The 144,179-nt window shown below is 44.6% G+C and overlaps 1 long non-coding RNA gene across 1 annotated transcript; it reads left to right on the top strand.

The window, feature by feature from the left end:
• The first annotated feature begins 14,626 nt into the window (after positions 1-14,626).
• On the top strand, positions 14,627-69,817 carry LOC146811931 (uncharacterized). The gene is made up of 3 exons (XR_014965847.1): positions 14,627-14,711; positions 48,902-48,952; positions 69,529-69,817. It is a non-coding gene; the product is annotated as an uncharacterized LOC146811931 (long non-coding RNA).
• Positions 69,818-144,179: the final 74,362 nt, after the last annotated feature.

Raw genomic sequence — 144,179 nt, forward strand, 5'->3', positions numbered from 1 at the left:
GTCCAAAAATTGGATTAATCACTGTAGCTGGTGAGCCTTGCAGGTGACAGGATAAGTTTGTAGTGGAACCATCGCAGGCTTCGTGTAAATTAATACTCTGACAAAGGAGAGAACCGCTTAGTGCGTTTTCACAGTTTGTACCGCTAAGAAACACTTCACGCCCCCAACTCCAACATCTATGTGTGTAAGGTAAATCCCAAGATGTCTTGATGTATTCTTTACCCAACCTTTCATATTTGCCTGCTGGAGTAATTTTACCATGTATGATCCACTCAGTAGCTGTTTTTTCTGCCACCGTGAATGGTCATTTCTCCAGTTTTTCAATGCTCAGCACCATATAGTCTGCTCCCCTTTGTGCCAGTTTGATCTGTTTATCAGTGAGATTGAATTCTGAAAACAGTGACGTAGTGTTGATTAAACGCCAAGGCACATAGACTGGATGCTCCAAATTTGCGTTCAGGCTAATAGCATTATAGAACGTAATTGAGACTGACCATGTTGCAGCCTGACCAAGTCTTGTTCCATGATGTCTACGGCAGAAGACACAATGCTGTCCAATGAATATATCCTGGACGACAGAGTCGTTAACCCATTGTCTACTACAGAGAGAGATTTCTCTAAATTAATATGATCAATTTCTCGTATTCGTTCTGCAGTCTCTGCTTGGGTAATCTTCCATATTTCATGATAAAGAGCGTAGCTACCGGCATATATGAAACATTTTTGATGCGGTTTTCTTGGTCGTAACAAGAATTCCCTAAGGTCTGCGCCTTTAAGTAAAGATAAGTGTTGTTTTACATCCTGTAGTGTAGATTTCTGTAGCCAATCAAGGCAGAGTTTCCCTACACTGTATGTTGTTACAACCCCTTGATGCTGTCTTTGAAGATAGCGTGGGTCTGTCCTATTGATAGTGAAACCCTGTGTTTTGTTCAGGAATCGATCTTGACAGATGTTTGTGTCTGAGGGCCAGAGCAACAATTTTTTCCATTATGGATCTGATCTGTTGTGATGCAAAATATTATGTACGTTGACCTCCCCCTGTGTAGTGCTATTACTTGCAGGTATAGGTAAGGTTGGTGTGTTCATGTCTTTGATCTTAGCTAACCCAAGGCAAGACGTTTGTTGGGCAGTGTCATTCAAAAACATAATTTGCTCAGGGATGATACAGGCTCTAAACAAAGCTTCTACCCCCTGCATTAGCCAATCTTTTGTACCTGTAAGGATCTTACCGGAAAACAATTCTGCAGGAGCGCCAAGGGTTCACGGAAGTTGTTGGCAGGTCCCAATCTTCCACCACCACCTAATGCCTCTATCAAACCCTAGAGGACACAGGTAATAGGGGAAAGAAGGGAAACAAAACTAGGAAGGAGGGGTAAAAATCCCTGGAGCTGCAGTCTTCGCTTCTTCTGTATATCAGGGGGACTGTGGACAGTGTATCTGAAAGAGTACAAAGACAGAGTAAGTATCCAAAGGAAAGGGGAGACTAAGCGTTAATCAACCTAATAGGAATGGTTTCTAATAGTGGATACCTAGCTCCCAAAAGAATGATGACTGCTGAAGGAGGTTCCGTACAATAGACAGGATAGGCACAGAGATAGTAGAGTTGGGGAAAGCGCAAACTTTGAGGAGTCCCTTCTCGTCTTACTAGAGTATGTCCTAAAACACAGAAAAGTAGATAGTGCTGAGATTCTATCACTTATTACCCCCAAAGCCCCAATACCCCGTTACCGGCTTCTCATACAGGAAGAGTCCGTCGCCTGTCGTTGAATTAGGGTCCAAGCAGGTCTGTAAGGAGAGTACTTCACATCAGCCCGTAGTATACAGGGAATGGTGATGAAGCGAGTTCCAGAGTATTTGTGAGAAGAGTTGATGCGCCCGGCCGGCCCACGGGAATGATCCGGTAAGGCGGGCGGATCGCTCTTTGACCAGCAGTATGTGCTCCTGGGAAATTGGAGGCGGGAGTGGAAGCGCCCGGCCGGCCCACGGGAAGATATCCGGTAAGGCGGGCGGAGCACTCCACAACCCGCATAAGCCTCAAAAAAAAAGGGGGTCAGAGGTATGTTCACAATACCTTGCGTGTAGCAAACTACACGACAGAAAAAACAGGGAAGATTCCCGAAAAAACAGCTCTGAAATAATATAGCTGTGAGGATGGAAGACCGCTATGTAACAATTCGTCCGAAGAACTGAGGTCCGAGGTACAGAACGCCAGAAGGCGTAAGAGATTCGAAGTCCGAAACGGAAACAGGAAGTTGCAAGACACGCCTGCGGGGCAACACTAGAACGTGAAGCCTCGAGACCATCGGACGTCAGGCTTTTCTACTGGCCTGACGCTGTCGCGCATGCGCGATAGCTAGTCGCCATGTTGGATCCGATCTCGGCGTCTTGTTTTCGGCAGCAGTCATGACAGTACACTCCCCCCAGAACACCCCCCACAGGTTTGGGCTTATGAGGGTATCTACTGTGAAACAGACGCACCAATCGAGGGGAATGTACTTGACTGGCAGGTTCCCAGGTGCGTTCTTTCACCCCGTAACCTTTCCAATGTATTAAATACTGCAAACGGCGTCTACTCCTTCTGGAGTCAAAAATGGCTTCCACTTTGTATTCTTCATCTCCGTTCACTAACACTGGAGCCCGAGTCGCAGGAAGACGAGTGCCAGGTTCCACAGGTTTTAACAGGGATACGTGAAATACTGGGTGCACTTTTACAGTCACCTGAAGCTTCAGTTCCATAGCTACAGGGTTTATTACTCTTGTGATTTCGTATGGTCCAAGGAACTTTGGCTTGAATTTACAAGGACCCCGTAGTGGTATGTATTTGGAGGATAACCATACCTCTTCTCCTGGTTTATACAATGGCTCTGACTGCCGATGTAGATCAGCCCCTCTGTTGTAGCTGGCCTTAGCTTGGTTTAAATTGGTCTGTGTGAGTTGGTGTATATTTTGAATGTCCTGAATGAACTCACTAACTGCCGGGGCAGTGCAATCTGATGTAGTGGTAAAGAGAAAGGCTTTAGGATGGAAACCATATGAACAGAAGAAAGGAGTGTACTTGGTGGATGTGTGTTCACTGTTATTGTACGCGAATTCTGCTACCCACACCATCTTATCCCAGTCTGTACGTGAGTGTAATGATTGATTTCGTATATACTGTTCAAAACATTGGTTTACCCTCTCAGTCTGACCATCAGTCTGCGGGTGGTGACTAGATGACAGTCTCACGTCAATTTGCAGAAGGGAGCATAGTTTCCTCCAGAACCGGGAAACAAACTGGGTACCCCTGTCCGAAATCACCACAGAGGGAAAACCGTGTAATTTGACCACATGCTGTAGGAAAACAGTGGCGAGATCTGCAGCAGTAGGGAGACCCTTTAGAGGGATGAAATGCGCTGTTTTTGTAAACAAGTCCACTACCACCAACAGAGTGTTATTTCCTTTGGAAGTGGGTGGTAATTCTACAATAAAATCAAGAGACACAGTGTGCCATGGGAGAGGAGGTGTGGGCAATGGTTGAAGCAACCCTGTGGGATTCTGATGGGATACCTTACTTTGAGCGCACACATGGTAAGTTTTTACATAGTGCTCAGCATCCTTTCCTAAAGTAGGCCACCAAAACCACCTCTTTAACATTTCAATGGTCTTCTTAATCCCAGGATGTCCGGCCAAGGGATGTGCATGACACTATTCCAACGCTTGTTTTTGCAATTCTGAGGTTGTCAGAACCATTCCCCCTTGGACGTAAGCAATTCCTGCTTTCAGAATGTGTTCCACAGACTCTATCAGTTCTTGTCCCCTCACAGTCTGTTGCTCTGTCTTTACCTTCGTGAGGAACTCTTCTTCAAAAGTTCCTCCCACGATCTTGTTCTGAGGGATAATAAGGGGTGGTTCTACCCGTTCTTCTGGAAGGTCAAACCCTAGTCTAGACAATGCGTCTGCCTTGCCATTCTTTCTTCCTGCACGGTATGGAATCGTGAAATCGTACTCACTAAAGAATTGAGCCCAACGTAACTGTCTCATGGACAAGGCCTTGGCAGATTTTAAGAACTGCAAATTACGGTGGTCCGTAAAACACGGTCACTACGTGTCTAGCGCCCAACAAATACTGCCTCCACTCCTCAAAAGCCTTTTTAATTGCCAATAGTTCCTTATCCCCCACAGCGTAATTCAATTCAGCTGGTGTTAATTTGTGGGAAAAAAAGGCCACCGGGTGCAATTCCCCTGTGGTTTTGTCTGCCTGAGATAGCACACCTTCTACCGCTGCTTGTGAAGCGTCCGCTTCTAACACAAACGGGTAACCAGGATCCGGGTGTTGCAGTACCGGAGCTTGGGTGAAAGCCTTCTTCAAAGCGTTGAATGCCTTGTCAGCTTCGTTTGTCCACACAAAGGGAGTCCCCTTCTTTAACAGTCTTGTAATAGGCGCCACCAACCCTGAAAAGCCTTTAATGAACCGCCTATAAAAGTTGGCGAAGCCAATGAAACTTTGTATTTCTTTTACCTTCTGGAGAGCCGGCCATCGATGAATGGCATCTACTTTATGTGGATCCATGCTTAACCCCTGAGGCGAGATGATAAATCCCAAGAAGGGGACCGTTTGCACATGAAATGTACATTTCTCCAGTTTACAATACAAATGATTGTCCTGCAGTCGTTCCAATACCTGTCTTACGTGGGGTATGTGTTCCTGTAGGGACAAGGAGTAGATCAACAAATCATCGATATATGCAATAACAAATTTGTGTAGCATCTCCTTCAGTACTTCATTGATGAAAAATTGAAAAGCTGAGGGGGCATTGCAAAGCCCAAAGGGCATTACAAGATATTCAAAAAGCCCGTAATTAGTACAAAAAGCAGTCTTCCACTCATCTCCCTCTACAACCTGCACCAAATGGTACGCCCCACGCAAGTCCAATTTCGTAAAAACTTGGGCGTCTCTTACTCTATCAAGGAGAGAGGAGATGAGTGGGAGAGGGTACCTGTTCTTGATTGTGATGTTGTTTAAGGCTCTATAGTCTATGCAACAGCGTAGACCACCCTCACGTTTGGGTATAAAAAACAGAGAAGAGGAAGCAGGAGATTTGGAAGGACGAATAAAACTCAGAGCTAACATAGTGTCCAAATATTCCCGTAGGTAGAGATTTTCCTTCTCAGTCAGGGAGTAAACCCTACTGAAAGGTAATTTGGCTCCTGCCTGTAGATCTATTCTACAATCATACGGTCTGTGAGGGGGTAAAGTAGTGGCCTCTTTTGGGTCAAAGATGGATCTTAGGTCTTGATAAACCTCAGGCAGCACTTCTTTTTCCTCAGTGTCCTTCTCATTAGTAGTCTCACTGGAAGCTAGGATATGTGCTTTACAGCACTCTGGTCTAAACTGTAATGTTGCCTTATGCCAGTCAATGAGGGGATTATGGAACCTCAACCAAGGTAGACCCAATAAAATCGGAAACTGAGGAGACTGAATCAGATCGAATTCTATGTGCTCTACGTGATCTGGTTCGAGGAGAACTGTAATGGATTCTGTCTTGTGCGTGATGGGCCCTGATTTTAATACACTCCCATCAATGGTAGTTATGGTCTCTCCGTAACCTTTCTCTTGGGTTTGAATGTGTCGTTCCTGAGCCAACGCCCGATCCATAAAATTCCCAGAAGCTCCTGAATCAATCATGATTTGAATCTTGGCCTTTCCCCGCTCCCAGAACAGTTCGGCTGGAGCAAAGAAATGACTAGAAGAAGTCGTACCCTGGTCGGAAGAAGAGACACTCAAACCAGAATAACCCGGAGTCCTCGTCTCACAGGGCTCCGGGCTTCCTAGTTTTCTGACCTCTTTGTCTGCATGGGCTTGATAGGACAAGTCTTCAGAAAATGTCCCGCTTTACCGCAATACAGACATAACCGATTTTCACGCCGTCGACGTCTTTCATCTGGTGTTAACGGTCCTCTCAAGGTACCTATCTGCATGGGTTCCCCTTCATCTACGCCAGGGGTGGGGTCAGGTCTCTTTTCTCTTACGGTGACTACCTGAACATCTGTCTTTCTTCTTTCCCTCTTACGTTCTTGTATGCGATGATCTATCTTGAGCACTAAATCAATTAGTACTTTACAAGAGCTGGGAGGATCCACGATTTGGGATAAGGCATCTTTAATCTCGTCTCTAAGTCCTCTATAGAACAGAGTGCTGCGTTTCTCTTCCGGCCAACCTGCCTCAACCACCAACCGTTGGAAGGAAGTGATGTAGGAAGCAAGATCAGTAGCCCCTTGCTTTAGGGAGAGTAATTCCGTATCCGCAGACATATGGGTATGTTTGTCAAATAATTTTTTTAATTCCTCTTTGAAAGCCCCATAATCTTGTAATAAAGGGTATATAAACATATAGGTATGTTTGTCAAATAATTTTTTTAATTCCTCTTTGAAAGCCCCATAATCTTGTAATAAAGGGTCGTCTCTTTCAATTAATGGAATTGCCCAATTGGCTGCAGATCCCCCTAAATAAGAAATTACAAAAGCCACCTTCGCTTGGTCAGTGGGAAAACAATGAGCCTTACATGTGAAATGCAGCTGACACTGACTGATGAACGCCGCAAACTTGGATGAATCACCAGAAAACCTTTCGGGTGGAGCAAGAGGGATAGATGGAGGTGTGGTAACATGTATTACCTGCGTGGGGTCCCTAGAACTGCCTTCCCCCATGTCTCTCCCTCTGTATGGCGTTAACCCGAGTAGCCAATGCCTGAGTTTCTACCTGTAGATTCCCAATCATGTTAGCTAGATCTGCTAATGTCACCTGTTGAATGTCCATGGCGCTCAGGCAGAATATACCACTTGGGCTTCGCGTTCTGTAAGGATCTTACCGGAAAACAATTCTGCAGGAGCGCCACAGAGTTCACGGAAGTTGTTGCCAGGTCCTAATCTTCCACCACCACCTAATGCCTCTATCAAACCCTAGAGGACACAGGTAATAGGGGAAAGAAGGGAAACAAAACAAGGAAGGAGGGGTAAAAATCCCTGGAGCTGCAGTCTTCGCTTCTTCTGTATATCAGGGGGACTGTGGACAGTGTATCTGAAAGAGTACAAAGACAGAGTAAGTATCCAAAGGAAAGGGGAGACTAAGCCTTAATCAACCTAATAGGAATGGTTTCTAATAGTGGATACCTAGCTCCCAAAAGAATAATGACTGCTGAAGGAGGTTCCGTACAATAGACAGGATAGCCACAGAGATAGTAGAGTTGTGGAAAGCGCAAGCTTTGAGGAGTCCCTTCTCGTCTTACTAGAGTATGTCCTAAAACACAGAAAAGTAGATAGTGCTGAGATTCTATCACTTATTACCCCCAAAGCCCCAATACCCCGTTACCGGCTTCTCATACAGGAAGAGTCCGTCGCCTGTCGTTTAATTAGGGTCCAAGCAGGTCTGTAAGGAGAGTACTTCACATCAGCCCGTAGTATACAGGGAATGGTGATGAAGCGAGTTCCAGAGTATTTGTGAGAAGAGTTGATGCGCCCGGCCGGCCCACGGGAATGATCCGGTAAGGCGGGCGGATCGCTCTTTGACCAGCAGTATGTGCTCCTGGGAAATTGGAGGCGGGAAGATATCCGGTAAGGCGGGCGGAGCACTCCACAACCCGCATAAGCCTCAAACAAAAAACGGGGTCAGAGGTATGTTCACGATACCTTGCGTGTAGAAAACTACACGACAGAAAAAACAGGGAGGATTCCCGAAAAAACAGGGCTCTGAAATAATATAGCTGTGAAGATGGAAGACAGCTATGTAACAATTCGTCCGAAGAACTGAGGTCCGAGGTACAGAACACCAGAAGGCGTAAGAGATTCGAAGTCCGAAACAGAAACAGGAAACAGGAAGTTGCAAGACACGCCTGCGGGGCAACACTAGAACGCGAAGCCTCGAGACCATCAGACGTCAGGCTTTTCTACTGGCCTGACGCTGTCGCGCATGCGCGATAGCTAGTCGCCATGTTGGATCCGATCTCGGCGTCTTGTTTTCGGCAGCAGTCATGACAGTACCCCAGACAGATTTTGTCTCAATGTTGTATTTCCAAAACTCGAAACCCTGTCTAGACAATTGGGCAATAAAGGCTGCAGAATACATCTGTTTTGTATTGGTTAACATATGTTTTATTCCTGTCTTGTTCATATTCTTAAAATAAAATGGTTCTGGATTTGATAAGTTGAACCCTGAAAAATATGGAAATTTCATTGCAAAAGTTTTGGAGCTACCCTTTGGAGGTGTAGGACAATGTTCTCATTGGTTATACCTAAATACATTTCTAGGCGATGCAGTTTTATGCAAGAAATTATGACCATAGTGGTTATAACAATACATTTGTTCATAGTCTGATGAACCCTCTAAATATTTATGATTTGTGAATACTGCAGACATTTCTAGATCAGACATCATGTTATTAACAGTCTCGAAGTCCCAATCATCAGAAAAGGTACTAGAGGCAATAAAGTCACTTAATGAAATTTTAAATAAGTGTGGAATCTTCAAATGTTCTGACGGGCCAAAAATGTCATATTCAGTTCTGTCCCAAACTATACCATCTGGTATAGGAACGGCTGTGATGTTCACTGCTGACAAGTCTCTTGCTTTACGATGGGATGATTTGTGTGGCTGGAGAAGTAAGTTCACTCTTTTACTTGCTGTGTCCATTTGAATATATCTTCCATTTATCAGCATACCCAGAGTTATTACTGGAGCTGACCAAAGTAAAAAGAAGAATATTCCCAAAACAATCCATAGTTCAATCCATGGTGAAACCAGATAAGTCTTTTTCAAAAGATGAAAAAAGTCTGTTGCTTGTTCTTTGAAAGTTCTTTGTGCTGGCGTCGTTTCAGGTTTGCTGGGATCTACAGAAAACATATCAAAATTAATGAAATAGCCAGCGGCAGTTCTGTCAATGGTTTGAATTGCATCAGGATTTGTTGAAATCACTGGAACCCATTGATCACTTGTTACTTCGTTGTAGACAGGTGTATCAGAACAAACTGTTATTTGGGTCTCAAGAGGGACGAGTTCCATAGCTTTGTTGCTTAGTCCTTCATTTCTCACTGTAGAATCTTCAAAGGTGATGAGTCCCTCAATTTGAACCTCTTGGATTGTAGCTAGCGGAGTGTGTCTGCTACATTGTCGGAGTCCACTTGGCCTACTGTTTAGTATCAGCCACATAGTGTGGTTTGATCAGGTCGATGGACACAAATCTTTTCTCCTTTATACCAACAAGGGGCGGCAGTAGTACTGTTCTCGATCCGTGGATTGCTAGGACAGGTACTGGTTGTCTGTAAGAAGGCCCAAATTCCTTCTTGTCCGCGATCTTTTCTCTGACTAGATCACCAAGCTTTGGGATCCAGACAGGCTTCGCTGGGACGGTTGGTTTTTCCCCAGTGGTGGTTGGCTTCAGGAACACATTGCTTTGTTTCGATCTTAGTTTATTTAAGTCCTCGGTCTTAGTTCATTTAAGTCCTTTAAAACAGCCAAACGATCTTTGGTATCAAGCTTTTTATTTTTCACCACTGTGCCTTTCATGTCAAGGTCCGGCATCAACATTCAAGTTCCAAATAGTACTTCATATGGAGTGACACCCCCTAGAGAACTTCTTGGCAAATTGTTTAATGAGCGTTGGACCCCATAAAGATGTTTGACCCACCCATCACCCGAACCTAATACCCTAGCTGTTATAGACTGCTTTATGTCCCGGTTTTTTCTTTCCACAACAGAATTTCCCTCAGGATGGAATGGAGAAGAATACCGCAATGTTATGGCCAAACTGGCCATGGCTTCTTTGTAAGCTCAAGAGCTAAACGCAGGACCCTGGTCAGAATGTAGTGTGCCAATTGCATATGTGCAGATAAAGACTCGCAAATCTTTTATAACAGTTCGAGCATCAGCCGAGCACTGAGGCCACATCCAAAGGAACCTTGAACACGAATCCACTGCGACCATGATATATTTATAGTTACCATCCCTTTGTAAGGGACCGCAGTGGTCCAGGTAAACACATGCTAATAGTTTATCTGAGATTAACAGGGGCGTCTGCTTTGGGATGTTTCACAGTAGAGACTTTCATCTTCTGGCATATTTCACAGTCCAAAACATAATTTCTGGTCTGTTTCCTAATTCCTGGCCACCAGGATCTCTGTTTTAATAACAATACTGTGGTGGAAACACCTTCATGGGCAGAGGCGATCCCTTCATGTGCTGCTAGGATTAGTCCTAATCTATGTTCCATGTTTGGTATTACCCTATCCCCCACTCCAGGGATTCGAGCAAACGGAACATTGTTCGCATCAATTATATATGAGTATTTGAGTGGAAACCTTTTAGGTAACGCTGCACCGCTGTCTTTGCTTGAAGCATTGACAGCCAGTATTATTTCACTGTCTATTTTTGTTTTTGAACAAGTGATTGCAGCTACGGAAGCCGTTTGCACAGCCCCTTTCGTGGATTTATCAGCCAATGAATTCCCTTCAACGTGAACGCCATCACGTTAATGACTCAGCGTGTGTATCACATGAGTGTTTTGTAGTCCGTTTCGCAACTGAACTACTTGTTCCCAAAGCGTTTTATGCTTGATTGTGCCACCTTTTGCATCTTTGAAACCATTTTGAATGAAACCAATTCTATAAATATTAATTGTATGATTGAACACAATAAAATGAATCGCACACTCTGAGTGTGGGGCATTCGCGATCCGTATTTTCAAGTGGCATTTTAAATGCTTGTAGTTCAGCTCGCTGAGCTGTACAATCTCCTAGAGAATGCGTTTTTTTGGGACCATTTGTCTAAATTTGCCATCGAGCATACGATCTTTAACGATTGCGCATGCTGCACTATAAGCTTGCTTACCCCCCGTAAGCGGGTTGTGCAGATCCGTCAGTATAAATTATAAATTCATACTGGTCAAGAGGGAGAATTTCAGTAGGCAGAGGAAATTCGTGTTCGTAATGCAGGAATGCTTGTGTTTTTAAATGAGGATCAAAAACATATTCAACATCAGTTGCAGCAAGAGAGTTATACCATTGTATCCATCTTGGATGTAAAACATTTGCATTCAGAATACTCACTTTTGTAACAACCTCTAAGGCTGGTACAGGGGTTACGACCATAATGCGTTTCCCCTGTGCCAGGGCTCTTTCTTTTGCTACAGCAGTTTGAACTGCTGTCAGAATTTTTTCTGTTGATGTAAATTTAATTTCTGCTTGCGTATACAAATGTGATTTGTATGCAATTGGTACTTTTTCACCTTCGTTAAAAGTTAAGTAGGTGAATCCACATTTACCCGGAATGATTCAGATCACTAAGTTGCGTACGTTTACGCGTGTTTGTAAGTGTTTTGTTGCTAACATGTCAGCTTGAAGTGAACGCAGGATATCTGTGTGTTCCTGTGTCCAATGTGTGATTTTAAAATCAGGTTTTATTAATTCGTAGAGAGGTTTAACCCTTTCTGCGTAGTTTAGAATGTATGTTCTTCCCAAATTTAGGAAACCTAGAATCAACTAAGTTTTTCATTGTTTTTGGATTTTGAAACAGCACACACTTTTCTAAAAAGTTGGCTGCCAGGCGTTTGCCTTCACTTGGAAAAGGATGTTGAGATGGGCAATTCTTGATTTTATTTAATTGAATTTATAACCTTCATAGGTGAAGCCCAGTATAATGGTATTCACCCTGTTCAAGTACCTGTTCAGGTCATAGTCTGTCAGATAGATAACATCGACATATGACAATGCCTCGTCATCATAAATTTGTAGTAACTCTGTTACCCTTGCTGAGAATAACCCTGGACTATCTTCGAATCCCTGAGGGGGACAACAGAATTGACGATGGATCCCCATTATTGAGAAAGCTGTCAAATACCTACTTTCAGGTGCTATGTTTTGACAAAAGAAACCATTAGAAATATCTAATGTGGTTTTATATTTTTTACGCACAATGTTATTCATTAATGCTGTACTATGTGCATTTTGCACTGCAAATGTTTTACAACGAGTTTTAGTGTCTGTAATCCAAAACTAAACGATATGTATTGTCTGGTTTGTAAACAGGAAACAAAGGATTGTTCATTGATGAGGTGCATGTTTCAATCACCCCTTGGTATTCAAGTTGATCTAAGATCTCCCTGACCTGTTTTTTAGCTTCTTGCTTAATTGGATACTGCCTTTGTGCAGTTGGTTGATTTTTTAACTGGATTTTATGGTGAGGTGAGTCCTCATCTTATCCTATATGATTTTTGTATAATGCTGGGGCTTGGACCACTGCCCATTTCCTGGCATAAGTATATTTTAAATGTACTGGAACATGGCTAGAGAAGGGTGGCATAATGATGTCTTCGCCATGTGGGCACTCTGACAAATTCTGGTGGGCAGTCCCGTTCTGCTAAAAGTATATCATAACCCCTTTAAAGATGCTCCCAAGAGAGTGCTTTCACTTTTCTTGGTATGTCTCCCTCCATCCGGAGTGTTATTTCATATAACCTATGCGGAGAGATAACCCTGGTGTCTACAGTCTCAACTTGAATGTCCTCATTCAAGATGACAGCGTCTGGTCAGTGCGTCAGGCGGGGACTTGACTTCCTTCCGAACTTGCCGAGGCGAGCCGCGTCGTGCAAGTAGGCAGCCGAACCGTGGTTTGCCATGGTAAGTGAAGGTATATTTATACCTTGAAGGTGTTTAGGAATGCCAGTATTGACGTAAAAGTCGGGCAGAAGAAATACATGAATGAACCCCTAAGGAATAAATGTTAATGCATAATAAATGAGTTCTTGGAGAAATCAATATCCCAGCAAGGGGAAGTCCTAAAGGCTTAAGAGTCTGGTTTACCAAGAACTCGTTGTGACGTAGATGAACGGATGTAGGTGGCCATGCCTGTATTTGGTTAGCATGGATAATGCCTAAAAAAGGGTAGGATTTCTATGCCTAAATATGGGCAATGCGAATTGTGCAGTATCTAAATCGACACACAACAGCACAAGGCGCACAAACTTGGAGGGGCCCTTGGGTTCAGGGGTGCCTGCTTAGCAAAAAGGGCTCCTGAAAGAGGATTCATTTTGAGGCACAACACCCCCAGGTTTAATAGTTGACTCGAGATCTAGGGGTGGCAGCACACACCCCACCCACGGCGGCCTTGAAGGAGTCACCTGGCAAGAGTCTATCCGTGGGTCGAGGTGGGGTGTTGCTGTAGAAGGGACCCTGGGGAGTGGGGCTCCACACAGGGATCCGCGGCCTAGATCTTTAGGGCCCTGGCGGTACTGGATAGAACAGGACTGACTAGTCGAGGTAGCAGGAGTGGGGGCAGTGGGGGGGTCAGGAAGGTGGTTGGAGGGAGAACGAATAGGGCCGGTGGGGCATAGGTCGCATGAGGGTCTCAGCAGTTTTATGGAAATATGAACCCTGTAGTAAAATGATGCGGCTCGGGGAGTCTACGTCTGACATCTCCAGGCTGAAAATAAGATTTGCCTAAAAGAGGCAGCAGATGGTTTGTGCAAGTACACATGGAGTCTGTCCCTCCCCCAGTGGAGGGCTGGGGCATCTAAGCATGGTGGAGGGGGGGGGCGACAGTCGGGAAGGAGAAAAACAAGGAGCAGCAAAGTATAGCCCTGAAACGTTACTCCTGTATGGGAATAAACGCACCTGATCTACGAAAGATTTTCCCAAAGTTTGGACAACGTTTAGAAATCAAAGTTGCGCTTCTTCTATTCTTGATGACAGAACGGAACGTTGCCCGGGCCCCAGATGGACGAGGCTGTGCCTCACGGAGTACAGCTAAAGACCGAATGCCTCTCTGCGCACCACAGAACACACGACGAACACAAGCATTTGCATTGCAATAGGACTCGCATTTACGGAAGACCTATTGCATTGGAAACGGGAATGCGGGTGGGCAGAAGCCATGAACGGGAGTGCGGGGGGGCCGAGAAGGCATGGACTGCAGGAGGGGGGGGAGGCACGGGATAAAAATAGTGCCAGTAACCATGAAAGGATATACATGACGACATGGCAGTTATAAGGAGGGACTATCAAGCCTAAGACCAATCGGAAGGCAGCATTTACGAACTAAGCCAATGAAAAAGATGGGCGGAGAGTGGGCGGAGCTTCCATGTCATACTGAATACAGCATGCCTCGCAAAGCGAGAAGCGCATGCGCGCTGCCGCTATAGGCTCGACATAAAAAGAAATGGAGCCATGACGCGGCTATGCCTGACTCCCCTCTTGATTTTAAATGAAGGAGGGCCATAACGAAGGTTTGCAGATAAATTATCATACAACCGGGACAGGAAATAAACCATGTTCTCGGGGGCCCAAAAGAACGAAATATGTGCCACATAATTAAGAGGTCCGTCAGGTCAAAGGCACTGCTAAGGTCCGCTAAAACATGGATGAAGGAAACCAGACTTACCCTTTGTATATTTACCAATTAGCAGATCCAAATTCACACATTGCTTGTCACAACCCCCTTTCATTAAGTAATGAACATTGCCATGCTAAGTAGGAGGCGGGCAGTAATTCATCCCTGTATCAATCTTCGAGGGTAATGGAACCCTTGGGACTACAAATCCCATGAACTGACGATGAGGAAAATGAGGAGATGCGTACTCACGCAAGCACGAAACCAACCTGACTACAAAGGCATGTCGGCCGCGGCGGACGCAGCCGCTAATTAATGATTTCCCTCTGATGCGGAGCGAGGACAATGCTCCAAGCTGGTAAGGGTGCGTTGTGCACCGCTTCCATTTATTTTGTTGGACTTTGTCAGTTACGCTTCTGACACCGCCGTTGAAATTCTCGGCTTGTGTCAGAAGCTACGCAGCTTCTTTGTGAGACTCCTCCGTTGGCGAGGCCCGAGTCCTGGTGCCTCTTGCGTAAGGAATCTTTCCCTCATTTAAGGACATGGCGGGTGTGTTCGGGCCCGTGGTAAAGGCTGCAGGAAGAGCGGTGCTTTTGCACTCCCTCTCTTGGGTGCTCCTATGGTGGTTTGGTTGGAGTCTGGGGGCCTGTAGCGCCAGGAAATATTTGAGGGCTCATTCCTCCAACAATTTCCTCTCCGTTGGCCTGACCCCGGGTGTGTCTCATGCGGGGAGGGAGATAAATGAACCTTGACATTTGGCATTGAGTTCTGGAAAGAGAGCCAGAAATATCTGCCTGTAAATATACATGTATAGTGAAATAGCATACTTTGAACAATGTGAGCTATTTAAACATTCCTCAACCTTTTAGAAAAAAAAGAAATTGATTTTTAAAGGTCATAATGGACATCACTGCCTCGCAGGACAGAACATTCAAAAAAACAAAAATAACAATATTAAACAGGTGATTGGCTGATCTTGTTGTAAAGTTGAACATGTACATTTTGTATTATACATTGCTCTATGCAGACTTCTACTCACCTATTACCAAAGAGAAAGAAAAAAGAAAAAGCATGTCAGCATTACTCTTCGTCAGATATCGACTGCGCCTGTGCCTGTGCACAGAGGTGTTGTCGCAGAGGTTCCCAAATGTCCTTGGGCTTTGAGATAGATGGAAGTTCTGCATAGATTTGAAGGTTTTCTTTGCAATATACTAGATCTTTAATCCCGTGGTCTGCCCGGGGGGCTAACACACTTTCCCATGTCAGCGCCACACGTCGCTTAGCCATAAGCAGAGCGATTCGAACAAACCTGCCGATGATACCCTTTAGGTGAGGCACATAACACAATAAGCAAATATGCTGTGTACATTGCAGAAGTACCCCGGCCATAGCCTGTATGCGCTGTACTACAGCCTCTCAATAAGTGTATACCAGACTGCAATCCCACGCTAAATGTAGGAAATCTGCCTCCAACTGACCACAGCGCTTGCAGGCACTGCAGTCTAGAAGACCCAATTTATGCAATTTATAAGGGGTATGGTAAACTTGATGAATATATTTGAAGTGTATAATTCTGAAACTGCCATTTGATGTGAGAGAACCAGTAAGTTTACAGACCTGAACCCAATCAGAGGGGGACAGCGGAGGAGTAATCTCCTCGTTCCATCGCTTAAGACTTTTGTCTGGGGTTGCAATTTTCTCTTCCCGCGCTGCCCTGTACAACTTAGTTACTAGCTTATGCTTTTTGGGAATAACCAATAACAGCTTTAAGGATTTCAGCGAGGGTGGCTCTGTAGGGAACGTTATATAGTGTCCTTTGATGGCTATTTTCAATCTGTGCATAGTGAACTGAAATAGCATTGTTGGATTGGTAATGTAGCTAAGCTCTTCTGATGTGATAAAAGTTCCTTCAGGGTAAAGATCACGCATGTGGTCTGTGCCAGCTTCCCTCAGAGAGCATAGTGGGCCTTCCTCTTGAGCCACCAACAGTGGAGCATGATGCAACAGTGGTAATGCTGGAGCATCTAGAGGTAATTTGTTGGCTAGCTTACCAATGGCATGCCAGGCAGCTATAGTGGTATCCAGTGTGTTAATTTCCTATTTGGGAGTATTCCTCTGCAAGTGCGTGATAATGCCTGCGAGTGGAATGGGATTTGCGCCACCATCCTCCACCGCAACATGAGTGCAGGCATGAGGGTTAAACCAATAATACGTATATTGCGATTGCGCACACAGGTAATAAATATAAAAGTCCGGTGCACAGAAACCACCCCTGTCATAATCCAGCTTCAGTGTGTCCCAACTCACCCTAGCTTGCTTATTTCCCCATATGAGTCACAGCAGTGATGAACGAAGCGTCATGAAAAAACGTTTGGTGAGTACAATTGTAATGTTACAGAAAATAAATAAAAAATGCGCAGTGGCGTAACGAAACTTGAGGGGGCCCCCCTGCAGTACATGGAGGGGGCCTCCCATTCTCCTTGCCAGTCAAAAGCTCTCAGGCCAGCGACCCGCCATACTGCCGGGGCTCATCCCAGCCATAAAAAAAGGATTCTGGTTCCTCTATTGGTCACATCCGCCCTCTCATCGGGCTATTTACATACATCAGTAAATACTGCTGCTGCGCCCTCCAGCAAAGTTACGTAACACTGTCTCCAGCCAGCCCACCAAACACATCCTCCTACTTGATGACCCACCTTCAAGCGAAGCCCGCTCAGTTAACCACCTCCAAACGCAGATCACTTCCGTCGTGCCTGCTACTAACGCATCCATTACACTCTACCCTCACCCCTATGAAACCCGCAATTATGCTTTTTTGCTGCCCGCCTTTAAAACCACCCCTCGGATGTCACTGCAAACCTGTGACCGCCGCCTACTGCTCCCCTGTCCATCAGCCACAGAAAGACTGATGACCGGTCACCATCTAACCACTGCCTACCAGTAAAGACAGAGCCTTTCAGCTGCTGGCCTCCCCAATGCCACTATGGAAGTTTAAAAAATGTTAAACAATCTCTTCAACTGACCACCTCAACACACTTCTTCCTGCTAGCCTATACGGCATCAAAGCCGTTCCTGCTACTTCTCATCCTCCGCATGATGCACACAATAATATTAAATGTACAAAGGGTCCAATTTTTGTTTCCTCACGCCAACATTAATTTACACTATGTACCCCACTAAACCATACCTGCTGTCAAAGGCAAACCAGATCCCATATGTAGCACCAGTCAACAAGTACCCCAAGGACAAACACCAGAGAGAATATGCGTTTCATGAATTACACCTACAATGACAACGTAGCATTTCCCCACCCACTGTCAGCCCAGCAAAGTCTGCAACCTCACAGTAACCATCAAAACCAGCAACGTCTAAAGCGCATTTCCACTTCCTTTCATTGGCAGCTCCTGATACATATACCTATGCCTTCTGGGCGGCATCTACCACAGACCACAGCATTCTTTGTCTCCCTAAGACTAACCGAATGCTGTCGGTGAACGCTCCTCTTCCCCCTTCCTTACTAATAACTAATGGAGGATAACGAAAAAAATATATAGTATTTTCTTATGCAAATAGCGTATCAAGCACTTGCTGCCCGCAGTCCTCACCAGATACACACAAATCAATATTCTGCTATTGCACCATCCTGTCACCCCTATTATTATCTGGAGGTATTTTTTATCCCTTCCTTGAACTGGGAAAAGCAATACTTTGCACAAAAACAAGTCCCTTTAAAACCTTTGCAACTTACACAGGCTCGCAAAGCACTTATTTGTTTTACTAACTGTTGTTGTAAAGCAAACGGGTAACTCATTCTAGGATTGGGATTACTGCTTAGAGGTGTGGAAGTTAATACTGAGTCATAGGATGATTTTTTGGATACACTCGTTCTTCCCTGCATGCGCACACAAAGCAACATTACAATTTAGCTTAACAAATTGTTCAGAAATGTACCGGAAGGTAAAGAAACAGCCCAAATTATTTTTACAAAGAAAAATAGACAATCGTCAACTTTATACCCCATGACATAAAAGCCTTAGTGTGCACAGCTTACTCAAATCCACGCTACCTAATTCTACCACACACAGCACATTTGAACATCGCATAATTCCATGCCACACAATTAAACTATAAATAATTTAACCCTACATTCCATACCACATAATTACAATCCTAAAAATGAAAAAACACATATTTCTACTTCACTCCATACCACATAATTCCACATCACATAATAACATTCCACACAACTTAATAGCACTCCAAACCACATAATTACACTCCACATAACACAATTCAACTACACATAATTCCACTTCAACCTATATAATTATACGTCACACAACATATTTACACTCAACTCCAAAACACAGAATTACCGTTCACAAAATACAACTCAGCAACATGCTGCATAATTCCACTCTGCACAATTATACACCACACCATGCCACATAATTCCACACGTCACACAATTCCACAATTCATCCCCACACAATTCATCACACATAATTACTCCACATAATACCACTCAGGACCACATAATTAACCTCCACATAATTATGCTCTCATCCATATTGCATAAATACACTCCACATAAATCCAGTCTATGCCACGTAGCAACATTCCACATACACTTGTTCTTTCCTGCATGCGCAAACAAAGCAACATTACAATTTAGCTTAACAAATTGTTCAGAAATGTACCGGAAGGTAAAGAAACAGCCCAAATTATTTTTACAAAGAAAAATAGACAATCGTCAACTTTATATCCCATGACATAAAAGCCTTAGCGTGCACAGCTTGCTCAAATCCACGCTACCTAATTCTACCAAACTCAGCACATTTGAACATCTCATAATTCCATGTCACACTACTCAACTATAAATAATTTAACCCTACATTCCATACCACATAATTACAATCCTAAACATGAAAAACATATATTTCTACTTCACTCCATACCACATAATTCCACTTCACATAACATTCCACACAACTTAATAGCACTCCAAACCACATAATTACACTCCACACAATTCAAGTACACATAATTCCACTTCAACCTATATAATTAAACATCACACAACATATTTACACTCAACCCCAAAACACAGAATTACCCTCCACAAAATACAACTCTGCAACATGTTACATAATTCCACTCCGCACAATTATACACCACAGCATGCCACACAATTCCACATGTCACACAATTCCACAATTCATCCCCACACAATTCATCACACATAATTACTCCATATAATCCCACTCAGCACCACATAATTAACCTCCACATAATTATGCTCTCATTCATATTGCATAAATACACTCCATATAAATCCAGTCTATGCCACGTAGCAACATTCCACATAACTACACTTCACACCATGACTCATAATACCACTCAACATAATTTTCACACAGCAGCGCACACTTCCACGTCACACATTTCAACGCTACACATTTCCATTCCACACCACATAATTCAACAACAAACTACATAATTCAAACCAACAACAGAATTACATAACACACCACATACATCCAATCTACATCACAAAATTCCACATCATGCTATAATATTTAACAGCACATCACATAAGTAAACTCCACTACATACCACTCCACAACGCAAAATACCATTCCAGATAATCTCACTCCAAGACACACAATCCCACTCCATGACACACAATCCCACTCCATGACACACAATCCCACTCCACATAATTCCAGTACACTCAATACCACATAATTACTATCCACATAATTACATTATTTCGCTACACAGATCCAATCCACTCAACACAATTCCAATCCAAACCACATATGTCCACTTGACACCACACACATTCATTCCACTCCAAGCAGAAAACACATAGGTAAAATACACTGTCCTTTACAATGTCAATAGCTCTAACAAATGCGAGATCAATTGCATTGCAAATGCTTGTTTACCTTCCAATGCGACCGAGCAGATCCTGTTCATTTTTAATTTTTTTATTTATTTTATAGAGTTTTATATAGTGCAAACTTGACCCGTATCGGGTATCATAGCGCTTTACATGAGCACCAGTTGCGTTACATGAGGACACAGTCATATTTGTTAGGCACGGGGAGATTAAGTGATTTGCCCAGAATCACAGGATTTTCAGCGTCATTGCTGAGACTCGAACCCAGTTCCCCAGATTCGAGGTCGACCGCCCTAGCCGTTAGGCCAACTCCTCTCCCAAGTATGAGTAAGAATAGGTATACGAAGGGCTAAGCAGAAGAGCTGAAGTATGTAGATGTAAAAGTAGTGGAAGGTAGGTTCAAGTAGGAGTATGCAGGAGTAAGAGTGCAAGTAGGAGTAGGTAGGACTAAGTTAATGGTAATAAGGGCATTGGCAAATACGGTAGCAAAAGTAAGAATAGCAGTTAGAAGACGTAATAGGAGTAAGAGGAGAAATGAGTAAGAGCAGGAGGAAATAGGCATAATAAGTTGTAAGTGGAAGCAAGAATATGTTGGAATAATAAAACGTAAGAATGGAAACAAATATGAGGTGTAAGAGAAAGGTAAAATTAAGAGGTTACGTAGCACAGTAAGAGGAAGTATGAAACCTATGAGTAGAAACAAAAATCAGCAGTAGGCATAAGTAGGAAAAGTTGATGCTAGTAAATTAAGTGCAAGATTAATGAAAGTAAGATTGAAAGAGACCAAGATGAGAAAAGAAAGACGAAGACAGCAAATCCTTCCATATTCTCCTAGGACTCCAGTGCTAACAAAGCGTGACATGCTTTTCATTTTATGCACACATCAGATGAAGAGCGAGGACCTTCCATTAAGCACTATTGTAACACGCTTCAGTTGGTAACTTGTGTGCAGCTGAAATAGGTACAATTTATGTGTTTTATAGCGCTCACGAACAGCATAAGCGTGTTTCTTGGCACTATTTAAACAAAAGTTATCGCTATGCCACTGGCAGAGGTACAATTTGTTTTATTAATGGGTTGCACACAGACCGGTCTCTGTAACGTGCTGTTCGACGAAAAAGTGCAAAAAATGACTTCTTAATACCACGTGAGCAGCACTTCAGAATAGTTTGGATAAAGCTTAGCCGATTCCCGGGAGCCGAATAGTGATTTTTGTGTGTCTCTGGCGCCCAGTAGCAGTGCGTTTAGCCCGAGGGCCACATTTGGCATGTTCTGACTTGAACTCACCATTATAGAGAGAATGTAATACTAGGTCATTTATTGTCACATGCAACAAGGGTTGTCAATCCCTGCCCCCTTTCTCTGTAGTCACCGGCACCTCTTTAGAGGTGGACAGGAAGGAGCCCTCTCTCCTTCCAGCACAGCAAGCAATACCACAAACGGCTCCCGGTAGCTCAGCTCATGTGCCCCGGTAGATGTGAGGCTGTGAGCTGATGAGTTAGAGGTTTAGGGGCAGAGTGAGGAGCTGGCAGCCTATACCAGTGTGGAGCAACAGCACTGAGGCGTCTACAGCAACAGGGGACGGGTCTCCTTAGCTCCGAAGTGTGAGGCCGGCACGTGGGAGCCATGCAGCGGCAGCCAATGCTTGTGAAGCAAGTAACCAAGCATTGGCAAAGGTAAAATAAAACCAAGCTAGTGCCAACTAACACGAAGGGTGGGACGGGGAATGGTAAAATTGGGGGCAGGAGGTAACATATCTTGCACTTGTTAGTGTTGTAAGACAGAGAAAAGGGTCAGCGACAGGAGGATATTTACAGCTGGGACTAATTAAAGTCCCAGATAACCTAACTATCTGTAGAAATGTAAATGCTGCATTTTAAAACATATTAGGCTTTTGTTATCAACCCACAACATAGCATGTTTTTTGAAGGAGCACACAATTAAAACTCACAATTAAAACTGCTAGACTTACCGACAAAGCTGCAGAATGTTATTTGTCCTGCTCTTTACATGTCTAACCTCTCTCCCTGAAAGCATGTTTCTGAAGAGTACAGGGCCCCCATCCTTTTTCCGTCCGGGCTCTGACTGAAGAGAAACAATGTAACTTGTTACTTTGTTTCTCTTCAGTTCAGTCCTGCCCTGGGTCAGCGCGAGGAGCTCAGAGCAGGCTGCAGACTGCACCTGCTTTCTAGAGCAAGCCTTTTACTCACAGCTCTTTACTGAAGAGCTGAGGGGGCCCCCTTCACCTACTGAGGACTGGGGGCCCCCCCGCACCGCGGGGGCTGCGGGGGTGTTTGTTACGCCCCTGAAAATGCGGCAGAATTATCATTTTTATTACCGCTATGTGGTCCACCAAGGACAGCGGTAAATTCTTCTACCTTTCCACTTGATGTTCCAAGGCCACACATGCTTTTCTGTAATTTTCGAGAATCACGACCTCAGGATCGTGGTGTACCCAAATACCTAAATATTTAACGGGGTCCGGAGACCATAGTAGTGGGTATTCAATATCTGGTGAAGTTGTTCTCTCAGTCAGTGGTATCATGACTGATTTATTCCAGTTGATAGTTAGGCCCGAGAATACACCAAATCGTATGTATTCACGCAATACAGGAGCGAGATACAGCTGGGGCCTTTTGATGAACAACACCATGCCATCGTCATACATGGATATACCCACCGGGCGATGCATAAAGTTCAGAGCTGTCTCCCTGTGACGCTGACGAACAATGCATGCCAGTGGCTCCAGCATGAGCGAGAAAAGCAGCGGGGACAAAGGGCAACCCAGACATGTACCTCTCTATACGCAGGGGCTCCGAGGTCAACCCTCCCATCCGTACTCGTGCCAAGGGATCAGAATACAAAAGCCTTACCCAGCCTAGAAAAATCTCAAGGAATCCCATATGTCGCAGTATGTGAAACATGTAGCCCCATTCGATAGAATCGAAGGCCTTCGCCGCGTCTAGTAGTACATCAATCGCTGGAAGGGTGGGATCAAGTACATGCAACATAGCAAAGATGGTGCGGAGGTTAAGTGATGTGGATCGCTCCGGTATAAACCCGGAATGGTCCAGTAAGACAAGACGGCATCAGGGGTTGTAACCGGTCAGCAAGAATCTTGGCCAGTATTTTAGCATCCAAATTAATTCAGGATAGAGGCTGGTAGGACTCCCACGCCAAGGGCGGCTTGTCTTTCTTTAGTAGTGTAATGATCAAGGCTTATCTAAGCGAGGGAGGGAGACGGGCAGTTTCATGTGCCTCGGCGTAAACTTCAAGCTAATGAGGGGCCATGAGGTCAGTATATGCCTTATAGAACTCTGCCGTTAGGCCATCCAGTCCTGGAGCTTTTTTATTTGCCAGCGACCGTATTGCCACTTTGATATCAGATTCGGTTGACTCAAGCATTCACGGTGACCATCTGACAACCATGCACATGCGACATCCAATAAATACTCAGCGAGATCATGGGAATCCCCGCAACCCCTGGATGTATACATTGTGGCATAATAATCGCGAAAATGCTCAACTATAGCTTGCGGCGTGAAGTGTTCCCTGTCTTGATCATCGACAATTTTAGTGATGTGATGATGATCAGCTCTAAATTTAAGATTAGTCGCCAAGTTACAACTAGGCCGACCCCCCTACCCCAAAGGCCCGGGCAACATGTCTTTTAGAAATGTACCGGGTTTCCGTCTTCGCCATCTTATCGTATTCTCAAATCGATTCGTGGATAAGCAATAGTGTAGTAATACAAGGGTCAGCCGTATAGTCTTTTTCTAGTTGTGTCAGAGTCTTCTCTATTTTTGCTAGCTGCCTCCTAATGTCTTTAAGAATGCCCACTGTTGTACTAATGCATGTGCCTCAGATAGTAACCTTAAAGGCTTCCCACAAGATGGAGGCACTGTCTACCGTGCCCATATTTTGCTAAAAATAAAATGTACAATCCCGTCCCTAATGGTGTCAGCATAGACAGGGTCCAATAGTGCCTCTGATCGGAACCTCCAGGTAAATGGACGATGCGTGTTGGTGGGTATAGTGATATTAAGTTTGACTGGATTATGATCAGATAATGTGCGGGGGAGAGATGCTTTTGCCGTAACCCAATCATTTGCCCCCTCACTTAGTAACCAATAGTCCAATCGGGGACCAACTGCTATGTGTCGGTGTGGCATGTGTACCCTCTCTAGTGTCACAATTTCTAATAATAATAATAATAACAATAATCTATAAGAATAAGAATAATCATAATAATAATAATCTAGTAAACCCAGCTCAGACATAGCATCTCTTATGCATTTAGCTGCTTTAGGGGTGTGGCTACCCTGATGGCTAGATTTGTCTCGCTGTGGATCCAAATGTGTGTTAAAATCTCCCCCCAATAATACCACAGCAGCAGGCCAATCCCGCAGTACATTAATGATGCGCATAAACACCTCCGGTTCATCTGGGATCGGGCCGTATACATTAACAATCGTTAGTTATGTGGTCCCTATTTGACCATGTACAAGAGTGTACCGCCCCTCCATATCCGTGTATAGGTGTAAAGGACAGATCACGCTTTAACAGGATAAGGACACCTCGAGCATCAGAGGAATAAGACGAGGCAAGTTTATATCCAGCCCATTTAACAGCAATCTTAGCCTTGGTTTATTTGGTTAGATGCGTCTCCTGAAGGAGAGCGATCTGGATCCCATGTCTGTCTAAATAGGCAAAAACTTGCTGAATTTTCTTGGGGGAATTGAGCCCTCGGACATTCCATGTTAAACAAGTCGTCATTGATAGAAAGTTGAAAATTAAAGATGTGCTGTAACTGAAGGATCTAGAATTCAGGAATATACAAAGGACAGTAGGCTACAGAGTCAAAGAGATGGGAATCCATTTCTTTGGAATGTAATGCCCTCACACACCCAGTTGGGTGTCGTGCTTCATCATCGGGCTGCTCCATGTCTGGCCGGCGCTGCAATGCCTGAACGGCTCCCGATGAGGGGCACTTTGGCGGAGATCTTTTTCCACATAGTCGTTTGGTGCCGTGGGGGTGAGAGATTTAGTGAGTGTAGATGAATAAGTGGTGTGTGATGTTTATGTGAGTTAAAACAGGGTTGGGAGCACCAGCAACTTAGCATTGCACCTTTCCTCTTTATTTTAATCAGGGTAGGAGACCCCACAATTAGTTATTTTTGCTGGTACTCTCAACCCTGTTTTAACTCACATAAACATCACACACCACTTCTTCATCTACACTCACTAAATCTCTCACCCCCACGGCACCAAACGACTATTTGGAAAAAGATCTCCAAAGTGCCCCTCATCGGGAGCCCAACAGGCATTGCAGCACCGGCCAGATGAGGAGCAGCCCGATGATGAAGCATGACACCCAACTGGGTGTGTGAGGGCATTACATTCCAAAGAAATGGATTCCCATCTCTTTGACTCTGTAGCCTACTGTCCTTTGTATATTGCTGAATTCTAGATCATTCAGGTACAACACAACTTTAATTTTCATTTTGCATTTGGGCAACTGTGCTGGACCTCATGTATAAAAGCCCTTTGTCCCTCTATTTGTGAATATTGATGAGCACGGGCCTTCCGTGGGACTCAATTAGGTGTTTTGGTGGGTAAATACTATCTTTTTTTCCCCTACACTTTCTGTTGGCAAAACAAGTCTAGTTGGATGTTTGCCACTCTCATTATCTTTTGCACCTCTTGAAGCACACCTATATCCTCAGCATCATGGAGGAACAAGGACTTAGCTTCGGAGATGATCAAGCTGCAGAAATTGTACGAGCCCCCTCTATTTTAGGAACAAAGAGTAGAACTGCCACAGGGAGCCAGTCTGAGGACTGGCAATCCCTGTCCTCTTTGAAACGCGAATAGGTAAAGATAACCTTACATGGCGCATTAATGACGGAATATCTGAGGGCCAATATAGCACCTAATGGCCTGATTGTACGTAATTTTCCCCGTCTATTCCTGGAAGATGGGACATTCAAGAAAGAATGGTCCCTGGTATCGTGGAAGTGTATTAGGGAACTTTTGATCTTGATAATCAACACAGCAAAAAGAATAGCAGATGCGCTATTGGCGAGAATTCAGGCAGCAGAAGCGGCCATTAAGAGCAGCATGTCTACTACCGCTGCCGTCAAGCTCAAACTAACTGAGCTAAACAATGAAATAGCAGAACACAAAGAATACCTAATGAAGCAGAAAGTAACTATGCTACAAAAAGATATTCGTAAGTTCGATAAGGAGAAGGTTTATCCTTATCTAAAAACCGATTATGTCCCCCCCAACACCTCTGATGCAAGCTCCAGCTCGACTAGAAGAGGATCATGTACTAACAGCGACTCAAGTACAGAAGAGTGGGGCTTTAACCAGTGTAGAAGGGGAGGCTTACAAGGCTTTGCAGGATTCCAAGTACCCCATTATCAGAGCCCTGGATTCTGGCCATACCCCATATACCCTCAAGGACCCCCACAGTTTTACCCTACTGTCAACAACCAGCCTTTTCTAGAAAGAGGTTGGGGCAGAGGGCACGGAAGAAGAAGAGGGAATCAGCAACAACAACAGAAGAGTCCAATGGCAGGAATCCAACCAGAATGTGGTGGAAACCCAGAGCCACACCAAAAGGAGACCCCCTGATTGTCAATCTCTCCCAAAGGACTCTGACAGATATAGAGACAAGAGTCCTAGAAAGGGGGACTTGGGTATGTTCCAACTCCCAGGACAGACAGGTTTCAGGAACAGTGTGAATTACAAAAATGCTTTTGGAAGGTACGCCTTAAAGCCTTCTTTAATGAGACTCCGACACTACAACAGACTGATTCGGGCTTACATAATGCCTCGAGATTCACGCCCAACAATGGGATGGTACCCAACAAAGTCTTAACCTTCTAACAGGCCGTGCTTAAAGAGCATGGAAGCGGGGTAACCAAGAAACACTTCAAAAACATCTCTAATGACGAGTTGACGTCTGTTAACTCTCTGGCCAATGACACCTCCATAACCATCAAAAAGGCAGATAAAGGGGGAGCCACTGTGATAATGGCTACCAGTGACTATGACATTGAATGCCAATGGCAATTAGAGAATCAACAGTACTACACACCTATCGCTAGTAGTCCCGAGACACAATTACACCAAACCATAACATCAATGGTCTTCTCGGCAGAAAGCCAAGGGTGGCTAAGCAAAAAGGAGGCTGAATTTTTGGTTAAAAAGGATCCTAAAACTCCATATTTCTATACACTGCCAAAAATCCATAAGGGCGTTCAAACCGTCCCGGGTCGTCCCATAGTATCCGGGATAGACTCGATATTTGAACCCCTGTCCAAGTTTGCGATCACTTCTTACAGCCATTGGTAAAACAGACACCCACATATCTACAGGACACCGCAGACGTGCTACGTCTACTAGCAAATTTTCCCAACGCCAGTAACATCAGTCTATTGGTTACCCTAGATGTAGAAGCCCTCTACACTCCCATCCCACAGAGAGCCACTCTAGGTGCGATTGAGGAAGCCCTCGCCAAAACTGCCTGGGACTCATCCACACCCAGCAGTTTTGTTTTGGAACTAGCAACACTGGTTCTGACCGAAAATGTATTTGAATTCAAAGGTCAATTATACCATCAGACCCACGGAACTTCCATGGGAAGCACCATGGCCCCTAGTGGAGCTTGTTTGTACATGGCCTCTTTTGAAGGGGAATTCATTTTAAACGACTCCAACCCATACCATGAAAATCTATGCCTCTGGAAGAGGTTTATAGAAGATATAATCATCTTCTAGCAAGGCAATGTGGATACATGTAACGATTTCTGCATGTGGATTAATACTTTGAATCCATACCTAAAATTCACAAGCTCCATTTCAGTCAACCAAATTCCGTTCCTTGATCTCTTGATAAGGCTAGATAATGGTACCTTGAACACAACAATATATAGGAAGCCAACAGATCGCAACAGCTTTCTACTGTTCAGTAGTTGCCGTCCACGTGCCTTTAAAGAGAATCTCCCTGTGGGACCGTTTCTGAGACTCCACAGAAATTGTAGCCAACTGGAGGACTATAAAACAAAAGCAGAAACATTGGCAAAAAGTCTTGCGCAACGTGAATATCCCGCACGCAGTATTGCCCTTTCAAAAAAACGCGCAAGAAACAACAACAGGGAGGCTCTATTAGAACCTAGATAAAAAGCAGAAACCGAGATGTTGACATGTGTAACAACATATACCCCAGCCTCCAATAGGATAAAATATGTAATCAGGAAACATTGGGGCATTTTAAATACTGGGAGCATGACCCTTGCACAACCACGCTTTGCCTTCAAACGATCAAAGAATCTGAAAGACATACTGATCCATACCAGGCCTCAGACACGAATGGTTAACACACAAAGACTGTTGTGGGACCTTCCGCCAGTTCAGGGTCACTATACGGGCAGCACCTGTTCAGTCTGCGCCCTCATAACTGTGACTAAAAATATAATCTTCAATGCAACGTTCACATGGGAATTGCGTAAACACATGAATTATAATACGACAAATTGCATTTATAGGATTACGTGTCCCTGCAATCTCAGATACATAGGGATGACTACACGTTCGGTCAAAGTGAGAATCACGGAACATCGCAGTAATTTCCAGTGTCATAAAGTGGATACCAAAATGTGCACACACTTATCCAACACCCAACATTCACCAGACTCTTTTCGTTGGGTAATTCTTGTAACATTCACTGAAATCAGCAAAGAAGCTTTGTTTTACAAAGAACAAAGATGGGTGCATCGTCTGTCTTCTAACAGACAAGGACTGAATGAGGACATTTCTTGGAGCGCTTTTCGCACTTAAAAAACTACCTTGGAATAGCATCTTGTCACTGCATCACTGTCACCTATTGCCCTTCATTAGACCCAGTACACTAAGATACACAATTATGTAATATGACATATTGAGGATACTTTGCAGGAGAGGATAATGAAGCCTTATTGTGACCTTTACTCCACTCCAAAATGGCCCCCAAGCTTTCCAAAGATTACAAAACGGCCCCCAACGTCCTTTTCTTTTCATTACCATGAACGGAGGATGCGCCAATCTCATGATGGTTGCCAACCAAGATTACCCTTCTAAACTCGACACATAACCTATTAGGTTACTCTCCTATCTACATTTCACACAGTGCGGGGCAGAACAATATATATCTTTAGTAGCTTCACGTCCGCTCACCATGTATATACTTTTTATTTAAAATAAGGCAGAAGCCCGGGCGGTTGAGTGCTTTATTAATTCCACAACCTCCAAACCCTTTACCTTGTCGGGGTTGTTTCCATAGCCTTCAGATGTAGAAACTGACTAGCTGCTCAAGTTAGGGCACCCACTTCAAGATGGTGCCCGCAGTAGAGAGAACAGCACAATGGTTGTCCTCACTCACACGAGCGGTCCAGCTGGTAGCAATCGGAAGTTAACAAGGAGGAGCAGCAGGTATTTAAACAGGACTTTTTCACTACACCATACCTCCCGGTTCCGGCAACAGTGGGCAGGTTCTTGGACACATTGCGTACTAATCAAACGTGAGTACTATGTTAACCTTTATGGTCAGTTGATGTTCCGCATTCCCAACCCGTTAATGGGTTTCCCAGCCAGTTTAAAACATTCAATTAGGTAGATGCACTTTCCCTACCTCCCCCTGCCTTTTTTGTTCCTTTTTTGTTTCTTCTTTTGTTTCTTTAGCCCAACTTCAGTAACAAATATGAAGCCTGCAAAATTGCAACTTGGGGATTACCCATTGGGGGGACGCTGTGACGCTTAAGCTCCATAGGTGCGAAGGGAGGTGGCGACCACCATTTTATGTGCTCCCTCAATCCACCAGCAGTAAACAGCTACAATAGTCTAGAGTGTACTCATGTTAATACAAAGGAACATCAGAAGCATTGAAAAACTGCAGAACAACCTAACAAACATGGTGCCAATATGGGCCGTCTACATCTGTCACATATATCTTGGCAATCAGTGTACTAAATTACAATATCAATCATCAGATCAGAATACAAAGAGATAGCTATTCACCACCTTCACATTTTAACCATCTTCATCTGAGTCGGCAGGTGTAGTCTTTTTCTGGCGGCTAAGAGCTTTTGCAAAGTCCAATGCCTGCTTCGGATTTGTGAAAATTCTTGCTTTGTCATCTGTGCCAATGCGCAGCCGCGCTGGGTACAGCTTGGCATAGGGAACATGTTCAGCAATTAGAATCTTTTACCGCCTGGTATTCTTTCCTGGCCGCCTGGACGGTGGCTGTAAAGTCCGGATAGAATAACAATGTATTTTCCTCATATTTAACCGTGCCTTTTTGACAAGTCACATGCAGAACTGTGTCCCGATAATTAAGCAATATGGGTTCGCCAGTGTCTTAAGCTGGTTATTAAAATTATTGATACTAAGAACCAAGATATACAACTGATCAGACTGGCAACAGATAAATCAGGCATACTGGACATTTACAATGTTTATGTCCGGAGTAACAAGGGGAGAAGGTCTGATATCTTAGGTGCTTTAAGCAGTTTAATAAATACTATCTCTCCAAACAACAATATCATTATTGCGGGTGACCTTAATAGAACATTCGAACCCCTATTGAATAACGATTACTTATTTGACGATGAAGAGGATCGGCAATGGGGTGTTCCTAAATTAGAGCTTCCACCAGTTCTGCGATGGACGGTAGATATTATAGCCCTAAACACTTTATGCTATGAAAAGGGCCTTAGAGCTCTAAATGGCAGGACTATTGGCGACAGAAATGGGTCAAGCACATTTGACAATGGCCGGTATAACTCTAGAATTGACTGTGATCTGTAGTCTAAAACTATGGCCTTTGATCTGTGATATGGAGGTTGTGAAGAGGATAGAGAGTGATCACAATCCTTTGTGTGCTACTCACAAATGGTGGCTTTATACCACTTCATCGTCTTGCCTCTCTGTGACTGCTCCCCCCCCGGTCGTCCCCACAAATGACATGCGGAGATTAAGGTGGGAAAAGGTAGCTATTAACCACCAGGCCGTTGCCGAGATTAATTCTCGGGTGGACACTGCAATATCGGATATGAAACTCCTTAATTCACTTGGGACTGGCTTAGGTGAGGTTGAAGGTTTACACAATTCTCTCTTCTGTAAAATTAAGGAGTATTTCTTCAAACCTGTAAAAAATAAAGATAATAGAGTTCCTAAGCCAGCCAATTGGTATAACGAACAATGCAGAAAATCACGATTAACCCTGGGCAAAGCTATCAAGGGGGGGCAATCTATTCTAATTCAAGCCGCTAGAAAGAATTATAAAATAAGTATATCTAAGGCTAAAAAAGATTGGGATGAACATCACTGGTCTGAGCTAAAGGCAGCCAGTGACAGTAGGGACTCCCGGTTATTTTGGCATATTGTTAGATGGGGTAAAACGGGTCCTCCAGGGTCCCCAAATAACAATGTGCCTGAAGAGGAATGGATAAAAAATTTTAAAAATCAGTTTGCCGCCCCAAACAATAATAATGATAGCACGGCTCAGGAGCTTAGGTTAGACCTTCCCAAAGTGAACCTCTTCGACATAGCTGAAATCATGTCGGCCCTGAACACGGTTGCCCGCGGCCGTGCGCCTGGTCTCGACGGTGTCCCAGCAGATTTATTTGTAAATGATAAGGACCGTTGGTGCCAGTATATTTTTCTCCTCATTAACGCTATTGCCTTGGGTGCTACGGTCCCAAAATCCTGGCAGGGTGCAGTCATTATTCCTATTTTCAAGAAAGGCGATCGATCCCTGCCAGGCAACTATAGGCCAATAAGCCTTATTGATACCATCCAGAAGGTCGTGGGACGTGTGATCGTCAATAGGCTCCTGGAATGGGCGGATGAGACCAATGCTCTCTCACCATTCCAGGCTGGCTTCCGACGGTCCACAAGTACGGCGGACCAGGCATTCCGCTTTACCCTAATACAATGGAAGACGGTGACGCTGGGCAAGGGCAGCTTGTATGCTGCCTTTGTCGACCTACGGGACGCTTTCGACCTCGTTCCCCGTTCCAAGCTCTGGATGGTTCTAAACAAGCAGGGGCTTCCTAGCGATTTACTGTCTTTGATTATGAGATTGCATGAATCTAACTATGCCAGAATCCAGTGGGGAGGACTCGGTTCGGTAACCACGGACTTTCCTGTTGAAAGGGGAGTGGGGCAGGGATGCTCGATGGCTCCTGTTCTTTTCACCCTATATATTAATGATGTTGTAGCCCGCATGACCTCTGCTCACGTGGACGCTCCTTTTTTAGCTGGGATTAAAATTCCTATTTTAATGTTTGCTGATGACACTCTCATCCTATCTAAAACTCCGAGTGGACTACAGCGTGCCTTATCTATCTTTGACCAATTCTGTAGGGAGTATGGATTAGAAATTAACACTGCCAAAACAAAGTTAATGATATTTAATCCTCACTGTAGCTTTAAATCAAAAATTATTTTGAACGATCGCCCGCTAGAAGTAGTGAACACCTTTACGTACTTGGGCATGCATATCTCCAGTGCGCAAAATTGGCGGCATCACACTGATATAGCTACACTAAGGCATAGGCAATTGGCAGGTGCTATTTCCTCAGAGCATAGAAAATCATTGACCAAACCTATAAAACCGGTTTTACAGGTGTACGAAGCTAAAGCGATAGGCTCCGCTTATATGGTGCTGAGCTCTGGGGCTTTGAGAAGGTTGCTGCTCTCCAAATCTCAGAAAATAAATTTTTAAGGGCAATAACAGGCCTACCTAAAAGCACCCCATTGCTGCCTCTTAAATATGACTTGGGCAGAAAAGCAATCTCAGACTTGGTACAACTGCGCCCTATTTTGTATTGGCGCAGGATATGGACAACTCCTGCCCTTTCTCACTATGTAGATGGTTTTTTAGATATTATAAGGTCAGATGTTTTCCATAAAATAGAATGGTTAAAGGCACTTAGGACATCTTTGTGTAAACTTGGTTTGCGCACACTTTGGGATGACCCGGCGGGAGCCAGCTTTCCATCTAAAAGCACCTTAAAGAACATATATTGGGAGTCGGCTGCTAAACGGAACTGGAGCAGCTTGTGTGCTGGTTCCATGACTGCAGACTTTATGGAGGTTAAGATGTATCCTTGTCTGGAACCATATTGGGATATCATAACAAGGCCCCTGGAAAGAAAGCTCCTTTTCCAACTGAGAGTAGGCGCTCTTCCCCTCAAATCTTTGACATCTAAGTGGGCAGGGGGTTCGTGTGATGGATGTCCTGTTTGTGGTGCAGACAAGGAGACTATTGGACACTTTTTATTTGTCTGCAAGTCTTACGTGGCCCCAAGGCGTTACTGGTTGTCCCCGATGTGTAAAAATCTAGGAACAACTAGTGGCACAGTGGCCCTGCGTATAATACGTACTAATACTTTGCCATGGATCACAGTAGCCACTGCAAAATATCTAGGCTGGGCGTGGACCAATCAGACGGAGATTGCTAGTCACTTGACTACTCTAATGATTTAGGAGAGACTGCTAGTCCTTTGATTATTCTCTCATGTTTTATGTTTAAAAAAAAAAAAAAATACTATCTTTTAACTCTTCACTGCCTAAGAAAAACATGTTATATGGTCATGTATAAGATGTGTATGCTTTGTATATATTGATCTCAATTTAATTCTTTTTTAACCATGTATGAATTTCTTATTGTAAAATGTTTTTTGCTTTTATGAATAATATTCGAATGAAGCATACCTTGACTTGACTTGACTTGAATTAAGCAGCTGCGCAATTATTGGCCTGGGCGGGGCCCCTGGGGGGGGGCGAACAGTCAAAGACCAATGCGCTCGCTCCACGATGAGAAGTTGGGACAGCTGTTCAGCCCCACAGATGTTACAAAGCATGTTTTCGATGTATGTCTCCAGCCTGCCTACATTGGTTGACTCTGGCAGGCCTGTGATGCGCAGGTTATTGCGACGTGACCCCACTTCAAGGTCTTCTTTCTTCACCTGGATGACAGCCAGAATCTTTTCCATTTCCTGTGTTTTGGACATAACCTGTTGGATGCCATCCTCCGGATTCGAGATGCGTTGTTCGGCCTCTCCTATGCACGCAGCCTGCTTGTCCAACTTAGCAGATATGTGGTCCATGCAACCGTTCAGGGCCGCAATCTTACCGTCTATGGATTGAAAACTGGCCTGGATCGCCGCTAATTTTTTTCCATCACAGTTGATGATTCAGCTGTAGCGTCCAGCTCCAAATCTGATGTTGCACCGAGCGGCCGTCTGCCAGGCTTCCGCTGTTCAAAAGTAAGATGCAGCTGTTTTTTTTTCAGGTTTCCCCATTGCTGAAGGCAACCCGACCCAGCAGCAGATAAAGTCAATGTTCGCCTTGCCCACCGCAGTTAGCCTTTATCAGAGATTGTACCACACACCCAGGTCGATACTCTATGGGTCTGCGTCCAGGTAAGTAGACAAATTGCACCAATTCCGTCAAGTCCACCTACCCAGCCAAGGGCCCCAGGCCTCAGTCCGTGAAACAAGGTACAAGTTTCACAATCAGCAGCAGTTCAAAATATTAGTCGGGGGTCGTCCCATTCAAAGTGACAGGTAAAATGCTGAAAATGGCCCTATTATCATTGCCGCAACAGAGCTCAACCAGTATGAAGCAGTGCCTAGCTCAAGTGCATCTCAGAGGGCATCATGGCACCCTCCGGCAGAAGACGACGAAGAGGGATAGGGGAGGAGGCCCAATTTCAGATAAAAGAGCAGTCGCACACCAGCCCAGCAGTTCGTGTGTACAGATTTGCACACACACTATGCTCACCCTCCAGAGGCCTAACAGGCAGCAACTGGCTCCAGAACTGCAGCGTTATGCACCCTCATGAACACCGTCCCAAGAGGTTCTGAATCAGCAATGCAGTGCTTGTCTCATCCCTAGCGGGAAACTTGGTTAATCAGGGGAGGGGAAGGAGAGGTCTATATGCAGATAGTGCCAAAGACCCAGTTAATAAATGTCGCATTCACGCGTCCAGGCCTCACATGTCTCCTAGGCGCCAGCCCCTCCTCACTCCTCCGTCATCTATCATGCACCTCTACGGTGCGCGCTGAGATGGTGGAGAGGCCGGAGTGAAGGGCGCACAAGTATCAGCCAGCAGCCGGATTAAACATGTGCTGTTCGCCCGTGGATCCCCTCAGCCAGGTGCCACGCCACTATGTACACCACAGGTCTCGCGCAGGAAGGAGGGGGGGCACGAAGATCTCACAAGCAGCCCCTTATCCCTATCCGCCAACTCCCGCAGGCGATGTATGTGGGCACCACAGCCTCGAAGTGTCCTAGGCCGTGGTCCCGGGTGCCGATTTTCCGTCCCGCTGCCTTCTCAGCAGAACCCCGATCACCTGTTGTGGGCCACAGTGCAGGGCAGCATTCCTGGCGGATTCTGTGGACACCAGCAGCTGTACGCCTCCTCGGAAAGACTCTCCCGCTGCGCGGCCCTGAAGTCCGCGACGGCGGGGCCCTGTCATGGCCGCCGCACTCATCCGGTCCGCTGCTTTCACAGCAACATGAAAGGTGACCCAGAAGGCCGAACACTCATAGCCGCCGCCGCCGCCGAGTGCTCCACAGCAAGAGCCCGCAGTACCACTCAAGGTAGGTTGTGGATGGCGGTGTAGAGACAGGATGTAGGATTATTACAGGCCGGCGGAGCTGCACTACAGCGCAGCCATTTCACTGCGCGCCAAGACACGCCCCCAAAACATTCCTCAACCTTATCCTCCAAACTCTGGGTACAGGATTTTGGAGTTACAGTAGTGATTACAAACTTGTCACTGTGGATCTGCATTCGATTGTGCTATGAAGTATAATATGCACTGAAATTGAATATACTTGTTTTGCTGCTCTGTTTTGTTTTGCCTTTCTAACAGGGGGTGGAAGTAGTTTCTGCATTCTTGGGTTATTCTCCCCTGTGAGTCGCGGCAGCATGACATAGAGGGTAGGTGGAATGTTACGCTTGTTATAGTGGATGTATAGTCAAAGGAGAGAATGGTTTTCGATCAATGCTGGTTTTGTTTTTTTCTGTTACCGCATCAAAGTTTCAGACCTAGATAGTTAGAGGGTAGGTGGAATGTTACGCTTGTTATAGTGGATGTATAGTCAAGGGAGAGAATGGTTTTCGATCAATGCTGGTTTTGTTTTTTTCTGTTACCGCATCAAAGTTTCAGACCTAGATAGTTATAGCTTTATCAAGGATTCTGAAGGTGTCTGGTTAAAGCCCCTCTTATTATTATTTACAGGTATATATATAGATTCAAAAGAAATACTCTAAGCAGGTATTTTTACACTTCAGATAGTAATTACAGTTTTTTTGCAATCTCCAGGTCTCCCTCCCTGCTGTTCCTTTCCTTTCCTTCCCTTGCCTGATACCTTCAACAGTCTGTCCTATTATAGTAGTCAGACTTTGGAGTTGTCCGGAGGTGGACCATTCAGAGCATCGAAACGATCACGAGGATAATCTATCGTGACACTGCTCCATTTTCCCCAGCCCCCTTCTGAAACCTTACTGGTCCTCAGAAAGAATAGAATTGTCGGAGGCCCACTGCTCCAGTCTCCGTGCAAGTATCTTGCCCAGCAACTTTGTGGAGGTGTCCAGGAGGAGATGGCGCTGTAGCACCTGGGAATGGATCGGTCCCCCTTTTCAAAGATGGGCACTATTATGGAGGTTCGCACCTGCTCATATTAAAGGCCATACTGTTGATTAGGTTTGGATGGCTTGAACTCGTTGGACTGGGCGTTTTCCCTTGCTTCTGGTCTGCATGTAATTTAGTTGAATCTACCCTATTCGAAGCAGCAAATTACTAGACCTGCATTTTATAAATATTCTCATAATTGGCAGTTTGTTGATCATGAACTTTTTCGGAAAACCTGATCTTATTCCATACCACCTATTAGTAAGGATATCTATTTAGCAGAAAAGGATTTGAAACGTTGGCTGCTCTCAGCCCCTGTGACTGGATCTAAGATGGCCAGCTGTCTTGATTCTACTCAATGATTCACTGGTAAACTTAAAGCAGCTAATTTAGATCTTCGCCAACTTGAATGGAAATGGCATAGAGATTACTCCACAGAAAATAGGGATCTTTTAAAAAATGAAATGAAAGAATATAAAGGTTTAATACTTCACAATAAGGCCATGTTATTTACTAATAAAATACTGCTGTCCTCTAATAAACAAAAAGGCACCTTTAAAATAGTCACAGAACTTTCTAATCCAGATAGGCTGTCTCTTCTGAACACCCTAACACAAGAATTCTGTCATCTTTTGAATACTTATTTAATTGGTAAGATACAAGCAATTAGAGACAGCGTCCCATTTAGAGACAAGGAGTTACCAGTCGTCTCTTCGGATAGGAGTTCATTTACTTTCTTTATCTTTCTAATGCTTAACGAAGGAACGTCTTCTCTCTTTGACGTCTAAGGTGAAATCAGGTTCAGCGAAGGATCCGTACCCTTCTAACTTCCTAAAACACTTCTTTCCTGAAATTTTGGAACTTATTGAATGATTGCTGAAAACTTCTCTGACGCAAGGCACGCTTCTGAGATCCTTTAAGGAAGCTGTGGAAATCCTGATTCAGAAAAAACAAGGAGGAGATTCTTCGCTCTTGAAAGAATTATCATCCCATCTCTTGTAGGCCTTTCCTGCTAAACGTCTGGAAGCCCATGTGGCCCAGATTTTGGGCTCACATTTGAAAACATCTCATATTTTAATCCCACTCTAGGCTGGCTTTTACCTTCTCACTTCAAGTAGTCTGCCATTGTGTCTGTTTTTGATACCCTGCCAACTTAGGGCGAACAAAGCAAACACAAGGAGATGATGGACAGAGTGCTGAACACAATTGTGTTTGGTTTGTTTGCCCTTATTTGGCAGGGTATGCCCAGACGTGGGCCCCTTGCTCACTTTGCTACTGGTTTCAAGCTAGCGTGGCTGATGAGGAGTGTTACCCTGAAACCGGTCCTAGGATGCTTTTTTCCAGTCCGGGAAAAGACTGGCTTGGCAGTTCGGGCTGGACTATTCCCATGAGGAATAGAGTCAAGACTGATTTCCATATGGCTGGATCTGAACTGGGGTGGCGAAGTGAGCTAAAGAACGATGATGGATTCAACCCAGATCTTTGACAGGGGTGAGTGTCTGAAAAGTTTAAGCTCTCTGTCCACCATTTCCTTGTGTTTGCTTTGTTTGCCCTAAGTTGGCAAGGTATGCCCAGATGTAGGTCCCTTGGTCATTTTGCCACTGGATTCAAGCTAGCCTGGTTGATGAGTGGCCTTACCCCGAAACCAGTCCCATGATGCTTGTTTTCGGTCTGGGGAAGACCTGGCTTGGAAGTTCAGGCTGGGCTATTCCCATGAGACACAGGGTCAAGACTGATTGGCATATGGCTAGGTATGAACTGGGGTGGCGAACTGAGCTAAAGAACAATGATGGATTTAACCCAAATCTGTGACTGGGGGTGAGTGTCTGAAAAGTTTCAGAGATCTGTCCATCTCTCCTTGTGCTTGCTTTGTTCGCCCTAAGTTGGCATGGTATGCCCAGATATGGGTCCCTTGCTCACTTTGTCACTGGATTAAAACTAGCCTGGCTGATGAGGGGTGTTACCCCGAAACCAGTCCCAGGATGCTTGATTCCCATCCAGGGAAGACCTGGCTTGGCAGTTCGGGCTGGACTATTCCCATGAGGAATAGAGTCAAGACTGATTTGCATATGGCTGGCTCTGAACTGGGGTGGTGAAGTGAGCTAAAGAACGATGAGGGATTCAACCCAGATCTGTGACTGGGGGTGAGTGTCTGAAAAGTTTCAGTGCTCCGTCCACCCTCTCCTTGTTTGCTTTGTTCGCCCTAAGTTGGCAGGGTATGCCCAGACGAGGGTCCCTTCCTCACTTTGCCACTGGATTCAAGCTAGACTGGTCGATGAGGGGTGTTACCCCGAAACTGGCCCCAGGGTACTTGTTTCCGGTCCAGGGAAGATCTGGCTTGGCAGTTCGGGCTGGACTATTCCCATGAGAAATAGAGTCAAGACTGATTTGCATATAGCTGGGTCTGAACTGGGGTAGTGAAGTGAGCTATAGAACGATGATGGATTCAACCCAGATCTGTGACTGGGGCTGAGTTTATAAAAAGTTTCAGCTCTCCATCCACCATCTCCTTGTGTTTGCTTTGTATATATTCTCAAGCCAATTGTAAAGGGTAGAGGCCTTACCAATACACTGGGGAAAAGTGATGTCAGATTCCTTGGGAGTAATCTGTTTTTAATGAGAAGTCATGACAAAGCAAGTAGGCCTAACTTACTTTGTATGAAAAGTATGCCTTAATGGCACACAGATTCTTAGGGTGAATTGTTATTACACTGTATGAAAGCATATATATTTTTTTTAAACACACTATTTATTTTCTTGTTTTCACAAGTCATACATTATGTTAGGTACTTTGGTAGGCACAAAAGCAGTATTTTATCATGCATAACGTCCGGTGTAAGCCGCAGTATTGCAGTGTTTACAAGTATTTTGTACCATTTCTTACAATATACTTTACAGAAACCTTATTTAGATGATACCAAGGTAGTAGCAGGATACTCTCACAAGTGCATTTAGAATAACTTCAACAATTGCAAACCCCCCCCCCCGCCCCTTCTCTGGCTCCGCTTTGCTTAGTGCCTATGGTGTCAAGTTCCATTCTGGTTAATACTTCCATTTATGTTGGCATATTTAATATGTTTGTTTGCATATGGCAGCGAAACGCATGTAGCATTTTTGGGTCGAAGTCGTGCCATCGGGGGACTGTTTGCAATTGTACCTCTATATGTAATTTACCACTGGGACAGGCACAGTCTCTAGTGCTTTAAATGCCTCCAGCATCAAGTCCCAGTCCATTAAAATCAAGGTTTTGCACCTAATAGCAGCACTCTCTGCACTGCCCCATCGTACCACCTCCCCGTGCCACAGATACATTGACGAACCCCTTGCCAATTTCCACCTCATGGTTCTTGCACGCTTTGCAAGTAGACGTGCTAGGTCAGCGAATCGCGAGTGTTGCTTCTGCGATTTTGATCGCCAATGCATCCCAAGTATGAAGTTTCCAGCTGTCCCCTCTGTTGGAATGCCTGTTACCGTTCTGGCGCTCTGGATGACACCCGCCCAAAACTCCGCTAGCACAGGGCAGGACCACAACATGTGTAGAATGTCAGCATCCTCCATCTTGGGCAATATTGTTGTGTGTGCGGGAACATACGCTGCAAGCGGTGTGGAATGAGATAAGCTCTATAGGGGATCATATGCTGGATACATTTAAATTTGGCATTACGTGATACCTTTTTAGGGTACTCTAGCAGGGCGGTCCATTTCCTATCTGTTAGATCACTTTCCAGGTCCACGGACCATCTGTTACTTAAATCAGTGAGTGAAATTCCAGCTTGTCCCCTCAGGGAGTTTGCCTTTGGTGCGCCCCATTCCATAGTAGTGTACAATATGCCGTTAACATACAGTTGGGCGTTCTAACTGGGCAAGTGTCACGCCCCAGACCCAACGCAGTTATTGTCGCAAGGCAGGATCTTCTACATGGTCCAGGATGATCAGTATATGGGCTCATATATTTGCCTGCTGCCAGCTCAGTTCAGAGCAGCAGAACTGTACCGCCTCTAGTTCATAGCTGCGAGCCCCCAGGGCAGCACAGGGATAGTGTTCCTGGTGTTTGCCCCACAGTGCGGCGACAGGGATGGAAGACAGCCAGGCAGAGGCAGGCGGTGATTAGAAGCATAGAATCTTCCCTGCGTACGTTTGGTCCGCCTCAGTCTCCCCAGACCCCTCCACACACCTCAGCAGTGAGCTTTGCCATGCCAGCAATATATATCCCCACTACGCCAGCACCTCTTTGAGAGCTATTCCTGACAGACGTGAACAATGAGTGGCAAAGCGCTGTCAAAGGGGTCAGGGATGACCTCACAGTCCCGGCCGGCAATTTAGGGGTCAGCCTGTAAGTTCTCTGGTGTCAGATTTTTAGTGGCCTTACCGGCGGGTGTTCTCCTTAACTGCCAGTGTGTTAGAGAGCTTGAGATGCTCCTCAGACCCTATACACCGCTGTCCGGCTTCCAGCATGCACCAAGGAGGGGAGAAAGGTCCATGCCTGGGTCCCTAGGCCTGTATCCCAAGGGATCACTCTTTGCGCAGCCCCCTCGCCGCAATCAGGGAGCTCTCATCGATTCCCCTGAGCCCTCCAGTATTTTAATCACCTCTGCAGCACTGGCTTCTTCAAAGTAGGAAGGAGGGGGGAAAGGGGGAGCACCAGGCCATTGGCACAGCAGTCTGATATTCGTAGGCCATGGCCCCCCACCGCTCACCTCATTTCCTGGTGTGTCTCATAGGGCCTGGAACTCTCCAGCTGCTTTGTACGTCACCACAGGGCCGGTCCGGCCCTGGCCACCGCTTCTCACTCAGGCCGGGTCACTCACAATCGCACAGTTTCTTAGCACAAGGTGAAGGGTGGGCTCCGGCTCCTCACCAGCACAGGCCCCGAGGAAGGCAGCAGGCCAGACCGGTCATTTGTTGTTCGGGCTGCTGCCCTTGGCAGCATCCTCCGGCAGCCCCTCCGCACCCATGGAGTAAGAGATCCCAGGGCCTCCACCGCCGCGATCACAGGAGGCGGAGAGATCCTCTCCCCCCAGCTTCCCGTTGCAGCACCTCACCCGCAAAGGAGCCTGTTACCTTGACAAGTGTATTGTGTACATATTTGGAAATGTTAATATGCTATAACTGATGGTGAACTTGTATAAAGGCTTCTAAGCCAACACAGCATGTCTGAGTTGCTTATGGTAAGCCAATGATAATTGTTCTAGGATTGATTGTTTATAATGAAAAGTTACAATAAAATTAGTAGCCCTGATATTTTGATTTTGAAAAGCATATGTTACAGTGAATACATATTTAAGTTAGATTATTATTACTCATTATTAAAGCTTAAAGATAGGTATTTTGTTACTTGGTATCTCAGCGATTCCCATAGTAGGCAAGCATTTTCGTGCTGGTTACCCCCTCTGACAAACTGTGGGTATAGAAGATTTATACTGTCAGAATCCTTGTAAGGCTTCTTAAGAGTGATAGGATTTTGCCAATTTTGTATACTATGTAATTTGATGACTGTATGCTTGATGGTTGCTTTGTGGGAAAGCTTATATAGGACATCTCTGTTGGTTATGAAGACAAGCCAAGTGATCTAGTTGAGCTCACAACATGAGGGGTGCAATTGAGGGCTGTTAGTTGTTTGAGCCAGTCTTGAATGGGTGCATTGTGATTGTGGGGGGGGGGGGGAAATCAGGAGGAATTCTGTTTTGAGTGTATTTAACATAAGGTGGTTGTGAGATAACCACTGTCGAATTTTCAAAACAACATGGTTGAGAGTAGCTATGTTATTCGGTGAGGAGATTTTCATATACAGCTGAGTATCATCCGCGTACATGTGATATTGAATGTGAGATCATTTCAGACTCTCGCTGAGAGGTTCCAAGTAGAGGCTGAAGAGAGTGGGTGAGAGTGCGGATCCTTGTATAACTCCAATAGAGACCGGCTTACTGTTGAAAGTTATGATGAACATATTAGGCTTCACATATTGATTGTGAAAAGCATATTTTGAAATCAACAGGCATTTAAGGGTAGATTGAAATTGGTCAGTATTGAAGCCTACAGATAGGCATTTTGTTATACGTAATGTCAGATTTCATTTGTAGGGAATAATTATGGTGTTGGTTACTGCCCCTGACAAACCCTAGGGGATGAATATCTACACTGTAATAATTCTATAATCATTTCTTAGATGTCTGCCACGAGCTTGTAAAAAAATAATAAAAAATACATCCATCCATATGTGTGTGTATATCTATAGTTATATCTAGATGTCTGCCACGAGCTTGTAAAAAAATAATAAAAAATACATCCATCCATATGTGTGTGTATATCTATAGTTATATCTATATATCTCTATATAAAGGGGAGATATCTTTATATACCAACAAATCCCCTCCGTACAGAGATAGCCAGGACACTCCGGGACACCTTATTAATTTATTAAATTTGATCCCACGTCACCAACACGTTTCGGCTTCCGCCTTTCTCACAGTGACCCTGTGAGAAAGGCCAAAGCTGAACCGTGTGATGAGTGTCCTGGCTATCTTTGTACGGAGGGGATTTGCCCTGCCAGCAGTGCATTTGTGAGGAGGGCAGTCATTAACCTACGTGGATGTTTTGGTCTGGCTTGATAGTGCGCTCATAAGCCAGACCTAGTGACATTGCTAGTGCTTGTTATTTTTATATTTTTAAAAGTACACTAGCACTCTCCTTACAGTGCTAACGGGTTGCTCGCTGCACATCTCATCTGCAGTCAGGCACATTCCACGTGGCCACTTTCTATAAAACAGGACATCATTATGGAATGCTGTTGTCCATAGTGTGTCCTTGTTTTACTTTTCCAAGATGGCCAACATGTTGGTTCTAAATGTGGCACCATGCTTGTACTTTAAAACTTTAAGTGAAATACTACTGATCCTCACCTAATTAGTTTTGTTATTTCAAACATGTGCCCACTGTGTTTATAAGGCAGCATGTTTTCATTTTCTACTTGTATTCTTTTAACTTATATCTTGCAAATGTTGAGTTTGTATGTGTTTAATTGCTGTTGTGAATGGAAGGATGAGTCAGTGGATTGATGAATGGATGCATGAGTACAAAGATGGATGACAGTGTGTGATTATGATGCAGCGTGGAATTTCAAATCCTCCCTTAGTCACAGACCAAATATCACACTAACGCATTCACTCAATACATTAATTGGTGGGGCCCATAACACCAACACTCACACTTCATTGGTCTGCTCTTACGGGAGAGATAAGTGTTCCAAACGCTGACGTGAAAAGAATACCTTATAACCTAAAGGGAATTTATTTACATAAACATACAATAAATATCCTTAATCCAGCACATCTTAATCCTGAACCTCGAGATATTCCTTCAATTTAGCCAATGGATCAAATTAGCTGAGTTGGAAAAGTGATTTTAATCCTCTTTCATTTATATTCAAATCTTAATCTATTCCTTCTCAATAAATAACCCAACACATTTGCTTGTTAATCAATAATATTGTTTATCTAATTAATGCAAGTTTTAATAAAACGTTAATCAAATCACAGAACACCATATTTACCTAATCTGGCTATTAGTCGTCCTCTAAGACAATCAAGTCGTCGTGCAGCACGGTGCAGTCCCAAAATTGGGTCTGGACCATAAGCGTGTACGCATCAATCAATGCCCATCAGTTTGAGAGTCCTCAGTTCGTCAGGAAAATGGGCAGCAATTTACTCTGTCAAAGATTCAGGGAAACAGCTGTCCTGCAGTGTCACCGTCCTCTCCGTCAGCATAACGTCAGGAAAAAGGAAAAGGTTCACGCAACTCACTATTCTACCATCTTTTATAATGAAAGTAATGACAAAATGTAACGAAAGTCAGTTTTGGGCCCTTCTGATTGGTTGGTTAAGATCATCCGTTTCGGTCTCTCAAAGTCTATGATGTCACTCCGTCAGACATGATCCATCCGGTTGTCAAAAGTTGTCCATTGTTAAAGCTCTTGGCAAAAGTCCAGTCCTGACCTTGTTTGGGTACAGGCTGTGTAGGTCATTTTGAGGCCACTTGTTCAGAAGCCTGGAACATGCACACTTTGTCTGAAACCTCGTGGAATGGTAGTTGTCTCGTCGTGTATGTTGGTCGGCCATTTTGTCATAGGACCAATCAGTCAACTTAAGTGAAACAAACACAAAAAGTAATTAAAACATGGAAATAACGAATAAAATGTTTAACCCTCACTAATTCCCCTATGTGTGTGTAATTATCTAGCATAATGGCGACATTTAAAGCGTTTATATTCACCCAATGATGTCATCTGGTGCAACTTACAATTACGTCACAAAAGCAACATATATCATGCAATAGTCTATTTTTCTAGTATTAGTATGCGTTCGTATATTAGTTTACAAGTTATTTTAGCCATGCAAAATGCAACTCCCACGTGTAATTCATACATTAGTAAGGTTGGTTAGGTACCACTCAAAACACATTAATATTATTACAATTAATAGATCATTCTAATTAGTATGAACAGGCAGAAATGGGGGGTATACAAAATGTTGTACTACCCGCTCCATCAATCCCCCCTTTGGTGCTCTTTCCTGTGCTCTCCAGGGCGTAACTCTCCTGCAAGCTGCTTCCTTCATCGCCCTCCCTCCCGCCACCGAAGTAACCCATCTCACGGCCGTCGAGTGGAGGGAGCGGGAGACTACACCTCTCAGCCTGCTCAGCACCGCTGTTCCCGCGCCCGGAGGCGCCATAAATTACTGATAGGCTCGGTGGAGCAGGCGCTGCTCTTTCCTGTGCTCTCCAGGGCATATATCTCCTGCAAGCTGCTGCCTTCATCGCCCTCCCTCCCGCCGCCGAAGTAACCCATCTCACGGCCGCCGAGTGGAGGGAGCGGAAGACTACACCTCCCAGCCTGCTCAGCACCTACGGCCAATCTTGTGTAAAATATAGTATTGAGATTCATAACTATGCACAGTCTTGTTTGTTGATGGCCTTTGTGTAGTGATTTATTTATTGAGTATCACTGTTTCATATTGCATGTTGTTGAGTGAGGATGCATGAGTAGTATGATTGTTGTTTTCATGGGTGAGTGTACTATTGAATATAGTGGTGTCTAATTACACAAATGTTTATATTGTTGAGGTAATTGTATTTATGTTTTTGTAATGAATATGTATTGTCAATTGAAAATGCTTTCAAATGTAAACTGAAAATATTTACAGGATTAAATCCAACGGAACAATTGGTTGTTAGTGTCACTGTTTCACTCAGTTCACTATTCAAAGTTTAGGTAATTTACATGCAGCACTGGCTTTTGCTTTTGTTTTTTCATTTCTATATAAATTACTGATAGGCTCGGTGGAGCAGGCGCTGCTCTTTCCTGTGCTCTCCAGGGTTTAACTCTCCTGCAAGCTGCTGCCTTCATCGCCCTCCCTCCCGCCGCCGAAGTAACCCATCTCACGGCCGCCGAGTGGAGGGAGCGGGAGACTACACCTCCCAGCCTGCTCAGCACCGCTGTTCCCGCACCCGGAGGCGCCATAAATTACCGATAGGATCCGCGGCGCGGGATCGCGCGCGGGTTGCGCCGGGTTAAGCCCGGGCAAAGGGCGGGCCGTCTGTGGCCGGAGGAGGTTGGGTCGGGCCACCCCCATTCGCCCCTATCAATATTGACTGCGTACACGGCCCTTGTCCCGAGGAGTTCACAACTGTAATCAGAAGTACTTTAACCATTTTTTACAGAGGCTATCATTGACATTTTGTTTTTAGTTCCGTGTGTGCAACATTGTTCTTGATTTGACACTTCCCTGTATTCACTCTACCCCTTTTATTAGTATCTTTTGCGATGGGCAAGAGAAAATTACCCGATGCCAATGGGGGGACTACATCTTGTGGCATCTTGTGGCGGTGGGGTAGCCAAAAGGAAGAAGGCAAGGAGGACCTTAAAAAAATCGTCATCTGTCACCACATTGGATCGCATAGATACATTGGTTAATGACTGCGAACTTATCCTAGAAAACGCTCCTCCCCACTTACCTGTAAGCAAAACGCCCACCATCACAACCCATGTTGACACTATTTCAATCCCGCAAATGTTTCGCAAAGTCCCCCCCCATCAACCAGTTGCTGAGATCGAGGACTGCCCGAGTGTTACGAGTAACCCACCAGCAATTTTGGACGCTCCAGCTTTTACCCCTTTTGTTGCGAATCCTGTCCCCCTTGACCCCATCGTCATTGTTTGTAACAACCGCTATGCGGCATTGGCTGATAACCCTGATATGCTTGCACCAACTAATTTACCTATACGCCCAGAAAAACAAAATAGGGCCTCGAAGGCTAAAGAAAGGGAAATCCGAGAGAAACACGATGAGGGGGTAACTGGTGTGGGGCAAATTGTCGACAACATTGATTCACTAAAGCAAGAAATTACTGAGTTGAGGAAAGTAGTTATGGAGCTGATGTCTATCGTCAAACAAAAACATTCTTCTTCTCTGAATACTCGTATTGATAATTTCCTTCCCCATTCAACATCTAAGCCGATCCAAATAACTCACTCAAGCCTTGAAAACAACACAACCTCTCCTGCTGCCATACCTTCTTGCGGCAGGAATGACTCTAATCTATCATCCAGAGTTAGGGCCACTCCTGGCAATCTTCCAATGAAGCCTCGAGTGGCTCCCACTTCTTATAACAATTCCAGGCTGACTATTCCATCTCACAGAGCCTCTGTTTCCCCCTTAACTCAATTGCAGCATAAAACGCAAACTTCACAAGCTAATGGTAACCCCACGGTCTTCATGGTTCGTGTCCCTAAGGCAAATGGGCGCGAGGATGAGGAATCACTAAAAAATTCGCCATATTAGGGGATCGGCTGATAACAACACAGATTCCATTGAGCTCACCTTGGCTAGTTACCCAGTGGCAGAGGGACTTTTAGCACTTGAATTTAGATCATCCCCCCCAGATTCATCCTCTATACATTTCAGGCGTTTCCCCTTTACTTTTCCAGAAACAACCAGGATAAGGGGTGAGATACTAGATCTAACGAAAGTTGATAAATCCACCCTTGACAACATTGACTGACTAACCTTTGTCATCAACCGATCAAAAAAAACATTTTCTTTGGCCAGCGGCCCTTCTAGTGCTACTGCGGAATTGGCACATTGCCCTTTCGTTGACATTGTCCCCCCCAATCACGGTGATTTAGAGTTTGAACCCTCCCCTCTTGACTCGCCCACTTTATTGCTCCATCCACCAAATACCAAATTTAAAATAATTTCATGGAATATTGCTGGCCTCAGAGATAAACTCTATCTTTCAGATTGGAACCAATATATCGACCTCCACGATATATGCATTTTCCAAGAGACCTGGAGCTTGGTTCCATTGCATAAATCCGGCTACACTTGTTTCTGTGCCCCAGCTACATCTACCGGGCGAGGGCGACCCTCAGGAGGACTTATAATATGGGTGAGTATTGCACTCACTTGCAGGGCTTCTCAGTTTTCTATTATATCTGTCAAGGCCGGTGCTCTTCTGAATCGCTCGGGAGCAGAATGTCGCTGTTCCCAATGCCCCTTCCCAGCTTTCTGGACCACACGCCTTTAGATACGAGTTGGCCCAAGAAACCTAAGGGGGGGAAAGGGGATGGGACAGAGAAGAGACAGTCACTACGTCTTTTTCTTTCTTGAGTGTTGTCGCTCTCTCTTTCTTCCTTGCGGTGACAGTAGTGTGTATACTGTAAAAGAAGTAATCACATTAGTAAGTACCCTATTCTTACACTCTACTCTATCTATGCTCTGAGTGATCTTTCCTCTCTAATACCCACCCTGTCTTTAGTGACCAATGCTCCTCTTCTGTTGTGGGGGGTGGTGTTGTCTTGGTGTGAAGTTACTGTAATGACAAAAGTCCTTTCTTTTAGAGTTGTCTTACTCTCTCTACTTATCTCATTGTTCCTTATTTCTTTTCCCTCCTATAGGTTCTCTTACCCAAGATACCACTGAAGGTGCCTCAACTGGATTCTGGATTGGTGAGTACTTCTTCTTAGACTTCCTGAGTAACTGCTATTATAGTTTTCCTTTCCTTTTGTGTCTGCTTAGTCGTTACTCTGTACTTCCGTAATTCTTCCTAAATAGGAGATTCTGTGGTGTACCTCTAACTAGCTACACTCAGGTATGCTCTCCTCACAAGGACTTGGTTCTGTGTACTGTCCTGTTTTGACACTCTACTCTGAGGCAAGCTGTCTGTGCAATTTGTGAACTATCCACTGTGATACTGTAAGCCGGGCTCACTTCTCTGACAGAAACAAACTGGAATTTCTCCTGTGACGCTATAAATAGTTATTATCGCTGAACATTCTCCTCATGAAATATCGCTCTTGCTGTTTGAATCGTTGTTCAGGGCAACAATACGTAACAAAGGGGAAAGGAGGAGAGCTTGCGTTTGCTTTTCCTTCTCTCGCAAGTTTTTGAGAAATAACTCTTCAAAAACTATTCCGCGCAGAGCAACTGAACAGTCTTACTGAATTTTCAGGAACCTGGAACTCGACTTTTCTACAATTTGACGAATATCTCTCCTCACAAGCGCGCGGCACACAACAGGTGACTTTCTTTCCTCATAACTCCGGTGAAGTGCGCCTCTCCACCGGGCTGACACCTGGATCCTACTGATTACTATGGAACGCTAGAGCGCTAACCTGCTGCTCAAGCGTTCCAACTGCAGCGGCCATCTTAGATTCTGGTCTTACTTTATTTCGCTTAAGGTTCGCTGTCGAGTATGGTCTGCTGGTCCTGACAATATCACCTGATGTGATTCATTTATCCTTGAGAGGGACGAAAGGTGGCCACGTTATTGAGCTCTTTAATGTTTATATCCGAGGTACCCATGGCGGCCGTACATCGCCGATTATTACAATTTTGGGAGACGCTCTTTCCTCCTGCCCACCTGATTCTCTCATGTTGGTAGCAGGCGACTTGAATTGCACTTATGAACCTCTGGCCGCTGAAGATTTATTAGAGATAGAGGCTGAGGATGCACAGTGGGGCATACCATCCCTATCAATACCCCCAATCAAGAAGTGGATTCAAGTGGCAATCCAACTGAATGCATTAACCTTGGAACATGGCCTGAGAGCCGCCAATGGCCGATTGCCATCTGACACCCAAGCCGCTACTACCTTCAATAGAGTGTCCAGCCCTTCTCGAATTGATTACATCTTGATTGACCGTAGATTATGGCCAAACGCAGTGGATTTGGTCATAACCCCTACCGTTGATAGTGATCACAACCCCCTGTGCCTGACCATAAAGAGCCCTTGGTGTCATGACCCACTAAGTTCTGGCACAGGACCTATCATGTCCACTGAGGAAGTCATTCCATCAAACTCCAAGAGACACCTCAAATGGTCTAAAATCTCCTCTGACGACCAGAAACTTTTGACCATCAAGGAGATTTTATTAAACAAAACCATGGAACTCCAGGGAGTAAGCGACGATATAGATGGGTATCTTAGGGCAGGGACCATGTACAAAGACACAGTTGAGATGATCGGGTCACTTTTTTTGGCACCTACTTCTTTTAGAAATTCCACCAAGCATAAAATCCCAGACTCTTGGTATAATACCGAGTGCAGGCAAAAAAAGACCAATTTAATACTTGCCGTTAAAAATCGTGATTGTTACCAAGTACAAACTGCCAGGAAATACAGAATGGCAGTTTTGGGAGCCAAGCAAGCTTGGGAGGAATCCCGCTGGTTGGCTCTCAAGGCTGCGAGCCTGGCCAAAGATGGAAACGCCTTTTGTAACCTCTGCAGACACTCAAGAGGTTGTGACCCCGATGTAATCCCAAACCATATCACGAGTCAGGAGTGGTTTGATCACTTCTCGAACCCTTATTCTCGGGAGGATACCCAGAGCCCTTTGATCGCTGAATTTACTCCAATGACACCCCCTATCGCCGAGGGATATGAGCCTTTCACAGAGGCGGATGTTGAGATTGCCTTCAATAAAATAGTCCCAGCAAAGGCTCCTGGACCCGATGGTCTCCCCGGCGACTTGTATAGATCGGACCCCAAACTCTGGGCAAAGTATTTTGCTTTTTTTCTTAATGCTCTCCTTAAGGGGTCGCCAGTCCCAGAATCCTGGAAAGGAGCCGAGGTGATCCCAATATTCAAAAAGGGTTCCAGGGAGGACCCTGCCAACTACCGACCTATCAGCCTCATTGACGCTGACCAGAAGGTTGCTGGCAGGGTCCTGCTGGAAAGAATCCTGCTATGGGCCAATGAGAATAATATCCTCTCCCACTATTAAGCGGGATTCAGACCAAACATAAGTACAATCAACCAGGTCTTCAGACTCCTCCTGCTATATTGGAAGGTCGTTCTGATTGGTAGGGGCAGTCTCCATTTGGCATTTATAGACCTGAAGACCGCCTTTGATCTAGTCCCTCGAGATCGCTTATGGCAGGTCTTGAGGGATCTGGGTCTGCCCTCCCCTGTTCTCGACCTTTTGGTCCGACTACACAAAGGCAATTACGCCCAGGTGAGGAGGGGGACCCAGACCCAGAAGACTGCTAAGATCCCTGTAAATAGGGGAGTCCGACAGGTCTGCGTACTGGCCCCCACCCTCTTTTCTCTGTTCGTAAACGGGGTGGTGAAATTCCTACAAGACATCCCCGCTGACGCTCCGGCATTGGCTGGTGACCAAGTCCCCACACTATTATTCGCTGATGATACCTTGCTAATTTCTAAAACCCCGGTAGGGCTGCAAAAGTTCCTGGACAGATTTCACTAGTTCTGTATTCAGAGAGGCTTGAGTATTAATACCCTAAAAACCAAGCTTCTCTCATTCAATCTAAGAAAACCATCTAAAGCCACCCTCAAACTTGATGGTGCACCCCTGGAGTTTGTCAAAATATTCGACTACCTTGGTATAAGAATCTCCGATAGTTTGAGCTGGAGACCCCATATTGACAAAATGCTGCTAAATCATAAACGGGTAGCGGGATCAATTAGCAAAGAACACCGTATGTCCCATAGTAGACCAATCGCTCCCGCGTTGGTGATTTACCAGGCTAAAGCTGTAGGCTCTGCACTGTACGGCGCCGAACTTTGGGGCTTTGACAATCTTGAGGACATCTCCAGGTCTGAAAACAAATTTATGAGAGAGCTGGTCTCACTCCCAAGGGGAACCCCACTCAAGCCTCTCTTAAGAGACTTGGGCAGACGTACGATAAAAGACATGGCAAGATTACGCCCCCTGCTCTTTTGGGCTCGACTATGGCGTACCCCAGAACTAGCGAAATACACTGAGGGCCTAAGAGAAATAATAAACTTCCCGGGGTCCCATAAAATTCCCTGGCTACGTTGCATTAAGAAGTCCTTCCTGTCGCTAGGCCTTAGAGAAGTCTGGGAGCATGGTGCACCCCTGAGTAAGGCAGTCCTGAAGAAAGCTTATTGGTCATGGATAGACACCCAGGAATCTAGTAGCCTCCACCTAGGCAGTCTGACTAAAGCTTTCTATACACATAAACAGGCAGTCAGCTTTGAGCCGTATTTAGATTTTGTACAGAACCCCAGAGACAGATAACTGTACATCCAATTTAGACTAGACACACTGCCAACCCGTGACCATATGAGCAAATGGAAGCCACCCTATCAAACCCCGCCCACCTGCCCGAGTTGTGGAGGGTTGGTGGAAAATACGGCGCACATCATGTTCGAATGCCCAGCTTACAAAAAACCAAGAAGTCGATGGTGGGTCCTGTATGTCGATTGCTGGGCACGCCAAACTATCGGGTTGCATTGAGAATATTACGCTCTGATACCAGTCTAGTGCTAGTCTGTGGTGTGGCAAAATTTTTCCGGTGGGCTTGGATCATTAGGGCTAAATGTTTACACTCACAACAATGAATTCTTTTTTAACATGTTTTTAATGCACTGATATTTTAGCGAAATTGTTTTCTAATTATGAAATGTAAGACTTTCTACTTTAAAATGATGTATCTTAACTTGATTTTTAATGCATATTCCGCAAATTGTTATATCTCGCACCCTGGCATCATGAAGTGCTGTCCCTCTTTTTAATGTATTGCACCTCATATGTTTGCACATTAATGCTTTTATGATATACATTTTATCGAAATAAAGCTTTTTGAACTGAAATTATATCACCACACCATCAAAATTTTGTATTTCTTTTATGGAGTTTCAAATTGATTTCTTATTTTTATTCATAATTCAGTTTGCCCTGTCTCTTCTCTTTCTGCTGACTTATAAATACTCTCCTTAACTTCCTCTAATTCTTTTTCTTCAAATTCTCTCTCTTGTTTCTTACCTTTTCTCCTTAAATTTTCTCTTTTTCTCTTTTTCTGACTTTTATTCCCTTTACGACAGATACACCCTAATCTTATTATTAATACTATGAAAACCACACAGGTTAATGGAAATAAGATTTTACCTAAAAAAGTACTACCTAAGTTTACTAAGAAATCTTTAATAGCTAATATTTTCTTTCCAATCTTTTCCCAAACACCTTCAACCTCCAGTGGTGCAATTTCGTTATGCAGTTGAGTTATATTTTTAATACAAATTTTCAAATCTTTACTTTAGTCTGGAATGTAAGTACAACAATGTTGAACCTTCAGCATTCCACAGACTCCACCCTCCTTTGCCAATAATATATCAAGGGCAAGTCGATTTTGCATTACCATGGCACGCATGTTGACAAGCGATCCACTACTGTTGAAAGTCTTCTAATTTTGGTTGCATTCAGAGATATTCCTACTGCTGGTATCAATGCTCCAAAGATGTCACCCGCAATTTCTGACCAATATTCTCTCTTACTACGTGCAAAATAAGTACCTAAACTATGTACACCATCTTCTCCTCTATCCATATGAAACATCTTCGGGAAAACCAGGCCTACATAACATGTGCCATACCAATGGTCTGGCAAACGATAATATGCCTTGTTCCCGCAAATGAAATATAATCCAGGAAAAACGGGATCTTTTCCACCTTTAAATCCCCATCCACCCATGATTCGGTATGTATCATGGCACTCACTATTACCTACAAAAAATTATCATATGCAGTCTGATTCCTTCTAATACACAATTTCCCTTTCTGAGGCCAATCTAAAGCCATAGTTGGACTATCTTCACCTTTCAAGTGTTTTTCCATTTCTACATCCCACACTGTCTTCTCCACTTTTCCTTCAGATGCTTTTCTTTGCATTTTCAGTCTCCTTTCTTCAACCATATCTAAAAATGTCTTTTCCTCTTTCTTTAAACTGCAAGTCAAATTGTTTTTAATGATATATTCTAATGTTAGTTCTTTAGTCTCTAAGAAAAATTCACCTAATACCTTTGCAGGTTTTACCTTGTTTAGCTTGTTAATTGATGGTACTTGTGAAAATATATTATCTACATTTGAAAAACAATACTCTAATTTCTCTGTTTGGTCAAATAAACTAGCTATTATACTGCATGTTATTCCATAAGTTACTAGAAGGTGGTGGTAAGTCACCCCCTCGGATACAGGGGCAGGGAACTGCATACAAACATAGCAGTCCTTTACGTCCATTGTCTTTACATATTCATACAATAATTTCGAAAACACATTTTTAGAAAAATCGGTTATAGGCCTGTCTTTGTGTAAATAGTTTTTATCTATTCTAGTCGGAACTACCTTTTGAATCTTTTCTATATTAGTTTTGTTTTCACTATATCCTTCTATTGTATCTATAGTAACCTTAAATGAGATCAAGAGAGCAAGTATGCTCCACAGAAGGATTAGTAATCCTGTACAACAACAACACATTTTACACCATCTTTGCAAAAATATACATCTACCTTTTCTACTATCTGTGCTTGACATTTTTGTTAAAATGGACAGTGTCTTTTGACTTAGCCTCTTCTACTTCACAACTAGTTTGTTTAACCCAAGGCTCTAAGCACCTACTTGGTTCTACCAGTTTTTGTCTTTTTCCGTATTTTGTTATCTTTCCATTAGCAGCTTTCTGGTCTCATTCAGTTTGGCATCTCATCATCGTTCGCCTTTCCCTCGTGATCTGAATACAGAATGTCCTGAACATCCGCTTCTTCTCCAATTTCGGACAAGATAACTCTCAGGATTTCCGATTCTTCGTCTTCCTCAACCACTTCTGGCGCAATCACCTCTGAATTTCCTTGGCTATCCGCCTCTTCTTTCACTTCAGGCAGGGCCACATACGTCCATTCTGGTGACTTATACTTCTGGTTGGGTTTTCTTCTTCTTTTGCTTTCTTTGATTACAATGGTTTCCTCGTCTTTTATTTTCTCCTGACTTGTCACTTCATTCACCTGTTCAGCCCTTGGTGAATTTACTCGTGTCAGTTGATATCTTAGTCTTTTTATTTTATTTGGCCGAATGTCGTCTTTTGCAGCTCTTTTCAATTTTCTTCCTTTATCATTCTTTTCAGTTCTCCAAGCTCTCTTTCTTAGAACTCGACCTTCATCTTCGCTTTCCTCTGACTCTGTTTCAACTTGCTTTTTACTCTCAACAGCTTCTTTTTCAACCACTTCTTTTGTTTTTCCTACTTCGGTCCCTCCTCGTATCTCCGGCACGCAATCTTCCTGCTGTCTTCTTATCCCTACTCCTGACTGAATGTTGGAGTTCCCTACACCTCCTCGGGGTTCTTCCGCAGTAAACTTTCCCTCTCTCTCTGTATCTAGCACCTGTCCATCTAAATGTGTTATTTCAGGTGGAATCTCTCTCAATCTTTCATCTGGAACGTCTCTTTCAGTAATTTCTTTTATTGTTTCTTCAATGTCTTTTTCTTTTTCTTGTCTTTTCTTAGAACATTGAGTTCCTTGTTCAGTCTCTGAGTCTGAGTTGGTATCAGAAATCTGTAACCTTCTTCTCAAGGAAATACTTCTGGGGACAAATGTTAGACTTGGTTCTGATTCCCCCCTTTCAGGGTTTTCTTTTGTTTTTGGCTCTCCATCATCTGATTCAGTACTGGATTCTGATTCTTCAAAATACTCATTTTTTGTGCTATCCACTGGATTTGGAATTCTCAATGTATGACTTGCATGAATCCAGTTTTTCAGTCCAGCACACTTCACAGCTGTTGTTGTGGTCAAGATGAATTGTCGTGGTTTTCCCCACCTTGGAACCAAACAGTTTCTACTTCTGTGTACTTTTATTCTCACCCAGTCTCCTGGGCTCAGATCGTGGGCTTGCTTCTTTTCAAGGGTGGGGGCATCTGCTCCAACCTGATGAAACACAGAATAAACTGCGTCAGCCAGGCTTTTACAGTAATCCAACACCATGTCATCAGTTATAGGCAACAGCTTGTTGACTGGTATGAACACATGCTGCATCGCTCTACCCATGATGATTTCATGGGGGCTCAATCCTGTGGTTTTATCTGGACTTGATCTAATAGTCATGAGTACCAGAGGCAAGACATCAGGCCATTTCATACCAGTTGCTAAACACATTTTCCCTATTCTGTTTTTGATAGTACCATTCATCTGTTCCACCACACCAGAAGCCTCTGGGTGATAGGCACAATGTAGTTTTTGCTGTACATTCAATGCTTCACAAATCAATTTTCTGATCTCATTATGGAAATGTCCTCCTCGGTCTGATTCAATTGTTACTGGGAATCCAAATCTAGGGATACATTCCCTCAAAAGTAATTTTGCCACTGTCATTCCATCATTTCTTCTTGTTGGGAATGCTTCTACCCATCTAGAAAACAGACAGACCATAACTAAAACATACCTCAACCTGTTACAGGGAGGCATCTCAATGAAATCCACTTGCATTCTGGTAAAAGGCCCACCTTCTCGACCTATTGTTCTTAGGCTCACTACTGTGTTTCTTCCAGGATTGTATTGCTGACATATTAGGCATCTCTGACAAAGACTTTCTGCTACAGGTCTGAATTTTGTATTATACCAGGTCTGCTTAAATGACCTGATCATAGCATCTCTCCCTATGTGTCCCTGACCATGATACATCCGTGCCATGGCAGACATCATGATATCAGGCATAACTGGTCTTCCATCCCGATAGACCCACACATGATCCTTCTCTCTTGGTGCACTTCCTGCTTTTACCCACTGCTTCATTTCCTCATCTCCTGCTTCTTCCTGTAATGGTCTCACTTCTTCCCAGGTACTCACAATGTTAGTAAACTTCAAAGAACAAGAAATCGCCTCTTTCTCCTTGGCCCTGTTAATGGAATTCTGATTACGTGCACAGTATTGTGCTATGTCATTGGCATATTTATTGCCAGAGGCGATGTAATCACCACTTTGACTGTGGGCAGCACACTTTACAACAGCCAATTGCCTAGGCAGCTGTATCGCCTCAAGCAATTTTCCAACCACTTCAGCATTCTTAATGGGAGTTCCACTTGATGTCAAAACCCTCTCTGCAGCCATATTTGACCGAAGTCATGTACGACTCCGAAGCCGTACTGGCTGTCAGTTATCACAGTCACTCTCACACTTTTCCCAATCTTGCATGCTCTAGTCAAAGCAACAAGTTCAGCTACTTGGGCTGATTTTACTCCTTTCAAGTAGGACGCTTCCATTACTGCTGCAACTGTGCATACCGCATATGCTGCACTCAACACTCCATCATCTGTTCTCAAACAAGACCCATCCACAAACATGACGAAATCACTTTCTGATAAAGGTTCATCTTTTATGTCAGGCCGTGGTTTTGTACAGAAATCTAGTACGTCCAGACAGTCATGATCTGCTTCATCTGTGACTTCTACATACTCAGCATCAGGCAACCATGTTTAAGGATTCACATTCAAGCATCTCACAAGACTTACGTTCGTTGCACCTAATATGACTTTCTCATACTTAGTCAGCCGACTATGTGTCATATACTGAGTGCGACTCCTTGTCAAAAGGATTGCCACATCATGAGGTACAAACACTTTCACAGGATATCCCATTACAATTCCTTCACTCTGTTCCAAACTTCGGCAGGTAGCAGCCACTGCTTTCAAACACCCGGGTAGGGCTACTGCATCCAGCATTGATGAGAAATATGCAAATGGTCTCCTCAGTTTTCCATGCTTCTGTATTAGAACAGAGAGTGCACATCCATTCTTCTCACTGCAGTACAATTCTTTCTCATAATCAAGCATACCTAATGCAAGTGCTTCACAAAACCCATCTCTCAATCGTTTAAAAGCTACCAATTCTTCTTTGTTCAAATCAATGGGATCTCTCACATCACTTCTTGTCAATCGTACCAAAGGTTTTGCAATCAACGAAAAATTGCTGATCCATTGATGACAGTATCCAACTATTCCAAGAAACATTCTCACCTCTCTTTGGGTCATGGGGGCTCTCATTCCTTTTATGATCCTGATTCTGTCTACTGTTATCTTTCTCAGTCCTTTTTCGATGTTGTTGCCTAAATATTGTACTTCTTTCTTGCAAAATTGTAATATTGATGGTGACACTTTAAGTCCTCCATCTGCCAGATGATTCAGCAATGCTATTGTGTCTATCTCACAAGCTTCACAGGTTTTCGACGCCACAAGAAGGTCGTCGATATATTGAACTAACACTGAATTTTCAGGCATTTCTAGACTTTCCAGAGACTTCTTCAATAGCTGATTAAATATTGAGGGGCTTTCTGTATACCCCTGTGGAATTCGGCATCAAGCCAAAATACGCTCGCCGAAACGAAACGCAAACATTTGTTGGCTGTCATTGTGCAATGGGATGGAAAAGAAAGCATGGCATAAATCAATCACAGTATACCATTCTGCAACATGGGGAATCTGATACAAAATCACAGATGGATTTGGTACAATAGGACAGCAAGACACAACAATTTTGTTTATTTTTCTCAGATCTTGTACTATCCTGAACTTCCCATAGGGGTTTTTAAAGTCCCATAATTGGTGATTTACATGGACTACTCATTATTTCTCTCAGAATGCCTTGTTTTATCATTTTTTCAATCACAGGAGTAACTCCTTCAATTATTTCAGGTGTCAATTTATATTGAGGGACATTTGGACAGCTTACTCCTTCTTTCACTGTTATTTTTACGAGATCTACATTTCTCATTAATTCCACATCTTCTCCTGTGAAATCCCAAACTTCTGCTTTTACAGACTGTTTCAATTATTTAGGTAATTCATCAGGGTTAAATACAACATAGGTTTCAGTGACCTCATTTTCCCTATTTGCCATTGTCATTTTATACAACACATCTTCATCCGGGGTCTCAAAGGCTATCCCATCAGGGGTACAGAATATAGTGCAATTCATCTTACACAACAAATCCCTACCTAATAAATTCACAGGACTGGTATCGCACACAACAAAGCGGTGCATTTCGGAAAATTTCCCTATGCTAACTTTCACTGGCTCTGTAAGATAAGTTTTAATCTGTCTGTTGGATACACCAACTACTTGGATCGTTTCATCCGAGAGAGGAAGGTTCTTAACATCAGCTGACCTGACAGTTGATCGAGTAGCACCAGTATCAACTAGGAAAGTAATACTTTTATTATTTATCTTCCCATCTACAAATGGGCCTGTCTGGTCTACTTCTAGAGTTGCGCCAAGAAGGCACTCTTCTTCCTCCCTTCGGCACCGTCAATGGCCCTCTTCTGAATCACTCTCATCTCGTTGTAGCCAATACTGCGAAACAGTGCTAGTGCGCGGCAGCTTATTTACCTGTTCTTCATTGTAGAATCCTGTTTTGTTACTATATTTCTGGGAGTTTTTGCTCTGTGGAAAAGGCGGTTTTGGCACCTGATTCTGTTGGGTTACAACCTGCTGCTGTCGCTGCGGTTGACCCCTCACCTCATTCTGCACCTGTGGATTCAATGATGTATTTTCATTGTTAGTACAAGGGGGAAATTTAGACTCAGATTTTCAGTGCCCTATTCTACCGCAATTATGACATGGGAATTTCTTTTTAGCTTCTTCTATATTAAAATTTCCCTTACCTTTCCCAGGAATGAACTTTTGTCTCGGGCCTGTATTATTCACTTGTTCCGCTAATTGAGCTTCCTGTCTCTGTGCTACCTTTACTTGTGCCCACATAGCCTTTTCTTTTAATTTTTGCTGTTTTGCTTCAATCTCATCACTGAAATATTTTGCATGCCTCAATACTTCGTCTATTTTCTTATTTTGCCAGTCAACAGTATGTTTTATCATTTCACTAATCTCTGGACGTAGACCATATACAAATCTGTATATAAAATGACTTAAATCCTTTTCACTCAAATTTTCATCACCACTAAACTGTTTGAAGGCCAAAATCAGCCTTTTTGTAATATGCATGTACTGACTCTGTGCTTTCCTGATGTGTTCTGTCAATTTTCACCCAATCTGTCTCTCTGTCTCTTTAGGAGGTACTTTGTTTTTCAGAAAGGCAATAACCTGTTCATATTTCTTCATTACCTCTGGGTCTGGGGCTCCCGTCTTTGGATCCCTAGGGTACTCTTGCGTAGGCCAATTTGTCATTAATTTGCACTCTGTCCATAAATCTGCTGGTACTATTATGTCAAATAGACTATTCAGATCCATCCATAGTACTTTGGACACCTTTACAAATATGTCTACTTGCCTATACCACTCGACAGGCTTTTCGTGTAGTCGAGGGAAATCATTTGTAAAAGACAAAATATTCTGTCTTGTCCATGGAACATGTACATATCCTCCTCCTGGAATTTCTCTCATGGGGCATTCTGTTACTACCCTTTCTTTTTCTCTTACAGGGAATGCTGCAAACGTTTTATCTGGGGCATCATCTCGTTTTCGGTACCACCTGCTTCTCCATTTATCCACATCTCCCCATTTTCTCAGCAAGATAATTATTTCCTTAATCTGACACATCCGTCCTGTGGTGTTCAAATTTTCAATATCTTTTTCAGTGAAATCTATTCGATATGGTTTTTGTAAGGCCTTTACCTTTTCAAGATCTATACCCATTTCATTTCCTACTTCTTCTAGTCTTTCGTGCAGATTTTTCGCTCTCCATGTTACACTTTTGCATAAAAATAGTAATTCCTCATCTTGATAAGTTTTTAATTTCTCTGTGGGGATAGTTCCTACTATTAACTCTTCCAGTACCATTCGTAGTTTGGCCACATCTATTGATTGGGATTCTTTGTCTTTTCTCTGCATGCTTCTTAACCATTCAGTTATTTCTTCCGTAGATGAACCTACTGGTTTTTCTACATTACCTCGTTCTGAATCCTTTTGCGTTTCTAATATTGATTCCACTGTCATTGCATGTCTTTCCGCTAAATTTTGGCCTATAAAAGGGTTACTCGAAACATTTGGTTCGATCATACTCATTGTCTTTCTCCATGGATTTTCATTCTGGCTCTGCTTTGGCTTCTCAGCCTGTTTATTGTTATTATAAGGAACTGTCAAACAATGTTCGCTATCTTTCTGTTTATCAAAAATAGGCATCACAGGGCCTATCGTCACTGGAACAGTCACAGCTTCTAGATTTTTAGTCCATTCTCGCATCTTTTCAGTTAATTCTAAAGTTGTTTTTGCTAATTCTGCCAAATTTTCACCAGTTACCCTACCCTCTGATTTTCTCTCTACCTCTCTATTGGAATTACTTTTCTCTAAATCTTGGGACACTGGTTCTGACTTAATAATTCGTAAAGTTTCTCTCATTGGGGCACTTGGTGTTAACATTTCTGATTCCGGTTGATACGGAGGTGGATTTTTATAAAACATGTCATCAAGAACATCATCCTCCGACTCATTCACTCCATACCCTCTTGATTCAACATTGTGTTTTTTCTGTGCATTTTCTACCTCCAATTTCTTCAGCAGTTCTTACGGGAAACAGACCTTCAGTCATACTCGCATTCCGCCACCTTCTCATTCTCTCATCATGAGTGTCATGCCCATATCTACCAAACATATACTTATATCTTCCGCCACACCTCTGTCTCTCTCTGTCATGCATTTCATCTTCCCATTCGGTCAATGCTTCAAACTGTGTCGGTCTTGGTTCTAAATTCATCATCTTTTCTCTCAAATTTCTCAAAACTGCTAAATTAAATGAACCATGCTCTGGAAATGCCAAGACTCCGTCATCTCTAGTGTATTTTACCCAATTGTCTAACCAAATACAAGTATGATATCCGTATTTCGCAACCATAAAGGATGCAGGGGTTTTCGGTGGAGGAAGTAATTGTCCTTCCCTAGTCACAATCGGTTTGTCCTTTTTGAACCACTTCTTAATTTTCCCAAACCAAGACTTTTTCTCCTTTTCTGGTGGATCGTAATACATCTTTTCTGTCTTCCGTGTATCGCTAGTCTCTCCTTACAACTGTACTATTGTTCTTGACCAATCGTAGGGCGACTCACACTTACGCACCAATCCGGAGCGTCTACGTCACCTTTGCAATTCTCCACTCCTAGCGCGGCGTATACTAACGCACCAATCAGGAGTGTCTACGTTTCTAACTAACTGGCCAATCCCAGCGCGGTCTTTCTGACGTCAGCAGCCGCTGCCGCAGCTCCTGCTCCTGTTGACCCCTCCTTTACAAAATTCTCTCGGTAAGCTTTTTGCGTTTTTCGAATCTACAAATCTGTTAGTAACAACATGAAAACACCACCATTGTCCGCTTCGCTAACCAAAGAATAGCAATAGACCTTTCTCACGAGAATTCCGTCTTTCCTGAGAGCAGCGCTTACCTCTGCCCTACTACGGAATCGTTACTTCCGTTGATAAAGTAGCACATCCCTCTACCTTACCCTTCTAACAAGCATCAGCTAGCATTTCTCCAGGATTAAGACACCTTGTTGGAGACCCAATGCTCCTGAGATATAAAACCAGAGTTTCACAATTAACCAGAATGCTATCTTATTCACGCACTTTCACACGGAAAAATGTAGTACATTCACAATGAATTCTGTCTTTCCCGAGAGCAGCGAACAGTCTGCCCTACTACAGAATTATGACATTCGTTAACAAAGTAGCACTTCCCTCTACTTTGTCCTTCTAACAAGCTTAGAAAATACCTGCTACCTTTCCAGTGATAAGCGTTATCAGAGTACCTTCTGGTCTCCTGGTACCTAAGACCAAAATTTCACAGGTAACCTTCGCTATCATGCACACCTCCCTCATACAGAAAATGTCTCTAATGGCAACACACGACGATGCTACCGAATCAAACCCAGACAATTCGTCGTGCAACTTCAATCGTTACACGTTTCCCCTGTGTACCTACAGGGCAACAACAATTCCGTCTTTCCCGAGAGCAGCGCTTACCTCTGCCCTACTACGGAACTGTTACAAACTTCCGACTTCCTACATCCCAGAAGCCGTGCAGACAACATAAAACTTGACACGACTCAATATAGAGTGTTAATACATAAACCAATACCAATCAATAATCAATATCAATAAGCAAATGTACAAGCAATAATCACCAAACCAAAACAGTAAAAACCATCATCTTGCTACCAGAAAAACTGATGCAGCGTGGAATTTCAAATCCTCCCTTCGTCACAGACCAAATATCACACTAATGCATTCACTCAATACATTCATTGGTGGGGCCCATAACACCAACACTCACACTTCATTGGTCTGCTCTTACTGGAGAGATAAGTGTTCCAAACGCTGACGTGAAAAGAATACCTTATAACCTAAAGGGAATTTATTTACATAAACATACACTAAATATCCTTAATCCAGCACATCTTAATCCTGAACCTCAAGATATTCCTTCCACTTAGCCGATGGATCAAATTAGTTGAGTTGGAAAAGTGATTTTAATCCTCTTTAATTTATATTCAAATCTTAATCTATTCCTTCTCATTAAATAACCCAACACATTTGCTTGTTAATCAATAATATTGTTTTTTAATGCAAGTTTAATAAAATTTTAATCAAATCACATAACACCATATTTACCTAATCTGGCTATTAGTCGTCCTCTAAGTCAATCAAGTCGTCATGCAGCGCGCTACAGTCCCAAAATTGGGTCTGGACCATAAGTGTGTACGCATCAATCAATGCCCATCAGTTTGAGAGTCCTCAGTTCATCAGGAAAATGGCCAGCAATTTAGTCTGTCAAAGATTCAGGGAAACAGCTGTCCTGCAGTGTCACCGTCCTCTCCGTCAGCATAATGTCAGGAAAAAGGAAAAGGTTCACGCAACTCACTATTCTACCATCTTTTATAATGAAAGTAATGAGAAAATGTAACGAATGTCAGTTTTGGGCCCATCTGATTGGTTGGTTAAGATCATCCGTTTCGGTCTCTCAAAGTCTATGATGTCACTCCGTCAGACATGATCAATCCGGTTGTCAAAAGTTGTCCATTGTTAAAGCTCTTGGCAAAAGTCCAGTCGTGACCTTGCTTGGGTACAGGCTGTGTAGGTCATCTTGAGGCCACTTGTTCAGAAGCCTGGAACATGCGCACTTGGTCTGAAACCTCGTGGAATGGTAGCTGTCTCGTCGTGTACGTTGGTCGGCCATTTTGTCATAGGCCCAATCAGTCAACTTAAGTGAAACAAACACAAAAAGTAATTAAAACATGGAAATAACTAATAGAAAGTTTAACCCTCACTAATTTCCCTGTGTGTGTGTAATTATCTAGCATAATGGCAACATTTAAAACGTTTATATTCACCCAATGATGTCATCTGGTGCAACTTACAATTACGTCACAAAAGCAACATATATCATGCAATATTCTATTTTTCTAGTATTAGTATACGTTCGTATATTAGTTTACAAATTATTTTAGCCATGCAAAATGCAAATCCCACGTGTAATTCCTACATTAGTAAGGTTGGTTAGGTACCACTCAAAACACATTAGTATTATTACAATTAATAGATTATTCTAATTAGTATGAACATGCAGAAATGGGGGGGTATACAAAATGTTGTACTACCCGCTCCATCACTGTCTACACCCATCAGTACCATAAACGGCACCTTCATTTAGAGGCCAGACCTATCGGCATTACTAATGCTTGTATTGTAAAGTATCCTTTTACCTCTGACTCAGGTAAGGATCAACAAGCACGGAGTGAGATGTCCTCAATGACCCCCAAGCCAGCGTGAGAGAAAGAGCAGACAGTGACGTTGGGTTAGTACTTGTTCCTTGGCAAGAAGGGCACCCAAACTCTGAAGTGATGTATTCAGTGAGTATGCATGTGCAAGCTGTGTGTCACACTCGTGCCACCATTTCTAATTTATTCAGTAGCATAAAAGGAGTTTGATTAGGCTTCCTCACCTTTTCCTTGCCAATAGGTCAAAGACGGTACAGCAAGTATTTTAGAAAGATCATGTCAGGCTCCCATAGCACTGCACTAATGCCTGCATCAAAAGGGTCACTCTATAAAAATGCAAAAATTAAATGTCAAGGTTTTGTTCATTCTGTTCGAAATTGCTATATACAATCACAATTCCACATGGAGATTTAAAAACATATTTTTAACCAAGCACTCATTATGTTTAAAAAAGATAAGTCGGTGGAGGTTTTAGAGGTATTTCTTTTTTTTTTGGGGGGGGGGGCACAAACTAGGCCACACATATAACTGGTGGTATCACCTACCTACACAGGGGAATAGTAAAACAGGTATGTGTGTGTGTGTGTGTGTGTGTGTACACAAAGATTAAATCGGACTGTATGTATATATCTAAAATTATGTGTATACATGTATTCACAGATATATGCATGTGTATAGCTACACATAGACTTTGTGTAGATATATAAAAATATCTATTCAAAGTCAGATTTAAACATTATACATTTTATGCAAACTTGTAGGCTCATGAATTGCCGCAAACACTAGTTTGCATTAAAAGATGTTTGGCAAATAAAGGTGTGCGGCAGGTGCAGTGTCTGTCTTATACCCGTTACTCAGCCAGTATGAGTGTGCTGTGTGGAATGTTGATGCATGGTGATGCATTGGAATGCTGGGTGCCTGTGAGTGTCATCTAGAGTATGGGCTGAGCAGCAGGGAGGCTGCTCATGGTGGGGCTTATCATTGAAGCACACTATTGGAACTTATTACTTACCTGCAACAAAGGAAAATACACCACGGCTTTCAAACTTCGTTAATTACAAAATGTAGGCGGTGATTTAACAAAAGAAGCCAGGTATGGAAGGATCCTACAGAAAAAACTGCTGGAGGAAGAATCTTAAAGGAATCTCAAGGAAACTAAAAGTACAGAGAGAAACAGAAAGTCCTGCAGCCCTGTAGCCCCACCAGTGTCTTCTACATCGGACGGCCTAGCAAGGACGTGCTGAATTTGTGCACGTGATTATCTATGTGACTGGAGTTAACTCGCTGTGCAGGGAGCATTACCTGTCAGAGTTTAAGTGAAGTGAAAGAAACTGGTAAAGTTGGATTTAAGGAATTTGGTTCTGTTGTCATAGAAATATATGTTCCCAGCAAACTATGTTTAATCTGTTTACAGAACCATCAAGTGAAAAAACGTCACTGTTAGGAGTATATTTTTGCGTGTCCGGCAGTGAAACTTTGGTGAACTGTAGCTGTGACGCGGCATGTGTCTTGGATTTAAATGTAAGCATGAGCCCCTAATTATTTTATTTAAAACACTACCTTGCCCTGAATGTGCACGCGTCCCCTCACTGTTCTCTTGGAGTTGAGCGGTGGAGCTGCGGGACGACATGCGCTGTCTCTCCGATGTGGTCCAGGCCCATGGACTGCTCATGGACGTTTGATGCATGCATGCATGCACTCATGCGCATAGAGCTACTCGGCACGGATCATCTTTACGTGCCACCATCTTTGTTTTCTTCAGTGTTTCCTTTCTTTGCCTTTCACCGATGTTTTACTATGCCACCAAAACGAGGCGGTAGCTGGTCAAGGTTTTTTTCTACTGTGCTTTCTGGCAATGACACTTTATGGCGGACGCCCAAAGCAGACTTCTAGCTAGGGTGAGCATGCGTCCTTGATTTCCCAGGACGGTCCCAGTTTTTCGCTAGTCTTCCCGGCAGATTTCAGGAAATATAGCTCATGTCCCGGTTTTTAGAGAGGGTTGACTGAAAACAGCGGGAAGTTCTTTCTTATGTTTTACAAAGCAGGGATAGTTAGCAGTTGTTTCAAGAAAGCAATTTAATTAACAGGCAAGCTACTGGGTTTAAAAATTGCATTTTATTTATGTTCTTACTGCCTGTTCTGTAGTTCTCTGCTGAAGATCGCTGTCATTTCCTGAGCTCGCTTGAAGTAAAATTGTAGTCTTTCTTCTATTTTTGTGAAATTTCCCGGTTTTTTACTTTAAAATTCTGGTCACCATACTTGTAGCACGCACTGTCTGTCTGCCCGCCCAATCAAACTCCATTCTCATCACTGTGATCGGTGAGGCTATTGGTGGACGTGGATGTGATTCCTTCCTGCCACTGAGACAGTGAAGAGTGAATATATAATGGAAGCTAGAGGGAAATAGGCCCACAGGGCAGGTGTCAGTTAGCGCAACTCTTGTGCTTTTGTTGGAAGTGCTACTTAGAAGAACTATAATAAGGGTAGGGAAAGAAACATTCTGTAGCTCAGCCCCAAACCTGTGTTTCGAGGAGGCAGAAACATGCCATGGTCTGCGGACTCTGAGAACATACCGGATCTTGGTTGAAGGCATTAAATATATGTATTATCTCGACAATGGGGTTATGTCTATGCTTATGTTATTTGTGCTTGCTGTCGAGGCTGATCAGTTTTATGTTAATAGCAACGCAGTACGAATATGGAAGTGTTTTGCTTATACTGTTTGGTTTTAAGGTATGAGATGCCCAGCGGTCTTGGGGCATGGACATGCACCCGATTTTGTGCAGTAGTTGGGTTGTTTATTTTTGGTTTGGTTTTTCCCCTGAAGGATTATGTAAGGATTGAAGGATGCTGTTGGGAGCAAGTTACCCATTGCTACACTAGTTCTTTGTTTGAGTGTAGACTTTTAAGGGATAATTCACCAATAGTTTCCCATAAAAGTGATGACTTTATTTGGGGGATGACTGTTGGGGAATTAGCCACCCATAGTTTTCCATATAGTGGATGTATTTTTTATTGAAGGATGACTGCAAGGAGTTAAGTCACTTATTTATTTTTGCTTCAGATGTTATGTTGGTGGGATGACAGTGAGTGAGTAGGTCACCCATTTCTTGCTGTTTTGTGGGATGGGTGTGAGTATGTCACCCATTTCTTGAATGTCACCAGTTGCTTCGGTGGTAGGGCTGGATGTGTAGGTGTAAGTCACCTATTGCTTGTCGTACACGTGATGTTTCATGAGTGGGATGACTGTGAAAGCGTAAGTCGCTCATTGTTTGGTGTGGGATGACTGTGTGAGGGTAAGTCATCCATTTTTTGCCTTACACATGAGATTTTGTAGTGGGAGGAATGTGTTGGTGTAAGTCACCCGGGGTTTTATTTATGTGTGTTAGAATTATTTGGTGGCTGATTGAGTTTGGTGCTGCTTTGAGGGTGTGTGAGCTCATGCTTATGTTATGCTCTGTGTTGTTGTCTGCCATGCCACTTTTGTGTTGGTTTCCCCTGTGTGGTGTTTTTCATGCTAGACTGGCCAGATGGTGTGTTTTTGGTGTGTAGGGTTCGGTATGAGATGTGGGGCATGGTAGACTGCGAGGATTTCTTCTTATGCTTGGAAAAGGGGGAGATGTGGGTTATATCTTATATGTAGTCATGACAACATCTAATATGTTTTCCATGCATGTCTTCTTGTTTCTTTGAGATTGCGATATGTCCTTCTGTTAACATTATAGTCGCTCTTTTATTTATTACTTTTACATGCATGGTCTCTTATGTATATGCGATATCTTACACCTAATTTGTTTTCATGTATGTTTCTTTGCTCTCTTTATGCAATTGTGAGATGTTCATCTGGTAGTAGCAATGTTGCTCTTGTGTTCTGTAAAAAGGGGAGATGTCATACCTGCTGCTCAGCCAGTATGAGTGTGCTGTGTGGAATGTTGGAATTTAATGCGTTATTGCTCCATCACTTATACTTTACATTGTATTATATTAGCATTCATGTAGCTACTTTGTATTAATAACTTTTGCATACATGGGTAATCAATCCCTGCAAATATTGTGTGAATTAAGGTTAGCATATGTGCCGCCATTTTCTACCCATGCAGCCACCATTTTGCTCTATGATTGAAACTAAGCTTCTGTTTCATGTTGCTTGCCTCAGCAGAAAACTGCTGGGATGCATTTGCATCTCCAAGGGCAGGCCTCATTGAAGCATGAAAGGTTTTTCATTAGTGCATACCTTTCCCATGAGGTGGAGGCCTGCTCCCACTGGCCCAGCTGCAGGCACAGACAGAATGACCTTGTCACAGAGATAGTGTGTGCCCGGTCTCAGACTCTCAGCTCATCTTTGTGTGCCCCCTTTGTTTCTAGCTCCTTTCTGTGGAAAGTTACTGGGTGGGTGTGTCTTGTGCCCATTCTGAAATGTATACTTGGTACCCTTATGCTTGTGGAAGCCAGTCCCCTCGACAGTCATCTCTGGGTGCTGACCAGATTGGGCTCCACTGCAGTGTAATTTACTAATAAATGATTGTTTGTATTATCTGCTGTCTGACCGACTCTTCACTTATTTGAAAGGCTAAGAGGTGGTCGGAAGTGACCTGGGTGGCCCTAATCGAGTTACTTACCTTCAGTTGGTGGCCGAACAGGGAGCCCTCCATCGGGGGCCAATCCTCACCTGTAATCGGGCGTAAGGAGGTGGACCAGGATACCCTGCACGCTAGAGCTTTGCACTCGCAGCTGCCTGCCTGTCAGATCAGGTGGCTCCTCGTCTAGTGGTCACCCGGGCTCTGGTCCTGAGAAGGCGGAACCCTTGGATTTGACTGTTTGGTCCGAAGAGTCAGCAGTGGAGAATACCTTTACTTGACCTGTGAGCACAGGTGAGTTTGTTTTGTCTTGTGATAAATATGGCACAATTTTGTGTTCTAGTTTGTTCGAACTTGGTGGGTCTATGGACCCTTGAGGTACAGAGTGTTTGCAAACGCACAGCCAGGCCACTTGGTAATTTGGTCTACTCTTGAAAAGGCCTGGGGCGACAGCCTATCCTCTTGTCCTGGTACAGTCTCAGGACTATCTTGTCTTTGTGCAGTCTGAGAACTGCCTTGTCTTGGTGCAGTCTGTGGACTGACTCGTGGTTTCCTTTGCTTGACACTGTCTGAGGATCGTCTTTGGAACAAGTGCTTGAATGTGTTTTGTGACTATGGTGCACCATCAGTTTGTTTTTGGTACAGTCTGAGGACTGTCTTTAAAAAAAAAAAGAAAGCACTTGCAATTGCTTTGCCAGGCAAAATAATGGATTTGGCTCCTTTTTAAAAGTGCCTGGAATGAGTTTCTTGTTGTCAATGTTGTTCTGGAGATGCATGATTGGAAGACGATCAGCGGGCGCAAATAATAGTAATAATATATATGTTTGTTCTTTGCATAGGAAGAATGGTTTGAGAAAGGGCGAAGGAATGCGTAATGGGGGGAGAATGTGAAATAAGATAGTTAAAGAGAAAAGCAGGGGTGCGCTGATGGCACCCAGACCTTACAATTTGCTTTGCGCATTGCAAAAGGCCAAACGCAGTTTTGAGCTACAGACATGAAGTTGCATTTGAAAAGCGACATGGAAGAAAAAAAAATTAATAAATGAGCCCTGCTCAGATGCTGATGTTTTTTTAGTCTGATGGGAAGTGTAAGGAATGCTCAAGTAATTAATTCATGATCGATTTGAATGTGTTGAATTTAGATTTGACCTTGTTATAGAATGTGCATTTCATTTGAAAAATGTGTTGTGAACTTTCAAGGTAGTGTATATTTGTGCTGAACAGACACACATTTTAAAAAGTGCAGTAGGAGAGATGAAATACAGGCTGGAAGGGATGCCGTTTGGCCTTGAGATAAGAATGGAATTTCTCTTGCCGAAGGATGCAGGCAGTAATACACAGCCTCATCTGCAGAAGGAAAAGGAGGGGCTGGTTTGAGCTGTTTTCACTGGGACACGCAGCGCAGCAGACAGAGAAGTGAGAAACGAAGGAAATGAGTTTGAAAGGTAGACGGATTAAAAAATATATATATAAGATGGTACAAGGGGAGTTTGCTCAGAAACGTTGTTTGCAGGGAATGAAAGTGAGTTACAATGTGTTGTTTCACAAGCAGAAATAAAAGGTGCTCAGGAGTTTTCAAGCTCAGATGCTCCCTCGAAATATGAAGAGTGCTAAAATTAATTTGAATAAGTTGTCCAGGGCAAATGTGAATTCTTTTCAGAAAGAAAATAAGAACACATTTCACCAGGTGCTGTATTTGAAGATGAGTTTTTTGGCTCTGACATTTCTGGCATTACCAAGTCCATTGTGGCAAAGGTGGAAGAGGCAGATTTCCCCACTTAGGAAAGAAAATCAAAGTTGTGGGAGATTTAAAAGAGAAAATACAAAGTCAGTTTTAGAGAGGGTTGATTGCTTTTACCATTCAACTGTTATTGCTATTTCTGCTGTTTCTGCTCCTGCTATGTTGCTTAGGCTGCGTTGGCTATGGCACATCTTACTCTTTCTTTGTCTCTGCCACCTGTGGACATTATCTTGTTAGGCAGCATTGTCATGTATTTGGGTACGGTAAGTTAAAGGCTTGTCGCCAGGGGAAGAGGTGAGAGTGAAGGTGTGTCTAGATTCTGGTAGACCAGATTTGTGTCTTGATTAGGGAATTTGATTGTTTGTTTACAGATTTGTTTTTTCCGTGTTTTTGCAATAGCAATTTGGTTGTAGAAATTTGGAAGTATTTGGTCTACATTGCCTCTCTCTGTTACGTATTTATCATGACAGTGTTATGAGTGTTTTGGTGGGTGTTTTCAGACGCATTAGTTGTAGCACATGTTTTGCGTTCTCTTGCTCTGATTATTGGTCCTTTTTACAGTGAATTTTCCATTTGAGTTCATGTCTAGTTGTGGTGAGCATGTGATGGGTTTCGAATCCTACTATTACTGCTCTCAGGCAAGTGAATGTCTGATGATGGGCCTTAATGTAAGTAGTAAATAGTGCCCCCCCCCCCCCTTTTGAGGATGTGCCATCCACTTTGTGGATAACAGGTGATGTAGAGCTGGGATTCTTACATATTTCACGAGCCTTGTTGTATATGATACAGGATTTGGTTGAGAAAGGTGTTGGTGAAGAGACGACTGGTAAATAGTAATAGTCTCATTCAAGAAAAAAAGGGGGGTAGGTATTTGCTCATAGTTTCAGACACATAGCAAAGTTGTAGGGACAGTGCAGTTAAATAGCGTGCGACCTGGCAACCTTGGCGTGGTTTTCCTTGACTTTTTGCCTCTACCTCCTATGTTTTTTATGCTGGGCTGGATTTCGTTTTTGCTGGCTTAGATGCTTTTGGCACTTTGACACTGCTGATCAGTGTCAAAGTGCAAGTGCTCTCTGTGTAAATTGATATTGTACTTGGTTCGCCAAGATTGGCATATTTGTTTTACCAGTAGATCCCTAGTGAAGTGCACTGACTGTGCCAGGGCTGGTATATAAATTGCTACTAGTAGGCTTGCAGCACTGATTGTGCCACCCACATGAGTAGCCCAGAAGAAATGCCTCAGGCCTGCCACCATAGTGCATGTGTGCAGTTTGTACATGGGACACCCCTATGGGAGGCCCAGGGTACACTCCAGGGCAGGGTGCAGACTATTTGAAAAATGGGATGTGCGGAGGTTTGTGTGGCGTGTCCTGGTGGTGAAATGCTGCCATTTTCCTTTTTCACTATTGAACGGCTGTCCTGCCGATAGGACAGAATGGGGAATTTTTGTAACATTTTACGAGTATATCTTTCATAGGGATAAGATAGAAAATAGGAATATGGTACCCTTGAACTCAGAATCTGATTACACATCTTTTAGTAAGTATGGTTTTTAAAGTCTGCGTTTGAAAATAGCACTTTTAGAAAGTGGCTGTTTTCTTGTTCAACATTTCTGTGTGCCTCTGTCTGATTTTGTATTGATTGTTTGGTTTCAGTGTGACAGAGACCGAGGATATGCATTTGGTGTGGTGTCCTTCTGTGGTGTTGTCATTGTGTTATTGTGAGTGTTGATGTAAATACTTTGCACATTGCCTTTGGGATAAGACTGTCTGCTTGTGCCAAACTACCAAGGGGGTGAGAGGGGATTATCTAACAAATGTATTCCAAAAGGTGCCTACCTCTGCCAACTAGAGACCCCCATTTTTATCAAATTGTTCGCATTTACCTTGGAATGGCTAGGGAGTGTGTTTTTCAAGGGGGTAAATATTGTCGACAGGAGGTTTCTTACATAGGTCACCTACTGTCGAAGGGGGGAAGGAGATTAGCTCCTTGGTGAACTAACACATTAAATGGGATGCATGAGCCTATACCCTGAATGCCTGAAATAGTCTTTTGGGCAACTAAAAAGCTGCACTTTCTTTGGTCTATGTGCTTGGTACATATATTGCTGCGTGCTGTTTTGTGTTGTAAGTCCACAAGACGGCTTGTTGTGCGCTTTCTGTCTTTGACACTACCACAAGAGCCCTCCCGAGCTGTCTAGGAATGGTCATGATGGTGGCCGTCTCCATAAGACAATCGAATGGACTCGCTTTAGCCACTAATTTCATAGATATGATAATTCATGCTGTGAACATGCCCTTGAATAAACAGAGACACAGCACTTCACCAGTGCACGTCTAACTGGCTATAAAACAGTACTGTTCGAAAAAAATGTCATGATTAAAAGTGTGTCACCTTGAAGTCGGCCATTTTACTGTCCCTCCTTTCTGTAAATTGATGGAATTGGAATTGAAAAGAAGATGAAAGAACGGGTAGACTAGACTGATGTTTACTTAAGTGATCCTTAAGGGGAACTATAGGTTGATGGCTCTTGTTTAAATCCCAGGTGACACCACCACTATTACTCATGTTACCGCAACACTACATGCTGTCGCAGAGTCATCACGAGTCCCTTATTAGTTAGCCTGAGTAACTGGGTTGTGAATTGCAAGTGAGTGTAGTGCCTACCGTAAAATAACAGATGATGTGGGAAGGGATAATGTTTGCAGATCAGACAACTGAGGAAAATGATTAGACTGAAAATGTAAAGAATGATGGTAATAGACCCTGCTGAATGGGTACCGGAAGTCTTGATGTTTAAATGGAAAGTATAACACCATTGAAAAGGACAAGAGATGGTGTATTGATAGGCCAGGGAAGGAAAAATAATGTTGCCAGATGCATATGCATTTCCCGTGGTTATGAGGAGACATTGTCCAACTCGTGTACTGTATGCGCATGAAGCACAATACTAGGAAGAGTACCTGTATGTCCCCCAATAATTTCGCACCACACATTTTCTGTTTTGAGGTTCTTCAGATGGATAATATAGGAATAGACAGATATAGTAATTCAAAGGATGTCCTGATTGTTCATTAAGAGTTTTGCAAATGGATTGAGGCTTATCCCACTCTTTAGTGTTGAGAGGCAACAAAAGGAACATTTTATAAAGTTTTATCATTGCCAGTTAACTGAAAGTTTGCATTCTATCTACTAATAGGTCCAGGACACCCTGTATTCACCAGAGGGGTCCGGACGTGATGCACAGCCTGGCTGCTTGTTATGGAACATCCATGAATACCACTAAGCGAAGCTGCAGAGCAAAGAGGTGCTGGACGAGGTAGTACCATCAAAAAACAAAAGAAATAGGGGCTATCCAGGAGCCCCAGCCTGTTGGTCCACCTGTGCTTGAGTCCCAGCCCATTGAGCCCAGTCTGTGGGCTCGCCTGTTTTTCAGCCTCTGCCCCCTGGTCCTCTTGAGTCTGACCCCATTTTTACTTGACCCCTCTGTGCCTGGAGTGGCAAGGTACAATATAAGCCTGACGGAGGAACAGTGCACCAAGGGAAAGTCGGATTAGTAGGGATGGACTTCATGGATGAAGAATAGGGTGCAGGTACCCTGTCTAAGGTACCGGCGATACAGTAGGGAAAGCAAAATTGGTGCATTGTTTGGACAGTCAACCAACAGGGCAAATGGACTGTAATTCTAAAGAAAGAAATACCTTGCCCTGCAACGTGGGATCTGGATCTGAGGTAGACGGGCAGCTCCACCGCCGGTGCTCAATAGCTCCTACGCCAGATGAACAATAGGAGCCTGCCAGTGATGGCTCACTGAAAGACACTGGAAAGAAGAGTTCCTTAATCACCAATTCCATTGTATTGCATTTCTCTCCCAATTACTATGTATCCTTTTGGTCGTTCAATTATTGAAGAAGAAAAGATCTTTGCAGCCCGCTGATAATTCAATTATTTTGATTAATGCACAATCAATTCCTTTTTTCTGTTCCAGATATGACATTTATTGATTTTTCACACTGCGAATGAATATGTACATTAACAAAATGTCTGTAACAGTTACTTTTGTATCCAGGGGGCGGGGCAGTTAAGGTGGGTGAGAGCACATATGATTTCACCTACAGACTGAGCATGACAACAAGCCCGTCTTAGATCCTGCATCATAATGTTCACTTCGCCCGTGAATCACAAGTTCATACTTGACCTCCGAGGGGTGGTTTGCAAATGTTACCTCTCTTTTCTTCTTCCCACTGTATTTATTGCCCCATCTACGTATTGCACATTTTATCAGCTACAATGTGAAAGCATGTCTCTGCCCTGAGCCAAAGGGGTTGCTGACTTGAGGAATATGTCCCGGTTGCACTGTCTCCCAGCCTGTTATCCCTGCTGTGTATCAATGCTGACACCGTGTGTGTTTAGCCTCGTAGAGTATTTCGTTCTGACACATAGTCCATGAGTTAACAACAGTAGCTTGTGATTGAACAGTTTTTCCTATCTTTAGAATTGTAAAGACCCTTACCTGATAGCAAGAATAAAGATTAGCTAATGAATGTTAAAAGGAGGACTCTGTTGGAATTTAATGCGTTATTGCTCCATCACTTATGCTTTACATTGTATTATATTAGCATTTATGTAGCTACTTTGTATTAATCACTTTTGCATACATGGGTAATCAATCCCTGCAAATATTGTGTGAGTTAAGGTTAGCACCTGTGCTGCCATTTTCTACCCATGCAGCCACCATTTTGCACTATGATTGAAACCAAGCTTCTGTCTCATGTTGCCTTCCTCAGCAGAAAGCTGCTGGGATGCATTTGCATCTCCAAGGTCAGGCCTCACTGAAGTATGAAAAGTTGTTCGTTAGTGCATACATTTCCCATGAGGTGGAGACCGGCTCCCACTGGCCCAGCTGCAGGCACAGACAAAATGACCTTGCCAGAGAGATAGTGTGCGCCCAGTCTCAGACTCTCAACTCATCTTTGTGTGCTCCCTTGGTTTCTAGCTGCCTTCTGTGGAAAGTTACTGGGTGGGTGTGTCTTGTGCCCATTCTGAGATGTATAATTAGTACCCTTATGCTTCTGAAAGCCAGTCCCCTCGACAATCATCTACGGGTGCTGATCAGATTGGGCTCCACTGCAGTGTAATTTATTAATAAATGATTGTTTGTATTCTCTGCTGTCTGACCAACTCTTCACTTATTTGGAAGGCTAAGAAGTGGTCGTAAGTGACCCGGGTGGCCCTAATCGGGTCACTTCCTTCAGGAATGTTGGTGCATGGGGATGCATTGGAATGTTGGGTGCGTGTTAATGTCAGTTGGAGTGTGGGCTGAGCAGCAGGGAGGCTGCTCCTGGTGGTGCTCACAATTGAAGTTCCCTATTGGAACTTAGTAATTACCTGCAACTAAGATAAATCATTTTACAAAACTTACACTTTGGCTTCCAGACCTCTTTTGGATTACAGCAGTCTGTTGTTTTCTGTAACGCCTTTTGGCACATTCAACAATTATGCTGGTGGAGCGCAAGGAAGTCTGGGGGGGCAGAGCCAGGCCACGGGCTCCATCAGTCCCACTCTAGAGACGCCACTGACAATAGTAAAGGAATATTCCAGCAAAGCACCCATGGCACTAAAATATCAGTCTAAGGAAACACATAAGACTAAAGGGAACTGTGTAATAAAAACCCCAGCAGTACTAAACTAGTATAGTGCACCACCTAATCATGAAGAAAAAGGTCTACAAGAATACCACAAAACTAAAGGGTAAGACTATAAAAATAAACTTACCTCCTAACTGCGTGCGACAATATAAAGAGACACAGACACAGCACCTAAAAAACCCTAAAGAACCAGTCCATCTGACACTTCCTGCTTGTCTGAGGGAGAGAGAATGTGAATGTCGTGTATGTCATAGGTATTGTTGGGTAACTTGAGATATTGGGACGGTACATGTAATGTCATGATAGCTAAATATCCTCCAAGTCTACCTAGTAAAGTTAAATAGTGGATGGTGACAGAACGTTTCTGTGATTGGGATTCTCTGCTGTCTGAATATGGCATAATTAGAGTGGCCACTAAACACAATTGCATTTTTCCTTCCATCTTGATGCTTTTACCCCTTTCACAGTTTTTATTTCAAAGCAGTAATGAGCAAATGTAAACTGCACCCCCAAACCTTTTTTAATCACCGTAGTTTGTCACTTGTATTAGGGTACTTAAGTGTCCTCTATGACTGTAGATTGCTTGTATTATTTACCGGTAATCTTCATTATTCTGACTCCAGATTCCTCGTCCCATTCCTCAACAATGCAGTTTTAAGGTGCTGCCTCACTCCAGGCACACATACCAAGCAGCTTTATCTTACCCATACCACAGCCCTATCCTTTTTACTATTAAAGGGGAAAAGAGATATACTACTTCCTGTTCTCACAAGCAGTTCACTAACATCCACAGGGTGTGTTGCCAGGAATATGAAAAATGGGATGAGGAATGTGGAATTGGAGTAATGAGGATTACTGGTAAGTAATCCAAACATTATCATCGTCACCCACATTCCTCATTCCATTCTGCACTAACGCAGTTATTCCAAAGCATTATTCCATAGCTAAAAATATGCAAACATGGTAAACTTAACACTTCCATCATATACATCTTCCATTCCATTCCATCTTTGAACCAACCTGTAATCCTGAATCTTTGTTTGTTTCACCCAGGTTGAGGCAGCACAGATATTTGTTATAGAGAAACCAATCTATTCAGCCCATTACGCTGCCATCCCTCTGGTCGAGCGAGCCAAAACTCAACCTGGAAGTTTAAGACAAAAAGTTGCACCGAAGAATAAAATAACTTCCTCAACCGAGCGGCTTGAAGTAGAAAGGGAGGCTTTCCCAACCTTCTAAGCTTGAACAAAATTAACAAATAATGAATCACAATTCCTATTTGTAGCTGTTCTAGTCAGATACATTCTGACACCTCTAAACACATCAAGAGACCCATCATTGTGTACCTCATCTTTGAAAGGCAATACTAGGAGAATTATCTCCTGTGATTTGTGAAACGTAGAATTCAACCTTAGAGAAAACTGAGGCTCCGACCTTAAAACCAGTAGCACAGGCTCCCAGACTGCACTGCGGCCAACCCTGACGCTGCATGAAAGTAGCCTCGGGATTGGCCTGAGCACCGGCAACTTGTGCTCCCAGGCAGACTTGGTGTAACGCCCTGAACGTCTCAGGATCGTTTAACAGACACGATAATGAGGACGCAACCACTTGTGAAGGGTTAGTTATTTTAATGAAGGCAAAAATAATACAAAGAATAAACAAAAGTTATAGTCACTGGAATCCTCCAGGCTAAGTACGTTACCAGCCCACCGCACGGATGGTCCTAACCGTCCTCTGCATATACGCCGATCCCGGCGTATGCCAACAGAGGGCAGAAATGACTTGGCCGACAATGCCAATCGGTAGGCTGTGAGGGGCACGAAGAGTGTTGGGGAGAATCGAGGAGTCAGGGAAACACCCAGCCGGGGTCTCTACCTGAAGGGAGCAGCCGCTCAACCTCTTCCTCAGACTGCACCGGGACGCGGAGTCATCTCCTGGTGATGCGTCACCGATACCCCAATCAAAAGCAAGAAGACTGAACCGAGAGCAGCCGCTCGATCGATCCTGTGGACTTCCGAGTCTGTAACGCGGCAAACACCTCCTGGTGTGCGTTACAGCTGGCAGTCCCTGTATCTCTGGTCGGGCTGGGAGTTACGACTCCAACCAGCAAAAGCGCCACTGCGCTTTGACTCAGCCGAGTCAAAAAGCGAAGCTCAATGGTTGACCGGTAGAGCTTCCGGGTCCTTCACAGGTGACGATGGGGCAAGACACGGCCCAGGGAGTAACGACTCGACCTACCTCCGTTCTTGCCTTACTGGAGCACCACTCCGGAACACTGCTCTTCACGAAGCAGGTACGTCGGTGTAAACACAATATCCGACAGCGTTGTACCTCCCGGTTCCTCCCTTTATAGGGCGTGTTTTCCTTGAGTTATGTAACAGCTCTCCTGTTTACATAAGGGCGTGTTTTCCTTGAGTTATGTAACAGCTCTCCTGTTTACATAAGGGCGTGTTTTCCTTGAGTTATGTAACAGCTCTCCTGTTTACATAACCTCTCAACCGCTAAGCATCCTGGGAGATGTAGTCCGTTTTCGCTGGTTACCGTTTTCCTCCCCTCGCATGACAGGAATTCTTGACAGTACATCCTCCCTCTCAGCGGCTCCCCACGGGTCCAGCGCTGGCAGGAAAACGCCGATGGAACAAGGAGACCAAGCGCGGAGCATGAACCCCTTCAGCCGGTTCCCATGATTGCTCCTCCGGGCCATAGCCTTTCCACGCAACCAGGTACCACAGCTTCCCCCTGCGCCATTTGGACGCCCGTATGCCCGACACTTCATACTCCACCTCCGACTCCACGCATACCGGCCTAGGTGTCCCAGACGGCTTGGAGGGTGCTGGTTTGAGCAATGATACATGAAAGACTGCAATGACTGGGGCAAGCACACCTTCACGTTCACGGGACCCATACACTTGGTAATTCGATAGGGGCCCATGTACTTGGGATGGAACACACTGTTCTTTCGAAACCTCATGTTTCTTGTGGATATCCAGACGTAGTCTCCAGTGCGGTACAGTGGCCCGGGCCTTCTCTTCCTGTCTGCCGCAGCCTTGTATCTTCTCTTGGCCTCTATTAGGACAGCCCTTGAGCGCATCAACGTGTCTTTTATGTGTGCCACCCTGTCCGCTGTGGCGGGAATCCTGTCCTCTCTGAACGGATGTAGAAATGGCAAGAACCTGGGATGTTGGCCATAGTTGCTATAGAACGGAGATGACTGTGTGGAGCTGTGAGTGGCGTTGTTATAGGCTATCTCTGCAACCCATAGCAAGTCGACCCATTCTTCCCTGCCCTGGTCCACAAAACATCGCAGATACTGTTTGAGCGTTTGGTTCAGGTGCTCGGTTTGGCCGTCCGATTGAGGGTGGTAGCTGGTGGACAGGGCGGTCTTAACATGCAGCGCAGTGCACCAAGTCTTCCAGAATTGCGCAGTAAACTGCGACCCCCGGTCCGACACGATCACCCCAGGTAATCCATGCAGTCGTACCACATTCTTTAGGAGTAGTGACGCCAATTCCCCGGCCGTAGGGACTCTCTTGCAGGGGATGAAGTGCCCCATTTTCGTCAAGTAATCCACCACCACCAGTATTGCCGTCATCCCCTGGTCTACCGGTAGGCCCACCACGAAGTCCAGTGATATGCTATCCCATGGTCTATCCGGGGTCGGAAGTGGATGTAAGAGCCCTTGGGTTCGGCCATGGTCGGCCTTCATGGTAGCACACGTAGGACACTCCTGTCCCCACCTCCTGACATCCACTCTCATGGTTGGCCACCAGAAATGCCGTCCCATGCTAGCCACCGTTTTTTCAAAGCCCAAATGACCTGCGCATGGAGAGTCATGGCACCAGATGAATGCTAGTTTCCTTAGCTTAGGCGTGGGTATCAATAGGCACCTGCCCTTCAGGGGTATCCCGTCCTTCAGCTGCCATTCTCTGTGACTGAGGAGCCACCTCCGCCATGCGAATGACCTGATCCCTCTCTTTATTCCCCTCAGGAAAGTATCCGGTTGGATAACCCCCAATACCATCCTCGGGGAAATGATGGAACGCTCGGTCGCAGGCAATGGTTCCTTAACTGCAGATTGACGGGACAGGGCGTCCGCCTTCCGGTTTTCCGTCCCCGGCCGATATGTGATGCGGAAGTTGAACCCCGCAAAGAAGATCATCCACCGCAGCTGCCTGGGAGAAAGGTGTCTTGTGGCCGTCATGAACTGTAGATTCCGATGGTCCGTGTACACCGATACCACATGTCTTGCCCCCATCAACCAATGCCTCCATTCGGTGAATGCGTCCTTGATTGCGAGAAGCTCCTTCTCCGCAATATGGTAGTTGCGTTCGGCGTCGTTGAGTTTGCGGGACATGTACGCAACGGGATGAAGCACCCCAGTGTCGTGGTTGCGTTGGGACAAGATAGCCCCCAGCGCCACATCCGATGCGTCCGCTTCCACCACGTAGGGGAGATCCGGATCGGGGTGAGCCAACACCGGCGCCTTACCAAAGGCGCTTTTCAGGGCCTCAAAGGCTGTGTTCGCTTCAGGGGACCAGACAAACTCCTTGGACTTCCTCAGTAGCTGTGTGATTGGGGCCACCAATCCTGAAAATCCATCTATAAACCGCCTGTAAAAGTTGGCGAAGCCAATGAAACTTTGGACGTCCTTCACGCTTTGGGGCACCGGCCATTCTTTCACCGCCTTGATCTTTCGTTCTGCCATCTCCTGTCCCTCTGGACTCAGCATCACTCCGAGGAATTCCACGGATGTGACGTGGAAGTCACACTTGCTGAGTTTACAAAACAGCATGTTTTCCCTCAGCTTTTGGAGCACAGCTTTGACGTGGTGTAAGTGCTCCTCCACACTGGACGAATAGATGAGGATGTCGTCGATATATACGACCACGTAGATATCCAACTCCTCTCTGAATACCTCATTCAAAAAGTACTGAAAGGCTGCCGGGGCGTTGCACAGACCGAACGGCATGACGAGGTACTCAAAAAGGCCGAACCTGGTCTTAAAGGCGGTCTTCCACTCGTCTCCGTCCCTCATGCGCACCAGATGGTATGCCCCTTTCAAATCCAACTTGGTGTAGATACGAGCTTTCTTGACCTGTTCCAGAAGTACACTGATGAGAGGCAAGGGGTACCGATTTTTTATGGTTATCGCATTCAATGCCCTAAAGTCCACACAGGCTCTCAGCTCCCCATTAGCTTTCGGGATGAAGAAGAGTGGCGAGGCGGCCGGAGACTTGGACGGGCGGATGAATCCTAGCTTGAGGAGTTTATCCAGGTACCCCCGGAGATGCACGTTTTCAGGCTCCGTCAGGGCATACAGCCTGCCGCTGGGAACGCTGGCCCCTGGCACCAGGTCGATCTGCCAGTCAAACTGTCTATGTGGTGGTAGCACTTCCGCCTTCACCTCATCAAATACATCCTCAAAACTGTGATAAGCCTGGGGGAGAGCCACATCTTTTTCTGCCGCTGTAGCCACCGTCTGACTCCCGCTCTCATCTGCGTCAAGGGATTCCGTTCTTATTCCACAATGCAGGATGCAATACGGTGACGTCATTTCGACGCGATGTGTTGGCCAATCCACAGAGGGGTTGTGTTTCTGTAGCCACGGCAATCCCAATATGACGCCATATTGGGGCGCTCGGATGATGTTAAAATCGATTTGTTCCAAATGGTTCCTCCCATATCTCATCGGAAGGACCCCCGTGTGCTGCCCGATGGGCCCCGACACCAATCGCCTTCCGTCTACAGCATAGACGTCTTCGGGTACAGCTTTGGGAAGAAGCACTAGCCCTAGCCTGCATGCCTCGTTGTGGTCCATAAACATGCCAGTGGCCCCTGAATCCACCATGGCCACAACGGGTATCCACTGGTCATGCACTCCCACGTGCACCGTGAGAAACAGGTGTCGGTGTCCCTTAGTGACCGAGTTGGAAAGTGAAGGGATGGATGAGTGACTCCGAGATGCCCCTTCTTTGGTCTGGGAGTCCTCTAGTTTTCTGCCGGTATGTCCACCACGGCTGTTACCGACCGGTTGGCCCGATAACGTGACGTCTTCGGTTTGGCAGGTCATTCACGTACGTAGTGGCCTTTTTTGCCACAATATAGGCACAATCCTTGTTTACGGCATGACTCTTTCTCCGTGGCTGTGAGGCTCGCTCGTATTGCGCCGATGTCCATGGGTTCTCCCTTGGATGCGGTGGAAGTTTCAGGACTTCCCACCGTCACATAGGATGGAAGGGATTTTACTTTTCTCCCATGATCCCCCTTTCTTTCACTTAGCCTATGTTCCAGCCGTAATACCAGGTTTATAAGGCCCTCACATGTCTTGGGTTGAGGGTCAATATGAGCCACGGCGTCCTTGAGCTCATCGCACAGCCCTTGATGGAAGAGCGCCGTCTGTTTAGCAACAGGCCACTTGGTTTCCGCAACCAGCCTTCGGAACGCGTTGAGATACTGCACCAGGTCGTTGGATCCCTGTCTCAACTCAAGCATTTCACGGTCCGCCGTGTACGAGTCAGCCCTTCTGTCGAATACCTTCAGGAATTCCTCGCGAAAAGCACCCCAATCACATAAGATGGGGTCGTCCCTGCTCACCAGAGGTACGGCCCATTGTGCCGCGTTTCCAGCCAAATAGGAAATAAGGAAAGCCACACGAGCCTGACTCGTGGGGAACGCCTTTGGTTTGCACGATAAATGTAGCGCCACTTGTGTGAGGAATACCTGCACTGTGTTAGGATCCCCACTGTACCTCTCTGGTGTTGCCAAGGGGATGGCTACCGGCATTTCCACTACTACCGCAGGGGTCTGGTTCGTGAGGGAGGTGCTGGGCGTGAGCGGGTCCAATTGGATAGCATCCAGTCTGGCTTTTACATCGGCTGTTTCTTGCCTAGAGGCAGCCAATTCAACTTGCACGGTCGCTAAAGCAGCCAGCACATCATCAAGTGTTGCCATGTCTGTTATCGACCGGGAGACAGTTAGTGTTATTAAGGTCGGATATTTTGTAACGCCCTGAACGTCTCAGGATCGTTTAACAGACACGATAATGAGGACGCAACCACTTGTGAAGGGTTAGTTATTTTAATGAAGGCAAAAATAATACAAAGAATAAACAAAAGTTATAGTCACTGGAATCCTCCAGGCTAAGTACGTTACCAGCCCACCGCACGGATGGTCCTAACCGTCCTCTGCATATATGCCGATCCCGGCGTATGCCAACAGAGGGCAGAAATGACTTGGCCGACAATGCCAATCGGTAGGCTGTGAGGGGCACGAAGAGTGTTGGGGAGAATCGAGGAGTCAGGGAAACACCCAGCCGGGGTCTCTACCTGAAGGGAGCAGCCGCTCAACCTCTTCCTCAGACTGCACCGGGACGCGGAGTCACCTCCTGGTGATGCGTCACCGGTACCCCAATCAAAAGCAAGAAGACTGAACCGAGAGCAGCCGCTCGATCGATCCTGTGGACTTCCGAGTCTGTAACGCGGCAAACACCTCCTGGTGTGCGTTACAGCTGGCAGTCCCTGTATCTCTGGTCGGGCTGGGAGTTACGACTCCAACCAGCAAAAGCGCCACTGCGCTTTGACTCAGCCGAGTCAAAAAGCGAAGCTCAATGGTTGACCGGTAGAGCTTCCGGGTCCTTCACAGGTGACGATGGGGCAAGACACGGCCCAGGGAGTAACGACTCGACCTACCTCCGTTCTTGCCTTACTGGAGCACCACTCCGGAACACTGCTCTTCACGAAGCAGGTACGTCGATGTAAACACAATATCCGACAGCGTTGTACCTCCCGGTTCCTCCCTTTATAGGGCGTGTTTTCCTTGAGTTATGTAACAGCTCTCCTGTTTACATAAGGGCGTGTTTTCCTTGAGTTATGTAACAGCTCTCCTGTTTACATAAGGGCGTGTTTTCCTTGAGTTATGTAACAGCTCTCCTGTTTACATAACCTCTCAACCGCTAAGCATCCTGGGAGATGTAGTCCGTTTTCGCTGGTTACCGTTTTCCTCCCCTCGCATGACAGGAATTCTTGACACTTGGAGCCTGTGCCTACTTTCTCCAGCCCCAGCAATGCAGCTATGCTGGAGGGAGCTTCACTGTGCATGAGGGTTTGGCAGGCCTGAGTCGGCCGGCCAAACCCTCATGCGCAGTGAAGGGAGTGGGCCCCACTCCCCACCAGCAGTGTTATCCCCTGACCCGTCCCAGAGTCCTTGGGGCTGGTCCGTGGGATTAAAATAAACTGATAATAAAACGGGTTGAAAACCTGTTTTATTATCATTCTATTGCTGGGGGTGGCAGGGAGGGCGGTGCTCCTCTTCTCTAATGGAGCGGCCGCCGCTGCTTAAAACCATGCTCTCAGATAAGGAGGGCAACAAATCAATGCAGTCAATTCCCCAATCCTTTCAGCTGTTACAATGGACACTAGAAAAACTACCTTGAATCAAAAGTATTTAATACCAATAAAAGATCCCAGTTAGGAAACAGATTGCTAACCCTCAGTCTTAAGACAGCAAATCATTTAAACAGCCTGAAAAACTAATTTGAATTCTGAATGTCAGAAAAAGGCCCCAGAGAGTATCAAGTGCATTAATGGCAGCCTGTTGAAGCCTCAGCGTAGTATTAGAACGGCCCCTGTTGAATCTTTTCTATAAAATTGCAGAATGGATCCTAGGTGAAATAAATAAGAGATAAATCCCTGTTCACACGGAGAGTGAAGCCGAGTGACAATTTTTTTTTGTTAATTTTTTTTTTTTTTGAAAAACCTTTATTGACATTTCAATCAATAACAAGTATGGGCCTACAACCCCCCGGGGCCGGCCGCTAAGCAATCAGAGCAACAAAGAGCAAATGTGAACACAGGCAGCACCTCGGGGAGCAGAATCTTCATACTAATATAGTCTGGCCAGCGAACAGCGCAGGTAGGACACCAGGATAAAAAGGGTTTTCATTTTATAATGGAAAAAGACAGAAGGATCAGGTGCCGAACAATTTCCCAACAGCGATAAGAGGCAGGCAGAATAATAAACGTAAGCAATAAACAGCAATCTATTGGATCAATGGCGCAGACACAGGAAATTCAGGATGGGGAAGAATATCATGAGCAGTTACGCCTGTAGTCCCCTGCCCTAAAGCCCAGAGAACACCCCGGAAATAGTGGCACACACGAAAAGGCGACGATTCACAACAAAGGAGGTGTACCACGCTGATCCCAGAAAAAAGAAGAATCAGAGAAGAAAAAGGAGGCCATGGAAAAAGGTGTTGAAAGACAAGAGAATCCCCTCCCCCAACCCCCCACCCTGCACCTCTGCAGATGAGTACGCCCCCCCCCCCCAAGCAGTGTGCCTGTCGCCCTGGAACCAGACCCGAAATATAGAAGAAACAGGGAAAAAAAGGGGAGTAAGAAAAGAACCCCCAGACGGGGGGTAGAGAAAGTGTTAATAAACTGGAGGAGGGCCTTCAAGACATACCCCCGGCTTCTCCCTCCCGCACGGTAAGTTTTCCCCAAAGCAAACAGTAAGCAGCACAAAATCGACCATGTCAAAGAAAGATGGGGAGCATTATGCACCTATTATGCTAATAGCTATGCCATGAGAGCACGCAACCCCCGAGCCCGCCCGTCTACTAAATGACCACCCCTGAAGGATCAGCCTTATCCTTGACCACTCTTTGCAATTCTGCCCATGCCTACCCCTCGACCCAGCGCCATGTCCGATGTTCCAAGGTAAAGGAGTGTCCAAAAACGACCGGGAAGCGACGCACACGGGTGGGGTGGAAGTCTCTGAGTACCAACACAGTCCACATCATGGAGGGACGGCCGTCCCAGTGCTGCCCCGGAGTCTGCACTGCACACAAGGTCCGGGAGGGCGGAAGCAGCCAAAGTAGACAACTGTTGCTTGAATCGTCCCTGGGTCGCCGGAGGCCGTGCACGGGACGAGGCTACCACCTCCCACTCAGGTCCAATACCTCCGGAACAGATCAGACCCACAGCCAGCCGATCACGCTGTAGCATACTGTCCGGAGTGTCCAGCTGTGCACTAATCTCAGGGGTGGCCGCGACATTGTCCTCCGGTGTGCAGTGTGGGAAGTCCCTGTGTACCTGAGGACAGGCAGGCCGCCACTGTCCCAACGCTGATGCCACACCATCGAGCTTACTCCCCAAGACCCCGACGCCATGAACCAAGGAGGAATGAAGGGCACCGAGGGCCTCGAGGAGGTCGCCGTACCCCAGCACAGCTCTCTGCGATCGCTCCGCCACACTCCCAAAAGTCACACACTCCCAATCCTGCCGCGACCCAGCGGACAGGATGGTAGGCTTCATCGCAACAAAATGGCCGCCGGGTAGGCCCGACCCGTATGGGGGCCGGGACCCAGGGACAAGCGCCTCGAGGCCCACGGCGCCGGAGACAGGATCCTGTGGCCGGCAAAAATGTATCCGTTGCGTGGTCACGGGCAACCGTCGTCCCCACCACGGACCAGCTCCCGCGAAAATCCGGGGGCTGCCCGCAGGAATCAGGGCGAGTCACGGGCGGCGTCCGGGCAGCTCACCGTCAAAGGCAGGGGCAATCACCGGATAATCTGAGAATTGCACTCCCGGGCAGGCACTCGGTCCGCTACGCTTAGCAGTAGGAACGATCACGGCGAAATGTAGGCCGAGGTTGGCACCGCTCCGGTGGACCGACTCCACCCAGTCACCACAGGCCGCTGTTGTTGAACTGCCACCCGGCCAAGGCGTCCACTCGAGGTCCGGGCTCCAGAGCTGCACGGGCCGCAAATTTCAAATGCACATTTCTCCGGCGGTACCGCAGCCTGAAACCTCGGAGTCACACGATCGGTTGCCACTCTCATTCACAAACACGATCGCATCGCGCAGGCTGAGGATCTCGTGCAGGATATCCGTGCGGGATGCGGAGGTTCACGGAGCCGGGAGTCTACGCTGCCGTCTCGGTCGCCATCTTGGCTCCTCCCCTGCCGAGTGACAATTTAATGCCTTTCTAGAGGAGTCTTTCCTTGAGGCTTGGATAGAATTGGCTACAGAAAGGGAAAGACTTACATTTCTAAGCCATTCGCTCTCAAACTCCACACCGCCAGTTCTAGCTCTGAAGAACCTGCATGAATAACAGGGGAGGAGTAACCAAATAAGGGAGAAGAGGAATAAACCAAATGTGGTCTACCAATATTTCCCTCAGAAGAGGAAACCAGTGGCTCCTTGGCCAATATGGATAAACTAGAGTTAGTTCCTACTCATCTCTCCTGATCTTTACTAGGAGAGGCATTACAGCAATGGGAAGGAAAGCATATAGATCTTCCTTGGCTATTGTAATGCTGACACATCCACCCCCAGAGCAAGAGTATCCTGATATCTTGAAAAAAACTGGGGCTGAGGAGCACGGCGGTGTCTGCAAACAGATCTAGCTCTGGACTGCCAAACCGCCAACATATTTCCCTGAAGAGTTGAATTGAAAATCCTAGATTCTGGGATGAGGGAAACACTATGTTCAAACATCTGCCACCATATTGTACCTCCCCTTTATCTCAATGGCTCTCAAAGCATATTCTTCTCTGTCCAACTGCAGAACATCTGGTTTAAAGGAAGATTGCCCCGTGCCTAACTGCCTATTCAAATATGGCATGACCACGGATTTGTCCTCTTTGACCAAGACATGCAAACCATGTATCACCTCCTTAAAAATTTGAAGATCTTCTGGACCCAGAAATGCCCACAATCCCCTCTTGCTAGTGTCTGCTGTTAACACCAGTGAAGCCTGAGATGACAAACGAATTCTCCTGTCTAGATTGAGAGGGTTCAACCATCAATTCATCTGAAGCTTGAAATTGTCTGATACCGAAATATCGGCCTCAAAGTCTTTGAGGAAATGTCACTATCTGGCCCCCTCCAGAGCCACAGTGGTCGGATTTCTGGTGCAATGACTAAGTTCAATAAACTAGTAAGAATTAAAAATCCATTTGGATTACAACCTATACACAACTCACTGGACAATACTGCCTAGGAAGTGGATTCTGGTCACACTCAGTTCAGGGACATAGTTGAACTCCAAACCCTCTTTCGTAAATTAATAACACCCTCAAATGCACTAAGAAACAGGTAATGAACTTTAAAATGTTTATTTGTAAAACCGAAACCTAATGCAAAAAATATGAACTGCAAAAACACAATTAAAAATCAAAAGCATCAGAGGCCCAACTCATAGACCTGGAGCGCAGGAGTAAGGGGGAAGATTGGAACGTGGCGCGTTCACAATTGCTTCATGAGCAACAACTATATGCCAGTAAATTGATGGACGCGGCTAAAGTGGCGTGGCTAACTACTCACAGTAGGATGTGTCAGTGGGGAAACAAATCCAGCGCCCTGCTCCACCGCCTTTGTCAGCGGACACTCTGTCCCTTAGACATCCCAGGTATTTGTGGCCTCACCGGGGAGATACTAACTGACCCAGTACAAATTGCGGCAAGCTTCGCCGATTATTTCATAGACCTATAAGCTCCTAGGGATACACTTCTGGTGACTACCATCTACCAGTTCTTGGATGATTTGCCTCCGCGAGCCCTGGCTGACTCAGTGAGAGAGGAACTGGATGCTCCACTGACGATCGAGGAGCTTCAGAGTGCCCAATCTGACATGCGCTCAGGCAAAGCACAAGGCCCGAATGGCTGCCCATGCGAATTCCACAAAAAATACCAATCTTTACCGACAGCCAACTATTTAGCTGCACTTAACACTGCTGTAGATAAAGAGTGCCTTCCACAGGGTTGGAGACATGCAGAAATAGTAGTCTTCTTAAAGCCGGTCGACCCCCTGAACTCCACACCTCATACCGCCCAATATCTCTTCTTAATGTGGAGGCTAAACTCCTGGCCAAGTCTATCGCCAACCGTGGATCTGATACACCCCGACCAAGCTGGCTTTATGCCAGGCCACGCTACAAGACTCAATATTTGCCGTGCTCATAACGCCATCCCAATGGTGGACCACCTAGAGCGACCGGCGGCGCTCCTCCTTGCCGACATGGCAAGGCCTTCGACTCGTTTAGCTGGACATATCTTTTCGCATTCTTGAGTGGACTGAACATTGGCCCCCGCCTTCTCTCCTACATTCACCTTCTTTACACTGACATTACAGATTCCGTCCCCGTGGCAGATTCAACCTCGCAGACCTTCTCTATTGAGCACAGTACTAGTCAGGGATGCCCTCTCTCTCCCTACCTCTTTGCTATGGCTATGGAACTGCTTGCTGCCTGGGTGAGGATGGACGCGCAGGTCCATGGCATTGAATGTCACAAGAGGTCTCAGACCACATAGCGCTGTATGCGGATAATGTCCTTTTCTTTCTTACACACCCTAACAGATCAGGTCCGAGACTACTTAGGATTATGCAACTATGTCCAAAAGGTGGGGTGCTAGTGGTATAGGAAGTAGTGGCGCCCTGCTGCTACTGCGTGTAGTGTGTTGGATGCCTGTGAGTACGGTGCCAAAAGGTAGGGGAAACACCCGGTAACCCCTATGTATGTGAAGGAGGAAATCCCCCACAAAGTAATGAAACAAAGTCCTGTGCACACGTATAAGAGTTCCTGATGAGAGTTCATCAAGTCATGTGAACATCAGAGTCATTAAAGTTCCAAGAGTTCTGTTCCTTGTCTTTTATTCCATGTAACATCAAAAAAGCAACCAGCCAACACGTGTTTCGTCACAATGGGAAATATCCCGCGACTTCTTCAGGGCTGGGAATGATACAATAGGTAGTGTGTGAACAGAGAATACTACATGGTATAGAATTGGGAGGAATTGCACCTCTCATCAAACAGAGTGAATGCAGATCACCGTTAAGAAACCCTAAACAAGTAACAGAACCTTACGTGACAGTTCGATCGTATGACTGACCGAAAGTGCAAGGATAATAAACAACCTCTTTACCCTAGCAGAAGTGATGTGTGAAGTGCCACACATATAATGTAGTGAAAGACCACATAGCCCGCATCAAATTACGCCATGAAATCATTTTTAGATTGAAACACAGAACGCAATATCAAACATTACGCATTCATTTAAAGAAATAGTATAGTAGGAATTCGAGTAGATGGAGTGCTACCTGTACTTTGTGTGTGTAGATTTTAACAGATCTAGAAAAAAATTAATTGGTGAAAGGAAACCTAATTAGAGGAAACTGTACTGTAGTGAGCATGAAGGAAAAGTAAAACAATTCAAATGCCTGTAAATAGTAACAAGTGCCCTTGCTGGAGCGGGTTATGCAAAATGTTGTATACCCACCCCATTTTGCATGTCGTTTTATTAATTAGATTAATTAATTATAATCGTACTAATGGTTTGGAGTGATGTGGAAAAGACTAATCAACCTTATTAATGACCAAAATATACGTGGGATTTGCATCTGCATGGCCTAATTAATTGCGTGAACTAAAGTCCGTACGCATACTAATGATAGATAAATAGATAGTTGCATGTTATATGTTGCTTTAGTGATGTCATTGTGATTCGTGCTTTATTCTGTAAGTATAACCCGCAATGAGTGTTGCTTTTGCTAGATAAATACACACACATATGGGTATTAGCGAGGGAATAACATTTAATTAGTCATTTCTATGTATTAATTACGGTTTTGTGTCTCTTTGCTTAAGTTGTCCATTATGGCCTGCCTAAAGATGGCTGACTTTCGTGCCTAATCCGACTGCCAACGCTGAACAAGGCTTGGGTGAAGTGCGCCTGCGCCAAGATGAGCAACAATGGCCCCGTCCTGACCCCAGGCAAGATGTACTTATCAAGGCCACTGGGAATGGTGCCAACGCTACAGACAAAAGACTTTATAAAAGAACCGGAACCAGCAAGTATGCTGACATCATGGACTAAAACCTTATGGGAACGGAGAGGTTGACCCCTGATCAGCCAATCAGAACAATTTAAAACTAAATTTTGTTACATTTTGTTATTGAAATTATTATATAAACCCATAGAATAGAGAGGTTGGGATCGCGCTTTTCGATTTCCTGATGATATGCTGACAGAGAGCCTAAAATCTCTGATGGACTGAATTAATGCCCAAATTCCTGATGAACTTAACCTGCTAAATTGATGGGCATAGATTTGCGAGACTGCCAGATTTGACATAGAGGACAACTTTAGCCAGACTAGGTAAATATGAATGGCAACTTGATCAAATGAATGATTTAATCAGCAATTTTAATATAAATTTGGATTTGAACATCTACAGAAATGAGTCGGGTTGTTTATTCATTGAAATGTGTTAATGTAAAGGTTAATTAGAGAATTAGGGTTTCACTAAAACCTCCAACTAACAGATCCGTCCCGGTTTGGGAGGATAATACCAAATGTGGGATATAGGGCCTAATGAGTACTAGAAGGGTTTGTAGGTGTGTTGCTCATTAGGGTAAAGTGGTGTCTTCCTCCCTCATTATCCAGCGCTTAGAAGGATAGAATCCCCCTCCCGCACGGACTAATGGTAAGTGTGCGTTGGTGTTATGGGCCCCACCAGCGAATGTATAGATAGTGTGTGTGTGTGAGATCTTTTAGTCCGTGGCAGTAGGGAGGGATTTTGCACTCTGCGCTGGATCACCCTCACCAATCTGCCGGTGATAATTACGACCCGGCTGGTCAAATAAGTGAAGGCCTAGTAGTTCCACAATTGAGTACGAATGGTATATTACAAGGAAGCACCCAAATGAATAGCGCAGCTCATTAGTTAGACGATTACACATTAGTCTTATGGTTATACATTCGTAGTAAGACCATAATTGTGAAAAAGAGTTGAGGCTGCCAAAATTCCGCACAACTCTTAACTAAATAAGGGTGATCCTGATATGTGTGTGGATTTCTGTAGATCTAGAAATTTAAGATGGTGAGAAGAACCATCATTAGGGGAAACAGTGCTGGATACAGCAAGGAGGAGAATATAACAAGAAGTGCCTGAAGAAAATGAAGCAAAAGCCCACACCCTCAACCATATCCAAAAAGGTTCTCTCCTCTTTCTTCAAACTGCAAGTTAAATTGTTTCTAAAAATGTATTCTAATGTTAGCTCTTTAGTTTCTATAAAAATGTCACCTAATACATTAGCAGCTTTAGCTGGATTTAGCTCATTATTCATAGGCAATTGTCCAAGAATGTTATCTATGTTTGACAGATTATATTCTAATTTCCCTAATTGATAAAATATACTTGTTAGTACACTACATGTTATTCCATAAGTTGCTGGGAGGTGATGATAAGTCACTCCTTCTGAAACAGAGGCAGGTAACTGCATACATACGTAGCAATCCCTTACATCCATTGTTTTTACATATTCATACAACAATTTTGAAAACACATTACTAGAAAAATCAGTTATAGACCTATCCTTATGTATATGTTCTGTGGTAGTTCTTATCGGAACTATCTTTTGAGAACTTTTCCCTATGTTAGTCACATTTTCAGTATGACCTTCTAATGTATCTAAAGTTACTTTGAAAGAGATCAATAGAGCCAGTACGCTCCAAAGAAGCATTAATAATCCTGTACAGCAACAGCACATTTTACACCATCTTTTCAAAAAGATGCATCTACTCTTGTTATCCTCTATGTTAGCCATTTCGTTAAATAGACCGTGTCTTTGACTTAGCCTCTGTTACTCCACTACTGAGCTCTTCTACTTTAAGACACTCAACACCTAGTAGGTTATTCCAGTTCTTTAACTTCTAGTTTTAGTCTCTTTACTCTCCTCTTCACAATGCTTTCACAGGATTACTCAGCTTGGCATCTCATCGTTTTTCACTTCCTTCTCGTCAGGCAAAAACAGAAATTCCTGATTCTCCGCTTCTTCTCCAATATCGGACAAGATAACTCTCAGTATTCCTTCAGCTTCTTCTTCTTCAACCACTTTCAGCAAAGTCTCCTCTGGATTTCCTTGACCAACTACCTCTTCTCCTTGTTCAGGTAGTGCAACATACGTCCATTCAGGTACTTATACTTCTGGTTTGGCTTTCTTGTTCTTTTGTTTTCTCCAGACACCTCTGTCTCTCCCTCTTTTGCTTGGTTTTGGCTTGTCACTTCGTTCACTTGTTCAGCCTTTGAGGGATTAACTCGTGTCAATCGATATCTCAGTCTTTTTATCTTGTTGGGCCAAAGATCTCCTTTAGCACTTCTTCTTGGTTTACTTTCTTTGTTGTTTTTCTCCTCGATTCAAGTTCTCTTGCTCGGGACTCGACCTTCAGTTATTCCACTTTAACTGTCCTCAGATTCTGTCTCAATTTGCTTTTCACCTTCAACAGTTTCTTTTGCCACCTCTTGTGTTTTCCCTGCTTCTGTCCCTCCTCGGGTCTCCGACACGCAATCTTCCTGCTGGCTACTTGTCCCTTCACCTAACTCAGTGTTGGTTGTCCTTACACCTCCTCGAGGGGTTTCCGCAATCTGTCTCTCTCTCTCTGTACCTGTCCCTTCTTCTTCTTCAAGAATTATTTCAGGTGGATTTTCTCCTACTCCCTCATCTGGTGTAGAAGTCACTTCTGTTGAGGTGTTGTTTTCTTTCCTCTTCTTCTTTTTGTGTTCGTCACTGGTACTTGGTACCACCTGCTCATCTCCAGAATCTGAACTTATATCTGAAATTTGCAGTCTTTTCCTCAGAATCTCCTCTCGTGGGGTTTGAACTGGTTTTGGCCTTTTCTCCCCCCTTTCAGGATTTTCTTTTGCTCTTATTTTCTCATCATCTGAATCAGCACTCGATTCTGAATCAAAATATTCTTTGCCAATGCTGTCACCTGGACTTGGAACTCTCAAGGTGTGACTTGCATGTATCCAGTTCTTCAGTCCAGCGCACTTCACAGCAGTTGTTATTAGAACAACTTGCCTTGGTCTTCCCCACCTTGGGACCAAGCAATTTCTTCTTCTGTGGACTTTTATTCTCACCCAGTCCCCTGGGCTCAGATCATGGGCTGGTTTTCTTTCAAGTGTGGTGGCATCCGCTCCAACCTGGTGAAACACAGAATGGACTGCGTCAGCCAGGCCTTTACAGTAATCCAAAACCATGTCATCAGATATAGTCATCAGTTTGTTGACTGGAACAAATACGTGTCTCATGGCTCGTCCCATGATGATTTCATGAGGACTCAAACCTGTAGCTCTGTCTGGAGTAGACCTAATCGTCATCAGGACTAGAGGCAAGACATCAGGCCATTTCATTCCTGTGGCTAAACACATTTTCCCTATTCTGTTTTTGATTGTACCATTCATTTGTTCAACCACACCAGAAGCCTCTGGTCGGTAGGCACAATGTAGTTTTTGCTGTACACTTAATGCTTCACAGATCAATCCCATTAGTTCATTATGGAAATGTTTTCCTCTGTCTGATTCAATGGTTACTGGGAACCCGAACCTTGGGATGAATTCTCTTAACAATAGCTTGGCCACTGTTAATCCATCATTTCTCCTTGTTGGAAATGCTTCCACCCACCTGGAGAACAGACAGACTACCACCAAGACATACCTCAATCTATTACAAGGAGGCATTTCAATGAAATCAATCTGCATTCTGGTGAAGGGTCCTCCCTCTCGGCCTATTGTGCCTAGGCTCACCACTGTTTTCCTTCCAGGATTGTACTGCTGACATATCAGGCATCTTTGACAGAGACTTTCTGCTATCAACCTGAATTTTGCATTGTACCAGGTTTGCTTAAAGGCCCTTATCATGGCATCTCTCCCTAACTGTCCCTGGCCATGATACATCCTTGCCATTGTTGACATCATGCTATCTGGCATTACTGGTCTTCCATCCCTGTAGACCCATACATGGTCCTTCTCTCTTGGGGCACAACCTGCTTTTACTCACTGTTTCATTTCTTCATCTCCTGCTTTATCCTGCAACTGCCTCATTTCTTCCCATGTTCCTACAACGTTAGTAAACATTAAGGAGCAAGAAACCACTTCCTTTTCCTTTGCCCGATTAATTGAATACTTGTTGCGTGCACAATACTGAGCCATGTCATTGGCGTAACGGTTCCCCGTAGTGATATAATCACTACCTTGACCATGAGCAGCACATTTTACAACTGCTAGTTCTTTTGGCAACTGTATTGCTTCAATCAATTTTCCAACCACTTCTGCATTTTTTATTGGAGTTCCACTAGAGGTCAGGAAACCTCTTTGCAACCAAAGTTGGCCAAAGTCGTGGACAACTCCGAAGCCATATTGGCTATCAGTTACCACAGTCACTCTCACATTCTTCCCAATTTTGCATGCCTTTGTCAATGCCACTAGTTCTGCTACTTGAGCGGATTTAACTCCTTTCAAGTGTGATGCTTCCATGACTTCTTAAACTGTACAAATTGCATATTCTGCACTCAGCAATCCTTCATCTGTTCTTAGACATGATCCATCCACAAACAACACATGATCACTTTCTGATAATGGCAAATCTTTTATGTCAGGTCTGGGTTTTGTACAGAAATCTAGCACATCCAAACAATCGTGATCAACATCATCTCTTACCTCCACTCTTTCAGCATCTGGCAATAGTGTGGCTGGATTCACATTCACACATCTCTCAAGACTCACATTTGTTGCACCTAGTATGACTTTTTCATACTTAGTCAGCCGACTATGTGACATGAACTGTGTTCGGCTCCTTGTTAAAAGGATCGCCACATCATGGGGTACATATACTTTTACCGGATATCCCATCACAATCCCCTCACTTTGCTCTAGACTGCGACATGTAGCAGCTACTGCTTTCAGACATCCTGGTAACCCTACAGCCACTGGGTCCAGCATTGATGAGAAATAGGCAACTGGTTTCCGTAGTCTTCCATGTTTCTGTATTAACACTGAGAGTGCACATCCGTTCCTCTCACTGCAGTACAACTCGAAGTCCTTCTCATAGTCTGGCATACCCAGCGCGGGTGCTTCACAAAGACTGTCTTTCAATTGTTTAAATGCTGCCAATTCTTCTTTGTTTAATTCAAGAGGGTCTTTCACCTCACTTTTTGTCAATTTTACCAATGGTTTGGCAATCAGGGAGAAGTTACTTATCCACTGACGACAATAGCCAACCATTCCTAGGAACATTCTTACCTCTCTGTGTCATAGGGGCTCTCAGTCCTTTAATTATTCTGATTCTGTCTATTGTTATTTTCCTCTGCCCTTTCTCAATATTGTGTCCTAGGTATTGTACTTCCTTCTTGCAGAATTGCAATTTTGCTGGGGACACTTTCAGTCCTCCATCTGCCAAATGATTCAGTAAAGCTATTGTATCTGCTTCACAAGCCTCGCGAGTTTTCGATGTCACAAGCAGGTCATCGATGTACTGGACCAATTTTCAGGCATTGTCAAACTTTCCAGAGATTTCTTCAACAACTGATTAAATATTGAGGGGCTCTCTGTGTACCCCTGTGGGATTCGGCACCATGCCAAAATACGGTTTCCAAACCGAAATGCAAAAATTGGCTGGCTGTCATGATGTAACGGAATTGAAAAGAAAGCATGACACAAATCAATCACAGTGTACCATTCTGCATCATGGGGAATGTGATACAAAATCACTGATGGATTTGGTACGATGGGACAACATAACACAACAATTTTGTTAACCTTTCTCAAATCTTGTACTATTCTGAAATTCCCATTAGGCTTCTTTAGTCCCATTATAGGTGAATTACATGGACTACTCCTGATTTCCCTTAGAACTCCTTGCTGAATCATTTTCTCAATTATCAGAGTTACTCCTTCAATTATTTCAGGTGTCAATCTGTATTGGGGAATGTTTGGATAGACTACTCCTTCTTTCACCGTAATTTTTACTGGATCCACATTAATCAGAAGTTCTACATCTTCTCCAGTAAAATCCCAAACTCCTGCCTTCACTGTTTGTTTTAATTCTGGGGGTAATTCATCTGGATTGAATATGGCATATGTTTCAGAAACATAATTCTCTCTGTTAGCTATAGTCATTTTATACAGGACATCCTCATCCGATGTCTCAAAAGCTATTCCATCTGGAGTACAGAATATCGTGCAATTCATTTTGCACAACAGGTCCCTTCCTAACAAATTCACAGGACTGGTATCACACACCACAAAGTGGTGCATTTCTGAGAATTTCCCTATTTTAACATTTACTGGTCCTGTAAGGTATGTTCTAATCTGTGTGTTTGACACACCAACTACTTGGATTGTTTCATCCGAAAGAGGAACATTCTTTACATCAGCTGACCTGACAGTAGATCGTGTAGCCCCAGTGTCAACTAGAAAAGTAATGCTTTCATCATTAATCTTTCCATCCACAAATGGTCCTGTCTGGTCTATTTCTAGAGATGCGCCAAGCACGCACTCTTCTTCCTCCCTTCGGCACCGTCAGAAATTCTCCTCTGAATCACTCTCGTCATTTCGCAACCAATATTGTGAAACAGCGCTTGCGCGATGTGGTTTGTTTACCTGCTCTTCATCGTAGAATCCTGTTTCCGCACTATACCTCTGCTTGGTTCTGCTTTGCGGTAAAGGTGGTTTTGGCACCTGATTCTGTGGTTTAACAGCCTTCTGCTGTCGCTGTTGTTGGCCACTCCCCTCACACTGCACCTGTGGATTCAATGAGGGATTTTCATTGTCAGTACTTGGAGGGTCCTTACACTCTGATTTCCAATGCCCTAACCTACCGCAGTTGTGGCATGGAAATTTCTTTTCAGCTTCTTCTATATTACCTTTCCCCTTTCCTGGGCCAAATGCTGCTTGTTTCCTGGGTTATTGGCTTGTTCAACTAACTGAGCTTCTTGTCTTTCTGCAACTTTCACCTGTGCCCACATTGCCTTTTCCTTCAACTTCCGTTGCTTTGCTTCAATCTCATCACTAAAATACTTAGCATGTCTCAGAATCTAATCGATCTTCTTACTCTGCCAGTCTACAGTGTGCTGCTTAATCATCTCGCTGATTTCAGGACGTAAACCATAAACAAATCTATACACAAAATGACTCGGGTCTTTTTCACCAAGATTCTCATCTCCACTAAACTGCTTGAACGCTAGTATTAGCCTTTCATATTAAGCATGGACTGATTCTTTCGCTTCCTGGTGTGTTCAGTCTATCTTTACCCAATCGGTTTCTTTGGGAGGTACTTTATTTTTCAAAAATACCATAACCTGTTCATTTTTCTTCATTACCTCGGGGTCTGGTGCTCCTGTTTTAGGATCTCTCTGGTATTCTTTAGTAGGCCAATCTATGACTATTTTACATTCTGCCCACAAATCTGCTGGCACTATTATATCAAATAGGCTATTCAGATCAATCCACAGTACTTTTGACAATATCACAAATCTGTCTACTTGTCTGTACCACTCACCGGGTTTCTCTCGTAAACGAGGAAAGTCATTGGTAAATGACAAAATGTCCTGTCTCGTCCATGGGACATGCACATATCCACCTCCTGGTATCTCTCTCATGGGAAATTCTGTCACTACCTTCTCCTTTTCTCTCACAGGAAATGCTGGAAAAGTTCTGTCTGAAGCATCATCTCGCTTCCTGTACCACCTACTTTTCCATTTATCTACATCTCCCCATTGTCTCAACAACGTGATTATGTCTCTGATCTGTCCTATCCGTCCGGTAGTATTCATGTTTTCAATATCTTTATCCGTGAAATCCACTCGGTAAGGCTTTTGTAAAGCTTTTACCCTGTCCATGTCAATTCCCATCTCACTTGCTATTTCTTCTAACCTGTCATGTAGGTTCTTTGCTCTCCAAGTGACACTCTTACACAAAAATAGTAACTCCTCGTCCTGGTAATTTCTCAGCTTTTCTATGGGGATCGTTCCTACTATTAATTCTTCTAGTACCATGCGTAATTTTGCCACATCAATTGTTTGTGATTCTTTTTCTTTTCCCTGTAAGCCTTTTAACCATTCGCTCAATTCATCTGCAGTGATTACTGTAGATTTCTCTACATTTCCATGTTCTGTTACTCTTTGCGGTTCTAATATTGTTTCTCCTGTCATTCTGCTCCTTTCTATGGACTCATGATTTAAAAACGGATTATTTGACACATTCAATTCACCTTCACACATTGTATGTCTCCACGGGTTTTCTCTTGTTCTCATTGGGGTTTGTTCTGGCTGAACAATCTGTCTATTGCTCACATACCGAACTGTTAGACCATGTTCGCTCTCTTTCTGTTTCTCAAAAATGGGCATTACGGGACCTATCGTTACCGGGACTGTAACTGCTTCTAGGTTTTTGGTCAATTCTCTGATTTTCTCGGTTAATTCCAGTGTAGTTTTTGCTAATTCCATTGATTTTTCACTATCGGCTTTATCTTCCACTTCTTTTTCCCTTTCCCTAATGGAAATACTTCTTTTCACTTCTGGGGTCAGGATCTCTGTTTTAATGATTCGCATAGTATCTCTAATAGGTGTACTTTGGGTGGACGAATCTGGTTCCTGTCTGTATGGCGGTAGATTTTTGTAAAACACGTCATCTAGGACATCATCCTCAACGTCATTCGCTCCATATCTCCTAGGTTCTACATGATTTTTCTTCTCTTCGCATTTTCTCCCTTCCGTCTCCCCTATAGTTCTTACGGGAAACAGTCCTTCAGTCATACTTGCGTCTCGCCATCTTCTCATTCGGTCACTATGAGTTTCACGATCATACTGTCGCCCAAATGTATATCTGTACCTATTACCACTTCTCTGTTTTTCTCGCTCATGCATCTCATCTTCCCACTCAGTCAACGCCTCAAACTGTGTAGGTCTCGGACGCGGCTCGAAGCACAACATCCGCTCTCCCAAATTTCTCAATATGGCCAGATTAAATGAGCCATGTTCTGGGAAAGCTAAAACTCCGTCTTCCTTTGTGTATTTTACCCAGTTGTCTAACCAAATACAAGTATGATATCCATATTTCGCAACCATGAAGGATGCAGGCGATTTTGCCGGAGGAAGTAACTGTCCTTCCCTTGTCACTATCTCCTTGTCTTTCACAAACCACCCCTTGATTCTACTGAATAAGGATCTTTTCTTATTTTCGCCTGAATGATAATAAATTTTTCTATTCTCCGTGAGTCTCTAGTCTCCCCTTTCTACTGTACGATCTTTGAGTTCAATAGCAGCGCGACTCACACTAACGCACCAATCCTGGAGCGTCTACGTCACCCTGTACTTCTTCCAATCCGTGCGCGGCACACACTAACGCAGCAATCAGGGCGTTTCGGCTGTTCTAACCCAGTGTCCAATCCCAGCGCGGTCTTCCTGACGTCAGCAGTCGCTGCAGCAGCTCCTGCTCCTGACTTCTGTCTCCCGTCTACCTCTCCTTTACAAAACTACTCGGGAGACTTTGTTTCTATTTCCACAATCCTGTTAGTTACAACATATAAACATCTCCATTGTCCACTTCGCTAACCAAAGAATAGCAATAGACCTTTCTCACGAGAATTCCGTCTTTCCCGAGAGCAGCACTTACCTCTGCCCTACTACAGAATCGTTACTTCCGTTGATAAAGTAGCACATCCCTCTACTTCACCCTTCTATCAAGCATCAATTAAGTGTTTCTCCAGGATTAAGACACATGGTTGGAAACGTAATGCTCCTGAGAAATAAAACCAGAGTTTCGCAATTAACCGGAATGCCTTTTTCATTCACGCATTTTCACACAAGAAAATGTAGTACATTCACACAGAATCCTGTCTTTCCCGAGAACAGCGAACAGTCTGTCCTACTACAGAATTATAACATACGTTAACAAAGCAGCGCTTACCTCTGCCCTGTCCTTCTAACAAGCTCAGAGAGTACCTATTACCTTTCCAGTGATAAGCGTTATCGGAATGCCAGTTGGATCCCTGGTACCTAAGACCAGAATTTCACAGGTAACCTTCGCTATCATACACACTTCTCTCACACAGGAAATGTCTCTAATGGCAACACACGACGATGTCACCAAATCAAACCCAAACAATGCGATGCGCAACTTCAATTGTTACACGTTTTTCCCTGTGTACCTACAGGGCAACAACAATTCCGCCTTTCCGAGAGCAGCGCTTTCCTCTGCCCTACTACGAAACTGTTTACCGACTTCCTACATCCCAGAAGCCGCACACACTACATAGAACTCAACACGACTTCAACATATAGTGTTAGTACACATATTAATAACCACTCAATAAGCTATATATACAGGCAAAATCATTAAACCAAAACAATAAAAAACATCATACTGCTACCAGAAAAACTGACGCCGATCGGGCTACTCAATCTCCCTAGGCTTCCACGGACAGGATGATTTCACAGTCACACGCACACACACACATCACACGCTGGTGGGGCCCATAACACCAACATTCATTCTCATCAAACTATCCGTACTGAACCTGAGGGAGACTCTTCTGGGGTTCTCCGATCCACACTTTCCCTTAGGATGGAAGTAACACCTTCCCTTGATTACTTTTCTATTACCTCCATCTATTCTTGGCGACAGATCATTTAGTTGGAGTGATTTAATGACCACTTAACACTCTAATATATACAAATACACATTTCAATGAAATAACCCGACACTTAAATTTAAGATCAATATTTCATCTTATCTGAATCAAAAGCAGGTTAAATCCTAATAAGTCAAATTCATCTTTGTCATATTTACCTATTCTGGCTATTTGTCGTTTTCTAAGTCAGAACCGTCCTAATGGAATCGACAGAGTCCCGTTCTCTCATGTAAGTCACCGTACTCTCCGTCAGCATAAAATCAGGATACTGGAATGACGTTCAGTAGTGACGCATCAGGAAGCTCTCAAATCGACGACCCAATCGACTAGCCTAGACCCTCTCTAGTCTACCAATATTTATACTAAATTTACATATACAATGTTTCATGCAACAATTTCTCGAATTTTTATTGGCTCTTCCAAGATACATTTAATGTCATTAAGTTACATGGGGAAATTTTCCCATCTGGGGAAAGTATCCTTTATTTAGGAAAGTTCATATTCAAACTAAAGTTCGATACTTTTCTTCCTCATTCAGGGGCCTTGGCATGGTTCCCGGATGACCTTCACACGCATAGATCCTCCGGTCACACAGGGGACATGGTTGCTGAAGTCATTGCAGGCACCCTTCTCCATTGTTTCATTAGTTTCGTCATAAATCTAGTTAGGCTTCAGTCGGCAGCCATCTTGTGGCAGGCCCAAATGGTCAACTTAAGCAAAGAAACCACAAAAACTTAATTAATACATCGAAATGATTATAACAGTGTTATTCCCTTGCTAAAACCCATATGTGTATGCATTTATCTAGCCATATGCTACATCCAAAGCCATTAACACTTGATTATTTAAGCGAAAATCACAAATAACATCACTTTAAGCAACGTTTATCATATTAATATGCGTACAACTTAGTACACTAAATATTTTAGCCATGCAATTGCATTCCCACGTGTATTCTTTCTGTTAATAAGGTTGGTTGGGGGCCTGAATTTTCTGAAAATCAATAAGATAATATTACTAAACATAATGTTGTGTAATATCATATACCATATATCAATCCCACAGGAGAATGTACAGTGTATCTCCAAAACGTAATTAATTTAAATAACCCTTTTGACTGTCAGGTTAGCAATAGCGCTACTGAATTCATTGCCCTCTGAATAGTATTACTAATAATTTACTTGAATGAAGAGAAAAGAAAGTGAGAAGAACAGAATTGGTAAAAGATAAGTGGAGTATATAGTCTTGACATCTAGTTCTACATCTATCCACCTGTCATTCTGGGGAACTTTTTCACATACTACATTTGATAGATATAAGGAAGAAATGCATGAATCTACCTGGTATCAGGCGACAGGGCTCACTGGTAGTAGTATAAGGACGTATAGTTTTCTGGGTTTCAAGAGAGAGTTACTTGACTCTGGCTATTACTGTAAAAGATAATGGTGATTAGCTCGTCTCTTTATAGTTGGTGTATCATTGCTTGTCTGCATATTTGCCCAATATATCATTGACCAACATACCTCCTATATGTCTGAGTCACACTAAAGCTGTAAAGTGGGGCCGTAGATTCGCCACGTAATCGGTTTTCGGGGTCTTTTTGTTTGAGGAGACTGGTTGCGTTCAAAGTACATATGGTCCGCAGGGAACCTGTATTTGATCATAAGAACTGAAGGTTATTATCTCTTAAGTTACTCATAGTACGGGGTGAGGTGGATTGTACCATTTGTGGAGAAGTCACTCTGTTTATAGAATGAAACCTACTTGTTCAGGACTATTCTCAGTCTTATCTTTGCCGATTATTCTTAGTTTTTATTCCCTTTTTCTGTGTCTTGACGGCTGTGGCTGTCTACGTCAAGGTTTTGCGTCTGTATCTTAGTGCCTTGGCAAACGCTGATAAAGAAAATGGGATAAGGAGAAAGTTAGCTATTTTTGTTTACCACGGAGCCAGTATATGCGCATGAGTTCCTTGGCTCTAATCTACTATCCTTTCCCATTGCGGTGATTATGGCCCTCAACAATTTAGGGTATATATCAAACTGGTGATATTTTCCCTCTATGGCGTCGCAATACTCGTAAACTGGGGTTTGTTCGCTCTCCCCTCCGTGAGATAGTTACCTCCCAGACCGCGAGGTATAGTTTCCCTTTTACCCACTACGTCTTGTTACGGTCCATAAAACTTACTATTTACGAGGTTTATTTCAGGATAAACCAAATGCCCATTCCCCAAGATTGCGTTAGAGCCCAGATACGGACGGATTCGTTTGAAGGTTTCTCACCAGTCGGATCATGGTGCATAATATTCTGCGAAGGATCTTAACGTGGTCCGGCTCCGTGTGAGTCCAAGGCGATACTGTTGCCTTTTATATGCTTTCTGCCTAAAGCTAATTTTGAGGTAATTGATTGATACGAGACACCTGCGGCTCGCTGTCGGCGGGCTGTGTGTCATTTCCCGATACATGTCCTCTTCGTGGGGTGTTCCTGATAACATTGCCTCCATCTTGGAATGGTTTTGGGACAAATAGTGCCCTATTACGACTCTGGTAAATCTCATGCTATTATTTGCCCCGTTCCACTGTAGAACCTATAACGCGAAGTTATATCCATTCTATTTACTAGGCATGATGCCAATATTTTTTTTTTTTGTTTTTTTTTTTTTGGCAAGCCCAAAGTAGTAGGTTAGCTATGTTTTTATCGTGAAATATTGGCGCCATGTTGGAATGGGTCAATCCCGATATACGTATGTCAGGCAGTATGACTATTTGTACCGCGAATCTGAGACGACATAATGGGTAAGGTAGATACCAGAAATACGTAACGAATCGTGTGACAATAGATTATAATAGATGCAGATATCTGTACAGAATGCTACTTGTATTAAACATACGATTAACCGTTATATATCTGTACTGGGATTAAATAGATGGAACCTTAAATTCGATTCACTTGTGTCCCTTGTCCAGGTTGTGGTTTGTTTGTAAACCCAACTTGGTTACAATGCTATGTATGGACATCGTGTGAAATACAGTGGGTATTGATAGAATAGCTTCTTAAGTCATTAGGTGGAATTTAGTGCGAAACATAAACGCCATTATTTAATTGAGAACTAATGTCAATGCTCCCAAATTGAGGTAGAAAAAGAATATAGCAAAATATATAAGATAGGCATAAATGATAGGAGGTGTATTACGCCTGACACTTCCCGAGTATGGACTCAGGCTTTCAGCTCTAATTGTAGATAATCTTGCGGAACACATATTAGCACGTAATGTGTGATGGCGTCTAGTTACTACACCAATATCACACTTTCGTCTAATACAGCTGTTTCTACTTCTTCTGCCTTAAAATGAAGAGTGGGACAATATTTATAATTGTATGGCAGCTTATTATGTATAGAAGCAGCAAATAGTCCATGGCATAATCGTCTTCTGCATAAAATATAAAGATCCTTTAACCGGTATGCCACACTATTTCCTTGTTCAAACCGTTTTTAACTGTGTCTAGGGTATAAATCCAATAGTTCTCACGTGTTTTTCTCACTTTTTGTGTTTCCTTGCCCGGGATGTTTTTTATCTTTTCAAGGATCAACCATCTTAGATCATTTTCATTATGACGAAGGTCAATGCAGTGTTGGACCATAGGGCTGAGTAGTTTTTTAGTTTTTATAGCAGATCTGTGCTCACTGTAGCGAGTTCTGAACTCGCGTCCTGTCTCCCCTACGTATCCGAGAGCACAGGGGCACAGAATGAGATACACAAGGTCGTGACTTCTACAATTAGTGAAGTCACGCAGTCTGCCTGCCTTTCCTTGATAGTTCCATGACTCAGTGACTAACGCGCTTTCACATGCAAAGCATGAGCCACATTTGTGGTTGCCTAGGATCGGTGGTCCTACTAGCGTAGTTTGTGAATTGACTTTTCTCTGTTTGGGCCTTGTATTGACCAGACTATCCTTGATATTGCGGTTTCTGCGATATGCAAGGATGGGCTTTTGGATGTTCTCTTGGTTCTCATCTGCATTGAGAATATGCCAGTTTTTGTTCAGGACCTTTTTTAGTTTAAAATTAAGAGTTGAGTGATTCACAACACAAACTAGTTTGTCGTTGTTCGGACGCATATTGCCTGCTAACAGGGCACCTCGGTTGTAATATCGTGCCCTCTTATAAGCGGATCTAATCAGACGTCTAGGGTAACCTCGTGCAATCAATCTCGGTTTCAAGTCCTCCCCATGTTTGTCATAGTCTTTGATGTTGGAACAGTTGCGTCGAATGCGCAGAAACTCTCCAAAGGGGATAGAGTCTTTTTGGCTATTCGGATGGTAACTGGAGTGTGCCAAAATGGTGTTTTTAGAAGTTGGTTTTCTATAGAAGCTGACAGAGATCTTACCATCATCCGATTGTATCATTATATCAAGGAACTCCACTAAAACCGTGCTTCTATGGCTGGTAAATTTCAAGTTTTTGTCACTGGCATTTAACCATTCTATGAACGTAGTTAGGGTTTCATCATCTCCTCGCCAAATGAAAAAAATATCATCAATGAATCTATGCCATCTTAAAACATTCTCATAAAATGGAGCTATTTCATTGAAGATGTGTTTCAATTCGTACTCGCCCATGTATATATTGGCCACACTGGGGGCACAAGAGGCCCCCATGCTGGTCCCCTTAATCTGATGATAGAGGTCTCCTCTAAAGTCAAAGTAATTGTTTTTCAGCACTATTTCTAGACATTCCAATATGAAGTCATTTGGTCTTTCTCCCTGTGTTCTTTCTAGGAGAGTCTTGACTGCTTCCACTGCTTGTTGTTGTGGTATATTAGTGTATAGCGCTTCGATGTCGAGCGTGACTAAGATCTCATTATTAGGGTCATAAGGTACATGTTCAAGTTTGTTAATGATGTCCCGTGTGTCCTTGATATAGGATTTGTACTGAGTTGTAAGTGGGCATAAAAATGTATCCACATATTTCGATAGTGGTTCAGTTAAGGAGTTGATGGAAGAGACTATTGGACGTAATGGTGGGTCCAACACATTCTTAAATATTTTATTTTTTATTTTTTTTTTTTAAGAAAACAAAACACACAAATCAAAACAACCCCTCCCACCCCCCAACCCCCCCCCCCCAAATCCAACTCCCCCCACCCTGCACCCCTGCGGTCCAAAAAACCACCCCAACTTGCAGTGTGCCTGTCGCCCTACAAACCCCATTCTACGAAAAGACCCCGGAGGAGGAAAGGGACCCGTCCCCGACCGCCCCCCACACAGATCATAATGAAACAAAATGCACAAAAGAAGTAGAACCCAGCCAAACAATACAAAATGGCAAAGTCAAGGACCAAAAGTCACTCCGAAGGAGACCCGCCACCCTCGGTACCGGCAAAGGGCCCAGGCCGGTCACCCCGGTCCGGCAGCGAATCCAGCCAGTCACTCACAGTCGCGGGAGAGTCAAAAAAGGTAGTCCGATCTTCGTGTTCCACTCGGAGCCTAGCAGGAAAAAGCATAGAGTACTTAAGACCCAGGTCTCGGAGACGACGCTTCACCCCCTGGAAACCCAGCCGCTGTTTCTGGACAAGTTGGGTGAAGTCCGGGAAAAAGTTAATAGACAAATTCTCATATCGGACCGGGCCATGGACCCGTGAGGCCTGCAGAATCGCATCTCGGTCTCTGTAATAGAAAAGTTTGCCAACAATAGGCCTCGGGGGGGCCCCCGGTCGCGGCCGACCGCCCGGAACTCGATGGGCCCGCTCCACGGCAAAGAACTTACTCAGGCCAGTGGGGGCAAGCTGTTTGAGGATGAGCTCCTCCACCATGAGATCAACCGGGTGGTTGTCGGAGGACTCCGGAACGCCTATGACGCGGATGTTATTGCGTCGAGCCCGTCCCTCAAAGTCCTCCAGCCGCCGGGCCATCTGATCGTTGGCCGACTTGAGGCCGCCGAGAGTGGTCTGTAGGTCAGACACATCCGCACCAAGGGTGGACGTCCGCACATCCAGCGATTGGACCCTCTCGTTGGTCTTAGAGAGATCCGCCCGAATCAGTGCAACATCAATGGCCACCGTGTCGATTTTACGGGCCAAGGCCTCGTACTGCGTAGCGATGGTCTCCTTGATGCCATTAATGGCGCCCATGATGTCCTGCAGGGACAGATCCGGAGAAACGGACGGGCCACCACCGGCATCGTCCGGGGGGACACTGGCCGCTCCAGGGGACCCTCTGCCTTGAGTGTAGCGATCCATGTTGTTCGTCTGGACCGGTCCCCCACGGAGGGATGTCTTAGTCTTACGCCCCTCGGGGCCCCCCCTGCCACCCATGAGGACCACGCTCGCCAAAGGGGACCACCGATCAAGCGTCGAAGGGGCACAGGCAAAGCAGACAGGAGCCGCACCAGAGACCGCAATGTGGCGGTGCGAGGGGACCAAAGTCAATGGGCACACTGGTGGCAGGCGGAGACAAAGGCATCCAGCAGAGGCCAAGTAAACACCCAGCCGCACCAAGCAATTCCGCTGTCCAGCCCCTCAGAGATCCAAAAGTGAAACCGAAAGTGATGGAGCGGCCACTGGCACAGCCCCGCTGCCGTTGTTGTTCAATTACGCCCCGGCTCCACAGTTCACCCTCGCACCGGGCACAGCCATCGGTTGGGCCTCAAAAGTTCAAACCACCATAGATCAGGATTCCCAGGTCCGATTTGGTTTCTGAAAGGAGGTCAATGTTCAGCCAGCATTCATCTTCCAGATTCCGTCAACCAAGTCAGGATAAAGTCAGGATAAGTTCCGAGGAGCAGCGAGGGTCCGGGGAGCCCTGTGCTCACGCGACCATCTTGGATGCGCGCTAGGCTCCTCCCCCGGTCCAACACATTCTTATGTGTTTTTGGCACACCATACAATGCTGGAATAGTTGCATTAGTTTTGTTAAGAAACAAATATTCCTTTTCGTTTATCATATTAATATGCGTACAACTTAGTACACTAAATATTTTAGCCATGCAATTGCATTCCCACGTGTATACTTTGTTAATAAGGTTGTTTAATATCAAATCATCAAACCATTAATCATTATAATTAATCATAAGTAATTTTAATATAGACATACGAAAACGGATTGGGTATATAAAAAGAAAACAAATTACCCGCTCGATCAATTGCAAGACTATAAAAGAGGCTGCCCAATATTTACCCACAACTCTTACCTCAATAAAGGCGATCCTGCGAGGAACATGCTGCACTGTCGGGGAAGGGGTGCAAGAACCTCTTAGTGATCCCCTTGATCTGGAAAGCAGATCAAGGCCTAATTACAAAAATGTCAATTGATGTATGTAATTAGCACAGTGTTGGAGCAAACAATGACAGGACTATTTATATTATACAGAAGTATAATAGCGAAAATCGCCAGCGTAGTAATAGAGCATTAGAAAGCTAGTCAAGTGACAGTGCAACTAACGGTTATAAATTAAGGAGGCATAGTGAGGTGGTGGAGTGGCACAATGAAACTTTAAACCATACGACTGTATTAAAGCAAAACTAATTACGTTAGAAAAATTGTGTGATAGCGATTTCAGCTAACATAGTGTTAGAGCATGCTACAGACATATTGAACCCATGACATTGGTGAGTGCTGCATATTAAGCACGTCTCATAACGTAGTGGTAAGTTTAAAAAGCGGATATAGCTGACGCTGTGTTCCAGTGTATTAAGGCCAGCATAGTGACCGTTAGAATAATGGTGTAGACTAGTGTGGGGTAAACAGTATGCGGGAAGAAGCTATAAACCCCTTACCTTCAGCAGGTGCACTGAGGTCTGTGGCGGCGACGGGTGCGATCTCTGTTCCGGATGTGGACAGAGAAAGCAACTGGAAGTGACTTTAAATACCGTCACTCACTTGGAAAAGACTAGAGCGCCTCGAGTACGGCGGCCTAGTCAAGAGAAAAAGCTTTATTGTTCGGCCATTTGTTACAGTCCCGCAATGGTCACCAAAGGGCGGAGCTCCGAACATAGTGCTCATCATAATATACAAACGCTCCTTAATAATACAGAAGCTTGAAAAAATGATTGACTGTTTCAGGAAGTGGGGGCATTAAAATCATTACATTTGCAGTGAAATGTTAAGACTAATTGATCCAATCCCGTACATAGAAAAATAATAATAAGTAGATTGAAGGAGTAGGGGCCCTGAAAAAAAGGGGGGGGGGAGGGCCAGGGGGGCAAGAGGAGACAGGAGGAAAGCTTCATACATCCAAGCGTAAATACACGGCGCACAGTACGCTCAGAGTATAAATATATGTTGTTGAATAGCACGTACATGTTGTGTCATGTGTGTTGAGACCTGGTGTAAGTCCCTGTTTCGTCTAGCTTACTGGGTTGGTAAATAAAGGTATCTGGTGCTGTGGATGCCTCAGTTTGTACAAGAGGAAGAGGTATTGTGTTGTGAGAGGCAAGTAAGAAGCCCTGTATAAGGGGAGAGAGATCTCTCATAAAGTTACGAGATGTGATCTATATGCTGATCAGGACTAGGCTTTAAAGTAGGTCTAAAAATGTTATGCTGAGCGGTAGTGTGCATATCAACAGTAAGCGGGGGTGCAGTTGTCGAAAGCTAGAATTTAATGCGAATTACAGTCTGACAGTGCACAGGTTACTTATACAAAATCAGAATGCAAATGTTACTCGGTATCTCACAGTACATTTCAATAATAATTTCAATGTGAAGGGGAAAAGGGGCACAGTAAAAGTATGTGGGTCAATCCTTCAAAATAGGACCTGATACTGGACCTCGTTCAGTTGTTTTTTGTCTCCCAAGAAGTACTGCATTTCATGGTCACTGTTGAGGCCATGTTCCACATTCCGAAGGCGCATAATCCATGTTGCCTCCTTGCATCTGAGTTTTAGTTCTCTGTTGTCGCCTCATGGACTTGGTTCAACATGATCAATGCCATAAAATGTGAGACGTTTCTGCTGGCTTTGAAATGGACATACAGCGGCGTGTAGTGCCATCGGATATCTAGCGTCTTGTTGGTGTAGTGCCCTCACATGTTCTCCAATCCTGTCTTTAAGGGGTCTAATAGTGCTGCCCACATACTTCCCTTTACATGTGCATTCTATAATGTACACCACGAATCTGGTGCTGCAATTGATGTTGTATCTAATGTTGTAGCGCCTTTTATCATGTCCCATGAATTCTTTAGTGTCATGTTTGGCCCACCTGCATATACTGCAAGACCCACATTTGTAAAATCCTATTGTTTGCGGGGTTAGCCATGTAGAGTCACCACGAGCCTATGGAACTGTAGGGCTAAGCCTATTCCTGAGTGTCCTGCCTCTCCTGTAGGTGATTTGTGACTGGGAGCCAATGTGGTTGTCTAGTGATCTATCTGCTTTCAGAATCCCCCAGTGTTTGGTTAGGTTTTTCCTGAGGGTGGAGTTCATATCGTTGTAATCCGTTATTAGTCTCACTGGTTGGCTATGTTGTGGTGTGTGAGCCTTGTCTTTTAGTGTTTCCTCTCTTTGTATCTGTCTAATCCGGTTCTCTTCCTGCTTGATTATACAGGTCATTGGCGAGACATCCAGTTTTTATATGAACCTTTGTAAGTCCTTTTTATGCCCACTGCGAGGTGGATGCCAACTCGGGGAATGGACATGCGAGGTGTCGGTGGTCCCGTACGGGTTTAAATACCTTGAGGTGGTTTTTACAGCTTCCCGGCCCACTTCATGGGATAAAAATGTTGCCCCACTATGGGTACAGATCAAGGAACAGGTGCGCTCTTGGTCACACTTACCGCTTACCCTGTTCGGCAGATCTGCTATATTTAAGATGGTGTCCTTGCAACGCCTTTCTTCAAGATCACCTCTATCCAATACCGCACACCTGGTTTCGACAAATGAATGCAATTCTTGGCCACTTCCTCTGGGGTGGGAGCTCAGCTCGGGTGGCCTTGAGAACTTGTTTTCAGTCTACATACTGTGGCGGTATGGCAACTCCTGATGTCCAGGCATGTCATGCTGCTTCACGCCTTCTTATCCTCAATGATTGGTAGTACGAGAACAGCCAAGATCCCGCATACGCAGTTGAACGTTGTTTGATGGATACTATGTCACTTCACACAGTCCTATATTCAGGTCAGATGATTAAAATGCTGCAGCCAGCGACTAGGACAGTGTTTGTTACTTTGAGGCAATCGCTGCGTCGCATTGGGTGGTGAGGCAGACTGACAAAGGAGACCCTCCTTCGGCACAATGGCCTTCTACTTCAGCTGTCAATGTTGTCCAGCTTTGGGGGTTGGGAGGCCACCAGCATAGCTACGGCGGGAGATGTTCTTCATGCTCAGACTCTAAAGTCCTTCCAGGAGCCTAAAAAAGAATATCACATGCCTCACTCGCAGTTTTATAAATACCTCCAGTTCTGCCACGCCTTCTCCAAATACATCACTCACCTAGAAGACGTACCCGAATTTAATCCCATTGAGGATAAAGTTTTCATGGAGATTTGGGCAATCAAAAGATCACCAAGATATATCGAACACTACTACTTCTTGGCCTTACACTGGCGAAACGTGATATCGCAATGGCATGGAAAGACACGTCCCAGCCATTAGTTGGGGTGTGGAAGAGGGAACTCGATTTCTGCATTGGGCTAGAGCAGAGATACCAATGTTCAAGGTGAGGGGTGCTGTCAAAAGCACCCCAAGATTTGGAAGATGTGGGCGGAATATCGGGGATTATACTTAGAACCTGTCCCGGCTGTACCAACAAGTAGAGAATTGGTGTGACGATAGGATGATGAGAGACAACTTGAGATACAACTACATAGTCATTAGACTTGAAGTTTAGTTGTATAGGTATTTTCTATCACAGCTCTTACCTGGAATAAAAAGCAGTGCAATGCTATAGGCCACCTTTCTGCAACACTTCCAGAACAGCCCCCACTAAAGCTGATTGTCGCTGCAAACAGGCATGACCTCTGGCTTAATAGTTCTTTCACATAGACCTCAAAATAATAGTCAGATACTTGGATTTTTGCAGTATCTAATAGCCTAATGGTGACTCTGGTGCCTGGCAGGACTACCAGCCCTCAACGACCTGCTGCACTCATAGTTCCAGGGAGGATGGACTGCTGCCACTACACTATATAGCCCCTTCAGTGATCCTGCTGTGCAGAAAGAGCCACTGGTGATGCCAGGGGTCTGTCATGGCACCACAACGCCCTGCTACACTCAGAGGTCTAAGGAGGATGGACTGCTGCCATTGTGTGCCGGGCAGGGAGAGCCATTGGTGACGCCAGTGCTGTGTGGGATGCATGCAGGTTACGCTCGGGCCAATGGAATGCCAGTCTTTGTCCATCTTTGCCCATCATCATCCAGACCAGGCGGAGCCTGGCCCCCTGCCTGACCCTACCATCGGATTTTAGGCACTGGTGATCAGTTTTAAGTTTTTATCACTGTTTTTTATCGATAGTCTGTGTATCTTTATGGATTATCGGGCTCTGGGGCTTTCCTCTAAGAGCAGCTTTCTGTTTATTCCAGGCTTGTTCCAGGCATGGTTGGGCGGCTTACTCCTCTTGTCAGGTTAACTTAGTGCTTCTTTTCGATATAAGATAAAGAAGTGCAAAAAAACAGTCCTAGATTCGAAATCAAATCTAGCCCTACCAATGCTTGCTAAGAGAAGGCTGTTGGGGCTATTTCAAAGGAAATTGCAATGGTGGAAAGATGTATTTGCCTTGAAGTGTGTGAATTTCTCAGGGTGGCCAGTTGCAAACTGTGACCTCAGACTTTGAAGTTTTTTGAGGAAAGGAAATCAAACCCAAGGAAAGGTTGCGGTTACAATCCCTTCAAACAAGGGGTTTACGCTTGGATTCACCGTCGTTCCTATCGGGTGCTGTAGCAAAATGGAAAAAAGAGGTGTTTCTAGAATAATATCTTCTACTGATAGCTTGAAGCAACAAAGGACCGACTTACTGAACCTCCCCAGTTGAAGGCCATTGGCCTTACCGGTTACATTTTTCATGGTAAAATGAAATATATAAACCTAAAGTTTAGCAGCAGAAACTCACCTCGTTCAGCATTTGAGGCGGGGACCGGGCCAAGGGAGGACTCCATCTACCAGACTCCCCGGCCCACCATGACGTCAACTTCGCGTCCGAAGGCACTTAAAGTCAACACCACGCTCCCACGGCACGGGGGAAACCTAAACCTAAAGTTTAGTAGAAACTCACCGCACATGAACCCTGAAGAACACCATGCTTCAGTAGTTGTTCCTTTGATCATGTTTCCTATTCTCTAAAAAAGATTGAAGCCATGCCCAAGCCCGACCACTAATTCAAATGACCACCAGGTGTTGTGTTATATCATGCAGTATTGTATCAAATGCTGTGGATGTATCTAAATGAATCCACGCTGTATTGTTTTCTTTGTGAAGCATGAACTTTAATGATTCTGAGACTCCCCAGAGAGCAGACTCCGTGGAATGCTGTGGTCTAACACCAGATTGGAAACAATGAAGGAGTTTGGCCGATTCTAAATAGTCCACAAGTTCGCAGTTAACTAATTTTTCCAACATTTGGCCAGGGCAGGGAATAAGGAAATAGGTCTAAAGTTAGACAAGATCATAGCGTTGGCACTAGCTTTCTTGAGCAGAGGTTTGACTAAGGCTAACTTCCATCCATCTGGCTCAAAGGCCGATGTGGATTGACTGATTTAGAATACAATTCAAATTCAGGCTGATTGCCTCAATAGCTTTTTGAGAACAGAAGGAGGGCCTGATTGCGTAGCATAATAGCCTGTTCGGATTGTTACAACATAACGGTTTTGAACTCAGAGTGAAACAGTGAGAGGTGTCTCATTTAAAGACTTCTTATACATCTTGCTGGGAACATGCTCAAAGTAGAACACACTTGAATGACTTCAGTCTTCTTCTAAAATAAATCAGCTCGCTAGTCACAGATAAAAAATCAGGACCAGGAGTGCAAGCTTTAGGATTAAAGAAGACTTTAGATGTTTGAAAGATAGCATGTGAGTCATTCTTTGCTAGATCGATCTTAGTAGCAAAGTACAATTTCTTAGCCTCTTTATTAGATTTGTCGTACATTTTTATGTCTGATTTATAGCTGTCCCTGACCTCTTAGGAATACTCCATGTCCACCCTAATGTTTGCAGGTTAGTTGTTCTTCTGCCAGGGAGGAAGAGAACCAGGGACCAGACCATTTCCAGTTCTTCTGACAGCAGATGTTTAGAGGTGCTAGATCATCAAACCCATCTGTGAGCCAGCTGTCAAATGTGTCTACGTTCTTAATAAGGACCCAAGTATTTTTAGATTGCAGGATAATGGTACCAGGGGATTGTTGTGATCTATGAAATGAAGTGCGGGCATTTTGGAGTTAGAAAAACAAAGAAATTAGGTGAAACATGAATCCGACTTAGAGCAGGCTGTACTCCACGAAAAGTTAGGAATGGCGAGGATTTAGAGCAGGGAGAGGGTTATTCAAAAGAAAACAAGGAGGGGAAACACGTGGATGTTTTAAGTCGGGGAGAGATTAAGGAAAACATGTATGCAACTTAAAGGACGCAAGGAGAGAATGGAGGTAAGGACAGGATCTTTCCAACAGTTGAACATTTTAAGCTAGAGTAAATTTTTCAAGCAGAATTTTAGAAATGTAAAGGAGGCTTTTTGAAATAGCATTGAAATATAAGGATTCAAAACTGTAAAAAAAAATCAACATTATTTGCATGTGCAATAATATATTGTAAGGTACTTTTGACTGGTAAACAGTTTGTCTGCTGCTAGGCTACCTTTAAACTACTGCTTCCGCAAAGACAGCTGATCAGCTCAAGATAGGAAGTGTAATGTAATGGGTGGACACATATGCAGAGACACAACAGGAGCTTTAGCTCAAGTGTGCCCTAATAGGAGACAGTGAATCACTGTTTCTGTCCTCAGCGTATTGTGTAAAGCAGCGGTGACAGCACACTGTGTTTCATGAATCTACAGATTGACTAGACCTTTTTCTTTCTTTTCTCTATGTCAAACCTTTTTCTCTGTGACAGAGAGAATGAGGTCCACCAACCTCTCTCTTACAATGCTCCACTTTCATGAAAAACTTAAAACCAGGCACTGTACCTGTCAAGTGTGCATGCGTGCAATGTGATCATGTGACGCATCCATGGCAGTAGCACTGTGTGTAAGAATACTAATTCTAAATCCTGCAGGAGTCATAATGTCATAAATACCACCTTCAGATGTGGTAGTAAAATACATTCTCAAGTGTCATGAAAAAAATGAATAAGCAGCAGGTTCCCTCTGATACCAATGACACGATATAAATACATCCCCTGAACTTGACACTGATTATCACTCACATATCACATTCTGTCTCGGGACTGGAGGCTCCGATTATACGTCTTTCTTTACTTCTTCAAAAACAGCAGCCAATCAAATTAAAAGTTTCAAAACACTACATTTCCCATGACTCCATTACAGTCATCTGATCAACCATAGAGACCCATCTTGCATCATCCCAGCTTCCTTTTTCTTTGCTGCTTCTCAGCCAGTTGAGTGTATTCCTCATAATTTCCCTATTGATGTTATTTGCTGTATTGGTTTTTTTTTTAAATTCTTTTTATTGATTTTCAAGAAAAGGCACTTCGCAAAGCCGCCGCGTAGTGCGGTATACAATCAACCACAACAAACAAAACAATCAACCGAATGTGATCAATACTGTTGTGCATTTTCATACAGAAGACGAAATACCTCCCACTGTTTACAATTCACAGGACAGGGCATGCATGTTACATTATACTGTTGCCTAGTCAGCAGGTGTAGGCTCATGTTGAGTATTCGTTAGCAAATAGTGCTGTAATGGTTCCCCGATGTCTTTAGGCTTAGATGACGATGGAAGTTCTTCCGCATACAACTCGAGGGTCTCCTTACAATAAACCAGGTCATTTATCCAGTGGTCAGTGCACGGAACAAGGGAACTTTCCCAGGTCGACGCTATTCGACGTTTTGCGAGTAGCAGAGCAATCCGCAAGAATTTCCCCGGGTACCTTTTACCTGAGGCACGAAGCTCAATAAGCAGACTGCAGGTGCACATTGTAATTGCTGATTGGACATGACCTGTAAACAGTGCATTACCTCTACCCAGAACTTCGCAACAGGAGCACACTGCCACGCCAAATGCCAAAAGTCTGCGTCCAGTTGGCTACATCTTTTACAATCACTTGTGTCACGGAGGCCAATTTTGTACAGTCTAAGCGGCGTGTGGTAGACCTGGTGAATATATTTGAAATGGATGATTCTGAGATTGCCATTTGGGGTCAGTTTCCCAGTTAGTGTGCATACGTGCTCCCAGTCCGATGGAGTCCGTGGGGGATCTAATTTGCTATTCCACCGAACCAAGCTATCTTCCCCTTCTCTAACCAGCTCAGTACGCACCGCTTCGTATAGTTTAGTTACCAATTTTCGCTTCGAGGGTGCCACCAATAAAAGCTGCAGAGATTGTAAGACAGGTGGCTCCTCGGGAAAGGTTTTATAGTGTGCTCTGAGCGCAAGTTCCTGGCGATGAATAGTGAACTTAAATAACAGTGACTGGTTAGTGATGTAGTGAAGGTCCTCAGAGGTGAGAAACTGCCCTTCTGCAAAGAGATCCTTCATGTGTCGGATACCCACCGCTTGTAGTGAACAGATTGCACCCGAATCTTGTGTAACGGAGAGTGAGGCATGATGTGCAATCGGAAGCGCTGGGTCATATAGTGGAGCTTGGCCACCATTTTACTAATAGTTTGCCATGCAGTAATAGTGGTGTCTATAGTGTTTATTTCCGTCCGGGGAGTGCCTCTGCATATATGTGTAAGTATCCCATCTAGGGGAGTAGGGTGCGCATCCCCGTCCTCCACCACAACGTGGGGTGTAAAGGCATGCAGATTGTGCCAGTAGTAGGCATACTGTGCCTGTGCATGGAGATAATATAAGTATAAATCTGGTGCGCAGAATCCTCCCTGTGCATAATCTAGAGTGAGTGTATGCTGGCTTACCCTACCTTGTTTGCCATTCCAAATAGAGTGAAAGAGCTGCTTTAGCAATTTAATCAGGATATTATTGAAAAGATATAGAGAAACCGTGGTAACACAATCATTTTAATAATGGTGAGGCGGTCGGCCAGGGAAAGAGGCAGAGAGGACCACCTGTCCATTTGAGATTCTAGTGCCGTGCAAGCTGTGCCATAGTTCTCTCTTATGACAATCTATGGGTCGCGGTGTACCCATACTCCTAGGTATTTCACAGGATCTGTTGACCAGATCACCGGATATTCCATCTGTGGAGGTGTAGTAACGTTGTTAGGAGGACAATCACTGACTTATCCCAGTTTATTAAAAGCCCAGAAAACCACCTGAAGCGGATTGTTTTCTGCAGGATTGGGGACAGGTATTTTTGTGGCTCACGGATAAAAAGCACCATATCGTCAGCATATAAAGATTTGCCGACGGGACGATGATTGAAATTTAGTGCCGATTCTCTGTGACGCTGATGGATCACACAAGCCAGGGGCTCAAGCATGAGGGCAAATAGAAGCAGCGAGAGAGGAAAGCCCTGTCTGGCGCCTCTGTGAATGGAGAAAGATTCGGAGGGGAGACCCTCTACTCGGACCCTTGCTGATGGCCCATTGTACAGAAGATGCACCCAGTACAGAAAAATGTGCGGAAACCCCATTCGCCGTAAGATGTAAAACATATAGCGCCATTCAATAGAATCGAACGCTTTAGCTGCATCTAACATTACTGCATCAGCCGGGAGATCTGGGGTTAAAACATGATACATGGCGAAAAGTGTTCTCAAATTGTGGGACGTAGAACATTCCGGTATAAATCCGGATTGATCCGGCAGCACTAGACAGGTCATTAGAGGTTGGAATCGAGTGGCTATTATTTTGGCTAGTATTTTTGCATCTAAATTAATTAGCGACAAAGGTCGATAGGAGTCACATTGGGAGGAGGGTTTATCCTTTTTATGTAATGATTAAGACCTGCCATAGAGATGACGGTAGTATGCCAGTTTCATGGACCTCTGCATACACCTCTAAAAGATAGGGTGTTAAAAGATCAGTGTACTCCTTGTAAAACTCTGCTGAAAGTCCGACCGGACCATGTGCTTTTTTGTTTGGCAGAGATCAGATTGCTGCCTTGATATACTCCGCACCAATTGGTTGACTAAGGTATTCACGGTGGACACCCGCCAGCCAGGCGCAAGCAATATCGGAGAAATATTCATCAAGTGCATCTTCATCCGCACTCCCACGCGAGGTGTACAGCTCTGAGTAACAGGACCGGAATTGTTCAACTATCCCCTGGGGCGTGAAGTGTTCCCTCCCGTGCGTATCCACTATCTTAGTGATGGGACACTGTTCAGTTCTACATTTGAGTCTGTTGGCCAGCTGACGGCGAGGTCGGCCTCCCTCGCCATATGTTTGCGCAATATGACAACGCGATAAATAACGGATTTCTGTTTCCGCCATTGTATTGTATTCCAGTATCTGTTCCTGGATACTTGCCAATGTGGTAGTGTTTGGATCTGCTGTGTAGTCCCGCTCCAGGCCTGCTAATGTAACCTCTATTTTGGAAAGTTGACCTCGTATGTCCCGCAATATGCCTGCTGATGTGCTTATACAAACCCCTCTCACAGTAACCTTAAAGGCTCCCCATAGGGTGGCGGCACTGTCTACCGTGCCTACATTTATTTCAAAGAATTGTGTTATTGCCTGTCTGACAGTGTCTTTATAAATAGGGGCTAGTAGTGCCTCAGCCCTAAAGCCCCATGTGAACGGTCGTTGTATAGAGGAGGGAATATTATGACACAATTTCACCGAATTATGATCTGATAAGGTGCATGGAAGCGGAACAACCTCTGTGACCCAATCGTTGCATTCTTCGCTTAAAAGCCAACAATCCAGTCTGGACCAAGAATTATGTGCAGGTGTGGCGTGTGTGCCCTCCCTAACTTCCTCATTGCGTAGCCACCAAGCATCCACCAGCCCCATCTCCAGCATGGCATCACGTATACACTGAGCGACTTATAAAGTACGTGCCCCAAGCGGGTTCGACCTGTCTTTGGCAGGGTCCAACTGCGTATTGAAGTCACCCCCCATAGAATGGCTACATCTGGCCATGTGCGCAGGGTTGTAAGCATTCTAAGAAACACTTGTGGTTCATCTAAATTGGGGCCATAGATATTAATGACCGTAATCCTAGTTTTCCCTAGTTTCCCATGGAGCACAGCGCCCTTCATCATCAACGTACATTTTGAGCGGTGTGAACTGCAATCCTCTTTTAAACAGTACAAGAACCCCCCTTGCGTATGTGGAGTGCGAAGACGCCAACTTATACCCAGCCCACTGAATTGCAATTAGAGTTTCTGAAGACTTGGTGAGATGCTTTTCCTGTAAGAGAGCAATCTGCACCACGTGTCTGTCCAGATATGCCAACACTTGATGGATTTTTTTGGGGGTGTTGAGCCCTCTGACATTCCATGTCAGACAGGTGTAACTATTGTACATAAGTTATAGTGACAAAATTGGACTGAAGTGCGTATCTACTGAAAGCATGCAGGCCCATAATAGTAGTTGTACAACGTGTTCAGCATATAGGTACAAGCTCTTGAAGCCAGTCCCCATTAAGAGCAGCAAAGCCCCACATACCCACCCAGTGCAACGATCTCCAGTCACCAAAATCATTTTCAAAAATGCGTTAAATCCCAATGTAAAGTTTGTTTCTGTGTAAGCCATAGTAGGTGCAACCTCATCTCGTGCATCTGTAAGATCACATCGGACTGAATTAAGAACAACACTATGTAACCCCCCACCCACTTCAGCACCCCAAAATTGCCAAAGCCATACCCCGTACCCACAAAAGACCCAAACAACAAGCAAAACAATAGTACAGTAAAGTGGGGTATACCCATTTAGGGGGCACTGCGACACAACCAGCCCCCAGTAGACAAGGGAGGTGGCCACCGATTGCCCAGGGGAAATTCCCGAGCCTTCACATCTGTCCCTGCAATTAACAAGACACCATTGTGTGTATAGCTAGGTTTGCATAGGAACCAATAATAATAATCAAAAAGGATATAGGAATAGTAGTCTATCATAATGCTACAGCCATGGAACAATGGCATGGGCGAAGAGTCCAACAGGGCAAAGTCTGGAGCCAAAAGCGCACAGAGGTACGCTAGGGGAAGGCCTTACCATCAACGCTGCGGCAAGCCGCCATCTTGTGCGGATAAGAGCGTATCATTCTGTCTTCATCGTCCGAGACCGTTGGAGATTGTTTGTTTCTACTTGTGTCGCAGAGATTTGGCGAAGTCCAGGGTCCGTTTGGGATTCGTATAGATCTTAGCTTTATCCTCAGACCCTATACGAAGACGCGCTGGGTAGAGCATAGCGTAAGGGACCTTCTCAGCAATTAGGATTTTCATGGCCGATTGAAATTCCTTTAGCGCTTCTTGCACTGCCGCTGTAAAATCAGGGTAAAAGGAATGGGTATTACCCTGATAGTTGATAGTGCCCTTTGGTCTAGAAACACGGAGCACAGCGTCTCTGTCCCTGTAATTGAGCAGTCGGGCAATCGGCCTTGGTGGTGCTCCCGGGGGTGGATGTGCTGCCAGCGAGCGATGAGCCCTCTCCACAATAAACATACTGGATAGTGTGTCGTCTCCGCACAGTTCTCGATATTTGCTGTATTGTTATTGTTATATGCTTTGTTGCTCATTGAGGTGTTATTGCTCCTTCTTGTGAGCTTTTCGCTAATGCTTAGGGTAGCCAAGCATTGCGTTGTATTGGCATGCATTTATCTCCTTGAAGGTCCTGTACAGTACTAGGGAGCTTTATTACCCCCAGAGGGCATTTTTTTCGTACTTGCTTTTACTTGTAGAGTGGGAGAAGGGGAGCGGGGACCTCTTTCTATTGCAGCATCTGGGCGGCCAATGCGCATGTGCGATGGACGAACCTTGTCTACCCACATTGGAGGCTTCAATTGAACGCAGAAGATGAGTCCAAGGGGGATATTATCAAGAAGTGGCGATAATTATTGCTAACCGCCGTTAGCGTGACTTTTTTTATTGCGTCCACCGCGGGAAATGATCGCCGTGTTAGCGGCGTATTAACAACACGCCGCTAACAGGCAATAGTTTCTCTTGCCGGCTGAAATGTCCGTCGATAAAATTTGCGGGACGGCGATAAAAATCCTCACGCTAACGTTAAAAAAGTGGTGATAAGCCCATTAGCAATAAAAAACGCACGTTAGGCAGCCCAACATGAGTGATTTTTCCCTCTAACTTAAACAAGCATTGGCATAGTCAATAGGTCTCGCCTTTGGGACCTTATAAGTGTTTAGCCATGCAACACTTGATGTTATTGCACCAAGGATATTGTACTGGATAACTGAACATTTACAAGGTCCCAAAGGCGAGACCTATCGGCTATGCCAATGCTTGTTTTATTTTTTAAAGGACAAGCAGTGCTATTGAGCTCCAGCTGCCACTTAGAGGTGTAGAGAGAGAGAGAGAGAGGTGTGTAGAGAGAGGTGGGTAGAGAGAGGTGGGTAGAGAGAGGTGGGTAGAGAGAGGTGGGTAGAGAGAGGTGGGTAGAGAGAGGGGTAGAGAGAGGTGTAGAGAGAGGTGTAGAGAGATGGGTGTATAGAGAGGGTTAGAGAGAGAGGTGTAGAGAGGTAGAGGTAGAGAGGTAGAGGGAGGTAGAGAGGTAGAGGGAGGTAGAGAGGTAGAGGGAGGTAGAGAGGTAGAGAGAGGTGGAGAGGTAGAGAGAGGTAGAGAGGTAGAGATAGAGAGAGAGGTAGAGAGGTGTAGAGAGATTGAGAGGTGTACATAGGTAGAGAGGTAGAGAGGAAGAGGTAGAAAGAGGTAGAGAGATGTAGAGAGGTAGAGGTAGAGAGGTAGAGAGGTAGAGAGGTAGAGAGAGAGAGAGGTAGAGAGAGAGAGGTAGAGAGAGAGAGGTAGAGATGTAGAGCGAGGTGTAGAGAGGTATAGAGAGGTAAAGAGGTAGAGAGAGAGGTAGAGAGAGGTAGAGGTTGAGGTAGAGAGAGAGGTAGAGAGAGGGAGAGGTAGAGAGAGGTAGAGAGAGGTAGAGAGAGGTAGAGAGAGGTAGAGAGAGGTAGAGAGAGGTAGAGAGAGGTAGAGTGAGGTAGAGAGAGGCAGAGAGAGAGCTGTAGAGATAGAGAGAGGTAGAGAGGAAGAGAGGTAGAGAGAGGAAGAGAGGTAGAGAGAGGTAGAGCGGTAGAGAGAGGTAGAGAGAGAGAGGTAGAGAGAGAGGTAGAGAGGTAGCGAGAGGTAGAGAAAGAGGTAGAGTGAGAGGTAGAGAGAGGTAGAGAGGTAGAGAGGTAGAGGTAGAGAGGTAGAGGTAGAGGTAGAGGTAGAGAGGTAGAGGTAGAGGTAGAGAGAAAGGTAGAGATAGAGATAGAGAGGTAGAGAGAGAGGTACAGAGAGAGGTAGAGAGAGAGGTATAAAGGTAGAGAGAGGTAGAGAGGTAGAGAGAGAGGTAGAGGGGTAGAGAGGTAGAGAGGTAGAGAGGTAGAGAGGAAGAGAGGTAGAGAGAGAGAGAGATGTAGAGAGGTGGAGAGAGAGGTACGAGAGAGGTAGAGAGAGAGAGGTAGAGAGAGGTAGAGAGGTATAGAGAGAGGTAGAGAAGTATAGAGAGAGAGGTAGAGAGAGGAATAGAGAGGTAGAGAGCGAGAGGGTGGAGGAAGAGAGAGAGAGAGGTAGAGAGAGAAAGGGTGGAGGAAGAGAGAGAGGGGGTGGAGGAAGAGAGAGAGAGGGGGTGGAGGAAGAGAGAAAGTAGAGAGAGGGAAAGAAGGTAACTGTGAGAGGGATGGGCGAAAGGAAAAGCGAGGAGGCCGGATTATTGGATCAATTTTGAAGTGGTTTATTATAAGGTGCACAAAAAGTCATTCAAAAAGGGACAAAATAAGGAGTATCTCGGTCGATTCCTTCTTCTGGATGTGGTGAGCTTCTTTCGGCGGGTCCTGTGGTTCTTGATGTGGAAAGGCACCCCCAGCAGGCTCGGAAAAAGAGAGGAAGAAAGGCGGTAAGTCCCTTTGTATCTCTGCTATCCTATTGACTAAGAACCCTTCACCAATGCACCCTTCGTGAAGCAAAACGAATAGGCGGGGAGGAAGTTCTCCCAGATTGATCATGAAGCGACCGCCGAGAGGGGTGAAAAACGGGAAGAAAGCCGTGGGGTAGTGCACACAAAAGAATGTAAAGGTTTTCTACGGGATTTTTAACATACTGCTCTTCGGTTGTGAGACGGAGCAGGAAGAATCTTAGAGGTGCACAGGGTGAACGAGGAAATGATAGCGTAGTGATGGAGGCACAAACAGCGTGAATGCTAAATACCCATGAAACGTTCCTACTCAGCACTTCATGCAAGATTGTGTCCCTCACTGCCCTCCCTCTATGCCCTCCCCCCTTCCCGTAGCACGTACCGCGTTAGCCGCAACTCTCCGGAGTTGCGGCAGCTCACAGGCATCCTCCGGGGGCATCCATCATTCTTCGGACCAGCTCTCTGCTCCGTCGTCTGGTCCGAAGGTCACACCGAGGGCCGCCTCTTGACTCGGGCTCTCTGGAGGTCTACTGGTAGACACGGAGTCTTCATCTCCGCCGTCCTTCCTTTCTCCGCTCGTCCCTCTGCTTTTCTCCTCAGCGTGTTCTCCCTCGCTCCTGGGCTTTTCTCTCCACTCTCCCGTTCCAAGATGCCGCTGTTGTGTTTCTGGGTTCCTTACATACGTCACAGGCCCCTCCTCCCGGCCTTCCCATTGGCTCTTCTCTTCCTCCGGCGGAAGTGTTCTCTGTTCGGAAGAGGCAGTGAAAGAGGTTAGCCCTTTCTCTCCCACACCTCGGGTCTCGTTTGCATTCTGATGCTGATAGGAGGGAAGGAGGGGTAGGGTGTCTACGGGAATGATCTCCTCATATTCCCCTTCCCTAACTTTCTTGCCAGCAAGAAAAGACTCGAGAGGATATCGTGACAAAAAATCTGCATTGGATTGTTCTTTACCTTTTCGGTGGAGAGTGGTGAACCGAAAAGGTTGTAAGGCCAAGAACCACCTCATGATCCTATCGTTGTGGCCTTTATTACGGGAGAGCCATTCTAAGGGGGCATGGTCTGTGAATAGCGTGAATTCCCTCCCTTCTAGATAGTACCGGAGGGTGTCTATAGCCCATTTTATTGCTAAAGCCTCTTTCTCAATTACAGCATATTTTGTTTCCCTGGGAAAGAGCTTCCGGCTAATATAGAGTATAGATCTTTCAAGTCCTAGGTCGTCCTTTTGGGACAGAACTGCACCCAGTCCTTGGTCTGAGGCGTCAGTCTGTAATATAAACGGTTTGAGATAGTCCGGACTTAACAATACTGGTTTGGAAGTGATAGCTTTTTTCAGGGTCTGGAAGGCACTCAGATGTTGATCAGAAGGGTAGCGTAGGAGATTGTCCGTGTTCATTTTCTTCTGTAGGAGGTCTGTTAAAGGGGCTGCTTTTTGTGAAAAATCAGGTATTAATCTCCTATAGTAACCTAATATGCCTAGGAAGGCGCGGAGGTCTCTTTTTGTTTTAGGAAAGGGGATGTTAGCTATGGCATTCACTTTTTCGTTTTGGGGTTTAATGAGCCCTTCCTCGAGGAGATATCCTAAATACTTCACCGATCTAGCTGCTAATCTACTTTTGGCCGGGTTGATGGTCAGACCGCTATCTTTCAGGGTTTGCAGAACAGTGGCGAGATGGTCTAGGTGTTGTTCCCAGGATGTACTATATATGACAATGTCATTAATATAGGCTGCTGCAAAATCAGCACAGGGTCTCAGCACAGTGTTCATTATTCTTTGAAAGGTGGCTGGGGTCCTGTGTAACCCAAAGGGCAATACAGTGAACTGATAGAGGCCCCCAGGGGTTGAGAATGCGGTCTTTTCTCTATCTTGTTTTCTGAGGGGAACCTGCCAGTACCCTGTGCTTAAATCTAATGTACTAATGTACTGTGCTTTGCCAAGCCTTTCAATCATCTCATCACCCCGTGGTAACGGGTAGGAGTCGAATTGAGATATTTTATTCACCTCCCTGAAGTCTATGCAAAAGCGGATGGATCCATCCGGCTTTGGCACTAGCACTATGGGAGAATTCCATTCACTCGTGGATGGCTCTATTACTCCCATCTGGAGCATTTGTTGCACTTCCTTTTCAACCGCTTGTCGGCGTGATTCTGGTAAACGGTATGGACGTAACCTCACCTTTTTTCCAGGTACGGTGTTAATGGCATGTTCTATCAATGTGGTGTTTCCTGGTGTTGTGGAGAATACCTCCTGGAAAGGCCAGAGCCTATCGTGAAGATTCTTTTTCTGGTCTTCCGTCAGATCGGGATCTAAGCTTACGGAAAAAGATGGTGGGTTTCTGGACATAGCCACGACGTGGGGTACCTCTCCTTCCCATTTCTTTAATAGGTTTATATGAAAGATTTGAGTGTTGTTTTTTTTGTCAGGATCCATCTTGAGGCCATGGGTCACTGGAGTGACCGCCTCCATGACTCTAAGGGGACCCTGCCACTGCCCCAATAGTTTATGGTCTGAGGTAGGCATCATAAGTAAGGCATAGTCGCCTACCTTCAATGATCTTTCTCTGGTGTGTTTATCATACTGTCGTTTCTGGGCCTCTTGTGATTGTTCTAGATGTGCCTTACAAATACTGCGGATTTCCTGTAGGTGGGTCTTTAAATTTAAGACATATTCGTGAAGCGGTTTGGTCCCTTCCGGGGCTTCCTCCCATTCTTCCCGTGCCATGTCCAATAGGGTGCAGGGTGGCTTGCCATATAGAAGCTAATAAGGGGAAATCCCTCGTGCTTCACTGGGGTTTACATCGAATTGCAAAAAGGGCCAGGGGCAGCATGTCCTCCCATCGATGGGTTTCTAACTCTAAGAGCTTTTTTAAGGTGGTTTTGAGGGTGGCGTTATATCTTTCCACTAACCCGTCAGTTTGGGGATGATAGGCTGCCGTGCGGATCTGTTTGATATTTAATTGTGAGCACACCTGCTTCATGAGTTTGGAGACAAAAGGGGTCCCCTGATCTGTTATGATCTCCCGGGAAAACCCTACTCTGGAAAAAATGTTTATCATAGCCTTCACTATATGTAGGGCATTGGAAAGGCAAGGGCGACTGCCTCGGGAAATCGAGTGGCATAGTCAACTAATACCAGTACGAACTGGCAACCACTCCTGGACGTATGCAGGGGTCCAATTATATCCATTCCTACGTGGGAAAAGGACTCACTAATGATGGGCAGGGGCCGTAAGGGAACTTTACAGGATGAGTGTCTGCTATTTTTTTGACACACAGGACACTCTTTACAAAACCTACGGATTTGTTGATAAACACCGGGCCAAAAGAAGTGTTCTAAGATCGCTTTCTCTGTTTTTTCTTCCCCAAAATGATTCCCTAAGAGATTACTGTGGGCAAGGAACATCACCTTTTCTCTATATGCTAGTGGGACCAATAACTGTAGGGGAAGGTTCCTTCCTAACTTCCGGTATAACAACCCTTTCTTTACAATAAACTAGGGACCTACTTGATCTGGATCTTCCTCATCCGTTGATTTATTCGAGGCCTCCCTCAAGGTAGGGTCCTCTCTCTGTGCAGCAAAGAAGCCCCTGTCATACTGCCACATAGTATCCTCCTTTCTCTGTGCCAAGGCAACCCTGGCCCAGTCCCTCTTTTCTCTTTTCTTTTGCTTCCCGCTTTTCCTAGGTTTCTCTTGAGGTGGTTTTAAACATGGTACATTAGAGAAAGGAGCGCTTAGGTACCTGTCTTCCTCATCGGCAGTGGGTTCTGGCACCTCTTTGGATAAGTAAGGATAATCAGACCCCAGGACTAGGGGCTCAGGTAGACGTGGTATTAATTCTACTCTCAGGGGAACCAGTGCATAGTCCAGCCCGTATTGGATTTGCACGTCTGTGGTGGGGTATCGCTTGTTGTCCCCGTGTACGCATTGAATCTTTACAGTCCCCGTTGATTGTGCGATACCACCCGGGACCGCCGAGGGTTGTATCATGCTCTGTAGACACCCGGTGTCCATCAGAGCTTGTCGCTTCTCCCCGTTGACCCTCACGGTATGATAATACAGTGGTTTCTTTTTGTCTGAAGGGGTACAATAGTAGGAGCGGGTGAGGCCAATCTCCATGGGCTCTTCTTTCTGGGGGCATGCCCTATGTGACCAAACCCCCCACAGGAGAAACATTGAGGTCCAGGGTGAGGTGTAGGCCGAGCAGGAGGGGGTAAGGGACCTGGTAACAGGGTGACGGTGTCCTGTTTTCGGACGACGGACGGTTTGGATGTTTTGGAAAATCCCCCGCTGGGATGTCCCCATGAAGGTTCGTCCCGACCCCGCTGGAGCTCCTGTGCTCGACTGTATGCTCCTGCAATCGCTAATGCTTTGTCAAAAGTTAGTCCGGTATGTTGGCGCACCCACCTGTGTACAGGTGGATGCAGGGAGGATAAGAACTGTTCTAGATATGTCTTTTCCATTATATCCTCTTTAGTGGTGGTAAGAGGTTGTAACCACCGGTCAGCAAGATCACGGATCCGATAGGAGAGGGTCCTGGGGGTCTCCTGCGGTCCTTTTTTTGCTTGTCTTAGACGTATTTGTTAGACCTGGCACCATTGGCTTGGGTCTCCCTTCCATTTTTACTGTTGCCTCATGTGTTTTTGCTGGTGTTAGCTGCTCAGAGCACTGTGCCACTGCCAATCAGTGCCACAGTGCAAGTGCTCCCTATGTGAAATTGTTATATTGATTGATTCCATGGTTGGCTTATTTGGTTTACTGTCAGCCCCTAGTACAGTGCACCAGGAGTGCCCAGGGCTTGTAAATACAAATGCTGGTTGTGCCACCCACAGAAGCGGCCTGGTAAAATGTGTCTAAGGTCTGCCATTGCAGAACCTGCGTGCGGTCAGGTACTGTCATGCTGGCTGCGCAAGTACACCTACTTGCCAGTCCCTAAACCTTCCCTTAACTTTATATTAGTCACCCCTATGGTAGGCCCAAGGGCAGGGTGCATTGTGAGCATAAGGTAGGACAAGCCCTGATGTGTGTGGCATGTCCTAATAGTGAATTATAGCCAATTTCGTTTTTCACTATTGTAAGGCTACCTGTTCTCATGGGCCAGAATGGGCTGTTAGAATTGTTACATCCTATGATCCTAACAGGCTCAGGGAACATGGTAGAAATTCGAGTTTAGTACGCCTGAACTCAGAATAATAAAATACATCTTTTAGCAAAGTTTATTTTAATGTTCTGGGTTTGCAAATACCACTTTTAGAAAAGTTGGTATTTGCTTGCCTAACCATTTCAGCCCGCCTCTGCTCTGATGTGTATCTATTGTCTGGTTTCTGTGAGTGACAGGGCTGGGGAATTCCAGGGGACAGGCTGGGCAGCCAGGTGGTGAATAGAAAGATTACATCCAGATGGGTGGGAGGAGTGCACCTGAACACTGAATAGGGCTATGCTCTGCCACCACAATGCTGGCTCCACCTCCTCTGGAGCGTCTGATGTCCCTGCCCTGCACACTGTAAGCAGAAGCCTGCATCATGTCAACAAAGTGCTCAGAAACCGGCCTGAACTAGGCAAAGGCCCCCTGGCCGCACAGAACAAAAGAAATGTAGTATAAATATAGGAGCCCTGCTTCTAAGAAATCAGATCCTGCTTGAACCACGAAGAACCTCTGCCCGACTAGAAGGACCTGGAAAAGCTGAAGGAGGAGTACTGTCCCTGACTTGGGTGATTGGCCTGCAGTGGGTGCCCTGCTGAGAAAGGAGAGGAAAAGACTGAAAGAGACTTTGCAGAACTTGTGCTATCTCCAAGGGCTTGTGGGTGAGCTTGCCCCCTGAACGAAGTCCCAGGAATATTGGACTCCTCCTGCCTTCTTCAAAACCCGCTGGATATTGCCAGAGATCTGCCTGCTGTCGGAGCCGCGATCCGAGTGCGACTCATACCCCTGTCCACTCTGAAGTGCGCGCCTGGCCGCCCCGCTCTCCGTGCCCCTCGGCTCTCAACTCGAGCTGTCGCTCGCACCGTCTGCAAGGGCCGCCCGCACCTCGCTTCCTTCTCTCCCCCCTTTTTGGAGGCGCATTGACATCGCCACACTCCTGACGCTGGTTAAAGGATTGGGGCGCACCGCACAATCCAGTACGGTCTGTACGCCGCAGCATACCGGCTGCCGTGCACCGTGCTCATCCAGCCCCCCCCGGCAGCGCCGTACTCCAAGAGCCCGGCCCATACGTTCGTCACACACCGGCCGCCTCGTACCACGCTGCGCACCTCACCAAGGCATCCCCGCTGAAGAAGGTACGGCTCGAACACCGCAAGGAGCAACGAACGCTTCCAATCCAGGGCCGTCCGCCCCGATCTCCGTGCCCCCCCCCACTCACCGCCTGGCTTGAACCACCCGCACCGAGCCGGATCCACATCGACAGGGGCCCCAACGCGCCTGGACTACCTTCACCTCCTGCCAAGCCGCGTCCGAGCCGAGCCCCATCAAGAAGGTATTGTTGCACGCCTCGCACGCCCACAGCACCCGCCTCGGACCCGAGTGTCCGCCGGGCCGGTGCCACGTTGTAGACCTTCTTTTCACCACCGTGGGAGTAAAACAGAGGGTGCGAAACGTACCAAACTAGAACTACGCATTTTTAACACAAAAACTCTTCTTTTGCTAAATAGTATTGTGGCCTCATTTTTGAAACGTTATCTGGGTCTTGTATTAAGTCTGCTTGAGATATATATAAAGAAACCTATTTTTGATACAAAATTAGACTGGTGTCAATTTGTGGTGTAACATTGAATTGCTGTATGTGGTCATAAATGCTTAACCCATAACGCTCTGAAGATTGGCCTTGTCTGCTTGCGCCACCCTACCTAGTGGGTGAGCAGGGGTTATTTTTAAGAGTAAGTCCCTTGCCCTGACTGGAGGAGAGGGTCCCTGCTTGTCACAAGTACTTACCTGTGCCAACCAGAGACCCCCAATTCTAACAGTATTCTATATGTTTCGTTGTCTATCCCTAACCTTTCCAACATGGTCCTTTTTCCGTCCTCATATGGGGTAAGACCCAGGGGATTAGCAGCTTGAAAAGCTGCTTGCAGGTCGCCAGTCAGTGTCATGAATTATAAACAATTTAAAATCAAGGACACGCTTTCCGCTAAAGCGCCTTGATTCATCCCCGTTTGAAACCCACCCCTGTCCCGTGCTACCAGCACTCCCTAGGTATGGACTTATTGCATGATTGTAATGTAGTATGGTTTGGTGCTGTCTTGTGACACTTATCGGTGCATATTATAGGTTGTAACGTTTATAATGTGAGGTGACATTTGCCAATGCTTCTTTGGTTACACGATCGTTATTTGTATTTTTATGCAAGAACGGTATTTTCTTAACATTTTTTCTTGTTACGAGTTTGGAGTTTGGCGCTCAAGTGCAGAGTCAATGCGCAGCAAGAGAAGCGCATCAAAGACTGATTCCGATCCGGTCTCTAACCGAGATCGGAAGAACGCACCTCGCGCTACGTGCGCGAGCTACGTGAAGAACGTTCTGGGTGTGGCATGAGTATATAATGCCACACTCAGCCATTTCCTTTTGCTTAGCCTTCTGACTTCGACGAAGAACTCACCTGGATTCAGTCGTTGCCAAGTCTTCCGTCTTCATCCACAGGAGGGCGCCACAGCATCATCAAAGGGATCTAAAGACAGAGAAAATACAAAGGAAGCGAGCTAAGTGTTAATATGTAGTTTCTGGCGCCCAACACAAGAAAGCATGAAGTAACTTAACAACTGTTAGGTTTCAACAAATAATTTTTGGAACTTTCCGCTTATAAATTACATAGGCGAAGATCTCAGACATTGAGTTAAAGAAAACACTTTTAAAATAAGATTTGCATGAATCTTTGTATGGTATGTTTGTTCCCCGTTTTTTCATAGATCTGGTGATGGCTTAAAGATTTGTTGGCGTAATCAAACAAGAGTAAGTTAAGTAGTAGGTAAAAGAGAAATAATAGGAATTTATGTTGTGAATACTTTTATTTGAGGGATTAGAATTTAAATGTTGTGTTTTATTATTTAGATAAAAATCATTAAACATCAAGCAACACCAAGTATTCACAACTACACGCCATCAACAGAATTTCATCACCTTCACAAGACTGCTGGACGCAATACCACGAAACCCTAGATCGCAGGTAGGAAGAAGAATTCAGAATACTTACCTTTACAAGAGAAAAAATTGTTAAAAAAAGTCAGAATAACACAGTGCTAAAAAGATAACTAGGATCGCATCGCTTATACATATGTTTTGTTGCCTCGCAGGTCGACAACAGGACATCATTGTGCGTCCAGTATCCGGCCCTCCTCCCGGGGCTCTATTTAGTAGCCTAGAGTAAAACAAAATTCATAGGTTATCCAGTAGAGTTCTTGGAAGTTGGCTCATAGCGTCTCTGCGAAAACATCGTCAAGTGCTCTTGAAGGTAAGAGAGTGCTTCCAAACTTGACAGAAGGCTAAGCCCACGAAAAAGGTTTCGCCCGGCTGCTATGAATCAAAATCCACAGATCTCATTACAGGATATAGTTGCACTGTTAACTGACATCAAAACAGAAAATGCAGCATTAGGCAGAGATATTTCGGTTTTACAAACAAACATGCAAGCAACAACTTCTCCTAGTGTCAATCCTTGGAGTGGTCCCTCTACGGAAACGCCCATTTTAAAGCCATCTAGTTTCAACCCAAATATACAAACTTTGCATAGTGCTTCAGCCTCAACTCCTATGCAAATCCAAGTGCTAACGCCAATTCCAGTTCCATTAGCTCCTCCAGAACGGTTTTATAGTGATAGCGCAAAATTTACTATTTTTATGAATCAATGTCACCTTCATTTTATAGCCAAACCTACAGCTTTTCCTGACGACTCTTCTAAGGTGGCTTTTATTCTACCATATCTAGGGGAGATGCAGCCTTATGGTCAGTACCTATTGTGGATAGAAATGATCCATTATTATATGATCTTAGACGGTTTAAGGAAACCATGAAAAAATTATTTGCTAAACATGTCTTTGTTCAGTCGGCCGATCATGCACTTCTTAATTTAAAACAAGGATCATCCGATTTAATTCATTACATCTCTTTATTTAATCGGCTGGTTAAAGAAGCTGAATGGCCGGAAGAAAAAAAGAGTATCATTATTTTACAGAGGTCTACGAGACGAATTAAAGGACATGGTTACTCAAATTTTAGACCCACCTGAAGACTGTGGGGAATTTAGAGATTTAGTAGTGAAGTTAAATCACAGGCTAAGTGAACGAAAAGGAGAAAAGGTCAAAACTGACCCTAAGATGTTTTGTATTCAAGGATAAACCTACACTTAAGAACGAGTCATCTTCCAAAATTGATATGGGAGAACCAATGCAAATTGGTACTGTGAGAGGCCCCCTCACAAAGGAAGAAAAAGAGAAACGTAGAAAGATGAATCAATGTTTATATTGCGGAAAATCTGGACACTTCGTAAAAGAATGTCCGACCCGTCCTAATAAAGTAAAAGGGAAGGGTAACGAAGTGGCAATTTTAGATCAGTCAGAAAACTAGAATGCTCGGCAAACATGGAGGCCGCTTTGTCGAGTAAGCAGGCAAGTCTGGCCTCTACTGTTCCTACTATGACTTCAAATCATCTTAGTATCAAAGTGACCCTACAATCCCCTGAAAATAAAACTGTAAAATGGTCTATAGATGCTTTAATTGATTCCGGAGCAACGGGCAATTTTATAGACACAAAATTTTTATGTGAGTTAGGGTTTCCAACAGTACAAAAAAATGACCCTGAAATAGTAAGAGCAGTAGATGGCAAAGAATTAACTTCAGGCCCAATACAATTTCAGACTGATACTTTACTCATGACTTGTTCAGCACAACACATTGAGAACATATCCTTTGACATCATAGACGCGCCACAGTTTCGATTAATTTTGGGAATTCCGTGGTTAGCTCTACACAATCCTCTGATAGATTGGGTAAAAAAGACTTTGTTATTTAAATCTGATCATTGCCAAGCTGGTTGTTTACCACACCACATTCCCGAGCTATTGATACATGGTTATGATTTTGCTAAATCTTCTGAAACTGTGTTAGCCATTCAAGGAGTTCCATCTGAATATACAGATCTTCTGGATGTTTTTGATAAAAAAAAAAGGGCAACTCATTACCGCCTCATAGAGATTTTGATTGCCGGATTGACCTCGTACCAGGTGCAACTCTCCCTTGTAGTCGCATTTATGCACTTACAAAATCTGAAAATCGACACTTAAGAACCCATTTAGATAAATATTTAGAAAATGGATTTATTAGACATTCTAAATCCCCAGTCTTGTTGCCTCTTTTCTTCATTCCGAAGAAGGAGGGAGATTTGCGCACGTGCATAGACTATCGCGCCCTGAACAATGTGACAATTAAAAATAGGTACCCTTTACCACTTATTCCAACCCTATTAGATCAGATAAAAGATGCCACAATATACACAAAACTGGATTTGCGTGGGGCATACCACCTTGTACGAGTCCGAGAGGGAGATGAGTGGAAGACCGCTTTCCGTACAAAGTTTGGTCTTTATGAATATCAGGTCATGCCTTTTGGACTCTGCAATGCCCCAGCAGCATTCCAGTTTTTTTATCAATGAGGTCTTACGAGATTTTTTAGACATTTGTTCTGTGGTATACATCGATGATATTTTGATTCATTCAAAAAACAAAGAAGACCATGTAAAACAGGTAAGGGCTATTCTTCAACAGCTTTTACAAAATTCTCTGTTTGTCAAATTGGAAGAGAGCATGTTTCATGTTACTAAAGTTGACTTTTTGGGTTATATTATTACTCCATCTGGGATCAAAATGGACCCAAAGAAAATCCAGTCCATACTCACCTGGCCTAGTCCAACTTCTGTGAAACAAATCCAAAGTTTTTTAGCATTTGCCAACTTCTATAGGCAGTTTATTCATGATTTTTCAAAGCTTATAACCCCAATCACAAAGTTACTGCGAAAACATGTAAAATTCGAATGGGATCATTCTGCAGAACAGGCTTTTCAAAAATTAAAAGAACCAATTCACCACAGCCCCAATTTTGATGCATCCTGATCCATCTCAATCGTTCATAGTTGAAGTCGATGCTTCACAATTTGCAATTGGAGGTATCTTGTCTCAACGACATAAAGAAACTGGGCAAATGCATCCAATAGCTTATTATTCCAGAAAATTAACCTCTACGGAACAAAACTACGCTATAGCTGACAGAGAATTATTGGCTATAAAAGCTGTTTTTGAAGAATGGCGCCATTACTTGTTGGGTGCTCGCCACCCGGTCACAATCTATACAGATCACCGTAATTTACAGTCTTTGAGATCAGCCAAAGCTCTTTCTGCTCGTCAGTTACGTTGTTTTTCAACGACTACAATTTTATCATCACATATCGTCCTGGGAAAGAAAATAACAAGGCTGATGCTTTATCTCGAATTGGAATAACAGAAGAGTGTACTAAGACTTAGGAAGCATCACAAACTATATTACCTGATCAATGTTTCCAAGTCGGAATAATTGACAATGATATTATACATGAGATAAGAAAAGAACTAAAGACTAAAACTATGCAAGAGTGGAAATCATCATCATCGTCTTTATTCGAATTTAAAATTCATACAAGACACAAACTAATACAAAAATAAAACAGCTATTAACGTTCCCTATATAATACATAAAGTTGTTCAATAAATACTTAAAAGTTACATTTAAGAAAAGCATTAAACATGTCAATAGACTGCAGATGAATTGGTATTTCTAAAAAAAAAAAGTTTTTCAGTGCAAAAGGGACAAATGATGTAACCATTAGGGTAAAGAGTAAGTCAGCCGACATCCCATAGTCGCATAACCTCACAAAGGTACTCCCGAGGTTTTCTTAGAAGCCTTATTCCTTAGAGACCAAGCCCAACCCAAGTATTTAGCTAAAGCGATTGAAACAATCGGTAGAGTGCTTGTACGTAAAATTCTTAAAGCAACAGCACAACTCCTTGTGCCCAGTGTTTTGCACATAGGAGACAACCAAACTCGTCTAGGGATGACATATACAGGACAAGCAAACAAAAAGTGGGCAATAGATTCGTCTTGGAAACCGCAAGCAGGACATGATTCTGCGCTAGCTCCGAACCACCCACTTGTAAGGGACCTGAGTGGAAGGGAACCTACTCTAATCTGAAAGTAGAGTTTCCTATCAGTGGGTTTAGTAATCAAGTCCCAGTAGGGTTCTAGGGCAGGTGTAAGCTTGGCCTCCAGAAACCGACTGGTCATCCTAGGGCAGTTGGTATCGCTCCAGGCCCGATGATCAACCTGTTCCCAATAAATCGTTTTTAAAAATCTCTTGGGAGGAAACAAAGCAGCCACTGGGTCGCTCCACAGCCCCTCCAGACCCAAATCTATCAACGACTCGCGGAGGCTCCTAAGCCACCCAATCTTGTGGTATGTATCAGATTTTATTACGTCCACAAGACCCATGGCATATGAAGAGAGCTCCGGGGTGGTCCAAAGCCTCCTCCAGTATAAGACCGGGCGAAGTTTGGCTAGATCCTTAATAGCCTTTCTGCCTAGATCATATCGCAATGGTACCAGGGGCGTGCTCTGTGGGAGCCCAGTTATGCTACGGAAAAATTTATTTTCGACTACTGATAAAGAAATTAACACGTCGAAACCCCATAGCTCAGCCCCATACAGCACATAACTTAGGGCCTTGGCCTCATAAACTTGGAGCACAGGTTTAATTGGCTTAGTAAAAGATTTTTTGTGCTCACTGATCAAGGCTCCCCATATCTGCCTAAATTTCATAGTAGACATCTCGATGTGCCTACTCCACTTGTTGTCATTATTCACTTGCATGCCTAGATAGACGAAGTTGTTAACCTCTTCGAGCGACTGCCCATTCATAAGGAACTTTCCCGCTCTGGTGGAAATCAGAATATCCAATGTTGCAGTTGAGAGATGACCTTTTGTATCTGAGTGACCAGATATATGTACCAACTTTTTCTTTACGAAATCAGGCAATGCATTTACATCATGATAACATTTTGTCTGCTCATCCTGATGTCACTAAAACTTATCAGTTAATTAAAAGAACTTTTTGGTGGCCAACCATGTTTGAAGATGTAAAACAGTTTGTAATAACATGTGCTATATGTGGGCAGAACAAAGCTATGCATCAATCCCCTAGTGGTTCATTGCAGCCTTTACCAATACCTCCACAACATTGGCATACTATGGTGCCGATTACGATCCTGTAAAAAAATTCCCCGTACGACTCGTATCCGGTCTTTTTACCGTACGAATCGTACAAGTGCCGTCCAAACTGCCAAGTACGATTCGCATGGGAAAAAGACCGTACGAATCGCATTGGGAATAATGCCCCACACGTCCTCGGGTCGGAAAATGTGTCCGACACGTCCTCGGACGATTTACCGTACAAACGTGAAAATTGAAGTCCGACCGCGCAAGTACGATCCATCCCATGCGTCCGATGTCACAACCGTATGGAAAAAACACTGTCCGCACCGAACTCCCATTGCAACCATGGAGACATGTGCCCACATACGCGCCGAACCCCCCCATCCCCTGTGAGTACGCGCCGAACCCCCCCCAGCCCCTGTGAGTACGCGCCGAACCCCCCCAGCCCCCGTGAGTACGCACCGCACCCCCCCAGCCCCCATATGTACGCGCCGAACCCCCGTGCATGTACACCCGTGTACGTTCGAGTCGTACCCCCGTGTATGTACACCCGTGTACGTGTCAAACCCCCCGTGTATGTACACCCATGTACGTGTCAAACCCCCCGTGTATGTACACCCGTGTACGTTCGAGTCGTACCCACACCCATGTAAGTACGGTGCATACCCCCAGCGCATAGTGCTGGGGGTACGCACCGTACATACACGGGTGGGGGTACGACTCGAACGTACACGGGTGTACATACACGGAGGTTCGACACGTACACGGGTGTACATACACGGGGGGTTCGACACGTACACGGGTGAACGTACACGGGTGTACATACACGGGGGTTCGACACGTACACGGGTGTACATACACGGGGGTACGACTCGAACGTACACGGGTGTACATACACGGGGGGTTCGACACGTACACAGGTGACACGGGTGTACATACACAGGGGGTTCGACACGTACACGGGTGTACATACACGGGGGTACGACTCGAACGTACACGGGTGTACATACACGGGGGGTTTGACACGTACACGGGTGTACATACACGGGGGGTACAACTCGAACGTACACGGGTGTACATACACGGGGGTTCGACACGTACATGGGTGAACATACACGGGGGTTTGACACGTACACGGGTGTACATACACGGGGGGTACGACTCGAACGTACACGGGTGTACATACACGGGGGTTCGACACGTACACGGGTGTACATACACGGGGGTACGACTCGAACGTACACGGGTGTACATACACGGGGGTTCGACACGTACACGGGTGTACATGCACGGGGGGTTTGGCGCGTACTCACGGGGGCTGGGGGGGTAGTTAGGCGTGTACATACGGGGGCTGGGGGGGTCTGGCACGTACATACGGGGGCTGTGGGGGGGGTTCGGCACGTACTCACGGGGGCTGGGGGGGTACGGCGCGTACTCACGGGGGCTGGGGGGGTGGTTAGACACGTACATACGGGGGTGGGGGGGGTTCGGCGCGTACTCACGGGGGCTGGGGGGTACGGCGCGTACTCACGGGGGCTTGGGGGGGTTACGGCGCGTACCGGGCCCCCTATTCTGGTCGTTTCGCGGCGTATTTCGCTTTTGCGGCACTTTTTGGGTGCCGTGATAATATTGCCGCCCGGACTGCTGTCGGTTCGAATCGTACTTCCTGGGTCGTGAAACGCTGCCTGACAGCGTCCCGACGTCACGTCAGAGCATTCCCGGATCACATTCGTATGTATATTTTCGTCGGACGGTGTTTTTTACGATTCGTACGGAAATGGTGTTTCCGTGCGAATCGTACTTCCATGTTTGTACAGTTTTACAACCGGGTACGAGTCGGACGGAGAAAACGCTCCGACCGACGGTTCGTACCCGGTTTTTCCAGGATCGTAATCGGCACCATTATCTCTTGACGTTATTGTTGAATTGCCAAGAACTTCAACAGGTTTTACTACCATTTTAACTGTTATAGACCAGTTCACACGTATGGCTCATTTTATACCTTTGAAGAAATTACCTACAGACAAAGATTTTACTCACATCTTCATGAAGGAAATTGTGAGGTTACATGGAATTCCCTCAGTTGTAATTTCAGATAGGGGTCCCCAGTTAATTTCTCATTTTTGTCAACAATTGGGAAAAAACTTAAATATGGACATTCGCACATCATCCAGTTATCATCCACAAACGGATGGTTTAACTGAACGAACTAACCATACCATTGAGCAATATTTACGATGTATGTTAAGTGGCTGTGAACAAGAGTGGTCAGATATATTGTGGGCATTAGAATTTGCATATAATAATTCTGATCATGTATCTATTGGAATGTCCCCGTTCTTTTGTTGTCATGGTTATCATCCGCAAGGTGTTTGTGTTAAAAAACCTCAAACTAATTTAACTCCCTCTGTCTCTACTTATGTACAGGAATTAGTGTCTATTCAACAACAAGCACGATACCATCTAGCAGGTGCTAAAGAAACCCAAAAGAAGTGAGCAGATTCTCATCGCTCAGTACAACCATCTCATACTATTGGAGATAAGGTGTGGTTATCCACAAAAAATTTAAAGATTCGAAGTGGTAAAAAATTCTGCCCTCGCTTCATAGGACCCTTTCTTATAGAAAGGGTGTTAAATCCAGTTAGTGTTCGCTTGGCCTTACCATCTCATTATCGATGTCATCCAGTCTTTCATGTTTCATTGTTAAAACCATTCCATCCATTAACTCGGGTTAATATCCCTCCTCCTGCAGTAGAAATTGATGGGAGTCCTGAATTTGAAGTTCAAGCAATTCTCGATTCAAAAAGAATCAAAAAGAAAATTGCATTATTTAGTGGATTGGAAAGGTTATGGTCCAGAAGAAAGATCATGGGAACCTCTTGCAAATCTTCAAAATGCTCCACGTTTGGTGAAACTTTTTCATAAGAAATATCCTGATAAACCAAAACCAATCCCTCTAGTGTTAGGGGGGCTTTTGAGAGGGGAGTGCTGTCATGTATCATAAGCAATATAAAATCAAGGACACGTTTCCTATAAAGCACCTTGATTCATCCCCGTTTGAAACCCACCCCTGTCCCGTGCTACCAGCACTCCCTAGATATGGACTTATTGCATGATTGTAATGTAGTATGGTTTGGTGCTGTCTTGTGACACTTATCATGCTTATTATAGGTTGTAACGTTTATAATGTGAGGTGACATTTGCCAATGCTTCTTTGGTTACACGATCATTGTTATTTGTATTTTTATGCAAGAACGGTATTTTCTTAACATTTTTTCTTGTTACGAGTTTGGAGTTTGGCGCTCAAGTGCAGAGTCAATGCGCAGCAAGAGAAGTGCACCAAAGACTGATTCCGATCCAGTCTCTAACTGGGATCGGAAGACCGCACCTCGCGCTACGTGCGTGAGCTACGTGAAGAACGTTCTGGGTGTGGCATGAGTATATAATGCCACACTCAGCCATTTCCTTTTGCTTAGCCTTCTGACTTCGACGAAGAACTCACCTGGATTCCGTTGTTGCCAAGTCTTCCGTCTTCATCCACAGGAGGGCGCCACAGCATCATCAAAGGGATCTAAAGACAGAGAAAATACAAAGGAAGAGAGCTAAGTGTTAATATGTAGTTTCTGGCGCCCAACGCAAGAAAGCATGAAGTAACTTAACAACTGTTAGGTTTCAACAAATAATTTTTGGAACTTTCCGCTTATAAATTACATAGGCGAAGATCTCGGACATTGAGTTAAAGAAAAGACTTTTAAAATAAGATTTGCATGAATCTTTGTATGGTATGTTTGTTCCCCGTTTTTTCATAGATCTGGTGATGGCTTAAAGATTTGCTGGCGTAATCAAACAAGAGTACGTTAAGTAGTAGGTAAAAGAGAAATAATAGGAATTTATGTTGTGAATACTTTTATTTGAGGGATTAGAATTTAAATGTTGTGTTTTATTATTTAGATAAAAATCATTAAACATCAAGCAACACCAAGTATTCACAACTACACGCCATCAACAGAATTTCATCACCTTCACAAGACTGCTGGACGCAATACCACGAAACCCTAGATCGCAGGTAGGAAGTAGAATTCAGAATACTTACCTTTACAAGAGAAAAAAATTGTAAAAAAAAGTCAGAATAACATAGTGCTAAACAGATAACTAGGATCGCATCGCTTATACATATGTTGTGTTGCCTCGCAGGTCGACAACAGAACATCATTGTGCGTCCAGTATCCGGCCCTCCTCCCGGGGCTCTATTTAGTAGCCTAGAGTAAAACAAAATTCATAGGTTATCCAGTAGAGTTCTTGGAAGTTGGCTCATAGCCCCTCTGCGAAAACATCGTCAAGTGCTCTTGAAGGTAAGAGAGCGCTTCCAAACTTGACAGAAGGCTAAGCCCACGAAAAAGGTTTCGCCCGGACGCTATGAATCAAAATCCACAGATCTCGTTACAGGATATAGCTGCACTGTTAACTAACATCAAAACAGAAAATGCAGCATTACGCAGAGATATTTCGGTTTTACAAACAAACATGCAAGCAACAACTTCTCCTAGTGTCAATCCTTGGAGTGGTCCCTCTACGGAAAAGCCCATTTTAAAGCCATCTAGTTTCAACCCAAATATACAAACTTTGCATAGTGCTTCAGCCTCAACTCCTACGCAAATCCAAGTGGTAACGCCAATTCCAGTTCCATTAGCTCCTCCAGAACGGTTTTATGGTGATAGCGCAAAATTTACTATTTTTATGAATCAATGTCACTTTCATTTTGTAGCCAAACCTACAGCTTCTCCTGACGACTCTTCTAAGGTGGCTTTTATTCTATCGTATCTAGGGGGAGATGCAGCCTTATGGTCAGTACCTATTGTGGGTAGAAATGATCCATTATTATATGATCTTAGACGGTTTAAGGAAACCATGAAAAAAATTATTTGCTAAACATGTCTTTGTTCAGTCGGCCGATCATGCACTTCTTAATTTAAAACGGGGATCATCCGATTTAATTCATTACATCTCTTTATTAAATCGGCTGGCTATAGAAGCTGAATGGCCGGAAGAAAAAAGAGTATCATTATTTTATAGATGTCTACGAGACGAATTAAAGGACATGGTTACTCAAATTTTAGACCCACCTGAAGACTGCGGGGAATTTATAGATTTAGTAGTGAAGTTAAATCACAGGGGACGCTCTTACAAACCTGCTAGTGGTTGCTTGGTGCTCGGGCAGACTCCTGTCACAACGTTGCCGTGAGGGGAACGGCTCTTCTGTCCTCTGCAGCGCCGTGAGGTGAACGGCATACTCCCACTCTGAGAACTTCATTTCCCAGAAGCCCCGGTACCGCGCACAGTACTAGCGTCATAGAGACGGCGCCTGGAGCCCTCAAAGTCAGCGAGGAGACAACGCAGCGCGGGACGCACGCGGGCGTGCCCGGGCGCTGCCCGGGCCAAGGGCAGGCCCATCCGCGCCCGTCGGAGTCTGGAGGAGGCTGGGCTGGGCCACGTCCCTATCCTCTGGAAAATGGGTAAGAGAAAGCAGGTACAGGGGGGTACCAATGCCAAAGTGCCTCGCAAATCCTCTTCTATTATCTCCTATTTGACTTCGGCTGTGGGAGTTTTGAACAATTAAATTGAGGTTGCCGAAAGGGAATTGGGTCTAACTACTAAGGAGGGTGAAAACATTGTACTTACCCCAGTACCTTCCATACCTCTGGATCCTGAGGTGATTGTGACCAATGGCCCAAATACTGTTTCCGTACCCCCGGTGATTGATGGTACTGGTTTGGGGGGAGGGGATATATTATTGCAAGTCCCTGTTGTCGAGGGGGTAAAATTGTCCAAATGTCCGGACGATAAGACACAGGGGTCTCGGGGTCTAGTCAAAAAAGCCAGTAAAAAACAAAGGGGCTCAAAAGCAAGTCTCGTAAAGCCCGTTTCTGTGCTGGACGGTAATACACAACTGGTGCTGCGGAACCTGGTGGAAGAGATTTTCTCGTCTCGGTTTGAGGCCATACTGGCTAACGTTGCCAAAGATGTTATTGACACTATGAACACGTGCGTTACGGATCTGAGGAGAAAATGTGACCGTTTGGACTCTATGATTGACTCATTTAGATCTGATGCAAAATGTATTTTACAGGATAATGTGAGGTTAAACTCATCTTTGTGCCCCTGTCCTAAGGCTGATCTCGTTGATGTAGTTCCTCAAGGGAATTCTCAGCCAACACCTTTGGTTAAGCCAAATCTCGAGGTTGCAGTTAGTCAATTAGAATTTAATGTTCGTGGTGCTGGTGAAGGTCTTTTATTAACTGGTGACAAGAATTGTATTGACCGTGCTGTGGGTAGCAGGAACGACACATGTAATAGGATTGTAGAGCAGCAGGGGAAAATACTGTGTCCTAGTACATGTATAATTAATCTACCGCCAGAGGCTACTCCTTTGGTTGCAGTTCTAGTTGGGGTCCCACTTTTATCAGCTGATGATACTGAATCTACA

Source organism: Triturus cristatus, chromosome 7 (assembly GCF_964204655.1).
Source record: "Triturus cristatus chromosome 7, aTriCri1.1, whole genome shotgun sequence".
Lineage (NCBI taxonomy): Eukaryota > Metazoa > Chordata > Amphibia > Caudata > Salamandridae > Triturus > Triturus cristatus.